At 35.0% G+C, this 111,339-nt stretch overlaps 16 protein-coding genes and 2 pseudogenes across 23 annotated transcripts; 7 read left to right on the forward strand and 11 right to left on the reverse strand.

Annotated features, from left to right (window-relative positions):
- Positions 1-3,196: 3,196 nt before the first annotated feature.
- Positions 3,197-4,678, reverse strand: LOC142541453 (uncharacterized). Its single transcript, XM_075647987.1, has one exon. It carries the CDS (start codon positions 4,251-4,253, stop codon positions 3,369-3,371), a length of 885 nt encoding a protein of 294 aa, XP_075504102.1. The 5' UTR covers positions 4,254-4,678; the 3' UTR covers positions 3,197-3,368.
- A 1,507-nt stretch (positions 4,679-6,185) lies between these two features.
- Positions 6,186-8,256, forward strand: LOC142542599 (small ribosomal subunit protein uS5c). Of its 2 annotated transcripts, none has more exons than XM_075649320.1 (2): positions 6,186-6,895; positions 7,893-8,256. In XM_075649320.1, exons 1-2 carry the CDS (start codon positions 6,228-6,230, stop codon positions 8,152-8,154), a joined length of 930 nt encoding a protein of 309 aa, XP_075505435.1. In that variant the 5' UTR covers positions 6,186-6,227; the 3' UTR covers positions 8,155-8,256. The 2 variants fall into 2 exon arrangements, with proteins under 2 accessions (XP_075505435.1, XP_075505436.1); XM_075649321.1 differs by having other exon boundaries at positions 6,187-6,895; positions 7,905-8,256.
- Positions 8,257-8,686: 430 nt separating this feature from the next.
- On the reverse strand, positions 8,687-18,077 carry LOC142541454 (uncharacterized). 2 transcript variants are annotated; one of them, XM_075647990.1, is made up of 10 exons: positions 17,782-18,077; positions 17,538-17,635; positions 16,721-16,827; positions 16,168-16,619; positions 15,826-15,874; positions 15,641-15,743; positions 10,333-10,382; positions 10,116-10,220; positions 9,312-9,456; positions 8,687-8,928 (listed from the first exon to the last, which is right to left on the reverse strand). In XM_075647990.1, the coding sequence occupies exons 1-10, from the start codon at positions 17,805-17,807 to the stop codon at positions 8,921-8,923; spliced, it is 1,143 nt and encodes a 380-aa protein (XP_075504105.1). In that variant the 5' UTR covers positions 17,808-18,077; the 3' UTR covers positions 8,687-8,920. The 2 variants fall into 2 exon arrangements, with proteins under 2 accessions (XP_075504105.1, XP_075504103.1); XM_075647988.1 differs by having other exon boundaries at positions 10,116-10,223.
- A 5,917-nt stretch (positions 18,078-23,994) lies between these two features.
- On the reverse strand, positions 23,995-26,304 carry LOC142542600 (equilibrative nucleotide transporter 3-like; annotated as a pseudogene).
- A 5,265-nt stretch (positions 26,305-31,569) lies between these two features.
- LOC142542601 (uncharacterized) lies at positions 31,570-33,261 on the forward strand. Its single transcript, XM_075649322.1, has one exon. The coding sequence runs from the start codon at positions 31,738-31,740 to the stop codon at positions 33,046-33,048; it is 1,311 nt and encodes a 436-aa protein (XP_075505437.1). The 5' UTR covers positions 31,570-31,737; the 3' UTR covers positions 33,049-33,261.
- Positions 33,262-33,654: 393 nt separating this feature from the next.
- Positions 33,655-36,088, reverse strand: LOC142542602 (protein PLANT CADMIUM RESISTANCE 11-like). 2 transcript variants are annotated; one of them, XM_075649323.1, is made up of 5 exons: positions 35,637-36,081; positions 34,874-34,937; positions 34,380-34,544; positions 34,168-34,233; positions 33,655-33,967 (listed from the first exon to the last, which is right to left on the reverse strand). In XM_075649323.1, the coding sequence occupies exons 1-5, from the start codon at positions 35,912-35,914 to the stop codon at positions 33,827-33,829; spliced, it is 714 nt and encodes a 237-aa protein (XP_075505438.1). In that variant the 5' UTR covers positions 35,915-36,081; the 3' UTR covers positions 33,655-33,826. The 2 variants fall into 2 exon arrangements, with proteins under 2 accessions (XP_075505438.1, XP_075505439.1); XM_075649324.1 differs by lacking the exon at positions 34,380-34,544 and having other exon boundaries at positions 35,637-36,088.
- Positions 36,089-39,789: 3,701 nt separating this feature from the next.
- Positions 39,790-42,167, reverse strand: LOC142542603 (E3 ubiquitin-protein ligase CSU1). Its single transcript, XM_075649325.1, has 2 exons — positions 41,768-42,167; positions 39,790-40,650 (listed from the first exon to the last, which is right to left on the reverse strand). The coding sequence occupies exons 1-2, from the start codon at positions 42,004-42,006 to the stop codon at positions 39,975-39,977; spliced, it is 915 nt and encodes a 304-aa protein (XP_075505440.1). The 5' UTR covers positions 42,007-42,167; the 3' UTR covers positions 39,790-39,974.
- A 9,442-nt stretch (positions 42,168-51,609) lies between these two features.
- Positions 51,610-58,805, forward strand: LOC142542605 (G-type lectin S-receptor-like serine/threonine-protein kinase At1g11330). 5 transcript variants are annotated; one of them, XM_075649329.1, is made up of 11 exons: positions 51,610-51,813; positions 52,070-54,466; positions 54,644-54,745; positions 55,056-55,228; positions 55,312-55,522; positions 55,616-55,853; positions 55,950-56,100; positions 56,758-57,392; positions 57,465-57,755; positions 58,187-58,342; positions 58,430-58,805. In XM_075649329.1, the coding sequence occupies exons 2-8, from the start codon at positions 53,191-53,193 to the stop codon at positions 57,064-57,066; spliced, it is 2,460 nt and encodes an 819-aa protein (XP_075505444.1). In that variant the 5' UTR covers positions 51,610-51,813; positions 52,070-53,190; the 3' UTR covers positions 57,067-57,392; positions 57,465-57,755; positions 58,187-58,342; positions 58,430-58,805. The 5 variants fall into 5 exon arrangements, with proteins under 5 accessions (XP_075505444.1, XP_075505442.1, XP_075505443.1 ...); XM_075649327.1 differs by having other exon boundaries at positions 56,758-57,755; XM_075649328.1 differs by having other exon boundaries at positions 52,111-54,466; positions 56,758-57,755.
- Positions 58,806-59,034: 229 nt separating this feature from the next.
- On the forward strand, positions 59,035-59,477 carry LOC142541351 (putative WRKY transcription factor 53). The gene is made up of 2 exons (XM_075647895.1): positions 59,035-59,285; positions 59,396-59,477. The coding sequence occupies exons 1-2, from the start codon at positions 59,035-59,037 to the stop codon at positions 59,475-59,477; spliced, it is 333 nt and encodes a 110-aa protein (XP_075504010.1).
- A 769-nt stretch (positions 59,478-60,246) lies between these two features.
- Positions 60,247-63,585, forward strand: LOC142542604 (G-type lectin S-receptor-like serine/threonine-protein kinase At1g11300). The gene is made up of 7 exons (XM_075649326.1): positions 60,247-61,642; positions 61,849-61,956; positions 62,042-62,247; positions 62,327-62,537; positions 62,628-62,865; positions 62,953-63,103; positions 63,198-63,585. The coding sequence occupies exons 1-7, from the start codon at positions 60,352-60,354 to the stop codon at positions 63,501-63,503; spliced, it is 2,511 nt and encodes an 836-aa protein (XP_075505441.1). The 5' UTR covers positions 60,247-60,351; the 3' UTR covers positions 63,504-63,585.
- Positions 63,586-64,272: 687 nt separating this feature from the next.
- Positions 64,273-66,608, reverse strand: LOC142542606 (uncharacterized; annotated as a pseudogene).
- An 8,267-nt stretch (positions 66,609-74,875) lies between these two features.
- Positions 74,876-76,566, forward strand: LOC142542607 (DAG protein, chloroplastic-like). Its single transcript, XM_075649332.1, has 5 exons — positions 74,876-75,297; positions 75,602-75,699; positions 75,792-75,857; positions 75,935-76,118; positions 76,323-76,566. Exons 1-4 carry the CDS (start codon positions 74,963-74,965, stop codon positions 76,102-76,104), a joined length of 669 nt encoding a protein of 222 aa, XP_075505447.1. The 5' UTR covers positions 74,876-74,962; the 3' UTR covers positions 76,105-76,118; positions 76,323-76,566.
- Positions 76,567-78,742: 2,176 nt separating this feature from the next.
- Positions 78,743-83,413, reverse strand: LOC142542608 (uncharacterized). The gene is made up of 6 exons (XM_075649333.1): positions 83,028-83,413; positions 81,548-82,610; positions 81,284-81,468; positions 80,019-80,055; positions 79,693-79,754; positions 78,743-79,583 (listed from the first exon to the last, which is right to left on the reverse strand). Exons 1-6 carry the CDS (start codon positions 83,114-83,116, stop codon positions 79,142-79,144), a joined length of 1,878 nt encoding a protein of 625 aa, XP_075505448.1. The 5' UTR covers positions 83,117-83,413; the 3' UTR covers positions 78,743-79,141.
- A 1,144-nt stretch (positions 83,414-84,557) lies between these two features.
- Positions 84,558-87,316, reverse strand: LOC142542609 (uncharacterized). The gene is made up of 3 exons (XM_075649334.1): positions 87,298-87,316; positions 85,984-86,619; positions 84,558-85,430 (listed from the first exon to the last, which is right to left on the reverse strand). The coding sequence occupies exons 2-3, from the start codon at positions 86,603-86,605 to the stop codon at positions 84,793-84,795; spliced, it is 1,260 nt and encodes a 419-aa protein (XP_075505449.1). The 5' UTR covers positions 86,606-86,619; positions 87,298-87,316; the 3' UTR covers positions 84,558-84,792.
- A 1,506-nt stretch (positions 87,317-88,822) lies between these two features.
- Positions 88,823-90,261, reverse strand: LOC142542610 (GLABROUS1 enhancer-binding protein-like). The gene has a single exon (XM_075649335.1). The coding sequence runs from the start codon at positions 90,186-90,188 to the stop codon at positions 89,001-89,003; it is 1,188 nt and encodes a 395-aa protein (XP_075505450.1). The 5' UTR covers positions 90,189-90,261; the 3' UTR covers positions 88,823-89,000.
- Positions 90,262-97,945: 7,684 nt separating this feature from the next.
- LOC142542612 (oxygen-evolving enhancer protein 3-2, chloroplastic-like) lies at positions 97,946-99,215 on the reverse strand. Its single transcript, XM_075649336.1, has 3 exons — positions 98,867-99,215; positions 98,310-98,608; positions 97,946-98,214 (listed from the first exon to the last, which is right to left on the reverse strand). Exons 1-3 carry the CDS (start codon positions 99,168-99,170, stop codon positions 98,116-98,118), a joined length of 702 nt encoding a protein of 233 aa, XP_075505451.1. The 5' UTR covers positions 99,171-99,215; the 3' UTR covers positions 97,946-98,115.
- Positions 99,216-100,981: 1,766 nt separating this feature from the next.
- On the forward strand, positions 100,982-103,202 carry LOC142542614 (transcription factor bHLH115-like). Its single transcript, XM_075649338.1, has 5 exons — positions 100,982-101,293; positions 102,056-102,118; positions 102,330-102,407; positions 102,495-102,657; positions 102,799-103,202. The coding sequence occupies exons 1-5, from the start codon at positions 101,139-101,141 to the stop codon at positions 103,048-103,050; spliced, it is 711 nt and encodes a 236-aa protein (XP_075505453.1). The 5' UTR covers positions 100,982-101,138; the 3' UTR covers positions 103,051-103,202.
- Positions 103,203-103,537: 335 nt separating this feature from the next.
- LOC142542613 (sulfite exporter TauE/SafE family protein 5-like) lies at positions 103,538-106,182 on the reverse strand. The gene is given in 6 exon segments (XM_075649337.1): positions 103,538-104,067; positions 104,149-104,298; positions 104,380-104,511; positions 105,303-105,572; positions 105,574-105,753; positions 105,755-106,182. Coding segments are annotated over 6 exon segments (1,380 nt in total). The 5' UTR covers positions 106,094-106,182; the 3' UTR covers positions 103,538-103,758.
- Between the last annotated feature and the right edge of the window lie 5,157 nt (positions 106,183-111,339).

Raw genomic sequence — 111,339 nt, forward strand, 5'->3', positions numbered from 1 at the left:
ATCGAAATCATAATTAATTATTTTTTGAGTCATTATGATAACTTTCAAATTCAACCTAGGTTTGATTTATTTCAAATTCTTAATTCAGATACTCTCTCAAGTCAAATCTTCCGATCCAAAAGACAACCTAAATTTGTTGTTTTTTTAGAAGCTATGCATAAAATAATTTCTTTTAACAGTGATAATTAGCGATCAACAACAACTCATTTCAACTTTAGGACTTATCAATTGCTTAAGTTGAAACTCTCATTTAACTTTCACCAAAGATTGAGACAACAAGTCTCACAACCAATACAACACAAATATACAAAAAGAACAAATCATCAGATTCAAATTGTCAAGCAACTCCTAAAACGGTCTGAGAGAAACGATTTATTAGTTGTCAGAAGCCTTAGATAATCCGATAGATGTTCTTCAGACAATGGGTGTTGAGCAGTAGTTTATGTTAGTATAAAGAGTGCTCAAATTTTTTTCGGAGAATGCAAGCTTGAAAATTACTCTGAATCTGTATCAATTTCTTGTAAAACTCTTCTTAACATCCTCTATTTATAGTGCTCTTTATATTGACCCGTTCAACGTTCAACTGTAGCTCATTAATGCAAAATCACTGTTGTCGATGTTCTTTCTTGATTCATAGCACACTTACAATAAATGAACAATTTGACATTTTCCAAATGCATAAGGAAACAGTCGTTGATAGCAAAAAGTAACCGACTCTGAGCTATGTCTTTGAAGGAAAACATTCTGATTTTCTTATGTCTTATTAGTAATGCATGATCAATCAGCTAACTTTTCTGACAAAGTAGGTAGAATCCTTGTAAGATATGTGACTTGAATATGAAGATATCTTATTCAACCATTTTCAAATATGTTTCAATATAGTGAACAATTGAGTGATATTTTTTCACAGACTTGTAAGCACGAGCGGTTGGATAGATTAAATGGTTAGATAGTTTTGTATCTTGAGATCGATTGAATGACTTCTTCTGAATATTCAATAGAACATTTGATTACTTGTAATACATGCAAAGACAGCTTGATCTAGTACAATAAGTCATTGTTTGTTATTAAAAAAACTAAGAGATCTAACAATTAACAAATAAAAAATGTTTTTAGAAAAATCCAAAGAAAAAAGGAAAAACATTATACGTAGGAGAAAAACATTGTATGTAGGCAAGAAAATGTCCATCCAAATATTTAATTTGAATTATAGACAATTTTTTCATTTTATAGTTGTATCTTAAATTTTAATTCTTTTAATTAGTATAATTTCATGGATTCATTAAAAGTCTATTGACATTTTAATATCTTTAGACTTTCGTAAAAATTTTAAAAGTCAAGATTGAATATAACATGATTTTTTTAAACTCTACTAATATTTATATTGAATATCACTAAAAGCTTTTTCGTTGGGATGTACATATGAACATAAGGTCCAATATTAAATTCTACAGCCTAAGTTGGGCTAGTGAAAGTTTACCCACCCGATTTAACCTCGCAAATCGAATAACATTGTTCAATTTCAAATTTAATGTCAAATGAATTAGCTGCGACCCAAAAAAATCATGCACGAAAATCGCTTACTTTATAGTAAAGAAATATTTAATAACTATTACTCGGCTAAATCTACAAGAAATATTTATGGAATCTATTTTCAATAAATAATATATTGTCTGTCAATCGTTGTCATCTCTTTATCGAAATACATTCGATGTCGTTATAATACTATTTTATCCAAACATATTAATATATATTTTACATAAAAAAAGCATTCAACCAAAACCGCATAATGCTCGACTACTTTTGCAAGGGAAAAGATGGGGAATTTTGTTGTCAATCTTTATTATAATGAAATGTAGGGGTGGACAACAGTCGGTTTGATCCGATTTTACTCTACAACAGTTCGATTTTTCGGTTTTGAATATCTCTAGTCCAAAATCAAACCATTTTATTACGGTTTGGTTTGGTTTTTTTTGTAATACGGTTCGGTTTATATAGCCGGTTATATACGGTTAGCTAAAATTTGTTAAGAAATAAATTTATACGTCACTTTAAGCCTTTAAAATCTAAATCATAGTATATATATATATATATATATATATATATATATATAAATTGTATTGTGTACAAACATGTTATACGAATATAATAACAATATATAACTAATTAACCATGTAAACATGGAAAATGCATTAATCCACAGAATATTCAGTAATAGGAATGATAACAAGGTGTCAACCAGCTCAAATAGAATATCAATCATCTTACGAAAAAATTAAAGAAATATATATATATATAAAAAACGTCGATTGATGAGTTGTGAAAAAGAAGAGAAAACGATCAGATTGAAAATTGAGGGTTGATGATACTAAGTTTCTAAATCTTAGTAGGCTCATTATACATAAAAAGTCTTATACTTAACAATAATATGGCCTGTTCGGTTATTCGATTTTTTGGGGCATTAAAACCGAAATCGAAACGAAAAACCGAATTTCATAAATTTTAAAATCATAACCGACCGAAAAACCGACAAAACCGAACCATTTAAACCGAGTTATTCGGTTCGGTCGATTTTTTCGGTTTTTCAGATTTTATGCCCACTCCTAATGAAATGGCCAAACATCCGTGTGGATATTAGTTCGCACTATTTAAACTTGTTTGGATCCATTTGTTTCATACACATCTTCCGCCTACGTAAATTATGTCATTTTTTTAAAAAAAATATTGTATATAAATTTTTTAAAATAAAAGTATAATAACTTCTGCTAATATAACACGTAAAAATAAAAGTATAATAACTTCTGCTAATATAACACGTTAAATTACCTTTTCATTAGGGCAAAAATTTGTGTGAGACGCTCTCACGGATCATATTTTGTGAGACGAATTTCTTATTTGGGTCATTCATGAAAAATTATTACTTTTTATGCTAAGAGTATTACTTTTTATTGTGAATATCGGTAACGTTGACTTGTTTCAAAGATAAAGATTTGTGAGACCATCTCACTAAGAGATCTAGTTAATTGATATTCTTGATAGTACAACCTCATTAATTAAATTTAGTATTTATGTTTAATTTACATCGAAATTTACCAATATAGCTAGGTATCACACTAAAAATCACATTAATAATCTTTAATGATCATCAAGTTGCAACAACAATTATGTATAACCTAGCCAAACTTTTCAAATATCTTTTCTAACAAAGTTTAAAATTTGTTAATCACATTATATTATATAAATATAGGATCATAAATTGTTTGTATACAAAAACTTAGAAAGTTGAAAAGAAAATCTATATATTTATTGTTTTTGCTGTAGAAGAACTTCGAAGATAAATACAATATCCGTTTGCATGGCTATTCAATTTATTGAGATGGATCGTAGCCTGGAAGATCATTTTCGGACCAAGGATTCGGATTCATGGAAGGAATGGCCATAAGATTTCCGGTGACGTCTCCTGCACCACCACCCCAGAAACTGGGGCTCGCTGATGATATATTGCCTGCTTTTCTGTTGGTGACGGCTTGGGTCCAAGAATTCAGCACAGGGTTTGAAGGGTTGGCCAAGCTTTGACGCGATCGATAAAATCCATTTTGTGCATTAAATTGTTGCGGCGCCTGCGGTTTCAAGGATGGAAGATAAATACCTGGAAGAGGCGCAGGCGCAGCATTTCCGCAACCACCAGCAGGGCCGCCTCCTACATTGAATCGGCTGCTGCTAGCAAAATTCACCCCCGGGCCTTGACTGGTCCCGATCATTGGCTGCTGCATAAAGGATTGCATGGTAGCCAAAGATGACAAAAACGGACCCCCCGAGTAGAAAGAACTCGTGGGTGGAAGTGACGGTGGGAAAGGCCTGACAGGTTGACCCGAAATCATACCAGTCGTATTATGGGTCGATATAGAGGGCGACGAAGATCCGGTTCTTGGAGCCTCACCGCTGCTCGTAACCGCGTAAGAGGGCTTGGGGCGCTTGCTCTTCCTGCAACCACCGCCGACGGGTACATTCCTCAGTGCCCCTCCGTCTGTCCAGTACCTCCTGCAAGATTTGCAGAAATAGCGCGGCTGGGAGAGGCTGTAATTGTTGTAATAACAAAACTTTGTGTTACCCGAGTCACACCGCGGGCATTTCTTGGGTGGCAATGGAGTTGGGTGTTCTTGGTGGTTCACCGCCGCCATAAGCCTCCTGGGAGCAGTCTGCTGCTGATCTTCCACCTGCTTCAAATCCCCTTCACTCCTGTTTTTCTCCATGTCTGAATGAACGAAGAAACCAGTGCAGAACAAGGCCTATATATAACAATCCGTGTACAAAGCTTCGAACAAAGGGATTTGAGTGTAGAAGCTTTAACTGCATTCGAGATTAACTTACAGATTATTCAATGCTAGGGATATGTATGTAATCAAGATATGTTTGTTGGGATTACGAGAATCTGAAATTGAGTGTGGGATATTCATGAGGAAAATCTTGCAGTACAGTTGATTTGTTCTCCACCTAACCAACCCACATCACTCAAGCAACCGATCGATATAATTCTATTTTTCCTGTAATCTTGAAAAAGGCAAAGAAAATTTAAGACCAAAATCTTTGTTGCAATCTGGTGTAGAAACCTAAGAAATCTGAACAGATTTTAGTGTTGTCTTAAATGAAGTAAGAGATAAAATAAAAGTCAAAGCTGAGAAAGAGTATGAACCGAGAACACACACACCTGCCATTTTTTCTTGTTTCTTATATTTAATTTAATTAACCTTGCGAGGAAAATAATTAATTTCAGTATGCCCTAAAACATTTCGTATTAAAAAAAATTAGAAAAAATTTCTGCCATGCGAATGTATTTCATAATTTTTTAAATCAATAATTCTGTTATATATATGTGTGTGTGAATTGGCCTAATTCAAGAGGGTAAAAACTTGTGTAAGACTGTCTCACGAGTCGTATTTTATTAGACAGATCATCCATAAAAAAATATTACTTTTTATGCTAAGAGTATTACTTTTTATTGTGAATATCGGTAGAGTTGACCCATCTCACAGATAAAGATTCGTGAGACCATCTCACAAGAGACCTACTCATTTAAGAGACCATTATTTGATCGAATTGGTTTAGCCGAAAGAAAAATCGATAACTTTAGGAAAAAAAAACATATCTTGTTCGGTTCGAAAAGTTCTAACAAAAGCCTAGCAGAAACAATCGGAAATTGCAATCAGAAACGGTCCATTTAGATAATCGGTTCGAATTGGTTTCGGTTTTATAAACTTTTTTACTTTTTAGAGCCAATAAATAATTCCACTCCATTCTTATAAATATACATAAAAAAAAATAGGGTTGAATTGTGAATTTTGTTCTATAACACACTATTATGATAATTCACGCAGTAAATAAAAAACTCATATGATATCGTGTACAGTTCAGTTTTATGAAACATATCTCATATTTAATTCCAACCACGAAAAAATATTTTTTTTATGTCAAAAATATTATTTTACATGCCAAATATAAATCGAGTCAACTCATCTCACGGAAATATATCATTTATATCATCTAATTGGAGATCTACTCTATCATGAAAAATGTTGCAAATAATATAGTAATATATAAAAGGTTGTTTATACATTTTTTAAACAAGGCTTGTTATGGTTGAAAGATGAAGTATAGTTATTTATTTCATATAATTTTCCAAATGATGAACCACTAGTATCAATAATTATATTATATATACATTAATATACTTAGCAGTCAAAGCATATATGATATGTTATTTTATATGAACTTATAAAATATTTATATTTATAAAAAAAATAAATACTTATGTTAAATTTTGCTTTAAAAACTCAAATTAAATCATGAGTTGAATTTTTTTATTTTAGTTAATTTTTGAGGTAGTATCTATTACTTCCAAATTTCTATAAAAATTTAAAGAGGAAAATATTGAGAAAAAGTTTTGCTTTATTTTATTTTATTTATTTATTTATTTATATATAACTTTTGCTTTATTAGTAGTGTATAGAGTGTCTGGACTTGTGGAAAAATAATGCGGTAGTTTTAAGCCCAATAAATAATTATAAATATAGGCAGGCTTCAATTTTAAGCCCATTCTATAAGTAGGCTTTTTAAAAAATTGGGTAATTAAAATATGAAATGGGCCGGGCCCAGTTCAATTCATTAATTCACCTCCACTCCATTTGTCATCGTCATTTCTCCATTATCCAAACTTGAAAGCACTCGCCATGTCTGCCGCCGCGGCCTCCCTGTCCGCCGCACTCTCCTCCGTCTCCCTCCACTACCATCGTGAACGAATTCCATCTCGTGATTCTTTTTCACGACCGCTTTTCCATTCCTCAAAACCATCTTTCTCCGTCCAATCAAAACCTCAGAACCTCACTCCACCCAAGGCCTCCGACCCTGAAACCACGTACTTCGATAACGCTGATCCCGACGAGGTCTATACATTCAGCCCTCCCGAGCGCCCTGAAGGCTTCATACCACCACCTTCATTTGATGAAGGTCCCATCGAATCAGAAGAAGACATCGCCAGAGCCTACGAGGAGCTTTACGGGCCTGCTTATAGCGGCGAAACGTTCCTGGGTAATGATGTGTACGTAATGGACTCTAAGGTGAAGAAAAGAACTGGGCTCGGGTCCCAGACGAAGAAAGAGAAGGTGAGAGATGGATTTGATGAGAGAGTTGTTCAGGTTAGGAGGGTGACTAAGGTGGTCAAGGGAGGGAAACAGCTGCATTTCAGGGCAGTTGTGGTGGTGGGCGATAAGCAAGGGAATGTCGGAGTTGGTGTGGGCAAGGCAAAGGAGGTCGTTGCTGCTGTTCAGAAATCGGCTATTAATGCTCGCAGGAATATTATAACAGTGCCTATGACCAAATACAAGACATTTCCTCACAGGTAATGTCTTTACTCCAAGTAAAGATAATGAAATAGGAGTGAGTTTTTTTGTTTGATCAAGAATTTGCTTTGGGTTGATGTGTTGTATATGTATTGATGTTGTGGGATTTTATATTGGAGAAGATTGAGTTATTGGGAAGTTCGTATGCACTTTGTTAGCTAGTTTTGGATCAGTACTCGTCTTTATAGAAATCATTATGGAAAATTATCCTTGAAATTTCAAAACTTTGTTATCGAGGTGTGCATTTGAGAATTTGCTGCACAAGATCACATATACTAGCAGTTTGGTTGATAAAGGTTGTGCTTAGATTTCAAATCCTTGATTTGGTTGGGCGGACAAAAGTGAAGTGGAATTTTCAAATCAAAACCTATAATTGGAGTGGATTTATCAATAATGCAATTCCAATTTCGAATTAACCCAAGATGTGTATCAATTGAAATTCATCCCCAATCAAGTCCCTTGCTTAAAATGAAATCCATCAAATCCAAGCGCAGTGAATGTCATTTCTTTAGTGGTTTGGTAAATTACGTTTTCTGATACATCTGTATGAATGTGGACTTTACCGACACTCTGAATCTTGATGGTAATATGCAGTAAGATTTTATAAGTTGTCTCAATATTCAATGGTACATGAAAATAACCGAGGTATGTAATCCAAAGTGACTTTTAATTTGAATTAGATGGCATTTTTTTTTCTGCCTTGTTTACGCAGATAAACCTGATTGTGATTTGCATGAGTCGCATAGTCATAATAGCGCGTTATATGAATATGTTAATCTAGAGATTGCCTCTGCTCATTTAAAAATATTTGTGATCAGTGGTTTTCTGGAGTAAATAAGATTCAAGTTTCAAATTTGTATTGGGATAATCAGATTTCGATGAACTTTGGGTGGGTTTCTATCTAAGTTTACAGCAGCACACTATGTTGTGACTTTTTTTAAAATAATCTTAGCTCAAGTGGGATTTGCATCAAAACAATGTCTAATTCTCTTGTAGTTCCGATGGCAGATCAGAAGCAGACTATGGGGCAGCTAAGGTGATGCTTAGACCTGCTTCCCCTGGTACAGGTGTCATTGCTGGAGGCTCGGTAAGGATTGTTTTAGAGATGGCTGGTGTTGAGAACGCTCTGGGAAAGCAGCTTGGCAGCAACAATGCTCTAAACAATGCCAGAGCCACGGTTGTTGCTGTACAACAGATGAGACAATTCAGTGAAGTTGCTGAAGAGCGTGGCATCCCAATGGAAGAATTGTGGAAGTGATCACATATATCGTTCTTGCTTTATGAAACCATTGAAGTAGCCACTACATTTTCCCATGTAAAATTTTCACCATAAATACTTTGTTCAGAATCTCATGCTTTTTTTGCTGATCTCCTCATCGTTTCCATATCATAACTCCATACTCTCTGCAACATGGTTTCTTTAGAAGTAATTTGTCACCACACGCTTTATTATGCCGCAACTATGTCCTTTATCATAGCCTTATTGATGAAATTGTAAGGTGTTCTGTTTACAGGCTAAACCAACTTTTACTCTCATTTTTGCCCGAGCGCCAGGGGTGTTGCTCTGATGGGGCGGTTCCATGCTTTTCCCCATTGGATTTTTTTTTAAATGGTATAATTCATCAATAAATTTTTTCAAAAAATAGTTGTAGAAAAAAATGAAAAAATAAAAATATGCCCCTGACAAATTTTTTAAAATCGTATAATTTCACCTATACAATTATATTATTTTATAGCAAAAAAAAAATGAAGTACTTGAAAAAATGAAGTACTGGAAAATATTATACAATTATAATATTACATGGTCTGTATGAAAAAAGTAAATCATCTGGAAAGGAGCTAAGTAATCTGTGCATAAATGTATATGATTCACACAACATAAGGAGTGCATAAAGCTCTAGTCTCTGTAGTTTCTATAAAATAGCTGTATTTCCATATATATTAATCATGGCTGACTGCAATGGCAAAAGCAGAATCTTGGGTTTGATGCATACAGCAATGGCCAAATAGAGGGTTTCCAGATTTCAATTGGCTGCAGAAACGAATAAAGACTTGGATCATAGAAATTTTTTAACTAAATGGAAACTCGAAAGTTTTAAAAGACCACACAAGGATCAAAATAAGATCATTTCATCCTAACATAAGCTTTTCCATTCCCCTTTTGCTGTTGACGTTGCCATAAAACTTCACATCTTCCTTCACTTAGTGTTCTTTGCTGGAATGCCTAGAGGTTACTATTAATTTCATTAATCAAGAACACTTAAGGATGAGCCATGAATCTGTATAAAACAGGCAACCTTTTCTCAGGGTGGTAATTTTTCATTAAATCTAGTCCGACTTCAACACATCATTCCTCTTAAACCCTTCTGTGTATCACTCCAAGTCTATATATAACATTAATGACATAATACTAACCTTTTGGCTGAAATTCTACTCGAGATAGAGAACTTCGTTGCGAAGTACAAAAAGAAGAGCTTATGTCATTCGGGGCTTCTTCATTTGAGAAAAAAGATTTGATGTAACTATCCAAAGGATCCATGCTCGTTGCTATCTGACGACTCTACAAATTAAATAATAAAGACGAAGCTGGATGAAGCAGTAGAAACATGCAGAATCCGTTGAGACAAAAAATAGGTGTAGTTAAGAGAATACATGTCACATGAATCGAAATGCGTGGATGTTATTTGCTTAAAAGCGTAGCATATGTGTTAAATATAAGTAGGCGGTACTCATTTATGCAAACTCTGAGATAGGATATCCGATATTTAATGTTCCCGAGAAACCTTGCAGCCCTTTAAGAGCAAGTCATTTTCTCTCATGTACTTTTTATACAAGAACATGGAATTGTTTTCAAAGATAAGCAGCATTCAAATGACCAGCAAAAGAGAGTGATTATGGAAATATTCTTATCATTGAGTCAATAGGCAGAACTTTATTTTCATTCTGGGAAACTACTATATGAAGTTGAGAGATCCAGGCAGTGCAGTAAAGAAACCTGATGCGAAAGACCGTAGAGTGCAGGTGAACGTGTGAAAAATCCAACAAAGTTTCTAGAGAGTGAAACAATTTAAAATGACAAGCAAGTGAATTTTATTTGAAGGAGAATTAGTCAGGTAGACCTGTGAAGCCGACTGGTAGATTTGCCACGAAGCACAACAATTTTTTAAACAAACAGATACTGTAAAACTTGACCTGCCAATTGTCATATTTTCAACTTACTTGCAAATCTTTTCCATTTAAGCCATCATCAACAAGAGGACAACTACCCAAATTGGTAAATATATGCTTTCCCACCGATTGTTCCACCGAGTAAGATATATCATCCTGCTGCACACATGTCGCACAAGATGAAACCTTCTTTTGTTAATGAAACCTTTAAGTACCAAATGCAAAAACTACTGAAATTAAATGAGATACTAAATTTGCAGGTCCTTACACTGGAAGGCCAATCACCAGTTGAAACATGTTCATTTTCATTGTCCCTACCTGAAGGTAATTAAAAAGGAACAATGAAACAACTCATCGAAAAAGGCCAAGCACCCAAAGAAATACAACTTCCACAAGTATTATAGACCAAATTGAGAAATATATCACATCTTTATTGGAGGTTGACATTACATAACCACGAATATTATGTCTAATTTGTAATCTACGGATGCGCCAAAATCTTATTGAAGGTAAAAATATATACCTATTAAACTTAGTACAGGATGCGTTTGTGAAACTGCTACTGAGCAATGTTATAATATAACTCTTGTGTTTGATTTTAGATTATACAAGCCTTTGGTTCATCAAATATTTGAATAAACAAATGTGATCAGATAAAGAGATTTAAGAAACTCAAAAAGCACTGAATAAGCCTTGTATATAAGCGTGAGGCTGTTAGAGCAGTAATATTTCTCGTCTCTAAAATGGACTTCATGTGCAAGATTTACACGTTATATGAAGCTAACGTGGAACCTTTTGTAAACCGTACGGGTATGTTAAAGGCTTGAGTGCATGACCTATGCTAGTCTGTCTCTTATGCCATCATAATTGACCAACAAATTGCTCATTAAAAGCTCAAACAAAAGAGTAAGAAAACATTTTGTATTTAATGTTACAATACCATATTGGATAATATAAACACAACGTATTACGTATCAGAAATATTTCGTTAATGTAGTAAAAACATTTTGTTCAGTTCCCTAGCAAACTCAAAATATACATTTTCTTTACTAGCGTCCTCTGTGAACACAACTCCCACTCTCACCGCGCAAAAAAAAAAAAAAAGAAAAGAAAAAAGGGAATTCCCAATACTTCAATTGGCTCTATTCTGCAAGCTCAAATGCATCACCGCTTACCGGGTTGATAGTAATGATACACTATTTTACATGCCAACATGAAAAAAAATTCAGATTATGAAATAGCATGACAACCTCACAAGCAAGGTGTCGCGCCACATTCAGACGACCCAAGAACTTCAAATGAACAGCCAAAAAGATATCAAGTATTGAAGATTCACTCATGGTCGGTTCCGTTCGAATGGATAAAGCTACTGGAGTTGAATAAATCAAAAGTCTATTTTTATTTGTCAAGTGAATAAAATCTGGATCATTATCTGTAGGGATTCTATCAAGTTATTAGGTGATTATTTTCAAGTTTTAGATGTTTTATCGTTTAGGATTTTTTTAGTTTGTTATCTCCTTATTAATATACAATGCAATCAAGTATAAATATCCCTTGGAATGCATCCAATAAACAATCTTCATTTCAACATAATTACTTGTTCCAAAGATCGGAGATTCTCTTAATGAGCCTCAACATATTCGTTCAAAATAGGCAAACAAGGAAGAAAATTGCAAAAGAGTAGAGACATGAAGCTTGAAGATTATCGAGTGCAACGACCCATAACTCGATCCATTTCTCGTAGCCGTGACACAAGGTGGTAAACTCTTCAAATAACATACTTTGATTCTAAATAAAGAAACACCAATCAGATGTAAAAACCATGATTAGTGCTATAAATGTTTTTATCAAAGGTGAACTCACTAAGCAGCTCCAATTTTTTATGATCTTTAATGACAATAAATGTGATGCTCCTATCCAATATGAGCTAGAAATGAATGTTGGATATGATTTATAATTGGCTTCAATGGATTCCTATAACAACTTAAGTTAAGAATTTTTAGGGCGATGATAGATACAAAGTAATTGGTACATAAGTCTATTGTGTCATTGCACTGGCGAGAGCCTAGGCTTCGGGCAGCGCAATAGATAACTTTGACACTCAAGTGTACCATAACTTTCCCAAAAACTGTGATGATAGTAATACTTTTATGATGCTATAGAATTTATGAATAGTAATTATGTGACAAATAGTAATTATGTGACACTTAATGGTTTCTATAAGTTATGAAAGAAAATTTTAGAAATTGTCGAGGGGAAATATGAACAAATAAATCACCTTGCTTATTTTGGCGACTCTATCATCCACTTGATAGTTCTCACAGATATAAAATATTATATCAAACTCTTTTTTGGCATTAAAGCTATCGGTGTCGATGCTCATCAACCTTTGGAAAGGATCACCATCACATAAAGTTTGAGCATTAGAGACAAGAAATTGCATCTATGGGCCCCAGCATGGTGCTTTATATCTTCTTTCTTCCTGGTTCATGAGTTCATATCCGAGCTGATCGTGATTATTTTTATTTCCGTCTTGGTTGCTCATGTGTTCCATGGGCATCTATAGTCTAGAATCCCTGACTTTCACCAAAACATTCATTTAATCTATGGACAAGAGCTCTTCGTAAACTTCTCACTTTAGATCGACTCCCCTTGTCGCTAATATATTGTGTTTTAAGTTCATTTGCCAATGAAATAACCCACTTTTCTTTTAGAATGAACATTGAGTAGAGATCTTTGGTGGAGGGTTCACAATTGGCTTGACATCAACTTCACTATGTCGACTTTGAGCATATTTGAAATGGTTCAAAAAGGCTTATCAAGTTTCCTCACAGATCATGAAAGTTCATTCTCGGCTATCTCTTGTATATTTTTATGCTGGAATGCACGTAATAGCCGGTTGTTTAATAATAATACATATCGTGTTCTCAAAATCTTTAAGAAGATATAAACTTATGTTCTTCGACGATTATACTCTAGGTTTCCATTATACATTCATTTTGACGTATTGATTGAGTCGAGAGTTTTATTGCTTTTATTTTAATGAACTGGACTCATCCCTAGATATGTCTAGATTATTTGTATTTATTTCCTTTAATCTATAAAAAAATTAATTGATCCAAAAAAATGAATGAACTCTCAATTCATTCAATAAAGTGAATTGTGGTAGCTTAGCAACACCATCCTCATTATCCACGTCTTGCCACACGTAATAATCTTTAAGACTTACCAAGATCCCGCGTGCTTGTTAGGTAGTTATGAAATAACATGGCAATGTAATTAGCCGTAGAGCGGAATGAGTGCGGGAATGGAATGGCATAGATATTCCTTTCCGTTGCTCGGTATCAAAGTGAAGTCGGAAATGGAATTATCATTCATGGATCTCTGCAAATGAATCGGTATTGCCATGAACATGGCGTCTTGGTTGTTGTCCATTTACTGGATTTGAATTGTATTGCCATCACCAACTATACGTTTTTTGTCTAACGATACACACTCAATCTTACAAGTGATACCAAAGTAATTTCACATGCATAACGTCTTTGTAGTTGTGACATTACGGGACTTGAGTTGTATTGCTGACACCAGCTATACGCTTTTCGTCTATTGATACACACTCGATCTTACAAGTGATATCGAAGTTAATTTCACGTCACCAATTTTCATCTGTTCAGTCAACAGAAGGATTGTTGAAGAACAATAATTTTTCATACTGCTCTATGTGGCTGCTTATATGGTGGAATATCGATATAAACTCAGCGCTTGAGTTTTACCATTACCACCAGGTATAATAATTGGCTCATTGGTACAACGACATGGTTTTGATACTTCAAATAGCATATACGAACTTGTAAGTGTTTGTGGACAAAATGATTTGCATCTTTGTTATATTTTGTTGCACAAATACACATTCACCCACTCCTGTCATTTGAATGATGGCTTGTTGCTTCTTCATTGATATGCTTTGAGGAGTTCCCATCACTTTATAAACCTTAGAAACCTTGGCCGTGCTATTTTTTCAGGGATCTTGGTGGACAAAAAGGCTAGGAAACGCGAGGCACAAGAATAGACTTGCCAAATTTGACATATTTTCCATTTCTATGCTTTAGCACCCCCCCGACACCATTTTGAAAAGGTCATTAGGCAATGCCATTTTCTATACTGTACAATCGATATAAATATCACTTGTAGGGGTATGTCCAACCTCCATTTGACAGTATTTTATCCCAGAAATATACCCCATACCAAAACTGTAGTATATATTGAGATGACGAAGTTCGAGAACTAATTTCAAGAACCTATAATCATTCAAGTTTTCCCTTATTTGTCATAATTGACTGCATTAGTCCTGGCTTAGCTGTCACAACTTTTGAAACCTAAATCCAAGTCCCGACTGCTTTAATTAGATTACCAAAGTTGAATATCTTCAACTTATGTACTGTAAACCAAAGTATATGAAATCCAAGCATTCAGCCAAAAAAAAAAAAAAAACCAAAGTCATCGTCTTCCTCGTATTGATGTCCATTGATCCCTTTCCATATCGCTATAGTATGATGGACACAAAACTTCTTCAAGTAATGTTTATACAGCTTTCTTTGTGTCAAAAGGCGATCATGTTCCTTTGCACCATGCTTGAGGAAATATTAGCTACTTGTATTGCTTCATGATTCAGCATAAGTTATTGGAAGCTGGAGCCGGAGAAAAAGTTGCAGAGTTGGAACTTGTTGAAGAGCCTAATTCGAGGCAGCAGCAAGAATTTTTGACACTTAGTAACCGAAAAATCCTAAACCACGATAAAAGAGTTCTCTGTATTGTCCCCTAGAGTAATCATACTGTGATGATCATATGAGAATTTGAGCTTAGAAACAACTCACTTGTGTGCGAGAAATGTCTCTAGCAAGAGCCAAGAGAATGTTTGTAACAAATCTTGCTTCAAAAAAATAGCAAGAGAATGTTTGTAACAAATCTTGCTTTAAAAAAATATCATGAATCATAGGCATGGTATTAGGATCCCAACATTGTAGACAGGTTCCTGAAAATGAATCCCATTTACAGGAAATTCAACAGGCAGAGACATACCTCAATATCGAGGTTGGTGGACCCACTGGAAGAATTAAGCCAAAACTGGTCCCTCACATATTTTTGAAATTACAGTATGAAAGACACAATATTGGGCTCCTAGAGGGCGTTTTTAGATAATCATTTGTGCAAGAGTTTCCTTGCACATTTGGTGTTTGGCATCTCAAACATGACCTTGAGTTAGAGTTCAAATGAATGCCAACACTCAGATATCACTTTCAGAACAAGGTTCATATTCGAAAAATATGAAGGTGCCTATTTTTCATAGCTTCTTAAACCATTTTGACAAAAACATGAGAGATGCAAACAATTTACTGTCTAGAGGCCTCTAATTCTCTGTTGTCTGTTGGTGCCTCAAGAATCCAACAAGAGGTTTAATATAGGAAAGTGGAAACAACAAAAATTGTACAAGAATTTGAGCAATTACTAGACAACAAATATACTGCTCATTAGCCAATGCAATATAAAAGTGGAAAAAGAGCAGGTTATGAACGAACCAGCATCATCAGGTTCGGTTTTAGGTCGTTTCAGTTTCAACGCTTCATGAGGCACTGCCTTTGCAGCTGAGGAGCCCCCCACATACGTACAAGACCTGCCATTCTGCGAAACATTTAGAGTGATATTGTAAAATCCTCACATTTTGTTCCTATGATCCTACATGACCATTTCTTGAAATACTTACTGTGAGAACAGAGCGCTGAGGCTTCTGTGGAACTCTCTTCTGGAGATAACTGCAATCAGGATGGCAAAGTAAATAACATATTATTTTAACTTGCTGGGTATCACATCAAAGTTTACCTAGAATTCCATGTAAAATAAATTAGAACAAGTCATTGAATGACAAAAATGATAAAAAGCATACAAGTTTTTATAACATAAATTCCGTATATCATAATAGCACGGTAGATTAAGAGAAGCTTAACACGATTCCCCCACATAGGTTCCTTAACAAAATATAAGCATAAAGCGGAAAAAGATAAGTAAATTGAAATCTCGCGGCAAATATAAACTCAACAAAAGTTACCGGGAGTTAATTGAAAATGGCGGCAAGCTTGCTAATTGATCAACATTAAGAAGCCCTGCGTTAAAGTTCAAGTCCCCGGCAGAGAGCATGAGACGCTCTTGTTCTGACAATTGATCAACATTAAGAAGCTGTGCGTTAAAGTTCAAGTCCCTGGCAGAGAGCATGAGACGCTTTTGCTCTGACATATTTTCGGATATCCAATTTGTTACCGGTTGCTCTTGGCCTATGGTGGTGTCCAACACTGGAGGCAGTCCAAGACCATTCCGGTTCAGTTCTTGCCTTGATATCATTGTTGGAGGAGCACTTTGCAGCATATTCCCCATATCTGGCCTTGGTATTAATGTTGAATAGACATTTTGTAGAAAATCAGGAAGTCTCGGCGTTGGCAGTTGGGGACAGACACTCGGTAGCATATGATTCATATCTGGCCTTTGCGACACTGAACCAACGTTCTGAATAAGATGGTATTCATAATGGATTAAGTCTTGGTGCCTAATTCTGATATAAAAGATAGTGATATAACGACATCTCAACAAAGCTTGTAAGACAAGACCTTGTCAGAGGAGTCTTTCGTTTCCTCGGGATTTGGAAGTTTAGCAGAGTATACATCCCAAAATAAGGACCACCATTCTGTCAGAAATCCTTCAGGAGGATTGACAGCTGAAAAAAATGTTGCTATAAAAGCTCACTTTCAGGTGATTTGGCTAAGAAATCAAGATGTTCCCAGAATACAAAGCAAACCACTCCAATGATCATAGAGAAATACAAACCAATTATTCTTTTGTCAGAAATCTATCACAAAATATTAGATGTAAAAATGATAAAAAAAAATAATCATACCTTGTATTGTGATAAAATGACTCGAATTCGCAATAGTGTCATGAAATTAATTTTTGATGCAACAGCAACGCATCAGAACAATCAGTAAATTCCAATAACCTCATTTCATAAAATTTTACTTAAAAGCAGTAAAAAGAACAAACTTTATATATATATATATATATATATATATATATGTTTTGTTACATTGCCTAGCAACTATATCCACCAATGAGTTGGCAGTCACTTATTAGATTAACAATTTTGATATTCATCATGTGCAATAGATGACCGCTAACTTCATCAGTAACACAAAAATGAACTAAGTTGGTGGACAATGACAATATATATAAATTCGTACAACATAAATTTTCTATCAAGCTGCTGCACGTGAATAAATAAATTCAGAGAAATCAAGTAAAACAAAAAATCTGCGGAAAGCTCACTTCTTGCATTAATAGTCATATCAATCATGAGAGAAATAAAAAATTCCAAGTAAATTCAAAGAATCTTAAAAAAGGGAGACGTATACAATAGATCGGTCTATGTACCAGCAGGTTCGGGGGAAATATCAGCCTCGTTGGCGAAAATCTCAGCAGCCGTGTGCAAGTTCTTCCTGATCATGTAATCATGAATGTATTTGTCGAGCCTACAAGAACCCAAACCCAAAATCCAAACTAACGCAAACCCAAAAGTCATTTAATACTAGCAATGCAGAAAATTAAAGGGAAAAAAACAAACAAATTTTTTTGAAGAAGAATTATGCAAAACATCGAAAACGTGCGTAAAGCTCACATCTTCTGCGCGTCCCAGTCGTCCATGATGATTAACAATGTCTAGAAGTCTCGAGCGGACGAAGATCGAAGAACTCTTGGGATTTCACACCGAGTGAGAGAGAGATTTGTAGAGAGCGAATAAATAGTTGGCGATGGCTGAGGTTTGGCGGTGCTTTATGCGAGTGAAGTCAGCGCCGAAGCCATGCAAAAGAAACCGAAGAGTAAAGGGGGCCACCCATTAAATAAAGAAAATAGAGTAGCAAATTCTTTAATTTCTCCGCATTTTTCATTCAAACTATCTCAGTGGAACATGTAAAGGAAAAATATAATGAAATATTTCTTGTTTTTATTCATTTTTTGAATGGTTTTTGTATTTTTTTGTGTTTTTTCCTTGATTTTATTTCGTGTTGGATTGAATCAACCATAATTAGACTCACGAGATAATTGCGCAAAATATACTTAGAATTTCGGTGGATTAAACGTGCATGAAAGAGAATAATACTAAGATGAATGACATCCTAGGAAATTCTCGTGCGTCAAGCTGCTGACGTTGTTTCGCTTGATCTGGTTGGTTGGGTGGACCGTAAAAAAGTAACGCTAGATCTTAACGGGTAATGCTATCTCTACTGGGGACGTGATCAACGGTGGTAAGACTGATCTCTAAGATATATGAAATAAGACCAGCAGATAGACATGCATCTCCCCAGACTCAGTGGGTCTAACATCCCGACCTATTAGAACTCAAGTAGATGCACTTTATGCTGCCACAAGTATAAGAAAATAAAGTTACGTCTTAACTGATAGCTATAACTTTTGACCTAGTGATAAGTGCTTGATCATAACAAATTTTTATGAGTTAATACCTCATTGTGTAACGGATTTAAGCATTTTAGTCCCTCCGTTGATATGCAGATTGTGTCAATATTCCTAAGAAAATTCTTGTTAAGCTAATACCCCATCTGTAACAGATTTGAATATTTTAGTCCTTTTGTTATATATTTTTGAACATGCAGACCTAACCCCTTGTCTCTATGAGAAAATTACGCTAAATAGCCATCAATATTTTTTTCGTGTGTTTCATTCTTTTTCGCGTTCAATAAAGGAATAATGGGTACAATTAAATTGGAATAAGAGTAGGTCTTTTGTGAGACGGTCTCACGAATCTCTATCTGTGAGACGGGTCAATTCTACCGATATTCACAATAAAAAGTAATACTCTTAGCACAAAATGTGCTAAAGTAATATTTTTTCATGGATGACCCAAATAAGAGATCTGTCTAATAAAATATGATCTGTGAGACCATCTCACACAAGTTTGTACCTTGAAATAATTGTGGGAAACTTTGATTTGTAGTAGAAAAACAGAACTTTTGACTCTTTGATTCAAATATAAACTTATCTTTTGGTGACTTGAAATTGAGTAAAAGTGTTTACCACAATCGTATTAACAGTATTCACTAAATCCTAACAATTATGATGATATATTTTATTTTTTAATAAATTTATGATAATATAGTATCGGATCCATGTTAATATTACGAATATTACATTTGATTTTGACTAGATTTTTAAAATCTTTTTCCACTAAATTCATAATTTGTAATCTAATTGCAACGATCATGGGCAAAAGGGCGAGAGTTAATGTCGTTAGATTTAAATATATTTCATAATTTTCTATTCACACTCTATATTATCTAAATATCATGTATTTTTTAAGATACATTATAGAATTAGCTTTGAAAGATTATCTTAAAAAGTTTTCTTGTGTAAAAAATATAAAAATTGGTTAAAATAAAAATTATATAGATTATTTTTAAATTCTTTTGGGTTTTTATAATTATAAATTTACGATTATCAACTTTTCTAAAAATTGCGAATATTAAATAAAATAAAGATAAATTTGGTATCGAACAATATAATTATTTTACACAATAGTTTATAAATTTACGAAATAGCATAAATGAGAAAGTAGACGTCTAAGATACAATTTTTTTTGACAAAAACTTGTATGAGACGATTCACAAGTCGTATTTTGTGAGACGGATCTCTTATTTGAGTCATCCACGAAAAAAGTATTACTTTTTATGCTAAGAGTATTACTTTTTTTATTGTGAATATCGGTAGAATTGACCCATCTCACAGATAAAGATTCGTGAGATCGTCTCACAAGAGACCTACTCATATATATATATATATATATATATATATATATATATATTATTTCACTTTTATCGAGGATAGAGCCAAAAATAGTATTTACTGCTGCAAAAAAATCTTTTGGCAATATGTGTTTGTTTAAGTGATTTTGTTTCCATCTCCCGTGGCAGCACAAGCAAACCACCTTACAATATTTAATATTCTAGTGACTCAAGATATGGCTAAATTGTTCCCGTAGATGATCGTTTAACCAATAATCTAAAATTCGATTTCTTATACAAACATTTTTTTTTGCATGAATTTGTCCAATATGATTTGCTTAGCTAACATAGTTTACATCTAATTTTTTTTATAAAAATATGAATATAGAGACAAATTTTTACGTTGTGAATTTTTCTCTTTTCCCTTGAATTTTGTGTGTGTGGATTCTTTGCATGGACCTTTGGTGGAAAATGGGTGCCAAAAATTGAGTAGGTCTCTTGTGAGACGGTCTCACGACTCTTTTTTCTGTGAGACGGGTCAACCCTACCGATATTCACAATAAAAAGTAATACTCTTAGCATAAAAAGTAATAATTTTTTATGGATAACCCAAATAAGATATCTGTATCACAAAATACGACCCGTGAGACCGTCTTACACAAGTTTTTTCCCCAAAAATTAGGACAAATATGAGATATGATATTTCAAAATGATTACATGGTTATAAATGGACATTTGAATTGAATGTACTTAATTAAATTTATTAAATGGACATTTGAATTGAATGTACTTAATTAAATTTATTAGAGAGTTACTATATCAATTTCTCTTTAAGTTTAGAACATCTGCTTAGAATAAAACAAACAAATATCAATACTTAACCATTTATTAGAAATTACACTAAAACAAACTCACAAAAATATATAAAGTGATTACGAAAATAAATTATTTATAAAAGTTAACTATCGACAATAACTTACGTATAACTTTAAGAAAAAACTTAAAAATTCAAAAATCAATAATTACTCATATTCCTACTACATGAGAAAACAATTTTAAGTAAATATTTTAATATATTCCTAATTATTTATTAAATACTACATTAAAGATAAACTTAAGAAAAAATACTGAATGATTACTAAAAATTATATAAATACCTACAAGCTATAGACATTAGAAAAGGGGTAAAAAAATTGTGTGAGACGATCTCACGAGTCGTATTTTGTGAGACAGATCTCTTTTTTGGGTCATTAATGAAAAATGATCACTTTTTATGCTAAGAGTATTACTTTTTATTGTGAATATCGGTAGAGTTAACCCGTTTCATAGGTAAAGATTTGTGAGACTGTCTCACAAAAGACTTACTCTAGAAAAGGAGATTTAACAAGAAAACGTAAAGGACATATCAGCTACTTTCTATTTCATTTCTAATTTTTTATTATATTTTTTTCCTATTATAAAATATTTCATAAAATAATTATTTAAATTTTTTTATTTGTGACTGAATTTATCTGATGTTAATATAAGACTTATTTCAATAAATGTTTACATGTAATTATTTAACAAATGTAAATTGGACTCGATACACATGAGTAACTATTTAAGGACCTTAGATAATTTATAATGTAAAATAAGTGTTATATTAAACAGCTAAAATAAAGAGTCTATAACACATATAGCAATAATATAATGATTATGTATTTTATATGTCTATCGTCAATTTACACTTTGCAAGCGTTATATGCTTATAACGTTGAAAAATTATCTAAACACGATAATTTTTATTATTTTCAAATTAATAATTTTTCTTTGGATATAGAAGAAAAATAAAGAAGGTTCATCAATAAAATTATATAATGAGTACATAAGTATAATTTTAAATAAACTTTCAACAAACCAATCAAAAATTAGTTAGCATAGTAGCATCAACTTATATTAATATTAGGGATAAGTTGCACACGTGGTATGACTAAAAGAAAAACAACTTTCAACAACGCAAATACGACAACGGTTTTTACTAAAATCGTTGTTAAAAAGCTTTTAACAACGGTCAAGTGAAAACCGTTGTCGTATATGCATTTTATAAGCAAAAGACAACGATATAAAACCGTTGTCTTTGAGCGTATAGAACCGTTGTCTATTAGCGTTTTTTTTGGACAATCGACAACGATTTTGGAAAACCGTTGCCGATTAGGGTATTTTTTGGACAATATTTAACGACGATTTTGCTGAAACCGTCGCTAAAATTAGCGACACTTACAACAAAACCATCACTAATTTAAAAATAGCGACGATTTTGTTAAACTTTAATGAAATACTAGTAAATTATGCAACGTGTGTGTAATTTAAAGTGTGTGTAAAAACTTTATTTAGTATATGAGCGTCAACTTTAATGAAATACTAGTAAATTATGCAACGTGTAAGTAAAAATATAATCGTAATTTATAGATGATATTTTAAAATTTTATTAAATTCTTGATTTTATGTTTAATTTAATAGTGATCGAAAAAAATTAGTCAGTGGTCATAGTGCAATTTGAAGGGATAATATTGAAAATAAGGAGAAATTTTTTTTGGTGTAGAGACAATTTTTTAAACAAAAGATGATGTCATCTAGATTATTGAAAAAAAAAACTTATTATTCAATAGTATACCAAAATCTAACATAATCATTGCTAATAATTTTTGTATATTGAAATATCAAATGTATTGTGGTAATATTATGAATCAAATATTTTAAATCGTATAGCAGTTCAAGCATCAAATTTTGACGACTCTACTTAGTAATGACAATTTTTTACACCCAACAATCTATCTCTCAATAGTTCCACTATTTGCAATCAATAAAAATCAAATTTTTGATCTTGGTCTGGGACAAATTGTAAAACCAAGCGTTTAAACACATAATAAGACATATTTTAGCTAATATGTATCTCAACCTCTGGAAATTGTAGTAGATTCAAGTTAATTTTATTCATTTAACATATACGAATGACTTGTGTTTTAATGTCTTTGGTAGGATTACTCATAAAAATTTAAATAACGTTCAGATCTCATACCCATCTCAACATTCTTGGAGTTTCTGTGTATTTTCCTATATGCACTCGTCTTCGCTAAACTACCGATTGTCAAATACTATCGTAAAAAAGCAGCTTCTGAAGGGTCAAAAACAGTTTCTGTCGATCTTGCTGCTGCTGGCATTGCCACCGTACACCACAAAACGGTAAAAAGCATAACATTGAAGGAGTCAAGTTCTTTTCAGTTGAGTTAATATTTCAAATATGAAATTACACATTCGTTTGTAATGTGGAGATGATAAAGAGGATCGCCTAAGCAACAAACAGTTGTTACTTCAAAACATTGATTATGCACTGGATCTCTACTTAATATATGTCCTCACTTTATCAATTTTTCCTGGATTCCTATACGAAAACACCGGCTCACTCCATCTGAGATCTTGGTAAATTCACAAAAACAAGTTAGAAACGACTGTTATACTTGATTAGAAATTATACTGATTAAACTTCTGTCATCTTTTGAGTGCACAAGTACGCTGTTATGCTCGTTGAAATGTAGAACGTGTGGGATCTTATAGCCAGATACCTTCCTCTCATTAAGAGTATCAAAATGGAATCACGAAAGGGTCTTTTTATGGCATCCTTGGCACGTTTCTTGCTCATTCCAGCTTTCTACTTTACAGCAAAGTGTGGAGACCAGGGATGGATGATAGTGCTTGTGTCCTTTTTAGGCCTAACCAACGGGTACCTCACAGTGTGTGTTCTTACAACTGCTCCAAATGGTTACAAGGTAAATTTTGTCAAATGAAATTATGTTGGACTCCTAGAACTTGACCATTGTTTAACTTGTACAAGGTTTTTGTATTTACAGGGTTTTTGTCTAATAAATTTGTCTACTTGTATTTACAAGGTTTTTGATGCATAATCTCATTCCACCTACAATTATCCCCACAAACGGTAACTTTATCAGTTATTCTATACATGAACATAAAACTTTAGAAGTTTTAAGTAATTCGATTATCCCAACAAATTTATTAGACAAAAACCTAGTACTAGTTAAACAATGGTCAAGTTCTAGGAGTCCAATATAATTTCATTTGACAAAACTTACCTTGTAACCCTTTGGAGCAGTTGTAAGAACACACACTGTGAGGTACCCATTGGATAGGCCTAAAAAGGACACAACCACTATCATCCATCCATGGTCTCCATACTTTGTTTTAAAATAGAAAGCTGGAATGAACAAGAAACGTGCCAAGGATGACTTTAAAAGACCCTTCCGTGATTCCATTTTGATACCCTTAATGAGAGCAAGGTATCTTGCTATAAGAACCCACACATTGTACATTGCAATGAGCACAACAGCGTACCTGTGCACGTAAAAATGACAAAAGTTTAATCAGTATAATTTCTAATGAACAATAACAGTCGTTTCTCACTTGGTTTTGTGAATTTACCAAGATCCTAGATCGTGTGAGCCGGTGTTTTCGTACAGGAATCCAGGAAAAATGGATAATGTGAGTACATATATTAAGTAGAGATCCAATGCATAATCAACGTTTTGAAGTAACAACTGTTTGTTGCTTAGGCGATCCTCTTCATCATCTCCACCCTACAAACGAAATGTGTAATTTCATAATTGAAATATTCACTCAACTGAAAAGAACTTGACTCCTTCAATGTTATTCTCTGTACCGTTTTGTTGTGTACGGTGTCAATGCCAGCAGCAGCAATATCGGCAGAAACTGTTTTTGACCCTTCAGAAGCTGCCTTTTTACGATAGTACTTGACAATCGGTAGTTAAGCGAAGACGAATGCATATAGGAAAATACACAGAAACTCCAAGAATGTCGAGATGGCAAGAAACAAGACTGCAGAATCAGCACAAAACAACATTTTATCATCAAAATTTAAATGAACGCAAGAATCTTTTCTCGTTTTTGAAAGGTCCTCGTGAGTTATCGATTCAACTTACCAACGCCTTTACGAAGCCCGTGGTCTTCTTTATCAAATGCAGCTTTAGTAATTAGCCTCATGGCAGAAGTGAGTGCACCAGATGCAGCTAAGCCAGCAAAGAATGACTACAGATTCAGACAACACAACCATAAATCTAACAAATTGATTCTATTATATATGTCTCAATGTATAATAAAAAGTGGCCGGGGAGCAAAATAATTTACTTGGATGAATTCAGGACACATGAAAGACAGATCCCCCACCATTCCACCTTGAACATGGGCCTCTGCGACACCAAACGCAGCAACAAAAAGACAAATGGCAATATAATTTCCAATTCCTCCTTTCCCTGAAGATCCTAGATCTATCTGGTAAAAGCAACAGGTGATAAGAAAACATGAAGTAAAATCATTTAAAATTTGATGAGAACTGAACTCACCAGCAGAAGTCCAAAGGTACTCAAGCAGAAAAGAATATATCCAAACAAGTTACGTTTCCGTGTGTCGATTCTTGCCTCATTATAAGCAAGAATCATCATTGTACCAAGCGCAAATGGTTGATAAACAAGGGTGAGTACCCTTGCAGGATGGTAATGCTGCAACAGAAGAAACTCGAATCTGTTAAATTGTTTTTCCTTCGTTGAGGAGACCAGTTAATGAGCTTTACGATTGCAATTACCGGGAACAAGTCGTAGTAGTAGTCTCCTATGGTCAGCATGCTATTCCAAGAAATAAGTGATCCCAATCCAAGAAACCAGCAGACCAGAATTGCCTTGCACTTTCCCTGAAATTTATTCAAGAAAACAGAGAAATATTTGTTTGCAGCAAACAATGAAAATCTGCATCCCAAATAAAACTTTTACATAGAAAAAATGAACACAAACCTCGAGCCTGCTGGGACTGGTGATCTCACTTGTATCAAGATTAGTAGTCATTGTTCCTCCTCTACATTTTGATATATTCATCATTCAGTAACGAGAAAAATCGAGAAAGAGTTATTTCAAAATATTAACACATGAATGGAATTAGTATAACAACAGACTCAGATGATGAATTAATAGAGGGAAAAAAACTTTCTTTTCATCGAAACAGACCTTGGGAAAATTTCATTTAATTCAATATTACACTGCCTGAATTCCCCAACATAAAAGATAATCTTTCTATAGTAGATATAATAATAATAATAATAATCTTTTCAGATTAAAAACAAAACATCGAACCCACCTTGATTAGATTCAAGATTCAGCTACACAAATGAATGAAACAGCAGCACCTTCACACAGAGGTCAAAGGTTTTTATATAATGACCAAAGAATAGAGACCCCGGGAAACAGAATGAAGTGCGCCAGAAGGAAAATGAGCGATTTATTGGCTTCTGAAACAAAATTTTCGCTTCTAACTAATTTCGTTTACGTGTAAGATTTGAGAATCTCCCGGTCTTCAAATGCAAATAGATTTTTTTTTTCAATATGGGCACGAGAAATAAGGAACGCACGCATGGATTGAGGAATATATGTATATATATAGAAAATATAGTGACACATTCTGAGTATGAGACTTGGACGTTATTCAAATTTTTATGAGTAATCCTACCAAAGTCATTAAAACACAAGTCATAAGTATATGTTAAATGAATAAAATTAACTTGAATCTACTACAATTTCCGAGGTTGAGATTTATGTCTCACTAAATGTTTATAAACGCTTGGTTTTACAATTAGTACCAAATTCAAGGTCATGAATTCGATTTTCATTGATTGCAAACAGTGAAACTATCGAGAGATAGACTGTTGGATGTAAAAAATTGTCATTACTAAGTAGAGTCGTCAAAACTTGATGCTTGAACTGCTATACGATTTAAAAGATTTGAGTTATATTATTACCACAATATATATTTTGATATTTCAATATACAAAAACTATTAGCAATGATTATGCTAGATTTTGATGTACTATTGAATAATATGTTCTTTTTTTCAATACTCTAGATGACATCATCTTTTGTTTCAAAATTGTCTCTGCACCAAAAAAAATTTCCCCTTATTTTCAATATTATCCCTTCAAATTGTACCATGACCACTCACTAATTTTTGTCAATGTTATTAAATTAAACATAAAATCAAGCATTTAATAAAATTTTTAAAAAGTTTAAAATTTTAAGTCTGGGATGAAAGGCATGCCGAACCAAGAGAATGTTTTAAGAGTAAAATTGTAAGAAAATTTACCATAGATGGATATATAGTCATATATTTCATACACAGAAAAAACACAGTGGTACCTCAGCCATCCATGCCAATCACCTGAATATCAAAAAAGAGAAAAAAATTGGGGATAACTAGGATGTATAAAAATAATGTGGTACCTGAAGCTCTTTAATGAGATCCATATGTTTCATGTATGGAAGGGCTAGATGACCTTTACGCATAAATAAAAAAATTGGTGTTACGAGGATTAGCAAAAAGTAAACATTTATTTCAATCGAATGACGATCATGGACCATATATATGCATGTCATGCATCCGGTGTCATAAAATATTTAAACGAAACCAATGACAAGATTTTTGTCTTAGAAGCATTTGTAATCTGTGGTCTCAAATTTAGATGAATGGGAAATATAATATATTTTAGAAAAAATAATAAAACGTCAAAAAGAGCAAAATTCACTCATCGAACTCCAATGGTTTGATACCCATGTTTCAATTATATAGATGAGAATAGAAGAACACAAAGGAAAAGGATTAAATCGTTTGATTTTATTTAATATCTCCAGTCGAGGAAATAATCAGACGTACCTGTTGTTGGATCTGTTTGGGCTCCACAATAACCCTACACCTTCAATCTGGAATCTCTGAAAAAGAAAACAAAAGCAAAAAAATCTCATTTCTCTGTAAAAAAATATATGAATGGGGCATGAATTGGAATCCGATTGATGGGGTTTTAGGCCTTTTATGGTGTCTCATATCCTTTGAGTATGTTGTCATTTTAATTTCAATTATCATACACATCTGATCAGTAATTTTAGTTAAAAAAAAGAGTTTATAATGAAATAACAAATCTTGTTGGGATGAGATAACATATGGAAAGTTGCGATGCCGAGTGTGGTGAAAAAAAAAGAGTTTATAATGAAATAACAAATTTGTGAAGAATCGTTCGTGTTAAAATAAGAGGGAGTTTACGTGACTGCACTCTTTTTCCCTTATTATGGTTTTTATCCCAATGGATTTTTCCTAGTAAGGTTTTTAACGAGACATTATAAAACACGTAATAAAAACAATCATTGTATCATTATCATCATCACAAGAGGGAGTGTTGAAAAATATGAGTTGGAATATTTGAATGTTGAAAATAAGAATTTTGAATGTTGAAAATAAGAGTTGTAAATATTTAAAATTAGTATGTGATGAGGTATTTATTTTTGGATTATTTCAAAAAAAATTCTATAAATAGGTCTCTCAATTATGTGTGAAGAAAATCTCAATTAAGTAGAGATGAAATTTTATAAAGTGCGTAGTTTGATAAATTTTGAGAGTTTGAGATTTCTACTTTTAACCGTAAATTTTTACTTTTAAGAAGTTTTAAGGTATTTTTATTTTTTATTATTACAAATTTTTGTTTCCTCGTAATTTTAATGACATATATTGATATAGAGTAATCTTATGTTAATGTAATAAATGAATCAAAAATTTTTAAGATTTTGTAATCTTAAAAATTTATGATTCATTTATTACATTAACATAAGATTACTCTATATTTCTAAGTAACTTATTTCTATTCAATAACAATTTTTAACTTGCTAATAGACAACTCAAACTTTTGTTTATTATATGTTCATGTCTATAAATAATGACTTTAAGATGTGTGTGTGTATATATATATATATAGTTTTGTTATGATGTCACTGACTATATCAACCTCTGTATCTACCAATGAAATGACATTCATCTATTGAATGAGCTTATGATTGCGTCATCATAAAGTTAAGGTAATTTTTATAAATGATTAAAAAATATTACCATCAAATTTATATTAAAAAAAATCCGTAATAATTTTTTTAGAGATGTACAAGTTGTGGTGCGTGAACTACTATACTCGCGTTTGGAGACCGGAGTTGTAGACCCACTAATTTTCACGGAAAGGGTCTTCTATTTCGGATATATATGTCTTTTTTTTTCATTTAAAGAAACAAAGCAAAAGGGGAGAGGGTCCTTATCTTTATTAGAAAATACAAACAGAAAAATACAACATGCACACGTTAGTTTTATGATTCGTTCAAGGCTATTGAATTGAGTTCCCAACCAAAGAAGCCCGACACTTTCGAGTCTTTGACCTGCCAATGTAAATGGGTGGAATTAAATTCTACACTGAAGTCCAAAGTTCGTCGAAGTCGACCAAGTATATTACATGCAACAAGTAACATTTTGAAGATGATAATCGATTATTTGAAAATATTGCGTGCAAAATTTCCCAAAACCCAGGGGTTTTATAAATCTGGAAAATAATTATAAGCTAGAGCTCCTGGGTTGATTTTTTCTTGTATTTTTTTTTTTTATTATTATTGAAATAGCTTGTTTTTTATTTATTAAAAATGAAATTTATGTTGGGCTGGGGAAGGTTTTAGTAAAAGCCCAAAAATGGGGAAATTTGGAGAAAAATACAGCCTAAGCATGTGCAAGAATATACCTTCTGTATTCTCTTGCTATTAACTCATTGCAAGAGTCAAACTTGGATGTATAATATCACTTATTCTCTTGATTTGACAATAAGTAATTTTATTATGAAAAATGGTGTACTTTTTACTATTAAAAAGTTTGGGAAAATCATAAAATCATTTTAATGAATTTTGAATGAAAATCAATTATGGATCATTCAGTTTAAGAGACTCCATATGTTTGAGTTAATTAAAAGCAATTAAGTTTCAATAGAGTTGTACATGTGGTCGATGAGGTCTGAGCCCTCTTGTTACGATAAATAGCAAAAATGTTCCGTCAGCAAATAACGAATAAAATAAACAATACATAAATATACCATAAAATATATATTACGTTAAAACAAGTCGATAAATATTTGAAACAATTATATAAATACTATTCATCTAGTTGTTTTAGGAGGTGAAAATATTTATCGACTCCGTATGATATAGTTTTTGGACTATTTGTTTGTCAATCGACAACATAACTAACTCATTTACTCTATTTCGTGACATTGTTGATTAAGGATATTCTTTATTAACTTCAACTCTGATAACTTCTTTCTTGTATGACTAATAAATTCTTATAGACAATATAAATATTTAGGAATAAATCATTCAGGTTCTCCAAATATTTATCATATTCAAATATTGTTGAATTTCAATACTATATTTCATCAGGCTAGTTAAAGGCCAACTTTTAACTCTTCAAACTCAACAAATACAAAAAAAAAAAATTGATATTATTTAAATTTTTCAAAATGAATTGAACAGAAGATTGAGTTTGATCAATTATAAACAAAGAATATTTAAATTAGTCATCTTTTATTTAAGGGAGTTGATATTTAACACTTCATTTTTAGTTATTTGTAATCCATTTTGTGAACAAATTTGACACATATTTTACACATAAAGTGAAATATAAATAACACAAAATGAAATATAAATATCAATTTCCTTTATTTAATAATACTGGGTCAAATTGTTTATTTAAGTGGGCTACAAACTCAACATACATATGTAGAAAAAAAATTGAGCTCTCTCCAAGATCAGATCGGACGTTGAAGTGGTTGCCTCCTTGACTTCATAGAAAGTATGACCCTAATTTTGCACGACCTTTAGTGGACATTTTTGGAGCCTACAAATGGCAGCCACATTTCCGTAATCCATCACATGCAATCAAACACAACACAAACATCTTTCAAGTTTTCACGTTTTGTTTTCTCATTTAGAGAGTTCAAAAAGCATCCAGAAAATCTCTGTTTCTTGTGATTCAGAGTGTTACTATCACAAAGAAAAAATCGTTGTATATTGTGAGACAATTATCATAAACCATCAGCACTGTGTGCGAGACAAATTCGTCTCAAAGACATTAAGTCTCACTTTAGCAACAATTTCAACCGAAATGGTCTCTGTCACACTCTTTTACAATACTAATTTCTATTGTGATGAAGTTTTATTAAGCGAAAATATCACACCATTGCACCCAAGCAATAGTCTACTTAACAAAAGTTTTGAAGCTAAGCAAAACCTATAAAAAAAAAAAAAAACATAAACAACAATTTGATTCTCAAACCGGACATACATTCGACCAACGAGACGTGAGAGATCAGTGAATTGAAAGCTAATATATGTATATATTTTAGTTTAATAATATAATCTGGAAATCAAGACAAAGAACGTATACGTGTCCGAATCTCATGGACCCATGAACAATTATTGGAGAAAAAAATGAGTTGGTTCGGCATGAAAATTGATCAAATTATATTTCTTAGAAAGATGATTTATATTTAATTTTCGTATTCCAATAAATGAACAAGTATAGTTTTCGGATTGATGCAAAAGCAGGTACGAGTCCGAAGCAATTCACCACAAAAAATTTGTGGCCCAAGTGAATCTATTTTCCCCCAACGACTACTGCTATTAATATTATTAAAAAAAAAAAAAAAAAATTGGAGTTGTGAGCGAATAACTACTTTTTTTCTTTTATTTATTGGAGTGAGATGGAGACAGCAGGGACCCGTCGCTTTGTTTAGTCCCACCACCACCACCGGCCAGTAGCCCCACCACCACCGGCCCTTCTCTCCAGACCAATACATTTCTCTTTCACTTTCTTTCCATTTCTTCTTACACTCATGAAGAATTCCTCTGTTCATCGGTATCGAATTAGCAGTTTCTCGAATGGCAGCTTCACACTACCAGGTAGGTGAAATGGACTCAGGCACTGCCGATTCGTTGGCGTCGACGCCGCGCTCAGATCAATATCATCTCATCCACGATGACGGTGCCGCGATGCAGCAGCCTAGGGTCAGGTTTATGTGCAGCTTTGGAGGGAAAATCATCCCCCGCCCGCATGATAACCAGCTCCGTTACGTCGGCGGAGACACCCGAATTGTTGTGGTTCACCGACACACAACCTTCACTTCTCTTCTCTCAAAGCTCTCGAAGCTGGCGGGCACATCCAACATCAGCATAAAGTACCAGCTTCCGAACGAAGACCTCGACGCTCTGATAACTGTCACCGCCGACGAGGATATTGAGAACATGATGGAAGAGTATGATCGGCTCTCTCAGAATAAATCGGCTAGGCTTAGGCTCTTTCTTTTCAATATCGATGATACAAGCTCCAGAACCACCAGTATAAGTTCGCTCCTCGACGGCTCCGCTAAGCGCGAGAACTGGTTCGTCGACGTCCTGAATGGCGGGCCGGATTCGGGCCCGGTTCTGGAGCGTGGCCGGTCCGAGGTTTCATCCATCGTCTCCGAAGTTCCGGATTACTTATTCGGGTTGGATAATCAGGATGACGCGTTAAAAGAACCCAAGCTCAGAAACAAAAACCTTTTGAACGACAGTGTTTCCATATCTGATCCGGGTTCACCTGCTCCGGTTGTTTCTTCGCCTTTCGGGTCCACTTCATCATCCCTGGCGCCACCCAACGTGCAAGCAATTCCAGATCTTCCGCCTGTGAAAACCAAACCTGTTAACCCTGTTCAATCTATGGACCAAGTGAAGGAAAATCGAGTTGATCATGAGATGCTGGGCGAAAATACAGGTCCTCCCCAGCCACAAGCATATTCCAGTGGACCAGGACCCATGTGGCACTATCCTGGTCCAGCTATGCAACCCGTGCCGGCTGTTTACTACGTGCCCGGTGGGCATCAAGTTCAACCCGGTAATATTTCGATGCAACCGTTCCCAATGCAGGCTCAATATGTCCAACCATACCCAGTTGTTCAGAGTCAAGTACCCGTTGGGTTTCCTCAAACCGTATCAAGCATGGGTCAAGTATATGGGGCGAGTGTCAGGACTTACGATTTGAATTCCCGAGTTGTTCACGATGGTGCGAATCAAGCTATGTATTTCGCAAAAGGGGTTAGAAATGCAGCCATCGTTCAAGGTCCTTATCCAGGCATGTTAGCTTCTGGTGTGGATGAAATACAGGGCTCCGGGCTTGATGTAGCGGGGCGCGGCCAGTTACCTCAGGGACCATGAAATGTTGGCGTGCAATGTAACAATAAATCTTGGCATATTGTATTTTTACTATCGTGCATTTGATGCTAGATTTGATTGGATCCTATACATGATTTGATTGGGATTGCAATACTACGTACGTATGATTGGTTGGTCAAAAATGCCCAAACCTTGTGAGAAGCAATGAAGCATCAGCAATTCGTGTAGAATATCAACAACGTTTGAGGTAGACAAGTACTTGTATTGATTCGTGTTCGAGAATATTTAATGGACCAAATGCAGTTTTACAAAATAAAAGAATCTGTCAGATGTTAATCTAACTTGGCTACCTGTGCCGTCGGGGCTCAGAGTCCTCAGGTTCTATACCGGCCATAAAATAGAGCTATGAACACAGGCATCATCTCCTGTCCCACGAGAGATGATTGATAAATCCAATCTTGCATTGTTTTTTTAAGAGAGTTCTGTAAATATATTAACATTATATAACATTTTCATATCAATCACCCTTCAAAGGAACAACTAATAGCGATTGATTTTTGTACACAACCAAGATAATCTTATTAGTTACATGTACATTTGCAATATTTGCAACCCTACAACCAGATTTGAACTGGCAAATAATCTCACTTGAAAATGGCTATTATTTTCATCTAGCTTCGTAAACAAGAGCATTCAGCATATGATCAAAACCAACTCGAGAAAGATTTCAATCGCCTTGTAGAATCAAGCTCATCTATTTTCCATTTTAAAACATGAAACGACTCTCAGCTTGTGGGGAAAAAACATGAGAATGCCCAACCTAACTGTCATTTGTGTCTTTTTGCATACCTAAGCATACAGGCGACTTTGTTGACACGGTGCCTATACCTATACATATGGTGTCCCCTCTGCCATTCCAGATACCATCTTGGACGTTGTTCATCTCCAATGTTCTCGACTCCTGTACATGCCAGCGCAGAAAAAGGTATTATTCGACAAGACAACAGAAAGAGCAAATAATAGGCAGGAGTCTAGTCAATATGTTCGTGTTTCAGTGTGAAAGTTTTAGGCTTGGCACGGTAATGAAAACCAGTTTCTGATACTGAATACTTTCTAGCAATGAATAAAACATGGGAATTTCAGTATAGAATGGGGATGGACCTGACATAAAGCGCAGCACGGGCAAATAAGGTGGTACACACAGTCATCGAAAGGACTATCACTACCCTGCAAATAATTAAAGACAAGTCGCATTCTTTGTCAAAACTAAGATAGCAACATTGTTAGGAAAGTAAAAACAAACCCTTTCATTTTAATAATCCAATTATCTCCCGTTATATAATTCGAAAGAATTCTAAAAATGTAATGCTTACTTTTATATTGAACCTTTTCCTAATCAGTGTTCGGTAAAATCCAATATATGTTCCAACTGAAACTGTAAATACAATGGCCAAATAAAGGAAGCAACGTCTCCGAGTAAATATAAATGCTAGCATGTTGCACAGGGCTGCAACTGCAAGAATAAAGTGAATAGATCCCTGCACCATCCACTGGTTAAACTCAGGGAAGAAAAATCTTTCCAATAACGAGCAAACGAAGATCAAACTCTAGATGTAATAAATGACAAAATCACAATTAACATTAACTCAAAATTGATAATCAATGAACAGATATCGAAATTGCGCCAGTTCAGAAGTGAGACAAAGAAAAGAAACAGACGCTGGTCTAGACAAATAGAAGTTTAATGAGCAAACACAAGCCACAGTGGAACTTCAAATGGAGGGTCCCTGAATAACACAATATTTAACGTTGGGCATACCGCAGTTCAGGTGAAAAAGAATCTTTCAACGAAAGAATGTGTATTTACCTGAAGAAAACAAGAACCAAATCCAGATCGTTTCATATTCTTGCCAAATCTATAACATGGACAACTGCAATACAAGACAATCCAATGACACATATGCTCCACATCAGAGAAAAATACACAAACAAGAATCCTAAAAATCAAGCTTCCCAATCCGCAAAGCACTAAGATAAGCGGTAACATGACAACACCACCAAATTTAGTCAAAACCATCAAATCAAGAAAGCATCCAAAGACACACACATATATACGCACACTAACCGTGCCCACTTATATGCCCATCACCTAATGGATGTGATTAAACATATCAAAATTGTATATCCAATAGATGAAAGTCAGTGGACACAACGGTTGGCAGACAACATTGCAAAACTATATATATATATATATCGAAACTAAGGGATAGCTATTATCTTTAACCAGTAAACTGTTTCAACAATCTCGAACAAGAAAAAGATTATTATCTCTACCTCGATTCCATCTACGGATGTCATACTTTACTCTTCATGAGAACCCAAAACACAATTCCAATTTCTAACAAGTAACAAGTCAAACTAAAGCTAAAAGCTACACAGAAGCATCCAAGCTCAGCAATTTAACATTCAGGGACTAATAAATAAAATAAAACACCAGAATAAGCAACATCAAATTTCAATACCATCTTCAGAAATCGAATAAAAAAGCAGCACCCGAAATCCAAAAGATTTTTTTTTCAACGACCATTTAAGTGAAAATAAATGAAAAGGAGGAAACAGAGAATACCTACCATGTGGATTGAAGAGCTACGCGTTGATCGTCAAAACAGTCGTAAATAATCTCACCTTCCCACAACCTAAAAACTCCCCCTCCATTTTGATACTCAGATACAAGATTTTCTTCCTCGTTGTCATCACTCACTTTCCCCCATTTCCCCTTGTGAGCTTGCATGGCAACCGTTGAACAAAGCATATCAAAATCCAACACGGCCACCCCTTCCATCAACAAACTCTCCTCCTCCACACCCTCCGCCGATGCACCACCTTTCACCTCCATCTCCGTCGTCATTCAAAAGTGGTCGCCTCCTTTTCTTGTTCGGTTTTGGGATTTTAAGAGAAGAGGTGTAATTTATTGAAAAGAAAATGAAGCAGATTCCGTAGTTGGGAGAATGGGAAAGGAAAAGCCAAATTATTGGTGGTCGGCGAGTTAGTAGTTTTATTACAATGGCATGCCAGCGAAATTTGAGATGATGGATTTTGCCATGTCAGCATCAAGAATATGGGGTATTTTAAAAGAGCAGGTGTATTTCAGATGAATAATCTTACCGATATTACTCATTAACAGTAAAAATAATATTTTTTTTGGAATGACTCAAATAAAATATCAGTCTTACAAAATACGATCTGTTAGATCGTCTCAAACAAGTTTTTGTCATTTTAAGGATTATGGTTAGTTTTAAAAGTTATTTATTATTTATTTTTTCATTATTTTATAAAATAAATATATAAGAAAAACGAGTTAAGAGTCAACATAAGATATCTTCAAGCCCCGTTGTATAAATTAATCATAGAGTGCATACAGCAAATACACATTATTAGTTACAAATCAATGTATGTAGTTGTAAAGTAAGGTGGTTGAGGTGAGTATGAATAATTTTGTGGATGGTGGAACTTAATTAATGGATGCTTTCAAGTTTTAAGGGGGTCAATAATGGAGTGCCATTAATATTACTGGTTGGATCTTTTCATTTTTGGGACTTGATGGCTTGTTCATCTAATTCTCAACTATCCCAAGGTAATACATTAATCACACCTTTCGAATAACACTTTATTTGACAAGTGATACCTTCGGGATAGTCTGGGTTGTGCCCGAGTCATGGACGATTCTTGTGCCCGGAGCATGGACGACCCATGATATTGGATGGATGACCAGAATCAGGACAAGTCGGCGGGAAGGGTTCATCAAGAGCCGGGCGGGTGAATGCCCGGGACGCCTCCTCCCCGGGCCACTGGACGCCCGGGCTCTCGTTCAAGCTGCCGGGAACTTTCTACCCGGGCCACCTCGATATGAGCACCGCACTCGAGTATACTAGCAGAATAGGATGTGGACGACTGTCCCATCTCTGACACCAGGTCGATGGGTTGACAAAATTAGATGGACTGGATGTGACCAGTATGAGATTTAACATGTCAGAATATAGGGTGTGCTCAACCGCCCTACTATAATTAGTAGGTAGCACGGAGAACAAGGTCATCATTACTTCTCCTACTATAAATATCAGGTTCTCTCTTTACATTTACATTCATTCATTCACACCAATATCACAACCATCATTGGTTACATTGGTTCTTGGCTTGAATCATTCACTGACTTAAGCATCGAAGTGGCCACGCCGGACACCCCTCCGGCGCCCATTCATGTGGTTACCTTCTTGAGTGCAGGAAATCTTCTCCGCCCGAGAAAGAAGCTTCTGGTTCAGATATCTACATTGCTCTTATTTTCTTCATCATTTTGATAGCAGATCCGGTGGAGCACCCGACTCTGCTCACTCATTTCACCCGAATCGCATCAATAAGTTATTTGATAAGGAAATGGTGATTTTGTGAAAAATCTTCCTGCATATCTTAGAATTAAAATTCAGTATATCACTATAATTTTTTCAGAATCGATACCTGATAATGATAAAATTTTAGTTTTAATTCCCTACAAATCACCCAAAGTTACAATTTTGCCCTTTTATTCTTTAAAAAAAATATAATTTTATCCACAAAAATTACACATGTCTTCTCCATCTAAAATATAATTTAAAAAAAATATTATTTCTCAATTATCATGGAATAAAAGTAAATACTTATTTTGACATACAAAGTATCTATTGTAGGGTTTCAGATATCTGATTTTGCTATTTGAATATTTCACATGTATAAAAAAAATACTATATTTTCGAGTAATCACAAAAATCCAGTCATTGTTATTCCTTTCATGAAAAATTCATTAAGATAACTTATTCATGTCATTTTATTTATATAAAAAAAATAGTTCACCGCTCATCATTGATTAAATATTTATTTTGACATACAAAGCACATATTCTGGAGTTCCAAATGCTTAATTTGGCTCTTTGAATACTCTACATGTGTAAGAAAATACTGGATCTTTGAGCAAACACAAAAAATTCAGTAATTGTTAGTCTTTTCATGAAATTGCGTTAATATGACTTATTCATGTCATTTAATTTTTGAAAAAATATAGTTTCTCACTAATCATAGAATTAGAAAAATACTTATTTTGACCGATAAAGTACTTATTTTGGGGTTCCAGATATTTGATTTTGGTATCTGAATACTTCAAATTTGTAAGAAAATACTTGAATTTAAATAATCTTAAGTGACTTTTGATGGTGTCATTTATGAAGTTGAAATGTGATAACTAAATTGATACAAAGAGTATCTAATTAGAGTATAAAAATACATGCTTTTACTTCATAAATACTCATATCCAATTATTTGGGGATGTCAAAATATAGTTTGAAATTAATATTGAGTGACACTGATGATGACATTCGTAAAGTAAAAAATTTGATACTTAAATTAATACAAATATGACATAATTTGAGTCTACAAATACTTGATTTTACTCTTTAAATACTCAAATTCGATTATTTGATTATGTCAAAATATATAGTTTGAAGTAAATATTGAGTGATCTTTGATAATTACATTTGTGAATTAAAGATGCGGTATCTAAATTGGCACAAATAGTACCTAATTCGATTCTACATATACTTGATTTTACCATTTTAAGACTCAATTTTGATTATTTTGACATATAAAAAAATATTTCAAGTAATATTGAGTGACTTTAGATGTGTCATTTGTGAAACTAAAATGTGATACCTAAACTGGTACAAATAGTATCTAATTCGAGTGTACCAATACTTTATTTTACTCCCTAAATAATAAAATTCAATTAAATTTTTATGTCAAAATATATTGTTTGAAGGTAATATAGAATGATCTTTGATGATGATATTCGTAAAGTAAAAATGTGATGCCTAGATTAATACAAATAATACCTAATTCGAGTTACGAAATACTTGATTTTATCTTTTAGAAACTCAAAATTGATTATTTGGTAATGTCAAAAAATATAGTTTGAAGTTAATAATTTCTATGGTATTGATGTAAAATAGTGATAAATTGGTACGAGGAAAACCTAAATCTGGGATGTCAAATTAATAACACTTTATTTGATAAAGAAATTTATAACTCTCGTATTTTTTAAAAAAAGATTATTTGAAAAAATAAATATATAAAAAACCTCTCTTCCGCCGCCACATCCATACTGCACTTACAAGAGCACCTCTCACCCCATACTCAAATGGTAGAAGTCTATCACGCCTTCTCCATGCTTGTATATGTTTGGTCCGACAGGAAACAAGTAGCAGGTCATATAAAGTGCATAAACCAAGCTTCGTGTTGAATTTCTTCCCACTCGGTGCTTGCAAAGGAAATTTAAGATAATAATAAAAGATCAGCAGCTCATTTAGTACATGAAGAGTGTGATTCAATTTGCCATTTTGTGAATTAGTTATGATAGTTTTAACTATGTAACAACTCTATTCCAGGTGTCATTATTTCATTTGTGTATATATACTTGCAATTGTATTCATCGAGAAATTAATGAAAACAACCATCTTCCTCACTCTATCTGTATTAATTGAAATGTTACTTTCTCAATATATCTAAATAAAGATGAGCAAAGATACCACGAGGACCTCGCCATCTTCAGGCTGCACTGGTTAGAAGCTTCTCTCGTTTTCAGTCCGTCGTAAACAAAAAAACTTAAATCAGAACATAACAAGATTGCACCAAGTTAAAAACAATGAAAGACAGGCCCATTTCTATTGTAATGGAATGAAACAAGTGTCGACTCCGGAGATATTCAGTATCTAAATAGAATGAGACCAAGATATTGAAATTCGATACAATACAACTCGAAGATGCAACTCATTCACCATATACATTAAGACGATGACAATTAAAGCGACGGTGAAGATATTAAGATAGCAGTGTAAACCATGCAGGAAGGAAAAATACCACTGAAAAAGATGCAATCTACTCCCTAGATCAAGATTTTAGAACAGGTTTTACGAGGCCCAGCCCTGAACCACTACCTAAGTGTTTGAACTCTGCTGCCTCAAGATGATCCCCATGACCGGCAAAACCAGTTCCTCCTTTTGCCAGATTAACAAGATTTTTCTCTTTGCATGGCTTGTCGCAGACCAAACAAACCTTATCAACAGCCACAAATTTATCAGCACACTTCTTGCAGAACACATGCCCACAAGAACCCAAAGCAACAAGCGATAGCGTGTTTGTCAGTGTGGCCTTGCAGCTGGGACATATAAAGGTCTTATCGAGGGAACTTGATTTTTTATGTTCACGTTTTTCCTCTGTAAAATTAATTGCAAAAAGTGTCTTTAACCGAAGTTTTTCCTTTCCTTCGGGACAAATTGTTTCAGTTGAAGGGGCCTCCACTTTTTTAGGAGCATCTGGAGTAGCGGAAGGCAGCCAAAATGCCTTCATAGTACGGAGTGCTTCCTCTTCATAAGAAGTAGCTTTTACACTGTTCGCCCCATGAAAACCGTTTTTGCCACTGTTGTAGTTCTTGTCATTGTACTGTGGTACTGCTCCATGGTTCTGTTGATCAAATGCGTCAAGCTCTCTAGTCCTTTGAAGCATTAACCTCTCCTCCTCTTCGTCTTTTTCTTGCCTTTGTTGAGTGGCAAGGGCTGATAGCTTCCTGCACGTAAGAAAGAAAGAAGTTCTGAAACCTGGAACATAAGATGAGCATCAATCTTGCTCAGATAAAGGCAAAGCAACATTTTTTCCGCATAGGATGCATTCACAGGCAGAGGAGGAACTCAGAATAAATTTCTTACACAAATTCTTCTGAAAGCCTACAACAATCTGGGTCGAAGCCTACAACATTGATCTAGTGACACAGGTCCTTCTCCTAAGTTTCTAAAGTGCATAACCGTGCAACATCAAATCTTGGGAAGTTTTTACCAGTTGAAAAGTAGAGATGCATAGCTTGATGAGGATAACTCTACTCACAAGCCAGAGGTTGCTAGGTTATTGCTTGCATTAATCAATTCATCAGCTTCTTAAGCAAGCAGTTACTATAAGCTGCTACTTAAAATTACATACAGCTAACTTGGGTTAAACATTACACAGAGCCAACTTGAGTTAAACATTACATTTTCGTAAAGCAAGGATGGAGAAACGAAATAGATTTACGGGAGCCCATTGTGCAGTCTTGTGCGGGCTCGGGGCGTGACACTTTCTAGTTTTGCAATTTCTTTAAAACTGAAAACCGGAACTCAACAAATTCCAAATGAGGAAATTTCCCACACTTACTATACACGGTGGGTGGACCCCACTAAACTTTGAAGGTGTGTCAAACGAGTGATTCTTATACACCAAATTGTTGTAACTTTCATAGGCAATGAGCAAATAGAAACAAATTGGCAATTGGTAAGATTAAATTCAGTCCAGCACAAGGTGCTGCCTCTTCACTGGGATAACACACTGCTGGCCTTGACTTGTAGCATGTAAAGCATTCACCTTTACCGGAATAGTTAATCATACGAGATTTGTTCACCAAGATCTATTACAAGCAGCCGGTACAAAAGTAGCATGTAGAACAGAAAAAGTGGCATTAAATATTTTCCCCTAATTTACGATTCACTAAAAATAAAAATCAACTTAAAGCTAAGTAATTGAACTCTTGCCCCCTTATGATCGGGCACTATTAAAGATGGATTACAAAAATTACGACTGCGACATGAAAGGAAGAATGAACACCCGACATAAAATATAATTCAAAAATCAAATAATTCGGCAATTAAGGGAAGAACCTTTGAATGTCCTTCTTCTGGGACAACAGGCATTCGAGAATGCATTCTTTGCAGAAGACGTGGCCTTTCGAGCAGGACATGGGTTCAATCAAAGTCTTCAAACAGAGACAACATGCGTCGAATGGTTTGATGGAGTCTTTGCCCAACCTCTCCTTCTGTGTGCCGTATCCTAGCTGCCGCTTTTCACTGTACGTGAAGATAGCTAAATCATTGTTGTTCTTCGAGTGTCTCTGAGGCATTTTTGCTTGGATTCTAAACAGAATACTTGAGGAGAAGTTGAATTTGTCGAGGGGATAGGGTAGAGAAATCGGGGAGACGGGGACTATGAAACCCTAATCAAATTGGGGTAATAAATTTTACCACAAGCGGTTGGTTCGAGGGAAATCGGGAATTAGCGGCTTTACATTGTGTTTGTGCGTATAAAAAGGATTTTAATTTTTTTATTAATTATATTTTATAAATATTCATATTTTTTTTATCAAGAACAAAAATTTAATTTTAACATATAATGAATATTATTTTTAAGAAATTAAAAAATATAAAGTTTATCGAGATGATATTAAAAATAAAATTACCAAATTTTGATAAATGAAATTCCATGAAATCTAATTAAATATCAATCTTATTTTGAAATTTCATTATACCAAAGATTAGAATGTAATTCGCAATTCCATCAAATTCCATGTTATCAAATACATTGTAAATGTTTTATTTGATTTTAATTGCTTTAATAATTAAGATCAAGACCAGCAACTCTATGCATATAATAATGAGTAAACGTGATATTTCTTAGTAATAAATTCATATCTTTCGGGGGTGTGTTTGTGTTAAGGCATACATTTAATCAAATGCAATTTTCGAAACGATTTATTTTTTTTCCAAATTTTTTCTTTGTGATAAAAAATTATTATATTATAGGTATTTAAATTAACACAAAACTCATATAAGACAGTATCATGCGTCGATTTTTGAAACATGTACTCTATTTAGGTCACTCATAAAAAATATTATTTTTTATGATAAAAATATTATATTTAATTGTAAATAAATATTCATAAAATCGACCAAATCTTGATGTGTCTTTAAGTTAAAGAGAACCTAAAATCATAACTCAGCTTATTTAAATATTCATTGAGTTCTTGTCTGTATGATTTACCAAGTGGATTTATGTCTGAACGAGTGGTAAGAGATATAGGAAATTTTATTGGATGTTTTGAGGAAGCAGATCCAAACAACTTCAATGGAATTTGGCGAAGGAGTGCGAGTTTTACTGGGTATTTAGGAAACTTTTAAAGAGAAGAATGAAGATTAATAAGGCAGGGGACGATCAGGTGGAGATTTGTAGCAAAATAAAGGAGATCAACATATCATCATTGAGTTCACTACAACAGATGCGCTAAATGGAAGTCGTGCTTGGATGTTACTGATAGACTCTGGCTAACTAATTAGGCGACTAATGTATAAGTTAGTTAGGTTAGTTAGTTAATTAGCAGTTAGTCAATGACATAACAAGAGAGCAGCTGTATATGTATAAATATATGGGCATAACCAGAGAAGATGATTATTCTTCAGCCGGTGGAAATCCTCTCGACTTCGGTGTAACGTTCCCTACTGTTTTTCAATAAAACTTATTGCTCTGAGTTCCCAAAGTGGACGCAGGCGGAAAACGCCGAACCACTATAATTCTTGTGTCTTGTGTTTGTGTTCTTGAGATATACTTCTGTGTGTGTGAAGGAGTTGTGTTGAATCCAAGTGATCGAGTGTGTATATGCTTAACAACTGGAGAATTCTTGATCATATACGGGAGAAGGAATAGCTGGGATAATTCATAACATTGACTTTAACGGATCCTAAGCGCAGACGGGTTGAGAGGAATATAGAAGAGAGGCAACTTAATGGGCCAGAATATTCATTGGAGATCATTGGTCATCTGGCACCCAAGTTCGCCGAGCATTATTACGGTCCTAAGCTGGAACTGTCGAGGGTTAGGCAGCAACCCACGCACAGTTCAAGAACTTATGGACTTGGTGTCCAAGGTAAATTTCGGCCACTTCATTGTATTGTGATTTTCGAAAATCCCCTCTACATTCTCTCCAAAATTTCGGTCACTTCATTAAAAAATAAAGATTTGAGCCTTCTTTTGGTTTTTTCTCTTAAACGTTAAAATATTTCTAAATTTCTAGTGCAATTTAGAAGAAAAACAAGTGATATAGTCGTAGATCGGATTACGCGAAATGAAGAAAAGAGTTGAAAAAATCGTTCGTAGTAAATACTACAAAAGCTATTCCCGCTAACCTCGGAATAGTTGGTATCTAGTGAATTATTCACGAAAAGTATAATTGCTAACATCCTATGAATGTTTTTATACTCAAGAGATCATTCGAAGGGGAGTGAAAAGAAGAATCGGTTCCGGAGATCAGGTGAAAATATGGAGTGATCACTGGCTGCCATATGGTGAGAATCCATGTATAGAATCATATTGCATACCGGGTTTGTCTCAGGCAACGGTGGCATCCTTAAGAAGTTCGGAAAGAGTGTGCTGGGACTTAGATATCTTAAAAGAATTTTTCAGTGTCAGGGATCAAAACTTTATCATGTCCATCCAGTTGAGTAGAAGGGGAGGTGAAGACAAATGGATATGTGCAGCAGAAAAGAAAGGAATCTATACAGTTGAAAATGACTATAAATTAATTAAAGGACACCCATACTCTCACTATATAGACTTGTCAACTAGAAAGTTGTACGGGATTTGAAAATTCCAGCCAAAGTTCGCAACTTCACATGGAAAGCTCCGTCATCTAGTTTTCCAACAACTGAATGCTCTAAGAAGTAAAAGAGTGGAAGTGCAACAATGGTGCCCGATTTGTCACCAAGAGGCAGAAGTTGATTTCCATGCTCTTGTTATAAGTTGCCCCCTGGAGAAAAGTGTATGGAGTATTTCCCTCGTAGGAGGAGATTTAGGGATCGCTAATTCAATGCAAAGCTGGTGGAAAGAGATTATCTCAAAAAAATGTAAAAAAGATACGGAGATCGCAGTCTTGGCTTGGAGTATCTGGAAAAATGGAAATGATTTAGTTTGGAACCAAAAGAGCAAGCCAGCAGACCTGTTTTTTAGCACAGGCATGGAACTCTTGAAGCAATGGCATGAAGCAAATAAGCTCTCTGAGAACAACTTCACAAACCAATCTCGCAGCTAGCAGACATCAACACGATGAAACAAGCCTCCCGAGGGATATGAAAAATGCAATGTAAATGCGGCCCTTTTTTCTAACCCTTACCACGCATATTATGGATACATTATTCGAGATTCCCAAGGCTCTATAATAATTGCTAACCATCACCCAGAAACAGCAGAAGTATTGGGAATTAGAAAGGCTTTTAGCTGGTTAAAAGTTGTACAAATGCGTCAAGTAATCATAGAATCACACGCCAAAGTGATAATAGAGGCGCTTAATGGATCAAACCGGAGTACTTAACAAGTTTTGGAGCAATAATAGAAGATTGCAAAATTTTAACACGAGAATTACGAAGTTGTAGCTTTATTTATGCAAATAGATCAGCTAATCAGAATGCTCACGTTCTATCTAACTAGGGCCACTGCTTCTATGACTATCGAGTAGAATGATGTTTACCTCCCTCCACTATGATTTCAGATGTAATTAACCATGAACTATCTTAATAATATTTTATCCTTAGTTAAAAAAAATAAAGAGAACTTAAGCTATGCAAGCAAATATATTTATGCATTATTTTATGGGAAAATAATAAGAAAAAATATTAATCCATAAGTAAAATTTATGGTAATTATACTTAGATTTGATGTATGAGCACCTTTTTTTTTTTGTTCTTTATATATGTCTCTTTGCGATTTTGATATTATATATTGTTAAATTTCAGTTTTAGCATCATGTCTTTTAATTTTTGGTAATTGAGTCATTTTTCATTGAAAGTATTGACGTGACATTGCACATGTCAATAACATGTTGGCGTCAAATCAAATTCACATAAGTTCCACTTCAGCGCCACGTCGAAAAAGTGATTCAAATGGCAAAAGAGTAAATATATAAACATAAAAATCAAGTTTAATTTTGGGATGCAATAGTAGTAACATATATGATATCTTGACCTAGAAAAACATGGTATTACATATCCCAATTACATAATTTACTTATTGTGTTATAGAATCATATTCTAGTGCATATTTTAAAAAATTTCCGGGGAAGCAATAGTACTAATATAATGCAAATAATTAACCCCAGGAAAACAAAAATCGAGAAATCATTCGTGCATCCTCGTGATCAGATCGAAGCTGTCCCCTTTCCATGAGCTAATCTTTGACATCTAGCACTCGAATCTTGATCTACTTTTTCTTCTGGACTATCGATCTAGTCCTCGAGAACCCGACAGTACTTGAATTCGAAGCCACGTCTCTTCTGGAATTAGACTGATCTTCACATCTTGAAGAACTAGAACCCGAGAGTGGAGGCACAACTTGATTTTCTCCACCATCATCTTGCAGTTGCTCCTCCCCGATTCCACCTCCTCCGCGACTGTCTACTGTATTCAAATCTCCAAGACGACGATCAATTTCCACAGCCCGGAATCTTCTATCAAAGCATGCCTCGCATGCAGAAATAGTCCGGCAGAGCTTGGAACCCGATCCGGTCCACGATGTTGGTCCTTGACAAACATTGCAAAGAAGAGTTCTTGAGTGCTTTGCAGCAAGAAAATTGGCTGCATGAACCCTGGAATCACAGTCCCAGCACAAGATTGCTTCGTCTGAATCACAATACAGCCTTGCAACCGATTTGCACAGCTCACATTTCTTCATATATTTTTTCTCTCTTGGTTTTGATTTTCTTTAGGCAATTAATGTGTACATGCATGTTTCTGATCTACTTGGGTTCCATGTTTTATAGTACGTTGTCTCTCCTTATATTCCGGCTGAAACGGAGGAATCAAAGTGGTTAAAACAACAGAAGAAAGGCATGCAAATGGAGGTTTAATATTTGTTATGATATACCAAATTAATGAACTCAAACGAAATGGAAGTCTTTATCTGCCGTAGAATATATATATTAAATCTTTATGCACATAGTCTTCCACTTTAATCGGGCACAATAATTTTTTTCACCCTTTGATTTATTGTTTTTAAAGTTCTCTATCATTCCTTTCGGTTATGCAATTGCATTTGTCATCATGTAATAAGTGTTACATATTTACAATAATATATTTTAATGATGATGTAGATCGATATGGCCATGATCCAACTTGGGTTTTTTGTTGGAGAAACGAGAGGTACGTGTGATATTCACTATCCCTTATTTATGTTAACTACATATTAAACAAGCCGGCCGAATATTCATTTCTCACTCAGTAAAAGTCGAAAAGACACACGTGTATGATATTGGGCCTCCGATCTTACTACTATTACTATATTGAAATTTAAAGCTTAATGAATAAAAATTAAGCAACGAAACTAAAGGAAAAATCGAAAGGATAGCACCGAGGACATAGCGCGAACTCCGAACACACATAGGAGATGCTCGAGGCCCAAAAAGGGATGATGACTTTTCATGATCAATTCAAGTCTCTTGGTCCAAAGAGACACCCCAAAAGAGGAATAGACATGTTCTTTGGCTATGGTTACTTCAAAAAGTTGTGATCCTTGGTTGCAACATTCGGATTGTTATAAACAATCCCTCTTCTATGTATTATCATTTTTATTGTTAATTCATTTATTGTTAGAATTCTTTTGCACTTATATTGTCTCTCTCTTTTTTTATTCTTTGACTTGAAAGTTCTTTGTATATTAAGTTCTTTGATATTTAGAGATTTTTAGTGTTGCAATCTTTTGATTTTAGTTGGTGTATTTACAGACGATTATTGTAAAACCGTAAACATATTTATACAGAGTAATTTCATCTTGCGGAGAAAGAAATCATTTCTTGCCAAGACTACTGTTATAATACAAGATCAGAACTCAAGTGTTCCTGCGCTTGCAAAGAGCACATAAAAGCAAAAGTAGTAGACCATGTAGAAGGAGAAGGAACAACAAAACATGTTCTAAAAATTTATGCATATTTGCCAAGATTACGTGGCCAATAGCAAGCAGGAGGTCTCCAAGATTTTCATTTTGACAAAAACTTGTGTGAAACGGTCTCACGTGTCGTATTTTGTGAGACGGGTCTCTTATTTAAGTCATCCATGAAAAAGTATTACTTTTTATGCTAAGAGTATTACTTTTTATTGTGAATATCGGTAGGGTTGACCCGTCTCACAAATAAAAATTCGTGAGACTGTCTCACAAGAGATCTTCTATTTCATTTTCAGGATAGATTTTCTCACTCATGTTTTTCTACTTTTATGGTAGTTTGTTATATTTTGTTATTTCTTAGATTGAATTATTCTTGAATATTCATGATTATGAACGATAGTGATGTTGAATGAATGGTTCTACACTAATTTTTTTCCTTCATATTTTTAATAAATAAATATCTTTGACTATGTCTATATTCTTATTTTCTATATAAAAATGACACTTGAATTATGAATTTACAATTATGTCCTCGTGTTTTTTTTTCTTTTCGTCGTTAATGATGGTCTTGGTAATCCTTAATTCACTTATTTGCTAAGGTTATTTAGGTAATTCCATTTGTTAGGTTTTCATTACATTAAATTTCTCATGGCTTAATTTAATAAATATTCATAATTCTCATCAAATTTGATGTTTCTTTAATTTTAATATGTGGTTATAATTATTTATTTATTTTGAATGATTTGATTTTGATGATTTAAATTCAGGTTTTATCCTTCTCTTTTGTTGTTTCCTTTTTTTTTTTAAATTTAAATTTTATTTTATTTGCTCAATATTTTAAATTTAAGTATTCATCTATCTATATTCTATATCACTATGAAAATGACATTTGAATTATGATTTTAAAATTATGTTCTTTTAATTTTTTTGTCTTTTGTCATTAATGATGGGCTTTGTAATAAGAAAGCTTATTACGTACATAAATTCATATGAATTGGAATTATTTATTGTTTTGCTAAGGTATATAGAAATTTATCTATTTATTAATTTTTAAAAATATTTTATAATTAAATTTCAAGAATGCAACGATAAAAAAAACTATCAAACAGTAAAATAATAGCAAAAGAAAGATATGTACAAGTACTCGACATAGTAAATTTTATGGAAACAATAATTTTGAAAATATTTTAAAGAATTTATAAAATTATGTATCATAGAAAAATTTAAATAGTTAAAAGAATTATGTTTTTTCATTTCTTAGTTTTTTTTTTCATGCTAGAATACTAGGTAATAAATTTTTAATGCAATTTATTTATTTTTTGTTAAGTTCATAAATTCCTAGGAAATTGAAAATATTAATATGATTTATTTTGATCTTTTGCTAAGGTATATTGAAATTTATCTATGCAAACTTTATATTAAAAAAAAACAATTTATGTTAGAGTTCCATTTGATGTGTTAAATAGCACATATACTTATATAAAAAAGTATAGGACCGAGTGCTTACCGCTTTACCAAAAGCTATAGCTAGTAGTAATGGTGCAACTTGTTGGAAATTTTAATAAAATTTAGAGTTTGAATGAAAGTTATGACTCATGAATGTGGGAGTGTCTTTTGGCTCTCCACATTCTTGAGTTGGTTGTGGCTCATTATTGTGGAGTGTCTTTTGACTTTCCACGTTCTTGAGTTACTTGAAGACCTTTGGTTCTTCATATTCTTGAGTTAATGGGTAAGATTAATTGAGTTAATTAATCTTTCATGACTCTTGGTGTGCATTTTGGGGTTTATATATAGTGGGTTCATTTCCTCATTTCAAACACATGATAATCTTTTCTCTTTCAAGTATTCTCTTGCATTTCATATTGTTAGCTTTTCATTTGGCCTCCGTTAAATCTCGGTGATAAAGTAAAGGTAGGTTTTCATTTCGCCGTAGTAGTGTCTCGTGCTAAGTCACTGCTGGTTGTTCCGTTGTATCCTGGGAAACAGACGTCCAAGACGATCCTCGAAGCACATACAGGAGGGGACGAACCTGTTTTAAGGAAATTGCTTACCGCTTTACCAAAAGCTATAGCTAGTAGTAATGGATGCAACTCAAATCTTTTAAACCGCACAGTAGCTCAAGCACCATGGTTCGGTCGCTCTACCAAGCAGGGACAATTATTGCACCCAACAAAAAAGACTTTGATTTATTAATATTTATTTTTTTAAAAAAAAGACTTTGATTTATGAATTTACTTTTATGTTCCTTCATAATTTTTACGAGTTTTGGTGGTGGTTGGTATTTTCTAATGCATTTTGGAGATTTTTTTTGTTATTTTTTTTGTCAACTCGCTTCTCTCATTAATTATTTAATAAATTGATTTGTGGTAAATTGTCGTTCTTCTGAGTGGTTAATGTGTGCTTAGTAAGGGATAATATCCATTTTCATCCTCATTGTTTATCACTTTTCCCATTTCAGTCCCTCTTCATTTTTGACTGCTTAATTAATCCTTCAAGTTTTAAAAATCTTCCTGAATTGGTCCTTACCGTTATCTTGACGTTAATCTTAACGTTGACTTACATCATGTGCCTCTCACATAATCATTTCTTTGTGAAGACAGTCAGTGGATTACTAATTTTCATTTTATTCCTCACATGTACAACAACCCTAATTCCCAAATCAAACGATGGAAGGAAAGTGATTGCAAAAATTCTTAGTCTACCAGCCTGCACGATAATGCAGAAATACAAAATTATTTGACTTGCAAAAAAATTTGAAAATAAAGAAATATCATAACACCGAAATTTTCCGCAACAATTAACTAAATTCAACGGACCACAGCAAAAAGGCCTAAAAAACATGGAACATAAACATTCATTAAACCAAACAAAGCCAGATACAACAACCCACTAACGATTCCAAATTAAAAAAACTTGACAACATAATACATTAAAAAGAAACAAAATTTAGCCGAGAAACCGGCATTTTCCGGCATTTATTAGTTTTGAAGACATAATTACCGAGTAAACGGCCGTCCATATCGAAGATGACGTGAACGATCGAAGGCTTGGTTGAAGGAGTATCGTCTGCTCCACCTGGATTCGCCATTTGTGAGTGTCTTGGAGCTGACAAAAATGGCGCCTGGCTTTTACAGCATCGGCTCCGCCATAATTAGAGGAGACATTCAGAACTAAACCATAAAATAAAAAATCTAAAAAAACTTATAATTCTCTAAAATCATATTATCTTACTAACTTTTATATCCACGTTTTGTATAATTGTCCAGTTAACATTTTTTTTATAGATAATTATTTTTTAGAGTTTAATAAGTTTTATTTATAATTTTGAATAAAAATTATATTGCAAATATTTATAATAATTTTTTAATCAGTATGTAAGTATTATTTGCATTAGTGTTAAATTTTTTGTTTTATTTTAAATTTTAAATATATATATGTGTGTGTGACAATTTTTGATTTATTTTTACTCAATGTTTTTTTAAAATATTTTTTTTATATTAAGAACGATATAATCATTAAAATTCAAAATTTTGGATAAAGAAATGAAAAGACCAAGAAATAATTGGAACAAAAACATCATGTGACAGGTATATGATGTGGGTCAATGTTAAGATTAACGTCAAGATAACGGTAGGGACCAGTTCAGGAAAATTTTGAAAACTCGAAGGATTAATTAAGTAGTAAAAAATGAAGAGGGATTGAAATGAGAAAAAGCGTTGAGACGAAAATAAGCTTAGTAAATTGTTATTGTTACTTGTAAATGTGTGTCTTGTTTATTTATCAAGGTTCTTCTACAAAAGGTGGGAGATTGGGGGGGATTATGAGTGAGGCTGGAGCCATAGAAGTGTGTAAGAAGTAACAGTGTAAAGTAAGGGAAGAGGTGGATCGGAGCTAGGCTTTTGAAGGTATTGATGTTGTAAATTCCAGGCTACGCGGGTCGGGATGGTTTAGGCGCGACAAAATCCTAAGCTCCAGATTTTTTGTTTTCGTATGCCGAATTCATGAGTAGGTAATTTGGTGGAAGAACAAAATGTGTTTTTTTAGTTAATTCATTTGTAGAGGCCACGTCTTCGTTTGTTTGTTTATCTGTTAGTTACGATTAAATCCAACAGGTTTCGGCTTTTTTTCTTGGTTCTTGTTACATTTCTTGGTTCCAAAAAACACAAAATTCGGCTCTTTGCATTTGTGTTCTTCTATCGTGAAGTTTCTTTTGTTGTTTGGATGCATATTCGATTAATACGAATTCTTGTCGAAAATGATGACAGAAAATATCGTAAATACAAATTCTTGCTGCAAATCATGACAGGAAAGAAGGCATGATTAAATGATTGATGGTTTGATGGAACAGAGTGAAATGAGATCGCGAACTTGTTCTGGAAAATGATCGATAAAATTTGGATAATTATTCATCAGGTGGAAGGGTCCTTCAAGCTTCCACAGAACGATGGAACCAGAAGCTGCCCTGGAGTCCTCCTTTCTTAGAAAGAAAGGGTCCCCTACCCTCACGCATACATCATCTTACAATTTTTTAAGACAGCCCATGAATATCCTGATACGGGAAAAAGAAAGTCAACTTTGTGGATATTAATATTTAAAATGGGCGTTTCATGTTTTGACCAGCTAAAAGAAGTTTATTAATATGAGATTATTGACTTCAATATCAAGATCAAGGAGTTGGAAAAACAATAGTTTGAATAATTATGGCAACAGACCATCTCATTTTTCTTATAGCAAGAAATGCAGGTTTCTTACCGGTTATAATTTATGTACCACATGTTTGGTAATAAAACAAGAACATTAGCAAATCGACAGTCATGTCGTTAGACTATGCTGATTTAATCTTGTTTGATCCGGTCCAAAAAGCTTGCAGCGTGACAAATTTTATGAGAAGATATTTATGTGGACTATTGTAGCAGAGTTGGACTTTAATTGAGGAGCAATTGGATCTTGAACCCTAGGTCCCAAACTTGTGATCTTGGATGAGCTATAGGTCATTTTGCTCATTTCAAGCTTTCAATCCAAATGGTATTTTATTTGACATCATGTCCATGTCATGCATGATTTTTCATCTAAATCGGTATGGTCTCTTCGTATATTAAGTTCGGGGCCTTCGACAGCAACACTTGTGATGGTTGTTGTTTTTTGACTATAATGATTCCACACTGAATTCTAAATAATGCAAACTAGTAGCTGGTATGTCAACAAGCAATTTAATGATTCTTGACAGTTTCTATAATAAGACGATTGAACAGATAAAAAGGTATCACATCAGCTTGAACTTATAAATTTTTCAGGAATTGATGATTGAACCTAACAATTCTCTTGCATAATATCGTAGAATAACTTCTGAAGCAAAACAAGATATTACATAGTTTCCGGCAGTAAAATGAAGAAACTATCCATGTTCCAAGTTTCTTGGGTTATATTTGCATGTTTTTTCTCTAGAATCGGCACAGCTACAGACATGTTATGGGCCAATCAATCCCTTCGAGATTCAGAAATGTTAGTTTCAAGTGGGCAATTTTTCAAACTGGGATTCTTTAGCCCGGTGAACAGTAGTTACAAATATGTTGGTATAATGTATAATACTATCCCAGAGATGACAGTGATATGGGTAGCTAACAGAAAGAAGCCTTTGAATGATCTGAACGGTTCATTGCAGATTTCAGGAGATGGAAATCTTGTGATCTTGAATGGGAAAAAGGAGATAGTGTGGTCATCTAATGTTTCTGGTTCTGCTGTGAATTCGAGTGCTCAGCTCTTGGATACAGGGAATCTGGTGTTACAAGATGGTTTGAATGGTGAGATTTTGTGGGAGAGTTTTGAACATGCTTCAGATTCTTGGATACCGAAGATGAAATTCTCTACCGATTTAAGTACAAATGAGAAGAATATTTTGACATCTTGGACAAGTCCTTCTGATCCAGCTCCGGGGAGATTCACATCTACTATCGAGCCTCTACCGATTCCTCAATTATTTGTCTGGAATGGTAAGTATCCTTACTGGCGCAGTGGTCCATGGAATGGTCAAATCTTTATTGGGATACCTGGGGCAGATACCTATTATCAAAATGGATTCCATCTTGTCAACGATAATCCTTTAGCTGCATATCTCACCATCACGTACACAAATGTGTCTATTTTGTCATATGTTGTTTTGAACACCTCAGGGGTTTTAATACAAAAATTTTGGGCTAATGGTTACCAAGATTGGGCGGTAATATGGTCATCCACAGGCAACGAATGTGATGTCTATGGTAAGTGCGGGCCTTTTGGAATCTGTGAATCTCGGTCTACTCCTATATGCTTCTGTTTGCCGGGGTTTGAGCCAAAAAGCAGAGAGGAATGGAATGCGGCAAATTGGACCAGCGGCTGCAGAAGAAAATCTCTCCTTCGGTGCGAGAAGAACAGTTCTGTTGGCTATATGGGAAAGGAAGACGGGTTTCTGACGATGAAGACAATGAAATTGCCTGATAATTTCAGTTGGTTTTCGACTTCCGAAGCGGACTGTAGAAACCAGTGCTTGAATAATTGTTCATGCTCTGGTTATGCTTTTGATGTTGGCATTGGGTGTTTGTGGTGGATTGGAAGCTTTATTGATGTGCAAAAGTTCTCCAGTGGTGGTACGAATCTATACATCCGCTTGGCATCTACAGAACTTGGTACATCACTTGCCTACTTTCCAAATTTTTTTTTTCTTTTCGTTTTCCTTGGGTTCCCAGTTTTAAGTCATATTTATATCTTCATGTTTAAGAATATACCATTGACCTGCTCGAAAATATGTTCGTCTGGAGTTCATATATTTGTTCCTTGAACCCAACTGTTGATACTGTGAGCAGGTCACAAGAAAAATCTGAAGGCAATTATCTCTACCGTAGCAGTTTTGGGCTTCATAGCATTTTCTGTATGCACATTATTATGGTGGAGGTTAACATATACAGGTAATGGCTCCATTATTCCATACTTGAAATGCTAGAAAACAAATAAGATTATGTTTTTTTATATATTTATAATATATTGTTATTAAGTAAAGAAAAATTTTAATCTTATTTATCTCAACACATTTTCGTTCAAGAGGTGATGGGTGTAATCTAAATAAAAAAAGTTTACTAGACTTTTGTGGCCAAATAATATAAATCATGTTGTCTTTTCACCATAATTTTTTTTGTTTAAAGTTCAAACAGTAATATGCCACTGACAAATTTTATTTGCACTTGTATCCTTTGCCTTTTGTTTTTGGTTTTATGGCAGGAAGTAAACAGATCAGAGGGGTGACAGATCCAAGGTATTCAAATGAATGCGTACTTGAGGGAGTTAGAATTGAAGAACTGCCACTATTTACATTAGGGGCACTCTCAAATGCGACATATCAATTTGACTCTGCCAATATGCTTGGCCAGGGCGGCTTTGGTCCGGTTTACAAAGTATAGACTTCTAACGTTTCAAGTATCAGATTTACAAGTAATTTTTTATGTACTCAAGACTGATTCATTTTGCTACTGTAAAGGGCAAATTGTCAAATGGACAAGAAATCGCAGTTAAAAGGCTTGTGAGATCCTCCAATCAAGGACTTGAGGAGTTTGTGACTGAGGTTGAGGTGATATCTAAGCTCCAACACAGAAATCTTGTCAGAATTCTCGGCTGCTGTGTAGAATCTGAAGAAAAAATGCTCGTTTATGAATATATGCCAAATGGAAGCTTGGATGGTTATATCTTTGGTAAGTAGACAACGGTAAAGTTAGCGCTTTTCCTTGGAACACATGTATTTCTCTGCTTTTAAGTTCTCGTGATCTTTGGATAACTTGTCTCAGATTCGCAAAAACAAGCATTTCTTGATTGGAAACAACGAGTTATCATTATTGAGGGGATTTGTCGCGGCCTTCTTTACCTTCACAGAGACTCGAGGTTAAGAATTATTCATAGAGATCTGAAGGCTAGTAACATCTTGCTGGATGAAGACCTGAACCCAAAAATATCAGATTTTGGCACCGCGAGAATTTTTGGAGGCAAAGAAGATCAAGAAAATACAACAAGGGTTATCGGAACATTGTGAGAACTTATACTTCAATTTAGGTGTAGGTAAATTATTTATGTCGCAAAATTCCAACCTGATTGCATTACTTAAACGGGATTCGTCTTCTGCAGCGGCTACATGGCACCTGAATATGCATTGCGAGGACGATTCTCAGAGAAAACAGATGTGTACAGCTTTGGGGTCCTGTTATTAGAGATCGTGAGTGGAAGTAAGAATAGCAGCTTTTATCATGAAGAACAAGAACTCAGCCTAATATCATATGTAAGCTATTCATAGATTTTGGGACTGTTCCAAGGAAAAGAAACACGTTTACTCATTTTTTGTTGGATTATATATATAATATATATTGGTTTGTGTGGCTTATGGGCTTTCTATGTGAGTGAATGAAAATTTGGGAAGGTGAGTTTGTCCCACATCGGAAAAATAAAGTGGTATAGATGAGCTTATATTGTGATACACTTTATGAAATTGTAAGAATGATTGATCAAGATGCTCTTTCTCGCACACGTCGGCGCAGGGGCCCAAATCATGGGCCCGATTTGAACTAGAAAAGGTTTGATTTGTGTGCAACCATCAAGCCAAAAAATCGCCTAGCTATAGTCTATGTTATCTTTTGCAATTTTTTTACTCGGAAGAGATATTTCACATACCCTTGAGACCTTTCGCAGCGTAGTGATTTGTGCTACATCACTGCGGGTCTGACCGTTGTATCCTGCGATACACATATTGTACTTGCTACAGCCCTCGGTTTGGTTTGGTTTTGTTTTACATATACGATACACATATTGTACAGCTTTACCTTTATGAGCTTGATTCAAACATTTTGTTATTCGTAAATTTTGCTGACATTTATTTCATTGAATTTTGATCTTTTAGAGTCAAAGTCCATCCTCTTGATCATTGTGTATATGTTTGTAGGCATGGAAATTGTGGAATGAAGAAGATATGTCAAGTTTCATGCACCCTGAATGTCCCGATCCACGAGTGAGGAAGGAGATTTTGAGATACACACAAGTAGGTCTTTTATGTGTTCAAGAAACAGCAAAAGACAGGCCCAACATTTCTACTGTTCTATCGATGCTTAGTAATGAAATTGTAGAGCTCCCTCGTCCTAATCACCCGGCTTTTACTGTGAATGGAAGCACTGCAGGAACAGAATCAACCGATAGGTTTGCAACCAAAAGTTCTTCAAATGGTGTCACTTTGACAGTTGTTGAAGGCCGTTAGGATTTCGAACTCCTGAAGTAAATGTACAAATGGCAAGTTAAACCTGAAGATCTGCGTACTCAAACTCATACTACAGGCAGATGTTATGCTCAAAATTTGTTCTTGCGACTTCCGGATGAGTTAGATGTATTCCTTCCGTATTTCTTTTTCCGCCTAAGTGAGGCTTTGTTGGTCATGTTTCCGCCATCCCCCGAATAATATCGAGGAATATAATGCAAGTTCGGTTTTGTATTTATAGATTTGAAAAACAGTATATAGTGTTAGAATGCCCTAGGAATTATCTACTAAATCGTAGTATGGCTCGAAATGTAACGCTGTTTGGACAAGTTTTTTTTCAAAAACGTTTTGGCAGACCGTCTCACAAGATACCTGTTCAAACGTTTTTAGTGTTTTATAAGTATAAATACAGTGGAATGTTTCTGTGCTAGAATATCAAGGAAACAGATTCAGAAATCGAGATTGCTTCCAGGGTAGATGCTTCTGAAGGTTTAAAGACTGTTTTGAGTTCGAAAATTGGGAAATTTAAAGCGAAGCAGCCTCCGAGTCTCGGCGTGAAGGAAGAACGAGTTGGCTTCGCATGCTCACAGTTGGCGTAAAACGCTGAAGTCATATCCAGTTGGTAAATTCGGCGTCACTGACATCGTGGTGACGACGTTGCTTGAAACCCTTGATGTTAATAACTTCTCAAGGTAATTGTAATGTTCTGAAATTGATTTGAGACGCGGAGTAATAGCCAAAATATGATATATTTGATAATTTTCCGCACAGTGAAGTCCCCAGCATCTTCGTAACCTGAAGTATAGGCACCACAACCCTGCTTAGAGAAATAGTTTCATATAAATCTACGAGATATTTTTATTTTCATCCAAGAAGAATTGTGATGCGCTCACAAAATCTATTCATCAGTCGATCAAAGAAGTATAAGTTTGTAGGAAATATAGTGTGGCAATAGAAAAAATACTGGATATGACAGAGTGCTAACAATCTGATAGATTAAATCAGAGAGAAATCATCATCCTACATATTGGATTGGACAGTTCCACAACTTACCAGATTGTCAATATGCTTCGACAGTATGTACACATTATGAAGGGAACTGCTTTTATTTTCCCTCTTGCAGCCAGCTCCCGAGACCTACTATCTGTTCGATGATATTGTCCTCTTGTCCGATGGCCAGATGGTATATCATGGTCCCAGAGAAAATGTGGTCGGTTTCTTTGAATCCATGGGTTTCAAATGCCCCAAGAGGAAAGGAGTTGCCGATTTGTTGCAAGAGGTAAGCAGGAAAATGATAAAGATAACAACCCTTCAAAGATATTTTGTTGCATTTGTTCTAATGAGAGGTTAAAATTTCATCACACAGGTGACATCCAAAAAAGATCAGAAGCGGTATTGGGCACGCAAGGATGAGCCTTACCTGTTCATCACAGTGAATGAATTCGCGGAGGCATTCCAGTCATATGCCGACGGACAAAGACTAGGGGATGAGCTGAATCCGTACGATGAGAGCAAAAGCCATCCAGCTGCTCTGAGTAAAGACAAGTACGGTGTTGGACAGAAAGAACTCCTGAAAGCCTGCAAAGATAGAGAATATTTGTTGATGAAAAGAAATGGTGGATGTGACATTAAAACAAGCTCTATGCAAATTAGCTAATGGTACCAACATTCTCTTTATATTAATATGTTTACTCAATCATGCTGGCATGACTTGAAATACTGTTAGAACAAATTCGTAGTTATTATGGAGCCTCGTGTTTCTACTTGTTTATTCATCAGTGGTTTGCTAGTTCCTGACTTGCCATATTGCTACAACAAAGAGTCAAGTTTCTGAATCAAATCCAATATTAAAGAAGTCTGTACTTATATGAATCTAGTATTGCTCTGAAGCCAGATAATCTTTGAAATGGAGTGTGTTGTGACCTGGCAATACAATGCACTTATCAACGAACTAACACAGCCACACAGGGGATGGAGCAAACTAAGCAGCTTCGGATTCATTTGTGGCCGACATCCCCATCGGAAGCTCAGGACTTGATACTGCAGAAGATACTGTCTTCATATGATAAGGATTTATTGATCCTCGAGTGGGGTGGATCAAATGGAGCAGCAGCATTGAGTACTCCAGAGACTTCGGTATCTGTACATGGAAGACTAAGAAGTGAAGATTTGAACAAGAATATAAATGATAATCAGGATAATATGAATGCTTCAAAGAAACGGTAAGTTTTCACAATGATGGATGACATTTTCTGTGATTGATTAGGGAATCTTTTGCAAGGTGTTTTTTGTGCTCACTCTGTTTCTTGGCTTTTCATGATTGGTGTAACAGAAAGATGCAGCACACATGGATAGAACAAGTGAAAGTTGATTCTGAAAATGGACTCGGAGGGCCTGCTGATTATGGATTTTAATTTGGTCTTATTGTTTTCTACATTTTAAATGAAATTTGTATGTTTTAATACATTTTTTAAAATATAATTTTATATATTTTAATTATGCATTAAATGAGAAAAAGGAACCAAAAAAATAAAATCAATCACAAAAAAAGAGAGAGAAATAAAAATATATTAATCACAAATAAGAAAAAAAAGCGATAAAAGAAAAATCTTTTATAATTTTTTTTAAAACAATTAAAAGAGTTTTATAAAAAGTCATTCAAACACCTTCTAAATTTTCTAGATTATTTTAAACTATAAGATTGTTTAATTTCATATCGACTTAACTTACAAACCGTCACCTCAAATCAAGTAGCATCGTGGGGAAGATTATTTAATTTCAGGGATTTGTTGTCCATTCAATAAATATATACTTTACTATTAATAATAATGAGATCTTTATATTAACTATTTTGTATGATACTAAAATATTTAATTTTATAATTATTTTTTTTAGTCGGCTAAAAACATTATCAAATCACTTCACATTTTACTCAGAAAAAATATAAACGAATTTTTTTTTTAATCGAACAACTCTTTTAAATTTAAAAATAATTTCGTGTTAATTATTTAATATTATTTGATCGGATTAAAAATAATAATAATACATACAACACATAGACATCTTTTACTAATATTTAATAATTATCCAGCATTAATGTGTAATATATTATGTGTGTATTTGTGTGTGTGTGTCGTGTTTGAACCGCCAGATTAATATTTCTTAACAAAATGATAGTCAAATATGGTGGCTTCATCAGCCAAATTAGACTCTTTGTGAGAAGATTTTGGGAAAATTGACAATTTAACATACCAATTTCCAAGCAGCAAAAATATTTTGATTTGATTCATGGGTTCCCACAAAGAAACAAGCACAACTTATACGCCTAGAGTTTTTGCTCTTTTATGTTCATGTTTCTTACTAGGATTTACTGCTGCAGAAGACACGTTAAGGTTCAATGAATCCCTTCGAGACTGGGAGACTTTGCTCTCCAGCGGGGGGAAATTCAAACTTGGTTTTTTCAGCCCATCAAATAGTGATTACAGATATGTTGGAATAATGTACAATATCCCAGTGATGACTGTGATATGGGTAGCCAACAGAGAGAATCCTCTGAATAATCCGAATGGGTCGGTACAGATTTCGGGAGATGGAAATCTTGTGATCTTAGACGAAGAAAAGGAGATAGTTTGGTCATCTAATGCTTCAAGTCCTGTCGCAAATTCGAGTGCCCAGCTCTTGGACACAGGGAATCTGGTTTTACAAGATAGTTTGAACCTTGGAGTCAAGTGGCAGAGTTTTGAACATGCTTCAGATTCTTGGCTACCAAAAATGAAATTCTCGACTGATTCAAGTATGAACGAGAAGATTGTGCTGACATCATGGAGAAGTCCTTCTGATCCAGCACTTGGAAGATTTACCTCTACCGTGGAACCTCTAGAGACTCCACAGTTATTTGTCTGGAATGGACCGTATCCTCTTTGGCGCAGTGGTCCATGGAATGGTCGTATCTTTAACGGAATACATAGGGCAGATGCCTATTATCAGAATGAAATTGATGTTGTCAATCATAATCCTGAAAGTGCTTATCTTACCTTCTCCTATACAAATGTGTCTATTTTACTGTATTTTGCTTTGAACGCATCAGGGGTTTTACAACAAAAGGCGTGGGCCAATGGTTACCGAGATTGGGCGGTTATATGGTCGTCTATAGATACCCAATGTGATCTCTATGGAAAGTGCGGGCCTTTTGGAATCTGTGATGTTCGGCGCACTCCAATGTGCTCTTGTTTGCGGGGGTTTGAGCCAAAAAGCCACGAGGAATGGAATGCAGCTAATTGGACTAGTGGCTGCACAAGAAAAACTCCCCTTCAGTGCGAGAAGAACAGTTCCATCGGTGACATGGGAAAGGAAGATGGGTTTCTGATGCTGAAGACTCTGAAATTACCCGGAAATTTTAAGTCGTTTTCGGCTTCGGAAGAGGACTGTAGAAACCAGTGCTCGAATGATTGCTCATGCATAGCTTATGCGTTTGTTTCTGGTATTGGCTGTTTGCGGTGGACTGGAAGCTTAATTGATATGCAGAATCTCCCCAGTGGTGATACAGATCTATACATCCGCTTGGCAAATTCAGAGCTAGGTATAGCATTTTGCAATTTTCCCAGAATTTCTTCTCTGTCCCTGTTTGCTAATCAAGAATATGATATATCTGCTTGAAAATATGGTCATTATTAGTCTTGAAACCCAAATTTTTGTTCTTTTATGAAATCTAGAGCTCATAGAATTTGTCCTTGAACCCAAAGACAAACCAAAGACTTTATCTTTGTTTCTTGCCAAAATTGGCAGGCCACAAGAAAGATATGAAGCCAATTATTGCTGCTATAGCGGTTATGGGATTCATTACTGTTCTTGTGTGCACGTACTTTCTGTGCAAGAGATTGTTTAAGTATACAGGTAATGATTCCATTTTCCAAAAATTGAAACTCTAAATGGTAATATGTTGTGCTTGTTCTTGTCGTTCTAAAAATTTTCTCAGCAGGAAGTAAGCGGAATCATGGGCTGTTAATATCGAGCAATGTGGAAGCAAATGAAGGATATTCAGATGGAAGCATGCTCAGATGTGATGTGCTTGGAATAAGAATGGAAAATTTGACATTATTCAAATTTAAGGTGCTCTCAACAGCAACGGACCACTTTCACTCAATCAATAAGCTTGGACAGGGCGGATTTGGTCCAGTTTACAAAGTATCAGCTACCTATACTTAAGTCTTCTGATTTCTCAGCTTTATGACCTCTCTCAAATTGTTTTGATAGCCATGTGCAGGGGAAGTTACCAAGTGGGCAAGAAGTTGCCATCAAAAGACTTGTGAGATCCTCAAATCGAGGGTTGGAGGAGTTCGTGACTGAGGTTGAGGTGATATCTAAGCTCCAGCACCGAAATCTTGTTAGAATTCTTGGTTGCTGTGTGGAATGTGAAGAAAAAATGCTGGTATATGAATACATGCCCAATGGAAGCTTGGATGGTTATATCTTTGGTTAGTAAATCAAGGTCAATTTAAAGTTTCTGTAAAGATCTATTTCATCACAAATGATTCTTCATAAAACTGAGGGATAAGCCTTTTCAGATTTGCATAAGCAAGCACTTCTTGATTGGGAACGTCGTGTTATCATTATTGAGGGGATTTGTCGAGGGATTATTTACCTTCACAGAGACTCGAGGTTAAGAATCATTCATAGAGATCTGAAGGCTGGTAATATCTTGTTGGATGAAGAACTGAACCCGAAAATTTCAGATTTTGGTACTGCAAGGACTTTTGGAGGCAAAGACCTTCAAGCAAACACGACAAGAGTTGTCGGAACATAGTGAGAAAATTTAAATTTGTTTCACAAGTAGACTTTTTGCCACAAAATTCTTACTCTATTGCCTTAAATGGGATCCGTGGTTTGCAGTGGCTACATGGCCCCTGAATATGTATCACAAGGAAGATTCTCAGAAAAAACAGATGTATACAGTTTTGGGGTCCTGTTATTAGAGATTGTGAGTGGAAAGGAAAACAGTAGTTTTCATCTGGAAGACCAAGAACTTAACCTAGTAGCACTTGTAAGTTATGAGGGGAAAAAAAAAGATGCGATTATCGTCGAATAAGTGGTTCATTCTTCTTTGTTTCAAGATCTAACCCTGTGGATGTTTTCAGGCATGGAAGCAATGGCGTGAAGGAGATATATCATGTTTAATAGACCCAGCAGTATTTAATCCAGCACTGCAAATGCAGATAATGAGATATGTACAAGTAGGTATGTTATGTGTCCAAGAAAAAGCTAAAGATCGGCCCAGTATTTCAACTGTTCTGTCGATGCTAAGTAATGAGATTGCAGTGCTCCCTCGCCCCAAGCAACCAGCATTTACAGATCATAGGCCTCAAGAAACAGAATCATCTGATATTCCGATAAAGAAATCTTTAAAGAAACTCACTCTCACTTTGACAACTCCGTCTTTATAAATCAGAAGGCATCCAAATGAAATGTACATACAGTTTTAACATGACAATGAGACACTCATGTATTATGTTAGATCCATGTCTATATCCATTTTTTAGCTAATTTTAAATTATAAACTAATAAAAAAATAAGAGAAAAATGTTTTTTCACATTTATTTAATCTATCTAATTTTATCTACATGCAAATGGGAAATAGAAAACCAACCGATGCATGGTAATTAATTACATTAATAACAAAATTAATTATTATATTATTGTTGAAAAACACGCTCATTCATTTTAAATTAGACAGATTCTCAACTTTTCAAATGAAGTCTAAATGAGACAAGGTTTGACATGACATGAATTAATTTAACATTGCCAATTATATTGAAAAAGATTAATAATAGCATACGAAAAAATTAAATTCAAAAATGAATTCATTAATATAAATCTATTAGAACTAATTATGTAGAAACGTTTCAGTATATTAAATGGCATAAAAACAAGAAACCAACCAATGCGTCTTCAATGCAATAAAATATTGGTACACACAAAAATAATTACATTTAAAAAGTTATGGTTCTTTACTTTTTTGTTACACAAAATTCGGAAAAAAATAACACAAAGAAAATAAATATAACACAGTTTGATATGAGATAAATTTACATAAAACTAGGTGCCAAAGAAGAGTCTTGAATCACCAGCTTCATATATAGGCATATACTGTGGCTTGAGTTCAGATCAATCCTAGAAAACCAAATTTACGACCGAGTAAATCAGATATGTATATTAAAAATGCCACCCTTTAGCACGTCAATATCTCTGTGCATTCTCCTTCATACGAGCGCTCTTTAACTCGAGAGAAAGCTTGTAAATCATTACTGTTTTATTCGAATCCATCAATTTGTTGCTCAGTTTACTGCAAATAATCTTGTCTGGAAAAAACTCTTTATAAAGAGATTCCTCCATGACAAGGACCGTTGTTTCGAGCCGCCCAGTGTTGCACTGCCCGTTTATAATGTACTCATAAACCTTTGTATCAGAAAAATAACCGTTTTCTTGCATTTCATCCCATATATTCAGTAGCATCCCACATTTTCCAAATACACACAAGCTCATAAGCAATAGCTTGTACGCAGTGAACGATATTCTGCATCCTGCCTTTTTATAGATCATCAATGCAGCATATGGTGGTCCATATCTACACAAAGGTTCAAGAATCTCGGTTAAGGTTCCCGTGGAAGGACTTATCCCCTATCTAACATTTCAGCAAACATCTCCATGGCATCCGCAACTCTTTCGATTTTAAGGAAATGCTGAATAATTCTAACATTGGTGTCCATGTTCGGTTCACAGCTATTAGTCAGCATTTGCTCTCGATATTTCAAAACTTTATCAATATTTCCACGAGCAAGAAAATTGAATATCATTGCATTGTATACTGCAGTACTTGGCTTATCCCCTTTCTCCTCCAAGAAATCGAAAAGCTTAACAGCATCATCAACTCAACCAGCTCTCCCCAAACTCTCCATAAGATAAATATATGTAACACAATCTGGTTGCACTCCATCATCCACCATAGCTTTTAAACACTTTTCGACTTCATTAACCCGACCCAAACTCAACCATCCACCAATGATTATATAATATATAGTGCTACAACATTGCACCTTCTCCATCATTTTAGTGAACAAAGACCATGTAATACCCATATGGGACCGTTCACACAAACAACGAAGGGGTAGCATTCAATGTTTCCTCGTCACATTTTAATCCATAGTTCTCCAATTCTTTGAAAAACTCAATAGCTTTGGAAACATGGTGAGCTCGAATATTACTATCCATAACTATATTAAGAGTTTCAGAATCAGGAATCAGCTTTTTAATGATCATTTCATTTAACATTTCCAACATATGCACGAATAATTTCCTCCTCCCTAAAGCTTTGAGAATAACATTGTAAGTCAAAACATTGTCTGGTAGATTTGGTTGCTTGACTGCCCAATGGAAGAACACAACCATCACTCACCGCGTAAATTCCCTTTATTCACTACTTTAGCAAATACTTCACAATTCAGTTCCACCCCGATGTCACTCAAAGCACGGCGAATGGCAGTTTTGCTCCTAAGTTTCTGGAGAACTCCTCGCAATTTATCTTCTGGTGATAAAAATTCATCTATAATCACAGATTCCAGAGGATTGTGAGGTGGTGAATTAGCAGCATGTCTGTGACTCGAGATGGGCAAAAGATCGGAGAGCTGGCTGAGTACAGAGGATTAATCAATTTTAGAAATATTCTTACAGCATACTAGGAGATAACGGATATTGTGGAAGTTCGAGTGTCGAAAACGCGGTTGCCAAAATTGAAGACGTGAAAACCTATTACTGACTTGTAACTATACTTGGTGGTCTATGTGCAAAATCTTCCGACTGTCTGTAACATATTCTGTTCATTCCAAGATACAAATTATAAAGCAGTGTGATGTTCTGCGGTATAGATGGTAGGTTTCATGAATGTTGCATCTTATACAACTATCTATCAGAAATTTTATAGTGGGCAGTCTTCCTCGTGAAAAGAATACAAACAATCTACCTTGGGATAGATGGTTGGTTGAATCAGAAAGATCCGGTCACAATTTGCTCACTGTTTATTATTTAAAAAAAAACACTAAACCTATAAAATTTTACCGTGATACTAGCGGATCATGAACCAACAACTCCAAAAATTAACCCAGTATTAATCTGCGGGCATTTTATCAAACACGTCATAGGCACAGCATATCTCTTCGATACATTGAATAAGACGCATAAATCTTCTTTCTGAGAGCCCATTAACTAGATTATTTCAAAAAAATAGGATTCATTCGGATAAGTACAATGACAAAGAACAAAGAAAAAAATCACAAAATTTCACGTAAAAATAGACATGGGGAAAATGAGAAGAACCTGCACATGTGCTAATCCCATTCATAGACAAGCCAATTGAAGATAGATGCCAAGGATACGAATCTCCCCCGAAAATTTTCTTCCTATATCCCCATTTCATTCTCTAATGCGCAAAAAAAATCCAATCTTTCTTGAAGGAATTCACATGGAATTCAGTAATAATGGCTTATTTTCTTTTATTTGCAGTGAGTTTTATTAATTTTTTTATGAATATATAATAGTAACGGGTTTTTTTTAAAAATAATGTAAAAAAAAATTTTTTTTTTCCAAATTAATGTAAAAAAAAAATGTTTGCAGAAATACGGCAAACCGTGCTTACAAAGCACTGACGCTGCTTATGTGGAGCAGCGTCAGTGCTTCGTAAGCACGGATTGAGTTCCACGTTGGCTTTTTAGCGACGGTTTTCAAAATCCGTCGCTATTAGCGACGGTTTTATAGCCGTCGTTATATAAACACCGTCGGTGTAAGGCTTGAGATTCATTAGTCTTCATTGATATAATATTCGAAGATATGAGAATGCATGACAGGTAATGAGAGGCATTAAATGAGATTATGAAAGGTTGCATGAAGTCTAGACCGCACCCGCGCTATGAACAAGACCGCACCCGCGGTTGATGGACAGAAAGTTGGCTATTTTTACAGTAGGGTCACCGCACCCTCGGTCCAAGAAAGAGTGCACCCGCGGTTGATGGGCAGAGAGTTGGCCATTTTTACAGTTGCAACACCGCACCCGCGGTGCCGAAGTGACCGCACCTGCGGTCGATTTTTCTGAATTTTTGGATGGCCTGCCGAAGCTTGAGCGCAGCCGCGGTATATGAGCTACCGCACCCGCGGTCATACGTGTTTGCTGAAGAATTAAACACTTGCCCTTAACCATGCAATATAATGAGTTGTCCTTGTTCCTTTCCTTCTTCAGCAGATAGAACCGAGAGATTCAGGGGAGAAAGCTTCAACTTTTCTTGTGCTCTTAAGCTTGTGATTTTGAAAGATTCACACATCCAAACTTTAATCCGATTTCGGTTTTGAGCTCCTCTCTTCAAGGGCTATCAAAGGATGTAAGTTTGGTTATGTTTCAGCATGTTTTGAAGTTTACGTGTTGAGGAAATTCTGTTATGCTTATAATCATATGTTTTTGAGATCATGGACATCGTAGAAACGTAAACGGATCGAGAAAATGAGGGCATATGCAATTGTTATGAATTTCCAGCATATATATGTATGAGCTTATGCAGATTTTGAGATATGATACATAGATTGTACTGATTATGAGTTGAGGATTAGGATTTGTTGAGATATGTTGAGATTTGAATGGACCGGTATCGAGAAACTATGCCGTTATACCGTCGAATTGTATCAAGATTTGATATTGAACCGTACTAGTATTAGTTTGAGTTGTGATTTGATATTGTGCATCTCAACATTGTCATTTCAGATTTGGATTGACAGGTTCGATATCCCTACTGCGAGACTTCGATTTATTTCGACGACAAGAAGGTATAATTCATGTGACTTTGGGGAGATATAACTCAAATGAGATTCAATTTGAGTTTCCCAACAAAAATCACATACTAGAATAGTTGTTTATCTTTTGATATGATTATGATTTGTTTATAGATTTATATTCAAATCTTTTGATATGATTATGCATTTATAGATTTATATTCATGCATTTAAGATAGGAGAGTCATTGGCAGATTTGTCAAACTTCTAGATGTTCGGTGTATCGACACATAGGAGCAGACTTTCTCCGATTGTAGACATTCGATACAGACATGACCGAAGTCTAGGAATAAGATGTATCGTCACCCCGATTGGGAGGGTAGGTGGCAGACAAGTGACGTCTTATTCACACCGAGATCCCTAGAGCTAGAGTCGAGTCGAGTCAAGACATGATTTGATTTGAATTGCATGCCTATATTGATTTGGTTTCATAGACTATGGAACCTATTACTTTTGACTTTACTCATGACAGTATGCTTCATGATTTATATTTTGTATATGCATGTATATCATGTTTTATACTGGGATTTGTTCTCACCGGAGTTTCCGGGTGTTGTTATGTCTCTATGTGTGCATAACAACAGGTGGGACAGGATCAGGGTCACGACAGAGATGAGAGATCGAGATAGCGTGGTGACTTCGGGCGCAGCAGATTACTAGTGGTTTCTTTTACTAGATATGTACTATATTTTGATTATGGTTAGGATTGAACACTAGTTTGTATATAAGTGTTGAAACAAGACATGTCTATAATTATGGTTGTTGAAATAAAGTAGAGACATTTTGCTTTATTTATACATTTGATTTAATGTTAAAAGAAAAATTTTGACCCACATGTTCTAACAAAGATCCAATTATCCCAAAAAGAATGGAGTTAGAGCCCGGGTCCCCACAGTCGGCAATAGCGACGGTTTAAAAAACCGTCGCCGATTAACATTTGCGACGGTTTTATAAAACCGTCGCTATATAACAAAACCGTTTAATCGCACTTTACTGTACAGACATGATATTTTTTAAAATATTTTACTATTAACAGCGCACATAAACATGCACGTCGTTAATAATACTATTAACGGCGTGTCTTTATTGTGCGCTGCGAAAATTGCATTGTTATTAACAGCACACATAAATACATGCTGCAGATATTACTATCCGCATCGTGCTTTTAATGCACACCACACGAAAATTGCATATGTTATTAACAGCACACATAAATAGCGACAGTTTAACAACCGTCGAGAATAGCAACGGTTTTAAAAACCTTCGCCGATTCAAAATTTGCGACGATTTTGTTAAAATCGTCGCTATATAAGGTTTTTAAAAATATTTTACAATTAACAACGCACATAAACATGCACGTCATTAATAATACATCGTCGCTATATAAGGTTTTTAAAAATATTTTACAATTAACAGTGCACATAATTTAAATTAATATATTTAATATATTTATTAAATCGGTTAATAGCACGCTACGGATAGTAATATCTGCAGCATGTATTTATGTGTGCTGTTAATAACATATGCAATTTTCGTAGCGCACAATAAAGACACGCCGTTAATAGTATTATCAACGACGTGCATGTTTATGTGCGCTGTTAATACTAAAATATTTTTAAAAACATCATGTCTGGACATTAACGGCGTACATAAATCGCACGCCGTCAATATTATTATTTACGGCAAATATAGAGACGGTTTTAACAAAACCGTCGCAAATGTTAATCGGCGACGATTTTTTAAACCGTCGCTATTGCCGACGGTGTATATAGCGACGGATTTTGAAAACCGTCGCTAAAATGCCGACGTGGAACTCAGTCCGTGCTTACAAAGCACGGACGCTAAAGTATCCCTTGTGTGATAATTTTAATCTAATAATAAAAACACCGCAAATGACTTAATTGCCCTCGATTTATAAAAATCTTAAACTCTATTGTTCTCTCATTTCAGGTAGAAATTAAAATCAAATAAATATTTTTATTATTTTTATATATTATATAATATGATAATTATATAAATGAAATCGAGATAATTATATAAACGATTTGTATAAATCTCAATAAAATTATTAGTATCACTCAATTAACCTTAAAAATTGATATTTGACTTGACTCGCAAAATCAATGGTTCAATTATCATATTATATAATATATAAAATTATGTAAAACTAAATAAATCATACAAGCATTGTCGACGCATGAACATATAAGAAATATGAACTCAAGCAACAACTTTGAAATTATAAAATTTATTATGATGAGGTTAATTTTGTCATTTCAATCTAACATATAAATTTAATCACTCTTATTAAAATCATACCAAACATTAAATATAATATCCTACATCTTATTTATCATTAGTTTATCCTTATATTATATATCACATGTTTATCATATCATGTGTACCAAACTATGCCTTAGCATAAAAAGTAACATTTTTTATAGATGACCTAACTAATATATTCGTCTCACAAAATACGACTTATAAGACTGTCTCACACAAATTTTTTTTATTCAACACCATCTATGATTCTTGGAAACCCACCGCATCGCTCTGCTTCTAGTTACCAACATCATATGTAACTGTATTAAATCTATATCTATATAAATATACGAATTGAACTGTGATTTTACTCTATTGTCCTCGTTAATTAGTTGTCATCATTAGTTGTCATCATTAAATTTGTATCATTCTCTTCCTCATCTTTAATTGCTTCCTCATCTTTAATTGGTTATTCTTGTATTTATTTAATTGACTCTTTCACTCATTTTCATGCATGTACACTTTCTATTTCACTCACTTTTATATATACATATTTGACCACCTCATTTTTATCATCAAATTGTTGCACAACAGTAAATAATTGTTAAACATCTCAACTTCTTTTTCACAAAAAAAAAAAAAAAAAAACATTTCCAGTGACATATGTTATAGTACCTATAGTTATTTGTATTTTGAAATTTACAAACACAATCATACTCACGTATTTTACCATCAAATTAATCTTTCTATGAGAATTGCTTGATGGGCTTGTTTGAATATTCTGGTTCAATTCTTTGGTGGAATATTGATATGATAGATTCATGTTTCATTTTATGTTTTCTACATGTTTGATCGATTATGGTCACTTAGAAGTTGGAAGCAGTATGCATTTTGACTCTTATACCACAATTCGTTGATTTTTTTCAGCGACAATTTATTAAAAAAACTTTTTGTTAGTTGATGAAAATGAAAATTTAAAATTAGAATAGTAGTTTGATTTCTGAAGTTGAAAACTTACATACACATATGATATTAAAGTTGTGTGTTTTAAAAGTAGATATCTTCTGTTCGTATGATTTTTATCATTCGAACAATCTACTCTAGAAACGATGTCATCTTCATTAATTGAAATTTTACGCCGATGATTTATTATTGTATCTTTTTATGTAAAACTGCATAACACAAATTATCACAAATTTTATTTTATTCTTTTAATCTTTCTTTAAAAATTCCCGAATTATACACTCCACAATAATTACATAAAAAATGAAAAAAAACAATAATTAGTTTATTTAATCAATTTGATTAAAGTACTACTTCAACCAGTTTTTCATAAAAAAACATTCAATTATAATTTGATAATTAACATTTCTACAAGAAAATATCAATTAAATCAGATCGATCAAATTATTTTTCCCTCAACAAATTTGATGTTCAAACTAATTTATAATATTTTTATTTAACATAGAGTACGATCATTTAAAATTATCTTATATTACCATTTTTTGTCTCATAAACGTTGAACCACTGTTAAAAAATTAATAATTGATTCTTCATTTAATTATCTTACATATAAATTAATTTATATATGAAACACAAAAAGCGATAAAAAAATTTTAAATTTTGAGTTAGCAAAAAAATTCTATGTGAAAAATATTTTAGGTGCAACATATTTATTTTTTGTTTTCATTATGAAAACCAGATACGACATAGTTCAAAATGTATCAGCAGGTCACTGATTTTGATATAGGGGTGTTAACTTTTAATGTGACTCGAAAAAACCATAAATCCAAACTGAAAAAATTGAAAAGAAATTGAACCAAAATGAGATGCAAATCACCAAAATGAGATGCAAATCATTTTTTTATTCGCATATAAATATTAAAAATAAAGTTTATATTGTTCAAGTAGGGATATATTTGTCAAAACTAAACCAACAAAATAATAAAATTTAATTAGATAATAAATAATTTCATTTTATTTTTGTAATATTATATATTTCATATGAAAATAATTAGCCTTTATATTTCTTTTTCGTTTTTGATAATTATTAGTTTTTATATTTCTAAGTTTTACTATAACTAAAATATATATATATATACCGCAAAACGATGTAAAAACATAATTCCACCATCAGAGTAATAAAAAATATTATTTCTCAGCATATGCTCATTTCTTTAACTTTGAAAAAAATTAAAACAGACATATATAAGTTTACTTATGCCTCAAGTTTAATATTCATACTCACGTATTTTACCATCAAATTAATCTTTCTTACTTTTTTTTTTTTTTGCAAAAAACAGGGTACAATGATTAATGGATTGATTTTCTCAAATTTCAATGAAAATATATTTTCGCAAGTTATTGGAAACAAATAAGTGGTATACAATATACAACCCTCTTATCACATGCATAGACTCCATATATTCAAATGTCAACCCCAAATTTGAGCTGAATTTACAAAAAAAAAATACCATAGTTTCAGAGCTATCTCGGGTGCTAAAGATGCCACACCTAACATTTAAATTCAAGGGATTTGACGAACTCGTCAATATCATGAATGCAAAAGAAGTTCTGCGTAAATAAATAATTTTTCCAACTGAAAATAGAAGTCATATTTATATTTATAACACCAATGAAATGTGTACAGATGTGATCGGTATACCAAATAAAGTCATGCCATTAAGCAATTTCGTCAGACTAGATAAAACAGAAGGTCAAATGAGACAAGTTATGCTTCTCAACATGAGATAAATTTAAATAAAAAAGTTCCACATATAAAGATGCATATCTTAAAATTTGTAACATATAAAATATTTTGTTTAGAATGGAAACTATTTCTGTCACTACGTGGGATGACTTGGCAATACACGAAGGGCAATTGATGAAGGGCATTGAGTCTGAACATCCTATTGTTGAATTTTCCAATCTGACTATGCAAATCTTTCTCAGTATGTTATAAAACAAACCTTCTTTCTTCATTTTCTAAATGTATTTTTTATAGCAAAAATGACTAATATGTGGTGTAAATTGAAAAAATGAAACAGATGCACAACATTTACAAACTACGCCTACAACTGCAATGATTCTTAACCCACTATGTGATATCGCCAAAGAAATACAAACATGATACGTATTTCTGAATTTCTAACTCTTCGTATTTGTGAGTTATACATTTCATTGTATAAATTGTATGAACTTACTTATTTATTCACAAAAATTATTCTAGCATGACAACTTTCTTTTTAAATATATAAAATGATGTTAGAAACTAGATAAAAACAGTGGACATTTTGTTATTTATAATATATGAATGCTTAAAGACTATTATTTATAATAAATTTGTAGGTTGGATGCAGACCAAAAACAAGATAAATTAAAAGAACTTTGGGTTACGAAGACACTCACAGACGCCAAACAAGTGACATTAGATGATGTAACAAAAAAACGAGCTATGTTGACGGAGGTACTGCATTTACTGTTTATGAATCTTAATAGTTTTAATTACTAAAATGATACAAAACAAAAACCAGATAATTTGCCCATGCTAAATATTAAAAGTTTTAACAACTAACATTCAAACTAAACCAAGATTCGAAATGCTTCTTATTTTTACATAGAACAACTACTATTTGATACGGAGCAAGATAAAGGAAATCGAAAACAAAGCTACTCCATGGTATGAAGCATGTGATCATTGTTTCCAAGATGCTACAAAAACAAACAACAAAGCAAGTTGTGCCAATTGCATCAACTATCCAATTAAGATCATTCCAAAGTAATAAAAAATAACAATACCCAACCCAAGTTTTAGATCACGGTAAAAAAAAGAGATGATCACTTCTTTACTTTTTTATGTTGCAGGTATAGAATAACAATCACAATTGAAGATGTGAATGAGACGGTAAGAATAACATTATTTGGAAAAGTTGCATCATCTTTTGTTTGATGTTCTATTGAAGATTTCATTCAAATTCATGACCAGGTATAAGAAAAACAAACAAATGATTTTATATCTACATAAATAGAATATTTAGATTTTCAATCTAACAATAAAAATTTTCAATGCAAAATTTACCAAATAACCCATATAAAGATTTGCTAATTAAGTCAACCAAGCTCCACACATTCTTATTCAAGTTGGATAATTCAGTAGAAATACGTGATGACCGATGGGGTGTTAAAGATTGTGGCAAAAGCTATTGAGATACATGACAATTATCCAACAACAAATGTCAATATCAAGAAATGGAGATCTCGGAAGATTATCAAGCAAACTAAACAAAGCAATGTACCGCCAAAGGTAGAAAAGTCAAATGAAATTAAGCATCAACAAAAAATAAAGATACATGAAGATGAAGATGAAATAGAGATTCGAGATGACGAACCAATTGCCGCCTACAAAAAAAGAGCTAAGAAGATAAAAATCGATGGGTACAAAAAGATTTCAGGGGTTTTTAAATCAAAGACAAGAAAATGTGATGATTTTATTTGTTACCAAATAACTATTTATTAATCTATTAATAGTTATTCTTATTGCAAAAATAATTTCAACATATTTAAATAAGATTATCATATACAAATTATCTTTATTTCTCTACGTGCACGCACGTGCATTTCTCTGGTTAAAAACAAAATTGATACAAAAATAATAATACAGTTGAAACAACTGTAAATAGTATCTCGGATTTATATGTGACAAAACCGATCCTTCGGGGAAAAAAATCTTCTAGCAAAGCTTAGCTTATCATCTTCCTCGGACGGATAGGCTATGGCGACTCTAAGCCTAGGTGTACTCCCTAAAACCCCAGATCAGTTCCCCAAAACCCTAACCTCTCTTTGTCCACTTCCTTGTACATCTGTATCATTCCTCTCGTCTACTCGGATAACGTCAAGAACCGCTTATTTTCCCGCTTTAAGAGCACTTGCTGATGGCGAATACTCTTCCAGGCGAGGCAGCAGTAATGCGGAAAGGGAGACGATTATGTTACCTGGCTGCGACTATAATCATTGGCTCATTGTCTTGGACTTTCCCAAAGACCCTGCTCCCACCAGAGAGCAAATGATTGAAACTTACCTCAATACTCTTGCTACGGTTCTTGGGAGGTATCATCGTCTTGTTTGCTTTCAATTTTCAACTTCATGGTGCTTTTGTTGACAATTGTGAAGGATAAATGTCTGTAATTTGTTTTACCTGTAACTCTGCTCGACAAAGTCATTTGGTGAAAGAAAGTTTTTACTTATTTCTTGATAACCAATTTGTTTTCCAGGCGGTCCTTTTTCTTTCCCTCGTAGATAGATAATATGACAATCTCTTATGAAGTCTTGCTGAATATGACATTTTTAAATTACAAAAGGCTTCATATTAGCAATGTCTCAATTGTCTCACTTTGATTTCGAATTTCGATAGCATGGAAGAAGCCAAGAAAAACATGTATGCATTTAGTACCACTACATACACTGGATTTCAATGCACTGTATCTGAAGAAACATCCGAGAAATTTAAGGGTATGTCTTTTGCTACTGAAAGTCTGACTTTTTCCTTCTTTCCCATTCATAGCAATCTCTGTTTCAGATTTTCAGAGTTTTCTTGTTTGTAGGTTTGCCTGGTGTTTTATGGGTCCTGCCAGATTCTTATATAGATGTTAAAAACAAGGATTATGGAGGTTTGCTGTTTATGAGCGTTATTGTGTTTGACGTCTAAATTGGAAACGATTGTATTTAATTTTTTTCTTGATTGTAGGTGATAAGTACATCAATGGAGAGATAATTCCATGTCAGTATCCAACTTATCAACCAAAGCAAGCTAGAAGTTCCAAATACAAGAGCAAGGCATATGTCAGGCAGAGAGATGGCCCCCCTTCTGACCAAAGAAGAACAAGACAGGGAGCGACTCCTGAATCCGCCTCTTGATTTGTGATCACTAGGTTGAAGTTTCTTTACAGAAATCGGCTATATCAATTACTAATTTAATATATCTGGTTCACGATGAAAGTAAAATAACAAGGCATTCATTGCTTCGTATGTTAAACAGCAGCGTGAAATTCCTTCTGATTTATATCCGTGTTCATGCTAGTAATACTTTGTTGTTTACAGTGATTTTGCTTCCTTACTGTTGTGCTGGCTTGCAGGTGGCATATCAGTTTTGTTGATTTTCTGTTTATGAAATGCTAGCATGTCGAATAATGCTTTCAAGTCTCTGATGCCGGGATGTCAATTCAAGATTAATGATCCTCCCCTGTATCCGGGTTGATTCACGGCTTTTAGTAGCAGTTATTTGTTACCATGAGTAGTTTCATAGTGTCTTGTGGATTCAACGAGATAAAGTACGTGTAATCTGGAATCGGTATCATATTGCTCTCATTTCTCATTCTAGTCTTGCTGTCTTATTTTCTTATTACCATCATCTAAACATCACCCTTTTTTTTTGGGACCCTATCAAAATCAAGCAAGTGAACAGGTTAATGATAAAAGTTGTGGCCCTTAATGATTGCACGGGGGACTTGACTTTTATTAGAAGTTACTTAAGGATTGAGTATTTTGTCACCACAATACAAAAACAATAATTGAAAGATAAAAAGGATAGATTTATAGTTGAGGGGCTGGGGAAAGAATGGGTATGCTCACCTGTATTGCCCCCTACAAATTGCAAAAAATCAGATCTTGAAGCCACGTGATACCCTCTCTGTTGAATACAAAATGACCTTAGAAAAACAATGCCGAAGGTCAATTGTCGCCCTCACTGTTTTGGAATTAATAAACTGAAGGAAGAGAGTCACATGAACTTTGTCCTCAAACTGATCCCTGTTCTCTCCACCTAGCATAGAGTGTCTACATCTTGGTAAAACTCTCTATGGTGGACGTACCAAACGTTTTTCTGGAGTCTACTTCTCTAAAATGTAGTACAAGTGGATAAGAACCAAGAAGCGTCTACAATTAAAACATCATCTACCAACTGTGATCCTACCATTTCAGTTTTGAGTAGTTCATCTCCCCCACTATGATTCTCCTCCAAATTTTGATGTTCAGAGATCTACTTAAAAGTCTTATTTTGATTCTTAATGTCCTTCTATAACTACTCCATACCAGTCTTCTGAATACAACATGGTTCCAATTCCATTTCAGGCCTCATTTTCGCCCTCTTCTTGTTTTGACTTCAACGAGCCCAACGTTGGTGAATATAATTTTTTCATCACTCCATTTGTATCTACTCACATGGCTACGCCTAGCCCAAAATGATCCAGTACTCGCCTGTTGAAAATCATTCTTCTGATAATGAATATTACAGCGGGTATCTGAATCCATCAGAAATAAGTTGCTCTGTTTACCAGTGCAGTGAGCCTAAGCTGCTGCAGTATGATCCATCATTTTCTTCTGAGAAAGTCCGCAGTCGCTTATTCTGTTTTTATACGAGAAATCAACGTACCCGAATTCGAAGCACACACTGACACATACATAAGGACCCCAGCGTTGCATGAACTTATGCAGTCATTTGCTTTTAATATAGTTAATTCATTTCTTTTATAGTTTAATTTATAAAAATATGATAAAAAGTTTGAGAATGTGCGGGAGGCGGTGAATATAATAAAATTTATACATTTTATCAAATTGAGATAATAATATTTGTATATATTCATTTAAAGGACCAAAATAATAAGATATATATACTTTGTGGAAGCATATAAAATATGTTTCCACGAAGAACCAAGAAGACAGTGGTTCTCATTTGGTTTTACAAAGCATATATACATCAATGAAAGTTGATGTCATCAATGAGAACCAAGAAGACAATGGTTCTCATTCTGGAAAATAATTGGGAATTCATCAATAAATGAAATATATATGAATCCATACAGTATACGTTAACAGATTATTGTCTGTAAAAGTATATATTATTTGAATATATAATATATATATTTTTTCGATTTCTTGTTTCTTGACCTATTTTGATGATTGATAAACATTCCAAATGTTGGTAGAAAAATCTCGTTTTTGGGATCGCAAAGACCTAAAGCCTAAAGGATTGATGAAGGCAGAATCAATGGATATATATAACTTGTTATTAGTTATAATTTTTATAAATCAACCTAAGCTTATCCAAAAAAAGACTAATGATAATCTAAAAAAAGACTTAGTTCCACTGGTTTTTTCGAAAAGTCCTTCTGTGTTTGAACTAAATGAGCATTAACTAAACATTGCCGATCTTTTATACCTGACGCATATAAATTTACATAAAATAAAAATAATAAAAACTAAATCGATACGCATTTAGAAGTCAAAATAGTTAAATTCGAATAGGTGAAATAAAATGAAATCGATCTACAATGAAGCTGTGTCGTTTATCTGGTAAATGTTAGTTTTTTGTTTTACCCTTGGTGTGTATGAAGCTCAACAAGCATTTTGAATTCGGCAAGTTGAAATTGACATATGCACGTACAGTTTTCTACCATCAGGAAAGGATGGAGATGAGAGGGCCATATTGAATTCATGCAAATGCAATAAGTGTTGGAACATTTAGCACGAATAATAATTTTTCACAAAAGAGAAACAATAGGATTTAGCCAGAACTGTGGCCAACCGCATAAGAAATAAGAGCTTAAAACTAACCCCAAAGTCGAGCTGGACATGACGATTTCAAATTGGCTGAATCAGCAACCGTGATGGTACAATTGCCACCAATACATTCAGTTCATTAGAACCAAGCCTGCAATAATAATAATATAATCTTACAATCATTTTCAAACTAAAAATGATAATTTTTTACATCAATTCCTCTTTGGGTGGGCTTGTCCTTGTTGCCTGATTTGAGGTGGGGGGAACCCAGATTTCAGCAACCAAATTTATATCAATACTATATGCATTGGATGCAGCTTGCGCTATAAATGCTCAGCTGCATGAACGATTTCTCGTTTTCGTAAAGGTCTCCGGATCTCACTGTAACCACTGTAACTTAGTAGCCATTTATCTGGGGTCTTGGGGTTGGACCTGTTAATCGAGAAAATGGAATCTGACCAGGACTCTGAAGACCTTTGGACCCAGAAAATCGATCACCAAGGGCTTGATCAGAGACTGATCTTGAAAAGGTCTGGGCAAGCTCAACTGCAGAAGCTGCTTTACCATAGCGAAGAGGGGGAGAGGCCGGCCTTGGTTGTTCCACAGGTTTCCGCCAAGTTTCTGGTGATGGAGGTCTATCCTGCAGCTGCAGATTTCGGTGCTTCTCAATATCTTTGTTATTCTTTCGAATTTCGTTTCGCTTGTTCCTCGTCTGTGAATCAATTCTCTCACCACTACTTGGATGATCTCGCCTATCAGTGCGCTTCACATTTTCTGCTTTTTCGCCATAATGAGTGACATAAAAGGATGTATTAGCCATGGGAGCTACTTGCTTGACCCTTCATTATTTCCAAGGAAAAAATGGTTCAATGGTCTTGTTATAATCATGCGTAAAGCTGTTTCACATACTTGATTGAGAATAGAATGAAAAAAGAAATCAGTCCATACCTTGAGGGAGATTGCACGTGACTGCTTATAGCTTCATCATCAATCCCACGCTCCATCAAAATCTGAAACCGTATCAGTGTATATAAGGATGAGAACAATGCGCCCAAAGAAAAGATCAAATCCACAAATGCAACTTAAGAAATAAAAACATCAGTCTGTTAAGCGGCATCAGGACAAAGACTAACTGCATCAGAAGACAAGGCATTCGGAACATTTTAAAGGTAGAGGTAAGATACAGAATGGGAAAAAAGAGATTTATGTGACTTGAGCCAGAACATTCTCTGTCACGCACAGTTGCAGGTCAACATAGGAAAGAGAAATATTACCACTTCTCGTGGCCGAGCGCCTCCAAAGACAGTGCCTCTACAAGCAATGACAAAGGTAAGCAGGTTAGGAACAGAAATACATCTCTCTTATGAATTTCCGAAGTGTAACAAGAAAGCAATGGCAAACAGCTCTTCTTTTTTGGCTTTCTTCCCTTTTAAACCAAAACTCATTGTTAAAAAGGAAAGCTTGAACCATGCAACAAACAAACCTCTCATCAGACAATAAGCAATAAACAAAGTTGCATCATATGATGAATGATTTCTTGTAAAAGTTCGCTTGAAATTTTACCTTTTTTGAGTTTTTCTACCCAACTGCTCACCCCTTATTTAAAATCCCACATTAACAAATTAATCCTCTAGGGCCAAAAATGGGAGGTCATTACTAATCATGTGCACCAGATGGTTCTGAGTGTTACTATGGTTCAATATTAATATTAAAAAAAAATTGGAAAAAAAGTACCAGCTGATGTAGTTCCACAAACAGATTAGCCCATTACAGGTGGCAACAACAAAACTAAACCCATTATGGCAAAAAACGGAATCACATGTGAAGTCAAGAAGCATAAGGGTATAAGTAGGTGCATTATGCCGTCCGTGCTAAGAGCCAGTAGGTTCCAGTTCCACTTTCTGTCAGCTCATATTATTGTCCTTCATGTACTCGAATATTTAACAATTTGCATTTCAACAAGAGATTTCTTATAATCAAGCAGATACCTAGATAAAAGGTCTTCTCATAGTTACTAAAATCCACAAGGCCTACTCATAGGTCCCCATAGCTCAACAAGGCCCACCCAGATGCCTCAACACAGTCCATTTAGCCAAGGCCCAATCCTTCAATGAAACATGCACCTTAACCATCTAGCCTCAGTCTTAGTGGGATTTAAATGCTCAAGCCGTTTTTTAAGCGCCTCTTAAACTTAGGGATAGTAACTCAAATACAAGGCAAAACAATAACTACCTGTTTACAATAATATACCAATGATTAGTTGCTCCATTGCCATACAACATTACAAAGTTTATGTTTGGTTATATGTGATTAAATGATTTTCAAACATAAAAAATTCTACCACATCATCCCTCAGAGGCTCCTCAGTCCTCACTAATAAGGCACATGCTATGCTTTGCGATAAGGATCAACCATACACACGCGCTTTCATCGCACCATGCTTCTAGTAGGTGAGGTGTTTATAAACTAATGCTGTTGGTACAAGACAAGAAACTTACAAAGAAAACCCTAATAAAATAATGTTTTTAACTTGACGTACCTTTTTATTTCATTTTTCCCATCTACTGGTTCGAGATATAGTGATCGTGGCTTCAAATTCAGTTTGGAGCGCTCTACAGTTTGATCCAAAACCATAGGTTCAGTATTCTCACGTTGTACAGAATATTTAGTGTCATTAACTCCGTGATCATCCCCCACTTGAACATAACTTGGCTGCTGAAGCCCCTGCACTCAAAAAAGATTATTGCAGTGCTATATTGACATACATCTGATACAATTCATACACGCGGCCTCAAACCATTACCTGCTTATAATCAACCTGTGGTTCCAAATACTCTATCGGTTTGGACCTCGGAAGCAATTTGAGTTTTGGTCGCTCTGACGATTCTGAAGGCAAGAATGAATGAAACTCTGAACCGCCTGATTTTCCACTAGCTTGAAGTGAACGAATTCCACTAGAATAAAGTGACGGATTCCTCTCATGTGACTCCATTTGAGTGGTAGGTTTGAACCCCTCATAAGGAGGTATCTCTTTAACACCGCTATGAATCACATCATCAACAGTCAGACTCTTTTCAGCATGCATTGCCAGAGTAATATCGTGATAGTCGGAAGAATTTGCCACGTTTATCTGATCGTAGTTATTTTTCCCGTACATACCATTGGCTTTGTAAAGCAAATCTGCCCTGGTTTCTGGATTTCCAAGGACTTGGACATCTTTCTGATGAAGAATATGTTCTTTTGAGTTCCACCTACCGGATGAAACCTTCTCAAGAGCACTGGCATGAGCCAACTTTGTTTCTGCATCAGGAGCAGACCATGCAACAAATATAGGCTCTTTACCAGCAATAGTCTCCTTTCTTAACCCCCAGGCATTAGGATTGGATCCACCCACTGTCTTCCTAGCATTATCAGCCACATTAGAATAATTAGACCTAGCACTCACACTAGCTGTAAAATTTTGCACGCCCAATCCCCCATTAAGCACTTCAATCCGCCTCCCAGCATAAGAGCTAACCATTAAATCACTTGAAAATTGTGAAACTTGAACTGAAGAAGTCATACTACCAGTTCTAATACCAGATAAATTATCCATCTTAGGCTCTACCAAACCACTTTCTTGAGCATGAATGTTCACGTCACTGATTGTTCGACGAGGACCTGACGTCCCATCCAGAGGCTTGCGTTCATCCTCGTCAAAATTGCGACCAATCTGTGCACTATGACTTAAAAATCGGTTCTTGTCATCAAGGTTTCTTGCAGAGCCTGCAGATGCCGGTCGCAACCTATGATCAGCTGACCTTCCCACAGAATTCCCCCATGGCGCCTGGCGATCAAGTCCACCACGATCTGCAGGCCGAACCATACTGTCGAGAAAATAAATAAATCACATCCAAGAAATTACTTTCACCTTCAGAACTACTTAACATACATAACGCATAATTTACATAAATATTAGCTCAAATTAGCGAGAACCCAGTATGTGAGAAATCTCAGGTGAATAGATAGATATAGATCCAAGATCTTTATCAAACAAAAAAATAAGTAAATAAAGCCTCGTTCACAAAATAATCCCAGAATCTCGATGCAGGAATTTATAATATTGATTAAGAATCCCATTAAATTGATCAGCAAACCTACCACAAAGGATCAATCTTGAATAAAAGTAGCCATAAGCAGCGATCAGAAACAAATGGGCATTATCAGATCATCGTGTCAGAACCCAAACGCAAGGTCCAAACACATCTTAGCATTGAAAATAAATATAAAAAATCAAGACTCACACGCCAGGTGCAGAGGGGAGAGGTAGATCGGAAGGTATGGAGCCACCATGGAAATCTTTCAGAGTCATCGTTGCCTTCTTCTTCGACATTCTAATTATTACTTTCTCCCTTCCAATCAATCAATCAATTTAAATATATAAAAAATCCCTTGCCAATTAATTAAATAAAATGTTACCAGATTCGAAAATGAACAATATCAAGAAGAGTAAATCTCAATTTCTCGATAACCAATCAGGAAAAATTAACTTCCACTGGTATAAACCCAAAATTAAAAAATTGAGTTCCAGTGAAAGAAAGATTGAGAAGAGGCGATTAGAGGGACAAAAGTGCGAGCGATGGGAAAGAATATACCGAGAAGGGATGGATAGAATAGGAGAACTCTGTCCGAAAACAAATTTTTAATAACAAATTAATTTGACGCCCTAGTTAATTTTTTCTTTTTTTTTCCTTTTTTTTTTGTTAGTGAAAACGATTGTTTTAGATAATTTTATGTTTTTAAATTACAATTTAATTTTTTTTATTACAACATGAATTATTTAACAATTGACGAAAGTACTAACAGGAGCGGTAAAATTATCAAATTAATTATATTTAATTATTTTACAAAATTTTGCAAATATTTAATTTTTATTTTAAAAAATAAAATAGTGGCTAAAATATTTATATAAATCAGATGATTTACATTATATAAATTAAGTTGTGTATTATATACTCCGAGGCATGAAATTATGGTTACAAAATATATTGGTTTTGGATTTGGTCAAATGCTCAGGCACACGAGCCGAGACTATAAATATTTTGTTTACTCGAACTCGATCGAGTATTCATTTTAAGCTTGTGTTCGTCTCATATATATGCTCGAAAGTCTGAATTCTATCATATAGATCTTAAGCCCGGGCTCGAGCTCGGGGTTGTTTAAGTATTGACAAAAATCTCTCTTATTTTTCATACTTATAAATGCTCGCGAACTTGAACACGACAACTTCTAATAAGCTTTCTGATGAACACGAGTTCATCACGATGTACTCATGACCCACAGTTACTTGAGGCAAAAACATCGATCGCGGATGCACAAACCGCAAACAGGACTCTTGTGTATCAAAATTTTTCTGCTTGAGTTTGCATTTTCTTGGATGATTTGATTTATTTTGATTGCGCGAATGGAATCTAATTTGTAACCGGCTGAATTTGTGAGACCCATGATTGACTAATTTTTCAGATTATTATCATCAAAGATTCTGAATCTTCATTCGTAGAACTTCTAATGAAGGAGAAAGGCCTGAATGCCACTGAGGAATTGTTCATGAAGCAACTGCAAGAAAATCCGAGCATTTAATTGCAGGATAATTTCTCTCCCTTTGATCTGATGATAATTTACCACTTTAGGACTATGTGATGAATTAGATGCCATTTGCGTTAAGGTTTACCATTGAATCACCTCACAATTCAGATACAAAGGGAACCGACACTGCTTGCAAGGAACGAAGATACCGCAAACTTGACCAATATTGTTGGCATAATTAAATAAAACACAAATTTATCACAAGCATTGCATTCTTTTTTTAGGGGAAAACAGAAAAAGAGAGTTGCGAACCTGAGGTTTCAACTGTGGTAAAAATGTATGGTAACAAAGTTAAAAATCTACACATAATCCAGGAGAAGGTTAAAAGAATTTATGTTACCGAACTCTAAGGATCGTATGATGTAATAATGCAGAGGCAGATTCATCTGTGGAGTGTGTCTCTGTTCATTCCCTATTTCGCCTCTAATGCTTGTAAATCACCACAAAGCAAGGAAGCAGAGCTCTGGGGCTGAGCAAAGAGAGTTCTTCAATATTCGAGTGAAGCCCTACTTTTCCAGCCAACGAATCAAAACCTGATAGGCCTGCAATCTCTTCTACATTTTCCAGAGGCCTGTGCACTCTTCCTGCTATGACTCTGCACACTATAAGCGCTTTCTTCATGGATGGGACGCTTTCTTCTTTGATTTGGATTGATTGGAATGCTCGACTGCTGGTCGAGCATGTGAATATACCAATGCTGTTACTCCTTGATTCTTTCTTGGTCGAAAACCCGTGTCTCAAAATCTGGCATACAATGCATGTGTCTGATGAGCATAGGGCGGCGGCACCTTTCATGCCTAATGAGCATTCGAGGGTGGAGCCATGGAATCGTAGAAGCTCATTTCCATCAGCCATGCAGCGTGGATGCTTCTTGGGTAATTTGTTGGCTTTGATTTTCACCAGCTCGCGGTATTCCTCGAACTGTGCTATCGCATTCTGCATGTTGTGGACTTTCAAGATTCTTTCGATGCCTCTGGAGGAGTTTTCCGGCTTGTTGCAGCTGCCTCCACAGATTATTTCCACAATTTTTCTTGAGGAGTCTCCTTGAACTAGTTCAGTAACTAAAACATAAATGTTCAAAGAAATTAAGTTGTCTAGTGGGAAGCTGGAATTGAGATGGTGCCTACATAATTCAATTGAGACAAGCGCCAGGCACTGAAAAGCCACTATCACTAGAGGTGACGGTTCCATCATTGACCAAACCGAAAAATTACATGCATGAAAAAGTTCATGTTCATTAACTGAAGTGGAATCGAACTAACTGATATTCTTAGTAGTTCCAGCTGATTTACCGAAATAAAGAAACCAAATTACCAAACTAATCTGGCCTAGCTGGGTTGGTTCGATTGTGTCAAACTTTTGCATGCTGGTGCTATTATGATGGATGGTGAAACGCGAAGAGAAAGCCACCAAATACCATAACAGCTTAGTTAATATCTACGTTGATGACGTTGATGACGAAACATGTAAAAATTGCATTAAAAAAAAAACAAGTACTTCATACGCAAGGCTAAAGCCATGAACCTTTAGTATCAAAATCTAAATAAGAATACGCAGAAAAAACTTGAAAATTAACGAAAACTTACGGCTAAAAATCAAAACTTAACATCTTACCGACATGTTTGGAGAGGTGATGCTCCTCCACAGCTTCCCACTTGACAAATTGTTCACCACATTTATGACAGAATAATTGAAAATCGCCCCCTAAAGAACATCTTGGCCTTGTGACAACTGCACCGAATCCAGAACCCCTCGTGGAAAGGCTACTAGACGTCCTCCTGACTGGGATCCCGAAGCCACCTGGCTTCCTTCCCGTGCCGTGGTGCACCCGTACAGGGCCCGGAGTTCCAGGCTTCACTATTCCAACAAAATCCGAAACATCATCGGCTACGCCACCACCACTCTGTCCTTGAAAAACGTAACCCGTATTACTAATCTTGAGTTCACAAGTTGAATTATTGTGCACAACTTCATGAGTTATCGGATTCAGGAGTTCACTGCTGCCGATGGATCTTGGGCTGCAAACTGTTGGCTTTTCTGTATGCCTCCTGCTTCCATTAATCACCATATCTTTTAGATTTGCAATAGACCTTGAACAACCCGAACGGTTGCCACGGTTTCTCTTGGTCACAATCTTGCGCAGATTTTGGCTTCCATTACCCTCTGGATCATGTACGTTTGTGGGCTCTGATTTGCAGCGCAGAGACCTCTTTACAGCAAACCAAACAGCAGGCATCCTCACTTTGCTCTCTGTCAAAAATACAAAATTTCAAGAATCAGCTTTTTTGGTTTCTTGTTCGGTGAAAAATTATCAATTGAAGAATACATTACTGGTAATTGATATTGAAACGGAAAAGGATTGGCCAAACCATACATGGTCCCCTTCGCAACTAATTCATTAAATTGAATAATAAACACTGTTTTCTTTTAGTAGACATGATAGTTAACAGAGAGAGACCACCGGGAAAAAGGGCCATAGCCAACACTATCAAAGCAGACAATTAGTTTCTGATGGTTTGCTTTAGAATTTTTGTTTCTTTCTAATTCTTCGGTATTTTATTTAAAAATTGTGAAATCCTGGCGTTAATGTAGATGTTATCAATACAAGGCATAAATGTTAGATACACTCACTAATATGACATTCAACTGCTTCTAGCCTTTATATCTGCCACTGTTCATGTAAGGCATTACAGCCACATGTCCCAGTTCAGATTCCTGCCCATTTGTTACTGCTAAACAAAATCAAAAGTTTTTCTATAATGTATCTACGGACACTATTGTTCGTTGGTCTTTCTGACGGTGGTCTTTCTGATGTCAAGATTGTAGACTTGTTCGATGGGTCTAAGAAAATGTGAGTGGGAACGAAGTGGAAAGACTAAATATATTTTTGAAAAAAAAGTTCGTTATTTTTTTTCAAATTCTACATACATTTGAAAGTTGTCATTTGCGGGAACTGAGCCCTGTTGCTGAGTCAAAATGGATTTTATTTGAAATGCGATAATGACTCGAATTTTTTCGATTGGAGTAGGGCAATCTATTCTGACTCGACTCCTCGATGTTGGGTGTTGCATTGACTCTTCCTATCACCGGAGTTGATTTTAAAGACAGCCAACAAAACCTGAGGTATATCCTAGCATTGGCCGCCTTCCGTAGGAGCATATTTTGTGCTTTCTGCATAGCTGTTAGACATGTGTGCGTGTGATCTTACAAAAAAACAAAGCAGATACCGGCGAAAGATAACAAACGACATCTAACTATAATACATATGTCATTATTAACAATAAAAGGGTGGATTGAAATTTGAAATGCTAACTCGGTCGAATCCATCAACAATCTGCATTTGACCTTTTAATCAATTACACTCCCATTTTTCATAAGCTTTATATCGTCAGGGGGAATAAATGTATGATCTACAGGGAAAGATCATATTTTTATGCATTCCCATATACAATACAAACTAGATAGCATCCTGCTTCTAGGAAAAATGAAGCTGAAGCAGAAATAATCAAGATTGCAATAACAAGTGCCAGGCAGAAATTTTAAAAGCTAAAAAGATAATCGCAATGAGGTTATTGGGGTGGGGTAGGTTGGGGTGGGTAGGGGGGGGTGGGTGGAATAAAACTGCGAACCTCACCCACAATTTTTCATTACATTTATCGTGAGAAACAGAAAAAAATGACATGAACTGCAGCTCCAGTTTTGATAATCCTCGAAAGGATTAAGCATTCAGTAATTATACAGCAAGTATTTCCTCAAACATCAGACTCTGTCTAATACCCATACATAAAAGCAGGAAACTATTTATGGATCAGAATCATGGCGTACAAGGATAGATATCGTGTTGATGCATTTTCAGTCAAACACACTAGATTAGCTCGATAACCGGTATAACCAACATTATTATCGAAAAAGGGTAGGTAGCTCCATCATCCACATTTCAGTTGAAATTGCATTTGTGATTTGTACACACCTCTTTAATAACTGGTCAAGTGTTTTCTTACCAGTAACTGATAGTGTGACACTTAAAAGTGTAAAGCACAAAAAATGAATAAAGAAAACTTCACTAGGCTCAGCCCTATTTCTCTACAGAACATTCAAATATTCGCTCTAAGTTTCACTTGCACAAAAGACCAATTGCCCCAAACCATTCGGTTTGATTCTCGGAAATGCTTTCACAACCGTAGTTAAACTAAGAGACCTAGTGGACCAACAGGATGGCTGACCTATACAAGCTTTGAATCCGGATGTATCATGAGATAGGTAAAAGAGACATTTTGAAGGCTTAGTGTGAGTGAAATAATGCACACATTGAAAGCCGAACAACAGTAAAATTATCAGAATGGAACTACCACGAACATAAGTATAAACTGGAAACCACCAAAAGAAGAAAAAAATCAAACAAAACCAAACCGACCAAAAATAGCATAAACACTTAAAAATTCTTAAACACGAATTAAAAAGCTTATTGGTTAAATAGAAATAGTCTGCAGATTCACATAACAGTTAACAGGATATAAAACACTTACGATGGTAAACTAGAAAGCTAAAGACGGATTTCACCCTTTGGCTGACAATATAACTACTAAGACAACTCAGAGATCAACCAGTAAGTCATTTACAACTTCAAATTTTCAAGGATAGGTAGACTTCAAAACATCCAACACGAGCTTCGTCTGTGCCCGCAACAAGTCCAGCTTCTTCAGATGGAGCTCCACCTCCTCTTGTCTATGCTTTCTCCACTCTCTTGCACCTTCCAGTTTTTCGTCTCCCTCAAAAAATTCTGCCCCAGCCCTCAAAATCCTCTCCTCTACAGTCTCACTATTGGAAATCAATCTCTTCGATCCCAAAATGGTCAATTCACAATCGGCATTCTCCAAATTCTTCACTTCCTTAGAATGCCCATATTCAACAACGTTAAATTTTCCGCCCGTATTCTTTCTTGCAGCACCCCCATTCGCCTTTGGACTCCCCGCTACTTTTTCGACCACAGTTTCTTTGCCCTTCTCACTTCCCCATACAATCTTTGACAACTCGTAAGCTTTTTGCTCGTGGGGCTTTGGGAAGGTCTTATCTTTACCTTCTTTCTCTTTTCTCTTGTTATTCTCGTACTTCTTTTTCAGCCTCCTGATTTTATCCTGTAACTGAACTCTAGTCACGTCTACATGCAGATTTTTCTTAATGAAATCGTGAAAAGCATTCAAATCACCAACCGGATCGGACCTCTTCTTCTCCGCATATTCAGCCATACCTTCGAGAATCGCAATCTCGTCATCCTCGCTCCACAACCTCTGAAAAAGTAATTTCTTTGACTCATCACCAGTAAAAGCGGATTTCTTAACCAAACTCTCACATTGGGGTTCCAGTTTTTTCTTAGACCTCTTGCTTTCCTTCGCCTCCGTCTCTTTCCCTTCCGCAGGACGTTTCGCGCCGGTGGATTTAGCAGTAGTGGAGGAACCTGAGGCGTTGGGTTTAGATCCCAGCTTTCCAACGGCCTCAGGTTTCTGCGGGCTATCCATTGGTTTGGAGGCGAGAGGTTTGACTTCGGGGTTCCGTCCCTCAGAGTCCGATTCGGATCCGGATTCTTCCTCGTCAGACGAAGATTCAGGCTGCTGGGGATTTGAAGTGGCCAGAGGTTGGGGTTTCTTGGGTACAGCAGGCGCCGGCAAGGGCTTCTTGAGAAATTGAGACTTGCCGTCTTCAGGTTCGGAGTCGGAGTCGGAGTCGGAGGACCCAACTTCTTCAGACGAAGCTTCATCTCCTTCCTCGCCGGATTCAGTTTCGGACTCGAAGGGTTTCTCGGGCTCCCGATTTTTTGCCATTATTCCGAGAGAGAGAATGGGCAGTAATTAGGAACTAGGGTTTATAAGAGAGTGGAACGAGCAGAGTGATGCAAATACTACAAAAAAAAATTGATTATTTTTTATAAAATTATGCAACATTATAATAAAAAAATTAATTGTGATGACGTAATGTTAAATATTTTTTTATTTTGTAATAATTAAAAATAATTATTTTAAATAAGTAATGTAGAATAATTAAATCAAATATTTAAATTGTGTGTTTAGAAATTAAATTTGAAAATATTGAAATTATAGACGAAATTAAAATAAATATTTTAATTTAATAACACACAAATGTTGAAATAAAACGAAGCGGAACAAATTTTAATCCAAATTTGTAAAATAGAACACACAGACACATGTCATATTGATATTCATTTACATTTAAGTTGATATCTATTATATGATACTATGTTGTGTCTTGAAGGATTTTGGAAACTCGATTTGATCCGCCTTATGTAATTGCTGACATCGAGAGTGGAGTCATATCCCTGGGCACGGTCCATTGACGCATATACCAGCTGGATCATATTATGTATAATATATCGATATTTTTACTTTTAATAACATGATATATTGTACATATTCATGCATTGCATTCATGCATTTCATAATCACACTTAAATGTCATATTTCATGGGTTTTTAGTCTCATATAGGGAATTTAACCCCCGTTGTGATTAGGATAACGGCCCTTACATTCATAATATTTTTAAAAAAAATTACAAGCACTGCTTTAATTTTATTATTTTCATATTTATATTCAGGACCTCTTTCAATTGAAAAGCCCTTATTTAGATGTCAATTATTTCCCATGGGTTTGGAATTTCGCTGGGAAAACCCGAAACGAGAAAGGAGGTCCCCGATTTTTTTGGGTTCGGGTATTTTAAAAAATCCTTGAAATAGTTTGGGGTGGTACGAGGATATTATCCTCATCTTCGAATCAGCATCGAAAATAATAATAATATTATTTTTTTAAAATAATAATAATATTATTAATATTGATATTAATATTATCACTAATAATAATAAGTTTTGGTTCGGAGATTCGTCTTGCCCTATTAATATTATTGAAATTGTGATGTGGATTTGATCTCCGTGATTCCAGTTCCCAAACCCGCCGCATCTTGCCTCATTAATATTTTTGAAATAGTGATGTGGATTTGATCCCCACAATTTTAGGTTTGGGGTTCTCTGAACACAAAATATCGGGGATGGAAAATTCTCCACCCCCACATCATTGTCATCACTATTCCAATCCATTTCGAGGGTGACGTTGGTCATTCGAAAATCAATTGGTAGTAGTGATATTTTATAAACTAGGGTTTATTTATGTTTTTTTGAAATCCAACCATAATGTATATTGTCTCCTGTTCGATTTTGCATCTCCTCACTTTCGCCATTTTGAACGCTTGGCATATCTTTTCCGATTATTCAAGTCATGTCATCACGGCCTACCTCTCCTCCATATTCTTGGAAAATATTTCTTCAAATTTTTTTAAAAATTTTGAACGTTTTCCAATTATTCGAGTCATGAAATCATGACTCGTGTATTCTCAATGCTCTCGAGCTTTAGCTTTTCGATGAATATTCTTCATTTTGAACGGCTTGCCAATCTTTTCTGGTCAGCTTTCCAAACATGATTGTCCTTTGGATCATCGAGTTGCAAGCTCTCAGTCTTCGGCTATGCTTCTCTTTCTGATATTTATTTATAACGAAGTAACTTTAAATTATGAAAAATATTCTTATCGTTTTACCAAATATTTTCATTTTTATGATTTAAGTCGGTTCAAAGGTTTAATCTCAGCTTGATCTATTAAAATTAAAAATCATAAAGCACTAAACGATTAGAACTATCTTTCTCTATAATAATCGTTAGCCAATTATTTGGATTTTATCTATAGGTAAAAAATGTTTGAAAAATCAAATACATAAGTATATATTGTTGCACAATATATCAAACGGTACAGTACAGAAAGGTTTTTATCAATAAAACCAGCGAGCAATATAGTGAAGAGAAAACAATAGAGAAACGATATAAATGAAGTAAACCAAACCGAGGCCTATACGAAGTACAGTGTCCTTAAAACATATTCGTCCCCTCCTGTATGTGCTTCGAGGATCGTCTTGGACGTCTGTTTCCCAGGATACAACAGAACAACCAGCAGTGACTTAGCACGAGACATTACTACGACGAACTGAAAACGTACCTTTACTTTATCACCAAGATTTAACGGAGGCCAAATGGAAAGATAACAATATGAAATGCAAGAGAGTACTTGAAAGAGATAAAATTTTCATGTGTTTGAAATGAGGAAATAAACACACTATTTATAAGCCCCAAAATGCACACCAAGAGTCATGCAAGATTAATTAACTCAATTAATCTTCCCATTAACTCAAGAATATGAAGAGTCAAAACTCTTCAATTAACTCAAGAATGTGGAGAGCCAAAAAACACTTCCACATTCATGAGACATAATTTTTATTCAACCTCTAAAATTGATTAAAATTTTCAACAATCCCCCACATGAATGAAAATTGATACAAAACTTGGTGACAAAGTTATGCAGTTGAATCCCGCATAGGATAGGTAGGTGTTCCCCTTTGAACCTTCCCTCGTGAAATATATTTGTTTTACTAGCTGACCAGTAGACATGTTGTCCTTGAACTGTTCTGTCGTTTATGTAAATTAAGATATACTTCACACAAGACTCTCCCTGATACTATTCAGTTCTCATGATCGTGTTCGTTTTGGCCATGAACACACGCCTGGTTCTGCGAGAGGGTCTAGAATTGAGCCTAGCAATTCCTTAGAAGCGGCCCCACTTCTCTCTCACATCGGTGATTCTATATTTATCTCATCGGAATCATTAAAAGTCGTAAGCTTATCCTCAACATTCACTGTTTCATAATAGGAATGGACTAGGGATAACCCCCACAGTGATTCTCCAAATTAGTGCGATTAGGTTTTCCCATTAAACCTAGTTCTTGGGATCTCCAGTCAGCGTAGGTTGGGTTTTTCTTCGCACCAATTTATTCTATAGGCTTGAGCCTCATTCTCCTTTACGATTTCGCAACTAACTCTCTGTTTAACCCCTTAGTTAGCGGATCCGCTATATTACCCTTTGACTTTACATAGTCAACAGAGATAACTCCAGTTGAGAGTAGTTGTCTGATGGTATTGTGTCTACGACGTATATGCCTAGACTTACTATTATACATTTTATTTTGTGCCATTCCAATCGCATATTGGCTATCACAATGTATGCATATAGCCGGCACTGGTTTTTCCCATCCTGGAACATCTTGTAAGAAGTGACGTAGCCATTCAGCCTCTTCAGCACACTTGTCAAGAGCTATGAACTCAGATTCCATCGTGGATCTGGTTATTACAGTTTGTTTAGAAGATATCCACGCAATTGCTGCACCTCCTAAAGTGAATACAAATCCACTTGTAGATTTTGAGTCTTTCATAAATGTATCCTTCAATAACAGCAGGATATCTGGTATAGTGTAGCACATGATCATGAGTGTACCTTAAGTATCTTAGCAATCTGATAATTGCTTTCCAGTGTTCAAATCCTGGATTACTCGTGAATCTACTCAATTTGCTTACTGCATAAGCTATGTCTGGTCTTGTACAACTCATTAAGTACATCAGACTTCCAATGACTCGAGAATATTCTAATTGAGACATACTCTCACCTCGATTCTTTGATAGATGATGACTGATATCTATTGGGGTTCTAGCCAATGCAGAGTCATCCTTATTGAATTTCTCAAGTATTTTGTCAACATAATATGACTGACTTAGGACTAGCCCTTCTGATGTTCTATGAATTTTAATTCCAAGGACTACATCGGCTAAACTCAAATCTTTCATGTCAAATCTTGAGTTCAATAATTTTTTTGTGGATTTAATCGTCTTATCATTACTACCAATGATAAGTATGTCATCTACGTAAAGACATAAAATGACATATCCAATTTCAGTGTTCTTTATGTATACACATTTGTCACATTCACTGAATTTAAATCCACTTTCCATCATGGCTTTATCAATTTTTTCGTGTCATTGCTTTGGTGCTTGTTTAAAGCCATACAAAGACTTCACCAGTTTACATACCTTATTTTCTTTTCCAGTCGCAGAAAATCCCTCAGGTTGTTCCATGTAAATTTCCTCTTCTAAATCTCCATTTAGAAAAGCTGTCTTTACGTCCATTTGAATTACTTCAAGATTCCGCAAGGCGCAATTGCGAGTATCACACGAATAGAGGTTATTCTCGATACAGGAGAATATGTGTGCAAAGTAATAAAGCCCTTCACGTTGATGGTGACCTTTAATTACCAATCTGGCTTTTAACTTATTTATGGTTCCATCTGATTTCATTTTCCTTTTGAAAACTCATTTACAGCCTAATGGTTTGCTTCCCGGAGGAAGATTTACTAATTCCCACGTATGGTTTTGTAAAATAGAATCCATTTCGGAATTTATAGCATCTTTCCATAGAGGTCCCTCAGATGAACTCATTGTTTCCTTGAAGCTTCGAGGTTCACTTTCCATCATGAAAGTGATGAAATCCGCACCAAACGATTTTTCAGTCCTAGCTCTCTTACTACGTCTAGGTTCAATATCTTGATCAAGCTCTTGTTCTTTATCAATTGTCTCATATAATCTTTTGGATGAACTTGATTCTTCCTTAGATTTGTATGGAAACATGTGTTCAAAGAACAAAGCATTTCTTGATTCCATTATCGTATTCTTGTAAATATCAGGTATTTGAGATTCATATACAAGAAAAAGATATGTGCTACTGTTTTGAGCAAATCCAATGAAAATGCAATCAATAATTTTTCGTCCTATCTTTACTTTATTTGGAGTGGGTACTGCTACCTTGGCAATACACCCCCACACTCGCAAGTATTGGTAGGACGGGCTTCTACCTTACCATAACTCGTATGGACTTTTATCTTGTTTTTTTCGGGGTACCTTATTTAAAAGGTAATTTGCTGTTAGAACAGCTTCCCTCCACATGTTCTGAGGTAAACCAGAACTTAATAACAATGCATTCATCATTTTTTCAATGTGCGATTCTTTCTCTCTACAATGCCATTTTGCTGGGGAGAATAAGGTGCAGTTCTTTCATGTTTGATACCGTGTTGAGCACAAAACTCAGCAAATAGTGATTCATATTCACCTCCACGATCACTTCTTAGCACCTTAATTTTCTTGCTAAGTTGGTTTTCAACTTCACTCTTATATAGGACAAATTTGTCAATAGTTTCATCCTTACTTTTGAGGAGATATACATAACAAAATTTTGTGATATCGTCAACAAAAGTCAGTGAAGTATTTATTTCTACCACGAGTTTGTACAACTTTTAAATCACATATATCACTGTGAATTAGATCAAGTGGTTTACTATTTCTTTCAATAGTTCGAAAAGATGATCTCGTCAGTTTTGCCTCAACACAAGTTTCACATTTGTGTTGTTTATCAATTTGGAATGCATGAATGCTTTTCATGTTAATTAGTCTACGAATTGTATCGTAATTAACGTGTCCAAGTCTACCATGCCATAAACAAGAAGACTCAAGCAAGTAAGCAAAAGTATTAACTTTATTCATCACGGGCTTAACAGCCATAACATTGAGTTTGAATAACCCATTACAAACATAACCTTTGCCAACCAACATTCCACTTTTCGACAAAACCACCTTATCTGACTCGAATACAATGCGGAAACCATGCTTGTTAAGAAGCGACCCTGACACCAAGTTCTTGCGGATGTCAGGCATATACAACACATTGTTCAAAGTCAGTTCTTTTCCAGATGTCATCTTTAGGAACACTTTCCCTTGACCCTTGATCTCGGAAGTGGCGGAATTTCTCATGAATAGCTTTTTCCCATTCATAGATTCCTCAAGAGTAGCAAACATTTCCTTGTCGGAGCAAACATGGCGAGTGGCACCAGTGTCGATCCACCACTTCCCTTGGGTTTGAACCTACCAGATTGACTTCTGATATTACAGCACAAAGATTCATATTAGAAACCTCCTGAGAAATGTTCTCTACCACATTTACCTCTCGGTTTCTCTTCGGCTTCTTACATTCAGATGCCTTGTGACTCATGCCATCACAGTTGTAGTATTTTTCGGAGAACTTTTTCTTCGAAATGCCTCCCTTGGGTCCCATGTTCAACCTTTTGTTGGAGGAGAAGAAATTTTTCTTTTTCGAGCTTTGACCATGCTCGACAACATTTGCCTTAGCGGCAACTGGAACTCTTGTTGTCTTCCTCAATACGAAGTCGAACAACGAGTTCTTGAACATTCATCTCCTTTCGTTTGTATTTCAAATAGATTTCGAAATCCTTCCATGCCGGTGGTAGCTTCTCAACAATAGCAGCCACTTGGAAAGATTCATTCAAAGTCATCCCTTCAGCGTGAATCTCGTGAACAATCACTTGGATTTCTTGAACCTGACTGATCACCATTTTGGAGTCAACCATCTTAACGATAAATTTCTTGGCCTCGACATCCTCGGTTTTGTATCTCCGATCCAGAGACTCCCACAATTCCCGAGTCGTCTTCTTTACATTATACACATTTTATAGCGAATCAGCCAAACCATTCATTTTCTACACAAGAAATATGAGTGGTGACATGAATCAATAGCACTAGCTCTCTACATATCTCCATCAACCACAACTGGTTTGGAAGCATCCTCGGTGAGAAACCTTGCTTACGGTAAGATAGATTAACATCTTCTGTTACTTCCTTTTGAAATTTGAGCCATCGAATTTCTTCGGTGTATCAGCATGGCTGACACATCGACAACAATGACTTTCAGAACCAGGGACTAACTTTTGGCACATTCGAGTCATTCGAATCAATAGCCAAGTCGTCAACAAATCACATATTGAGTAACAAAATCTGTTTTAAGTTTGTTGCACAATATATCAAATGGTACATTACAGAAAGGTTTTTATCAATAAAACCAGCGAGCAATATAGTGAAGAGAAAACAATAGAGAAACGATATAAATGAAGTAAACCAAACCGAGGCCTGTACGAAGTACAGTAGTCCTTAAAACATATTCGTCTCCTCCTGTATGTGTTTCGAGGATCGTCTTGGAAGTCTGTTTCCCAGGATACAACAGAACAACCAGCAGTGACTTAGCACGAGACACTACTACGACGAACTGAAAACGTACATTTACTTTATCACCAAGATTTAACGGAGGCCAAATGGAAAGATAACAATATGAAATGCAAGAGAGTACTTGAAAGAGATAAAATTTTCATGTGTTTGAAATGAGGAAATGAACACACTATTTATAAGCTCCAAAATGCACACCAAGATTAATTAACTCAATTAATCTTCAATTAACTCAAGAATATGAAGAGCCAAAAAACAATCCCACCTTCATGACAAATAATTTTTATTCAACCTCAAAAATTGATTAAAATTTCCAACATATATAACACACACTTCCAAGATAATGCAAGCTCGGGGTTTATCGGATAGCTAATGTGGACATATTTTTTTATTTTCTTTATGTGTAAGTACCAGATAAATTGCATTTTTGGTAATGTATTTATTTTTTTTATTTATATACATATATTTTTACATATATATTAACATATAATGCAGACTTGGCTCATTAGTATACATATCAATCATCTTTTTTCCCCGTTGGAATTATGATGAGATTCGAACGAGAGCTTCAGCAGTGCAAATTCAAACATACCATTTGATTTCGAGATTAAGATTTTCCCTGCAGTCAGGGAGCATATACACGTACGAGAGAACACGAGAAAAATTTTGAAATTGCATATGAGACAGTGTATTTCATAGGCTCGAAATAAGATCTTGCAACATTAATGTACACAGCTAATTCATTCTAACCAATCTTGGAAAGAACATCATTCAGTGTAGATACAGTCTCAGCATAGTACTTCTCCGCCTCGGGGCCGCTCTTGATCTTTGCCGCATGGTCCAGCTGATATAGAAACGAGAACAAAAGGAGACAAGATTTAATTGAGGAAGTAATAACCCGTGAATCAAAGAAGGGAATAGTTAGAGTTTCGGTCTTACGTTGCTGATGGTGGTGAAAAGCTTTCCAGTGAGGTCTTTCAGTGATTTTTTCTCCTCTTTGGATGGCTTGGCAGAGATGACAGTGTTGAGGTCGTAACGAAGTAAGGAAGCCTTTAGGCGAAGGTCCATTTGGACGTAAGTCCAAGCTTTCTTGTCGATGAAAGATTTCACATTCACTATGTCTTTGGCAGACTCCTTAGCACGAACTGCGGCTTGAGCTGGGGGCAGCGGCTGAATAAAAAACCGCTCGTTGAGTGGCAAGTCCAGGTCTCTTGGCTGGTCAGAGTTCAACGTTCCGGCTGAAATCCACAGGGTACCAAAGTGGGATCATTAGTCAGATCGAAATTCAATTTTCCATTGTTCAATTTCACAAATATCTTAGAGACCAGCATCTTTGTTACCTGATAGGCTAACTAATATCCCCTATCAATACGAAGACATAAAATAATTTTTGAAAGTAGAACTTTGGATATGGACCCGGGTTCTTCAAACAACAGTTTAACAGTGAAGTTAAGGGAAATGCACTATATATACATACAGATGCTAATTATACTTACGCAGCCCTCCGGACGGTGCTGGCGGCGGTCCAATCTTAATCGGCTTGGCTTCGATGGCGAGAACGCCTTGAACAAAAGATCCTGAAGCAATACCAGCCGCGACAAGACCCAACGCAGCTCTGCGGCTGGTGATCTCAATCTCAGGCTGCAGGTTGGCTTTAACACCGAACCCCGGTGTGGCCAGGGCAACTTTGCTTGCTCCCGGTCCATTCAAGCGGCTTGAGCCACTGAGCTGAAGGCTACCTTCCAGGACAGCTTGAGACGAGCCACGCAGGCCAGCCATTGAAGCCATAGCTTGAGCCATTTCCTTCTTACTTGTTAGCTCTCAGAATTTCGCAGGCACAAATAAGCGATTTTTAAGAAAGATATAATCTGATAAAGTCGTGTTTTTTTCTGATGTGTGATGCAGAATGCGTCTTATCCGACTCTGGATATGATCTTGGCCAATCAGTGTTTGAGCGCTTGAACATCCTCCCGAGGCAATGGGATTGAGACACGTGGATGGAAAAGATTTTATTCATCACAAATTTTTAGATGCCTAAATTTTGTCACTTGATGAGGTTATTAGGATATTTTTCCATGCTCCAATTAAACAACTGAAAAATATCTGATTATAGATATGAAAAATATGACACCAATAGTATACAAATTTTGTATATTTACAAGCGCGTATTCATCAGTACATGTTAGTTCCACTGAATAATCGATGGGTCATATTTAGATATATCATTTGAGATAAAATCATAAGAATAACATCTATACAATATGATATATTTGAGCAATAGCTCGTGATAAATTATAATTTTTTAAAATTTATTTTTCTATAGAATTATTTTTGTAATCTTTTATGAAATCAACTCAAATTAAATACAATAACATTGATGTATAAAAACTTTTTGTCCAATTAATTTAGTTTTCACCCGATCGTTACAAGTCCAACAATACATGAATAGCTCAGAAGTCAAACCTGTTGCGTTTATTTTAAAGTTGGGCCCAAAAGTTGCAAGCCCAAAATATGATAACATTCAAAGAAAGCCTAAGTTGCAGATACTAAAGTCCAATGGTTTGCTAAATACCTCTTATGAAGTCCAATAAAAAAATTTATGTATATGGATGATTCCATAATTATTGTTGGATCGGACACCAAAATTTCATGTTTGGGACGAAATCTTGCGTTTGAAATTCAATAATAAAAAAACTTTTCCTCCAACTCGAAAAAATAATTATGGCTTATCCCTTGATTGGATCTTTATGGAAGATAAAATATGTTAAATACGATAACATTTTATAATTAAAAACCCCTTCTGATACTATCTCACAGGTAAATTTTACAAGATGAATGTCTAATTCGACCCGGTTTATGAGAAAATATTATATTTTATGCTAAAATTATTACTTCTTATTTTAAATATGAATCGAGTTGATTCGTCTTATAGAAATAAATAATTGAGATCGTGTTACAAGATAGTGACTCAATACGATAATATATCAAACTACCAATTATCCCTGAGAAATTAAAATTATGTTTCAACAGCTGGAAAATATCATCACCTTATTTTATTTTATAAATCCATATAATTTCATTTTTTTAAAAAAAAATAATAAGTTTTATAAGTATAATAAATTCATGGTGCGTGTTTGAAATACGATATTATAAAATAGTAATATTATATATATACAATCAAATTTATAGAACAAATTTTATAACACAAACAATTATGTTAAGATTGGAACTTGGACCTAACTCAACTCCAAAAGCAATTAACACACCCTTCTCACGCCCATGAATGAACATCTGGAGCGTGGAGTTTGCAAATGACCCAATTATGGACAGAACGGGTGGCCTAATTATAGGCAGTCCAACACATAACTGTGGAACCTGGGCTCTGATACCATGTTAAGATTAGAACTTGGACCTAACTCAACCCCAAAAGCTAGCTCAAGGGGGGAGGATTGTCCAAGCCCATATATGCAACTCCCAAGTTATTTATCCAACCGATGTGGGACAATTAACAAATTATATTGTGATTATAAATTAAATTCAATACAAAATGTGAAGATATTCCAGTAAATTAATAAAATATAGATATAAGTTGCGGCGCCAACCCCACAGTAACAATTTGACGCCCAAGCTCCGCCCGCCATATATTTCCTTCTCCACCACTCGTTTCCTTGTACTTTTTCGCCCCTGTCCCGAAAATCCATCAAGATTGGCCAATTTTCCTGGAAAACCCTAAATTTTGTTCTTACTCGTCTCTCTTTCCTCGGGTAGATGGCGTGTGCGTCGGAGGAAAACCCCTCGAATTGGGTGTTTGATTACTCCTTGCTGGAAGATATTACAGTCCCCGGCGGCGATCTGCCTTCTCTTGACTCAAATTTCCAGTGGGCCCAAACACTCGATGATGTGCGCCCTCCAGCTTCTCTCAGGCGAGTCCCTCGATTTTAATCAACGTGATGTGTGAATTGCGTTTTCAAGGCCAGGTATTTGTGGGTTGATGAAAATGCTGCCTACATAGTTCTCTTTATCTAATCTGATGCCCGGGTACAGCTTCTGCATTTCGGGGTACAATTAGTTTGTGTATATTGGTTTAATTAGTCTAACTATCTTGCTCAAACTGGTTGAGTGTCGGGGATTTTCTGGTATTCATTTTTGTAAAAAAGTTTGTTCTTATTTTTTATTCATTTGTAATTTTCCCATTTGTACTGGTATATACGGATGATAAATTGGTCTCTGGGTTTGTGTTATGCTGTTAGCATATTTCCTAACCATATCATGCGGTACAAACTAACGAAAGCATCAGACAATATATCTGGTGATCATATCGTTGATTAGACTAAAGGGCAGGCAACGAATTGGTAGCGGTTGCCTTTGTTGGCATCTCTCTAATGCCGAGTATGTTAGTATTGAGTTTGAGCCCAGGGTTCTGCTGATCTTTGAAAATTTGCGACTTTGTGTCGGAGTAGCGACTGGAGCATTGCATTGAATTTGTATACTGGCCATATTCGTGGACTAATTTCACATGGTTTCCTTTTGAAATAATGTAATGGGTTAGTCTGTGATGAAGATTCTATAGAATGGAAATCGGAATACTGGCCATATTTTTTTGTTAGTTGTAGATTGCTTGATTCAACATGATTGCAGACATGATTGCTTTAGCATTTTCTAAGATAACTTGTGTGTTTGTTCAGTGTGAAATTTGACAACTGCTTCGGAAATCTGGATGCCACGAAGGAGTCTGGCTCTAGAAAGAGGTGTGCATTAGCATACTTGATTTTTTTTATGCTTGAACTCATGTTTCGACGTCTGCATTCCTAGTGCACAATCATTGGAATTTTTTTTATTCTCTTAGCATTAATTGCCACGGAATTAATGAAATTCTGATCTGTTATTGATTCTTTCTCACATCTTCAATGATATGTTTTGAATTCCTGTCCTGTAAAAATCCAATCGATTTTCATATAGGATGAGGTTGGGAGTATGTGGTGCACCTGATTCCAAAGCCTACAAGGAGAAAGTGCGACGAGATAAGCTGAACGATAGGCAAGCTTCTTTTGGTCTCACATCTATATGTTTGTTCGTGGATTACCTACAAACAAACTTTAACGTTGGATTTTGTTTAATCTCAAGATTCCAAGAACTAAGTTCCGTCATAGAACCTGGGAAGCCGCCTAAAACAGATAAAGTAGTTATATTGAATGATGCTGTTAACATGGTTATTCAACTGAGGGAAGAAGCCCAGAGGCTACAACAATCATGCAATAAATTACAGGAGAATGTTAAAGAACTTAAGGTGCATACTTGACTTTCATTTTTATCTCTCTCGGACTATAATTTGATAAAAAAATTTATATATGAGGATTATTAATACATCTAAATTCAAGTGAATTTGTTTATGCTAATGCTGATTGTGTATATACTTCAAAACTTGTAGGTGGAGAAAAATGAAATAAGAGAAGAGAAAACGAAGCTTAAAGCAGAGAAAGAGAAACTTGAGCGGCAACTGAAAGCATTGAACCCTCCACATGGCTTTCTACCTCATCTCCCTCCTATTCCTCCCCCACAGTCTATCGGTAGCAAATTGGTGCCGTTTGTGGGATACCCTGGGATTTCTATGTGGCAGCTCATGCCACCCACTGCTTTCGATACTTCAGAGGATCATTCTCTCCGCCCCCCAGTTGCATGACACACTAGACATTTCGTCGGTCTTCTTTTAGTTTTCAAAGCTCGTGGTGACGTAGAGAAATAAAGATTTTCTTTGAGAAAACTTCAACTTGTGCGGCTGCTGGTGTGACCTCCATTGATTATATAGTAAGATTATTCTTTGCTTACTAACTATATATGTATCACTCTTCTAATTGATGCTGAAATGAGAAAATTTTACTCATGTTTGTTATATAATTCAAATGTGCTATAGAGTCAAGTACTTGTGATAAGATGTTGCATTTATTTTGGCAAAAATTCATGGCCAATATTAATTTTTTTAAGATCATTGCTTATGATTTTATATCGTATAATTATTACACATTTGTATTCTAACCGTCTACGACATTTCTGCTGTACTTAAATGTTTGCTGTGTATTAGCCCGCCTAGTCTTTGGATTTAAATTGCAGAACGGAGTATGAAGCTTGCGTCCTGATATTTATGGAGTTTGGGTTCCTTTTCCAACACATTGGAACCTAATATTTAGCACTGTACACATTGGAAAATGGACATGGACCAGCCTAGAAATTTAGTAGAGGGGTGCGAAATTTGATGAAACATACAACTTCAACCACAACAGAGCGACAAATACTAGCGACATTATTCTATAACCACGGCTTGATTCACCACAACAGAGTGATACAAGCTGAGGGCTAGTGTTTTTCTTTGGCAGAGCCTAGAAGTCAAAATTTAACATGGTGGCTTGAATCCCATGCTTCTCCCACTACTCAAGTCCCTCCAGATATCCATAGCCCCAAAACCAGTTATCAAAATAGTACTCAAAGCCATCACGGTCGCAACCGAGAACACGATAAGGGAAGCCCTCCCGTGTTTCTTTATAGCCCTTTGTACTAAGGTCAATCCAACTATCGAGGCGACAAAACAGACGTTTGCATAGGTTAGAGCACCATGTAGATCGTCCATACCCAACAATAAGTATTGAATAGCAGACATGGTCGAGGAGAAGAAGACCACAGATGAACATGTTGCTGCAGTAACCTGAGATAGGCGATGCATGTGTGAGGTAGGTACTTGAAACCCAGAAACTGGTAGTTAGAGAATGATAGAAACAGGGCTTACTTCAGGTTCCATTCCTAATTGGAGAAGAAGCGGACTTATAAGCATCCCACCTCCAATTCCAAAAAATCCACCAAGAACCCCTGCTAGTAGTGTCATCGTAGGGAACAGGAGCTTATGGAACGAGCACGGATCGATTTCACCCCCATCATCCTTGATAAAGAAACAGAGTTGGTTTTAGTTTTCCTATGAAATGCAGTGGAAAATTCCAGAAATGAATGTTCTTTGAAGCACCTGCGGTGTGGAAGGAGCATTCAGACCATCTCGACGGTACAGTATCCATGCAGTGAATGCAACAGCAAGAGGAATTTGAATCGATGAGATGATCCAGTACAGTCTTCCACAAGCCTGGATATGGATGATACCCTGCAAGTTTTGACTGGAGTCACATGTTTTGCCGCAACGTAGGTTCCATGCGACACGAATTCCAAGATCGAGCACCAAGAAATCATTAATGGGACAATTAAATGCACGAATACATCCTCTTTTCGTTACCAACGATGATTTGCTTCTTCCAGCAAATGAAAGAAAAATATAACGCCTCAGTAAAATAAATTTAAACAGAGGGTGGCCACGCGACCTTGGACTAAGCAACTTGAATATAGGGTGGGTGCCTGGACTTGATTTGTGAAAGCAAGAAACCTAATGCTCCAATATTAATTTCCTCAAATCATTAATTGGGTCTGAGTTTATAATAATATGATTAAAAAACCCTTTTAACTTTATCATCAGGCGGAGACTCGAGATAGATTCAAATCAGTACATTATATATAGATATATATATATATTATAATAATATATAAAATAAATGATGGCTTCGGAGAGGATAACAAGAGATATACATCAAAATAGTTGGATTCGATGAATTTAATATTGTTTGGCATTGTATACTGCTGGATTCTCACTGATCTGCTGATGGGATGGATATTCACAAGTTGCACAACATATTCTTAAATACGCGGAAAAAGATAACAAATAAAAAAAAAAAAAGTGGATCCGAATTTTTTAGTTTCGCCCGCTTATCAATATAAAATATAATTTAAAAAATTATATTTAATTTTATATAAAGTATAATATAATTATAAGTAATAATTAAATAAATTATCTATTAATATATATTCATACTTATTCAAATGATTAAAGAGAACTGAACGTACTTGTCCATAGCGGTTTCCTCGAATAAGATACAACAGCAGGAACGAAAACCAGATGATAACCAGCTTACCAAGCTTCATCCATGGCATCCCTGCAGATCTCCCTTTGTTCAATTTTTCGCTCAGCAATGGGATTTTCTCGCTTCTACCATCGCCATCATTCTCCCCATTTCCAAATTCCACGCACACATTTTCCCTACCCCCTTCCGATTCCAAATTCCAGCACAAAACCCCCGATCTGCATGTCTTCAAGGTGGAGAAAGCAAGAAAACTTGGCAAAAATCACGATGATAAGCCACTCGGGGAACACCTGATTGCATATCACACCGCAACTCACTCCCAGCAACATGCATGGCTCTGACAAAAGCGCGATGTCGACATTTATCAGAGCCTTGCCGCCGGGCTTCCGAAGTCCGGACCATACATGACCAGCGACATTGGCTGTGGATCCTCCATGTGACCATGAAAGCCGAAAAGCTGGAAGCGGTTTTGAGGTCCAACCCGGCGACGATAGACAAGATGGGTACGAACAAGCCGCCTCCACCAATCCCTCCGGCGCTGGAAATGACGGCCGCCATGAAGGAAAGAATTCCGGCGAAGACAAAAGGAAAAGTTGGTTTCAGGGCTGTGTATAGTAAATGTGCTCCTCCTTGTTGAATCTTCATTAACCGGGGGTCAGCAGTTGTGTTGGGACGCTGGGGGGATTCTGAAATTCGTTTTGATGCATGTGAACAATCAAAGGTTGTGGAGAAGATAAGAAGGACAAAGAGAGATTTGAGGAATTCGGACATCATTTTTTCTTCTTGAAGTTTGTCTCTACTCTCTACAATGGTGTTTGTATCGATCGAGCAGAGTTGTGAGGTAACTGATAAATCCTTTTAAGCGTTTTATAGAGGAAAGGTGGCAAAAATATAACATTTTTGGTCTACTTGGAATAAAAATATATCCAAGACTTTTTTGTCGGTTAATACTGAGTAGTTTTCTATTAAATTTTTTGCCTATTTTGAGATATGAAATCCATATTTCGAAAATATCTTGTTCATCGGGCAAAAGTGATACTATATGATGCCCTGGAATGCCTCGGGTCAGGGATAGGCCCTGGGACTTCTCGGGTCATGGAAGCATATCCATGGTTGATGTTCGGGCCAGGATGGGATGCTCTCAGACCAATATCATGACAAAATGGATTAATGTCGCGAGCCATTGGACCACCCGGGACATGATTTCTCCAAGATGTGGAATATCCGAGCTCTTCTGTAAATTTACCTGAGAGGCATTCTGCTCGGTCACCTCGATATGAGTGAAGTATTTAATGCCCGCCGATAAACAGTGTGTATAGCCGACCTATCTCCGACACTAATGCAAGTGGTCAATGAATCAAGTAGTCTGGATGTGACAATTGTGCGATTTGACATGTCAGAACAATAGGGTATAATCAGTCACCCTATTATAATTAATGCTCACACACAAAAAACGAGGTCATCATTGCATCATCTACTATAAATATCAGGTTCTTTACTTGCATTTACTCTCAATTCAGAAATTGAATACACATTAAATACTCTCATTTATTGTTCCACACCAATTTCACAGTCATCATTTGGCTACATTGGTTTTATTGCTTGAGTACCCTGCTGACTTAAGCATCGGAGTGGTCACGCCGGACACCCCTCCGGCGCCCATTCATGTGGTCACTTTCTGTTTGCAGATCTCACAAATCGGACCGAGGAGTTGCGAGATTCAAGCCAGGCGTCCAACTCATATTTCCTTTGATATTTTGATAGTTTACCCGGCAGAGTTCCCGACCCGACTCGTCCATTTCGTCCGGATTGCATCACTATATATATTAAATATGGAGAACATGTTAAGAATTCAATTCAACTTATAAAAAATTTATGCTAAATTAATATAAATTTCTCAAAATAAAAAACTACTAAAAGACAAAAAGAGTTAGACAAAAACTTTTGTGAGACGGTCTTATGGGTCGTATTTTGTGAGACGGATCTCTTATTTGGATCATCTATGAATAAATATTACTTTTAATGCTAAGAGTATTACTTTTTATTGTGAATATGGGTAGAATTGACCAATTTTACAGATAAAAATTCGTAAAACTGTCTTACAAAAGACACACTCAAAAATTACTCCAACTCAACTAGTTGATGGATTGAGTTTTAAATTTGTGATGATTTACACGCCCTTTAGACCGCCTCTGCGCCCGCCTTGGTCCTGCAAATTTTCAACCAAATAATAATAAAAAAGTGACTGAACCTCTGATTTTACACAAACTGACAAACCAGACTGTGGTAAAGAAAAAAATCATATAAAGTCAAATTAAAATGATTGTTGGTTGTAATATTTGTTATTTGAATTATTAAGTGGTTTAAAATTTTTTAATTATACTATTATCAATTATTATAATTTTGATAAAAAGTGCTTGTTATATTTTAACAGTTTTAATTAACCAAATAAAGGACAGTTTCAAATTAATTAAGAATTTGATTAGGTTTATTTTAAATATCTTATATTTTTTTAGAGTTTATAAGATTTTTTAATAAATTAAAGTATCAAATATTTTGTATAAAATAATTTATCATAGTTATAAACATACGTTACATGCCTGATTCATTATAGAGTGAAAAAGAAACACAAGAGAAACTAATGAAACGAGGGGAGGAGATAAATATTTTTTTTATTAGTTGGGACCGAGATTGTTACTATTCGATTTCAAATCCGAAATCTCGTTTTAAATTTGAGACATTGGTACCAGAGCTAGAAGTCACCCACGATTTTTTTTTTAAAAAAGGTTTTAACTGAAAATGAATTTGAGAATATTTAGTATATATCAATAAAATATATATTATTTTGATAATTTTAAATAAAATTCATATGATATTAAAAATATATTGGTTTTTTTAAAAAAATTCTATAAGTTGTTAATATCTTATCGAACACGATCTTTATTTAAAATGTTTTACCGAATATTATAAATTTATATTCAGAAAACAAGTAAATTGTTAGAAAAAAATGAGTTTTGTACTCATTTAAAATCGACTTATGAAAGATGATCTTTAAAAAATCCAAAATATCACAAAATTTTAGGTCCGTTTTTTCGTACAATGTTTGTGATCATTCAATTGTTTTATAATTTTATGTTTTTTTCAATTGATAATGAATCAATGCTTATTCTTCGAACGTATATTTTATATTTTAGATCATTTTTTTGTTTTGATTTCGGATTTTGTACACGCTGTTGTTCGTGATATTTTTCCATCAATTATGATATATTATTGCCTACACTGAACCAAGATTCTGGCTCGAGGTAGCAAGTTTGATATCACCTGTTCATACAATCACAAATTCTTGATTTCGATAGGTGATATAAATTTGTGCATATTTTTAAAAATTAATATAGGATGTGGCAATTGAGTTGTATATATGTATTTTTAATTTTTATAAGGTTTTCATCTAAAAATGCTGATGTGATATTGATTACAATAATATCAAATCCGAGTCAAGTCGGACATTGGCCAAAATTAATTCATTTGAGTCACTAAAAAATTATCGTGACAGCCAAAACTCCCAATCGATTCCATTAAACATTGACATTAGGCAATACACTTGGTTAAGTTATTACAAAAAATAATTAACGCATGTAAGCTCTATCCTCTTATCCACATTAGGTTGGACAAGTAGGGGTTAAAACAAGCCTTGTCAGCTCAAAAACATTTCATTTCTTGTCAATCATCTGCAATTTTTTAAGGGGTATAATATAATATAATAATTTTTAAAAATTACATGCATAAAATTTTTATTTAAAAGAATATCGAAAATCCAATCCTTCTTTCGCAGGAAACTTTGGGGAAAAAATAAATTTTATTAACCCAAACCCAAACCCGGTTAAAAATTTCTGTTTCTGATTCAAATTAAGTACTCTTTTTTTAGTTCACAATACAAAGTTTTATCATACTAAGAGCGTGAACTAATTTTTGCTTATATTAATTATATATAAACTAACGTAAAGATAATTCATTCCAACAATCTGATTATTCTCACGAGTACGCAAGTGATATAATATCTAATTGTATATTTAACACACATGATTGAAGATATGTATTTTTAAATTAATCGCGCTTGCGCGCGCACATATATTATACGTGTATATATGTATGTGCGTATACACAAGATTTCTACACGACGCGTGATGACTCCTATTTGCACATTAACTCTGGATTTTATTCTATGCAATTTGATACTGAATCTGATTTTCTTGTTCCAACACATTCCCAATCCCACGGTATACGTATCTTATATATATCCTAACATATAAATATATATACATATAAATATATATATATATATATATTCACGCACGTACGTACAGTCTCCCCATGCAACAAAACTCCAATATTATTATCTCGGATTTCATATTAGAAGACAACAGGGAGACTACCTATCTGTAACAGAACAAGGACTCGTAAGCCCTCTATATATAACGACATTGTTTCGACTTGAAATCTTTGCATGAGTCTGGCTTAATTCTCTGCATATATAATCGTGAATGATTTGCAGTTAACTGGTAAAAATCTCTGAACTTTATCATCTTTGTTACTTGCATTAATTTTACGGGTAGCTGTGCCTGTGGGGTTGTTCTTTGTCTCGTAGCCGATTATGTACGTGCACTTCTGGTCGCTGCTTTTTTTGGGTTTCGCGTGTAATATTTGTGTTATATATATTCAATATGAGTTCAAGCTTGATATTTTTATATATTTACGTCTACGAACGGTGCGGGAATTGGTTCTTTTTCCGTGATCATAAATTTGGACTCTTTATTATTTCAGTGAATTTGAAGAGAAATCTTGATTTCGGAGGACAGAAGAACAAAATATATTGTTTTATTACAATCTGGATTACATGGAGGAACAATCTGGATCTTTGATTAGAAGAACTCGGATTCTTCCACAGTGTTTACCACCGTTTCGAGGCATCGAGGCCGGAATATGCTATTCCCTTCACTCTTCAACCAAGAAGAATTTCGGGCTCGAAATCCTTCTTCGCCCGATCCAACAGCCATAAATTCAAGAACAAGGCCAACTCATGTCACCCAAGCTCAACAAACCGTGTCTCCAATCTCAGTGCTCAAGGTCTCCGAAGACTTCAACGATGCTGGAAGGTCCATCCAGACTCGTGGACTCGAGACTCCGCAGTCACAAAGAAAAGCACAGAAGAAGGGATACTTTGGCAAGTTGTCACATAAACATTCTCACAACATCAAGACCACGACATCTGATTCGAAATCACCGAGTCATGTCTCTACTTTCCTCAAGCACGCCAAGCGGCTAATATTTCGTATGCCTAAAAGCCCCGCCATGGAACCACGTTGAATCTCGTCAAGGAAGTGTCGTATTGGATTCAGAAACTGAGTTTTTTTTTTTCTAGGATGATTCAAATTTAAGCGTATTGATTACAACTTTATTATTATTATTATTATTATATTAAAAGAGGGAAGTATTGATATCATAATCTCTTAATTTGCCTAAAACCTCGCGTTGGATAAAATTCTTGTGTTATATATATGGTCTTAGACAATTTCCCTTGAGCTAACTTTTAGGATTGATTTAGGTCTAAGATTCAATCTTAACATGATATCAAAGCTTGTTATAGTTTGAAATACTCGTCAATCTAAAATTGTTAGAGTCTAATTCACCCCTTGATTCAAATTATTTTATTAGGAATTTGATTTATTCAAGTCTGAAATATTTGTGTTTATGTGCGAGTTATTGATATAATTGGATGAATTTCTATTTAGTGATTAAAAAAAGAAAATTAAAAAGACATCTTGTATATAAATTTTAATACAACTTAAGAGAAAAATTTACAGATGATGAAATTTTAGTAGTTTCTTATTTTTAAAGAGTATATTTTCTTGTCAGACGATCTCACAGATCTTTATTTGTGAGACGAGTCAACCCTATCCATATTTACAATAAAAAGTATTTTGACATAAAAAGTAATAATTTTTCATGGTGACACAAATATA

Source organism: Primulina tabacum, chromosome 4, assembly GCF_025594145.1.
Source record: "Primulina tabacum isolate GXHZ01 chromosome 4, ASM2559414v2, whole genome shotgun sequence".
Lineage (NCBI taxonomy): Eukaryota > Viridiplantae > Streptophyta > Magnoliopsida > Lamiales > Gesneriaceae > Primulina > Primulina tabacum.

What these genes read in the sequence shown, in the direction of transcription:
- LOC142541453 (XM_075647987.1), bottom strand. Translation starts at nt 4,253, where the DNA reads ATGGAGAAAAACAGGAGTGAAGGGGATTTGAAGCAGGTGGAAGATCAG.
- LOC142542599 (XM_075649320.1), top strand. Translation starts at nt 6,228, where the DNA reads ATGTCTGCCGCCGCGGCCTCCCTGTCCGCCGCACTCTCCTCCGTCTCC. An exon ending in TACAAGACATTTCCTCACAG is followed by an intron (nt 6,896 to 7,892) that starts GTAATGTCTTTA and finishes ATTCTCTTGTAG; the next exon opens with TTCCGATGGCAGATCAGAAG.
- LOC142541454 (XM_075647988.1), bottom strand. Translation starts at nt 17,807, where the DNA reads ATGGACGACTGGGACGCGCAGAAGAT. An exon ending in CCATTTTCAATTAACTCCCG is followed by an intron (nt 15,875 to 16,167) that starts GTAACTTTTGTT and finishes TCCTGATTGCAG; the next exon opens with TTATCTCCAGAAGAGAGTTC. An exon ending in CTGGTGATTGGCCTTCCAGT is followed by an intron (nt 10,224 to 10,332) that starts GTAAGGACCTGC and finishes ACATGTGTGCAG; the next exon opens with CAGGATGATATATCTTACTC.
- LOC142542601 (XM_075649322.1), top strand. Translation starts at nt 31,738, where the DNA reads ATGGCAGCTTCACACTACCAGGTAGGTGAAATGGACTCAGGCACTGCC.
- LOC142542602 (XM_075649323.1), bottom strand. Translation starts at nt 35,914, where the DNA reads ATGACGACGGAGATGGAGGTGAAAGGTGGTGCATCGGCGGAGGGTGTG. An exon ending in GTAGCTCTTCAATCCACATG is followed by an intron (nt 34,938 to 35,636) that starts GTAGGTATTCTC and finishes CTTGTATTGCAG; the next exon opens with TTGTCCATGTTATAGATTTG. An exon ending in CGTGCTGCGCTTTATGTCAG is followed by an intron (nt 33,968 to 34,167) that starts GTCCATCCCCAT and finishes TGGCATGTACAG; the next exon opens with GAGTCGAGAACATTGGAGAT.
- LOC142542603 (XM_075649325.1), bottom strand. Translation starts at nt 42,006, where the DNA reads ATGCCTCAGAGACACTCGAAGAACAACAATGATTTAGCTATCTTCACG. An exon ending in CAGAAGAAGGACATTCAAAG is followed by an intron (nt 40,651 to 41,767) that starts GTTCTTCCCTTA and finishes TCTTACGTGCAG; the next exon opens with GAAGCTATCAGCCCTTGCCA.
- LOC142542605 (XM_075649327.1), top strand. Translation starts at nt 53,191, where the DNA reads ATGAAGAAACTATCCATGTTCCAAGTTTCTTGGGTTATATTTGCATGT. An exon ending in ACAAGGGTTATCGGAACATT is followed by an intron (nt 55,854 to 55,949) that starts GTGAGAACTTAT and finishes CGTCTTCTGCAG; the next exon opens with CGGCTACATGGCACCTGAAT. An exon ending in AACTCAGCCTAATATCATAT is followed by an intron (nt 56,101 to 56,757) that starts GTAAGCTATTCA and finishes ATATGTTTGTAG; the next exon opens with GCATGGAAATTGTGGAATGA.
- LOC142541351 (XM_075647895.1), top strand. Translation starts at nt 59,035, where the DNA reads ATGGAGCAAACTAAGCAGCTTCGGATTCATTTGTGGCCGACATCCCCA. An exon ending in ATGAATGCTTCAAAGAAACG is followed by an intron (nt 59,286 to 59,395) that starts GTAAGTTTTCAC and finishes TTGGTGTAACAG; the next exon opens with AAAGATGCAGCACACATGGA.
- LOC142542604 (XM_075649326.1), top strand. Translation starts at nt 60,352, where the DNA reads ATGGGTTCCCACAAAGAAACAAGCACAACTTATACGCCTAGAGTTTTT. An exon ending in CTTGGCAAATTCAGAGCTAG is followed by an intron (nt 61,643 to 61,848) that starts GTATAGCATTTT and finishes CAAAATTGGCAG; the next exon opens with GCCACAAGAAAGATATGAAG. An exon ending in AACTTAACCTAGTAGCACTT is followed by an intron (nt 63,104 to 63,197) that starts GTAAGTTATGAG and finishes GGATGTTTTCAG; the next exon opens with GCATGGAAGCAATGGCGTGA.
- LOC142542607 (XM_075649332.1), top strand. Translation starts at nt 74,963, where the DNA reads ATGGCGACTCTAAGCCTAGGTGTACTCCCTAAAACCCCAGATCAGTTC. An exon ending in AACATCCGAGAAATTTAAGG is followed by an intron (nt 75,700 to 75,791) that starts GTATGTCTTTTG and finishes TCTTGTTTGTAG; the next exon opens with GTTTGCCTGGTGTTTTATGG. An exon ending in TAAAAACAAGGATTATGGAG is followed by an intron (nt 75,858 to 75,934) that starts GTTTGCTGTTTA and finishes TCTTGATTGTAG; the next exon opens with GTGATAAGTACATCAATGGA.
- LOC142542608 (XM_075649333.1), bottom strand. Translation starts at nt 83,116, where the DNA reads ATGTCGAAGAAGAAGGCAACGATGACTCTGAAAGATTTCCATGGTGGC. An exon ending in CACAGGTTGATTATAAGCAG is followed by an intron (nt 81,469 to 81,547) that starts GTAATGGTTTGA and finishes TTTTGAGTGCAG; the next exon opens with GGGCTTCAGCAGCCAAGTTA. An exon ending in GCGCTCGGCCACGAGAAGTG is followed by an intron (nt 79,755 to 80,018) that starts GTAATATTTCTC and finishes ATACGGTTTCAG; the next exon opens with ATTTTGATGGAGCGTGGGAT.
- LOC142542609 (XM_075649334.1), bottom strand. Translation starts at nt 86,605, where the DNA reads ATGCCTGCTGTTTGGTTTGCTGTAAAGAGGTCTCTGCGCTGCAAATCA. An exon ending in TCACCTCTCCAAACATGTCG is followed by an intron (nt 85,431 to 85,983) that starts GTAAGATGTTAA and finishes TTTATGTTTTAG; the next exon opens with TTACTGAACTAGTTCAAGGA.
- LOC142542610 (XM_075649335.1), bottom strand. Translation starts at nt 90,188, where the DNA reads ATGGCAAAAAATCGGGAGCCCGAGAAACCCTTCGAGTCCGAAACTGAA.
- LOC142542612 (XM_075649336.1), bottom strand. Translation starts at nt 99,170, where the DNA reads ATGGCTCAAGCTATGGCTTCAATGGCTGGCCTGCGTGGCTCGTCTCAA. An exon ending in AGCACCGTCCGGAGGGCTGC is followed by an intron (nt 98,609 to 98,866) that starts GTAAGTATAATT and finishes TGTGGATTTCAG; the next exon opens with CCGGAACGTTGAACTCTGAC. An exon ending in TTTTCACCACCATCAGCAAC is followed by an intron (nt 98,215 to 98,309) that starts GTAAGACCGAAA and finishes TTTCTATATCAG; the next exon opens with CTGGACCATGCGGCAAAGAT.
- LOC142542614 (XM_075649338.1), top strand. Translation starts at nt 101,139, where the DNA reads ATGGCGTGTGCGTCGGAGGAAAACCCCTCGAATTGGGTGTTTGATTAC. An exon ending in CGCCCTCCAGCTTCTCTCAG is followed by an intron (nt 101,294 to 102,055) that starts GCGAGTCCCTCG and finishes GTGTTTGTTCAG; the next exon opens with TGTGAAATTTGACAACTGCT. An exon ending in GAGTCTGGCTCTAGAAAGAG is followed by an intron (nt 102,119 to 102,329) that starts GTGTGCATTAGC and finishes ATTTTCATATAG; the next exon opens with GATGAGGTTGGGAGTATGTG.